The sequence below is a fragment of the Eublepharis macularius genome, chromosome 6 (assembly GCF_028583425.1).
Source record: "Eublepharis macularius isolate TG4126 chromosome 6, MPM_Emac_v1.0, whole genome shotgun sequence".
Classification (NCBI taxonomy): domain Eukaryota; kingdom Metazoa; phylum Chordata; class Lepidosauria; order Squamata; family Eublepharidae; genus Eublepharis; species Eublepharis macularius.
Window position 1 is genome coordinate 100482799 of NC_072795.1, and position 112038 is coordinate 100594836.

Genomic DNA, 112038 nt, shown 5'->3' on the forward strand with positions numbered 1-112038 from the left:
TTATCACACTCTTTAAGTCGATAACAAGATCAACTCACTGTCAGTGGTAAGTTTCAACTCAGAAATCTCAAACTTTCAAAACAAAATACTATACGACCTTAAAGAAAAGGCAGCAAGAAAGTCTACGCATAGGAGAAAATAGTTATAATCATGCAAATGGACACATCCAAACAGCTTGCCAAACTTTTTGCTCCTTGCTTACAATTGGCAAGAAAGATATGAGCCAAACCGACAGGTGTTTGTGCGTGGCTAGTTTCGTAAGCAGATCTGCTCTAATCCTACTCAGATCTATTCAGTGGGGCTTACTCCCAGGAAAGTGTTCTTAGGATTGCGCTATTGCACACACTGTGCTTCTGTGAAACTGACTGCAGCAAGCACACAATCCTGCAGTGATCACATTTGTATACTGATTTGGTGAACTGGTGTCTCCAGATGAGCCTTTGTACACAGCTGCTGCAATTTGTGCACTCACAACACCTCAAGGACGATTCACTAGGATCACAAAACTTTCACCAACTAAATAAATGTGCCTGAATATATTGGTACTTCTCATAAGTGGAGCCTGTGGATTGTGAGAACATATAGAGTATACAAACTAACTTTTTGGCCTTCGATTTTCTGTTAATGAGGTTTCTTTTAAAATAATATTAATCCTTAGCTTTTTAAAGAAGCTTCTAGACTGCATGGTATTCACACTATCTGAAGGCTTATTGAAGGCTTTGTTAGGGTTACCCACTTACCTACCATATGATCTAAACGTTCAGGAAAAAAAGAAAGTAGAACAAATAGATCCTATGTTTTAGTTTAATTTTGTTTACATCCCTTGGATTCTAGGGACCTTACCTGAGATTTGGAACAACTGGAGTGACTCCAGGGGGTCTTAGTTACTAAGTAGATATGAGTTATGGAATGGTAGGGTCTACTTTACACACACTCATACACATATACACAGAAGTAGGCCTGCACTCTTATTTTGGATCCTAATAAGTGACCCTGAAAAAGGTAGCTTGAACTTTTTCTTCCCAATTTATAATATGGACCACCTCCCATTTAACAAAATATGAACTTAGACCCTAAAGGAGAGAAACCTTAGAATCCCCTTACCATTCCCTGGACAAAAGCTTGCCATCCCCCAACTCCTCATTTCAAAAGAGAGGTTTGAGATAGCAGGTGCCTGCATGCTTGTTAATTATGCCCTTAGGCATTAAAGTTTTCTGCTTAATGACAGCAGATCAGTTACTTCTGTGTGGATATAATTTCAAAACAGGCCAAAGAAAGTTCTATTTTCTTCCAAGCACATTAATCAGCCTGTGAGGAGCTGTTACTTTAGATCTTTCTCCTTTGAGACTTTTAAGATGTTCCAGACTTTTTGCATTTAGTTGTACTGTTTGGTATTCATTCATTATCATTTTTAATCATGTCTATTCGTTCTGCTGTGGTATATTAATTTAAAATTTTGTGAAGAAAAAAAAGTATATAATCATGAAATCAAGACCAAGTGGTACTATGTGTCTATAGTGAACTGAAGATCATTTTCACCTATATATGAAAGTAGCAGGAGGCCAGGAAAATTCCTTCTCTTTTTGAGCAGCAACTTTTGTTGTTACAAATGAAAGAGGGAGACCAGCAGACACAAACATAGTAAACACCAAAAACGTTACTTTGGGATGTACATGAAAGAGATAGAGGGAAAAAATAGTTACCTGATGACAGCCATCTTGTTAAGAATCCTCCTCTACACCTAGCAAACCATTCACTTCCTCTGGGTTAAGTAAATTCATGGAATTACAGTGCAATCCTATGGAGAGTTACTCCAGTCTAAGCCCATTGAAGTCAATGGGCTTAGACTGGAGTAACTCTCCATAGGGTTGCTCTGTTAATGTACTAGAGGGCTTCTCACATTAAGACCAGCAGAGATGGGACTCGTTTTGTTTTTCTGGTTCTCAGGCTAACTTGTTCGATTAGTCATCCAGAGGGCTTCCACTCTGTAACTGGTAATGTCCCCCATGCCAACAGGATTCCTGATGGGATGCCAAAGACTTTCTTCTCGTGAACTAATTCAGCACAGACTTGTAATAACCTGGTCAGTGCATGCCGTGTACCTTTAAGAGATATATCTAAAGCCAAAATTCAGCAGAGAAAAAACACCTGTTCACATCAGGCATTACCATGCTGGGACAAGCTTAATTTGAGGGCTTTCTGCCTTCCACAGATGTTGAAGATGCAGCCTCTCCTACAAACACAAAGTGGATAATCCTAATGATGGAAGTGAACTTAATGGACTAGAATATTTTATGTGCCTTTACTATTTCTATGCCACTTTACTCTCAGGTGAGGGACATTTGAACCACTGATTGTGTGGAACACTAATGAAGCCTTCATCAAAGCTAGATAGCATGAACACCATATGCACACAGTAGACAAGGCCAAGAGTGATCAAATTAAGTAGCCAAATCATGGCTTAAAAGCCACACCCCAGCCTGTGGGAGCTTCTCATCTGGACTTCAGGCTGCTTAATTTGTTGGGAGTAACATCCACTAACTCATTAAGCAGATACACTGCAAGCTTGAGGGCTGAGAGCTATTAAGAAGAGAAGTGAGAGCAGGAAAAGAGCTGGTGTCCAGCTCAGAGCCCTCAAAAAACAAGTAGAGAGTGAGACCCATATGTGGTCCTTAGGCTGAAAAAACTGAAGTAAATGTTCATGGCTTTTTATGAGACATATTATAGCACATAGTTACCAATCAAAAGTGAATAATGTTTAGCTTCTCAGAATCCTTGCTGCATGCCGAATGAGGATCAGCTTGCTGAGCAAAAATACTGCAGACATGAAGCAATAATAGAAGGCAACAAATGCTGCACAATGCATAGAAAAAGCATCTACTTAGAATCTCTGAGAAAAGTTGTTACTATATGCATAACACATAAGGGAGGGTCAAAATCCACACAAAGATAAAGGAAGTAACCAAGGTGGCCTTCCCATTATCAGGTAAGTCACAGCCATGACTCATCTATTGCAATAGCAAACCCTAGACTTTCAATTGCAGACAGCCATTTTATGTGCTTTTATATATTAAACCTGAATAACATTAAACTTTACAGTCTAAAACATGAAATAATGCATTTTTTAAAAAAAATGAGTTGGTTGTGTATGAGTAGCAGGAAGCTCGAATTGGACAGAGAGAGATGGATGAAATGCACACAGGATTTGAGCTATGATACCAGGAGAACCACTTACCATGTAACCTTGAAAAACCCACTGACCCTGTTGTTGTTAACACAGTGAACTCATCTGGAAATTGGATAGAACCTGGACCTCTGAGAATACCAGAGACATGATCTTAACTACTTTAAAAAGCATATGTAGTTGCACTGTGATACGAGGCTATGTCTATGCTGATATTTCATATTTCAGTAGACTGCCTACCTGTTACATCTATCTTTTCTGCCCTTCCTCTAGCATATACAGTTCTTCCTTGGTCTATGTATATAGCTGCAGATATATTAAAAGATAAAAACGTAAGAGTTAAGGAGTGAGGTAAACACCTACTGCAAATCCAAACATTACAATAATATAAAAGGAAGACATTTGTTTTCATCTCCCTGTTTCTCTTTACTCATCATATCATGGCAGTATCTTTTAGGACAGTGTGGTGAATTTTGAGTAGTTTGTGTTTTTTCAGCCATGTTCTGAGAGCAACAAATTTGATGCCATTTTCCTACTTGAAAGTCATTATCAACTTCATTTCTTATTTATAAAAGTGTGTATAATATTCTAGATACTGTTCTGGAATTCATTGAAACAGATCCTCCTTACTCGCATGCTTGCAATGTTTAAAACATTAAATGGATTTAGGAAGGAAAGGGAAAGTATGTATTTAATGCAAAGAAGTAGAGCTAATCTTTGCCTTTCCCCCACCTGAGACAAAAGACAAGAAAAATGACAAAATATTTGGGTGGGGGTAAGACTCTCTATAGTGAGACTGGTCACTGGGTGGATTTAAATCCATCAGCAACAAAAATGTACCTTCAGTTCAACTACAGCTGCAGATTTTCACCCTGAGATCGTATACTGTTCTCAAGCTATCATATAGGATCAGTAGAGTATTGATCCTGTTAAAAATCCAAAGACTAGGCAGCTATCGGTGGTTGAAAGGTTTAAGGAAAATATGTTCTAAAATTAGATGTGGTGAAGAATTAATAAAGCATCGACTGTGGTGAAGTTTGAGGACAAATTATTCCTGTATTGCTGAAACTATACACTGTATATTTGCTCTGCCCTGAAGATACTTACACGAACTAGCCTCCACTGAGGTAAATAAAGAGTGTCATGGATACATTCTGTTCGTGCAAATCTGCTTGAAAGGGGAATGCCGTTGTAACAGCTGGGAAAGCACAATATTTTAAAATTGTTTTTATTATTTTAATTGTATTTATTACTTATTTATTTAGTACATTTTTATCCCATCCTTCCTCTTAAGAACTCAGGGTGGCATACATTGTTGTAATTAACTGAAGCGTGTACACTGTATATTAGTATGTATAAGAATTAAAAGTGCATTGATCATACATAATATTTTAATGAGAATCTTCTAACCTAGGAGTTAATTTGTTTTACCAACTGAAGGAAAATAAGGTGTAGCAATCACTCCCAAAGCCCTGCCTATCCTCCAGGGTTCTGAACTAATCCAAGTGATTGTCAGCCAATCAGAGCCCATGCGACGCCACTGGATGGGAGGGCTGAGTCAGCTCTAGTTTAAGAGAAGGAACAAAGAAACTTTCTCCTCAGACATGGAATTGCAGCTCTGGATGAAAGTGTCCATTTAGACAGGATTTTTATTTGGCTTTTAATTAGGATTTGGGGTCAGGTTAGGGAAGAAACTTCTTTTAGTTAGCAGGGCTAGCATTCACACGTGGAAAAGTGGGGAAGCTGCCAGGGCCTGTAGCTTCCAGTGGAGCCCACTGAGTGCTTTGTCACCTCTGTTCCCAGCTACATATGCTGTGTAGCCCTGCTGGAGAAGGGCATGTGGGTGGTAGGGTTGCCAGGGCCCACACCAGGGGAGGGGGGGTCATAGGGGGGCAGGTGTGGGGGGAACTTACCTCAAGCATGCCTGCACTTTGCACACTTGCATTTCAGAGGACTTCCTTGTCGCACTGTGAATGACATCATTCTCAGTTTGATAAAAGCATGCTCAGAAGCTGTGGCACAGGGCAGGGCTGGGAGCAGGGGATCCCTTGCCTCCACTGGGGGAATGGGATCCCTAATGAGTGGTGGCCAAAGCATCAGCATTCCTGATGGCCAGGGCAGTGGCACTCCCAGCTGCACCAGCATCAGGGAAAAGGCATGCAACTGTGGGCAACTGTGGCTGCAGGGGATGAGAGAGCTTGTGAGTGGGCAGAGGAAGGATGCACAGGCAGGTGAGGCACATTGGTGAGTGGGCAAGAAGGGAAGCCTAGTAATGAGTATAGGGGGGCCCTAAGCACTCTCTGCCCAGGGTCCCCCAAACCTGGAACTGGCCCTGTTAGTGAGACAAGCAAGCAGCCAGCCTATTAAGGGCCTGTCAGTTCTAACATTCATGTATGGGTTTTAGGAACGGGGACTCTGAGACTTAACAAAGTGCCCTAGAACAGTCATCCTGTCAGTTGGGGAAACAGGTTCCAGTGAACCTTGAATGCTGAGTCGGGCTGTCAGGTCTGTCAGGTCCACCTTCTAAAACAACCATTTTCTCTAGGGGAACTGATCTATACGGTCTGGACATCAGTTGTAATTCCAGCCACCACCCGGAGATTGGCAACCCTAATGCTGAGGGAACCTTTCCAGAGAAAAGGGAATCAAATCTCTCGTTAGAGTTTGTGTATGTTAACTGAGGCTCAGTTTCAACATGCAGGGCCGGTGCCAGAGTTTCTTGCACCTGAGGCCAGGGTCAGCTTCAGGGCTGTTGCCGCCCCCACGTGCACCCGCACCCGGACTGCATGATGATGTCACTGTGTGTGACGTCATCACGCAGCATGGCGCTGCGAGCCAGCCCCATTGGTGCAGCAGGCAGCTGGGATGGTGTGCAGGTGGCCTCCCAGCTCTCAGTTGCCCCACGCTGCCCCGGTCACCTGCTGTGCCTGGCCTGCAGCTGTGTGCAGGTGGCGGCGGCAGCACAGGGCAACTGAGCGGAAGGGCTGGGAGGCTGCCCACTCAGACTGCCCCGCGCTGCTGCCGCCAGCACACGCTCCCAGCCGGGTGCAGCAGCTGCAAGTCAGGCGCAGCAGGCGGCCAGGGCGGCACACGGGGGGGGGCTTCCCAGCACTTCCGCTCAGCCGCCAGCACTGCCATTGCCATGCGCCCCCGCCCCCAGTGCCCCCTCTGGCGCCTCAGTGCTCGATGTGGCTGCTGGACCCACCTCCATGGATGTGCTGGCCCTGTCAACATGTTAACTCATGTTGGAAAAACGTATATCTGTGGAGCGAAGTTGAAAGCCAGTTGCACTTTCTGTACTGAAGTATTCCACACAAAAACTTTACCTTGTTACACAACTTATTTTCTGTAAATAAATCTTATTCTTTATCACCATCTGTTTATTTGTTAATTGTACTGTAATATTTCAAAGTGTTTTGCTCATTTTAACTGTTAATTTTCTTATCGGTGATACTTGGATTTTTTCTTTGTAAGCTACCCTGAGAATTCTGTGACATAATAAATGAGGCCGAAATATTTTAAATACAAATATTTACTTATTACTGGGGAAACTTGTTTTTAAACCTGAGGGGATGGGGTTATGCTGCCTCATGGCACCTGAAGTTGTATCAGTTGGTGCCATTGTGCCTTGGTTGGATTCTATGAATTTGTTTTGGTACCTGCGTCTTCTTCTGGTGAAAAAAAACCCTCTGCTACTGAAGGAGCTTCTTACATGGGAAAATTAGGACAGCAACTTCTGCTGAAGGAAGGAGTCGTGATTCAAGCAACTAACCCATAGTATTAAACTGTCTGCAAAATGCCACCCCCCCTTTCAGTAGAAATGGCCTAACTGGTGGAACAGCCGGAGATGCTACTGTAGCCAATCTTATAACCAGACTATGAAGTAGTTTTGACAGACAATTACACCTCCCTGCTCCACACCCCATCATGTAGCCTTTGCTATCTTAGCCATAGACCTGTTGTGGTAATAAGTGTGAATTCATTTTGCAAATTAAATTAGCTACAGGCAAGTCTTTAAAACTGGTTTGCAAGTGATTACATGAGAGAAGATTCAAAAACAATGAAGGTTCTCATTTGAAACAATCTCTGTTTTGCTTAACTATGCCTCCTTTTCAGGAAGATTGCTCACAGTTTTTAAAATCTCCTAAATGTTGTTGTTGTATGTGAATTTTCTTCTTTGAAATCCCACATTTCATTAAGAGCAGTTACTCTATATGGTAGTAGCTGCTACAAGCAATTCCTATAAACTAGAATAATCTGGTACCTTGAATTCTACGGTCAGTTCTTTATTCCAGTGGGTAGCCATGTTAGTCTGCTGCAGAAAACAGCATAATGATGAATCCTGTTCTTCGTTATTTGTTCTCTGATGAAGGGAGCTTTGACTCTCAAAAGCTCACCCCTTGGAAATCAAGTTGGTCTGAATCCAAATCTTGCACTTCTACTACAGACCAACATGATTACCCACCTGAAACTATCTGCGTTATATATGTTAACCTCAGAAAAAGATGCTATGATGGACCACTCTCCCCACTGTGAAGTAGATTTTCCCGCCCAAATTCAGTTTCCCTGCTTTGGCTGAGCAGCCCCAAGTAGAGTGTTAACATTTGTAGTTAGAAAGTCTGTTTGTCCCACCCTGACATGCAAGTATAATTTTGGCTTTTTAGCCCAACCCAGGAACTTGATGGGGAAAAGCAGGAGCCCTCTTCCTTTTTGTTGGAAACGGCACTAGAGACTGTGTAATATTAAAAAAGAAATAACTTTATTTAACAACCAGGGATTGAGTAAGGGGATGGAAATGCAGAGCTTCAGGTATTACAGAATGGGCAAAGGAGTATCCTAGAGGTTTATTTTCATATATTCATGGTTCTTAACAGTGAGAGGTGTTTTACATAATTTAGTTACAGCAACAATGTTTCTTCAGAAAGTTTCCTATGACAATTCAGGTTTCCTGAAGTTAGTATAATACTGGTTTTCCTTCACAACAGATCCAGGGTTCTCCTCAGAGCCACCACCACCCCTTCCTAGAAATTGGACAGGAATTAGTCTTCTTCTCCTCAGAAGATATAACCCTTCTTCTTCTTAGTTTGAAAGGGAGCCTCAATCCACTATCTCATCATTCTTGCCAAAACATACTCCCAGTTCCCTGGTGTCTATGTAAAACATACTTCATCTTATGCTGACACTTATACTTTAAATTCTTAGACAGAATTCTTCCTCAGGACATAGATCCAGAGGAGTTAGCCATGTTAGTCTGTAGTAGCAAAATAGAAAAGAGTCCAGTAGCACCTTTAAGACTAACCAACTTTACTGTAGTATAAGCTTTCGAGAATCACAGTTCTCTTTGTCAGATGCTGACGAAGAGAACTGTGATTCTCGAAAGCATATGCTACAGTGAAGTTGGTTAGTCTTAAAGGTGCTACTGGACTCTTTTCTATTTTCCTCAGGACAGTAATACTACAGTTAAGGCCAAAGAGTCCTCATTCTAAAGGTGAACCTATCTGACTTTTCTTGTCAGAGTCCATGACTCCAAAACCTGTCGGAATCCAACTGACTGCCTTCAGACTGATTCTAAATGACAGTCAGAGAAGAGGGAGCACCCTGTTACTCAAGCACTCTTCCCTTCCCAGCTCTGATTTTGCTGCACTTCAGAAATCTTCTGTTAAGTGCAGTCCATCACAGATGCATTTTCATGGACATTTTACCTTTCTAAAAAGAGGTTGTAGGCCTAGTCTACTTATTCATTCTTCTCCCAAAATCATTAGCTCATCAGGAAAATATTTCAGTTTAAAGTGAATTTATTATTATTAATAATATTAAATTATTAATGCATGTTTTTGGAAATTGGGGGGGACCTAATTTGGGCATATGGGTACATGGGGAAATTGGAAATAGGCTTCAATGATGCACATTCTTACTTGAGGGCAAATTGCATGAAATTCAGTGGGACTTTCTTAAAGTCAATGATCATAAAGCAAGGTTGCACATTTCACCAATAGACCCCACCCCAGCAAAAAATTAGGATTCATGTGATACATAACCACACTCTCATAAAGCATAGTATCACCCTGACATCACAGCCATATTCATTGGGGCTCATTTTTAGGATCAGACCAGTGGCAGTGGTCTGTATATCTACTGTTCCAGTACTGATGGTTTTCTAACTATAATTACTTTGAGCAGCAGGATATTCCAAGGTCTGAAATTTTCTATATGTTGGATCCTATATTATTGTTATCCTGAAAGCTTCCAAAAATACTTCAGAAGAAACATGGCATACTTATGTAGTGCATTATCACTAAAGTATGATGTTATGTGGGTGTTGCCTAGATATTATGCCAACATCAATACTTAGGACTGGGAGTCAAGTATTTGATTGTTCTTTTGAACTTCAATCCATAGTCATACTTGCTTTGAAGTTTTCCTGTACTCAGTGAAACTCAAATGCATGTTTTTGTCCTGATTATTCCACCTCTTCCATTTGTTGTTTCCCTTGTCTAATCTGAGACTGTAAGCCCTTTGGGAATCCTATAAGGCACAATGATAGCATAAATATTGTTATTGTTATTGTCATTGTTATTATTATTTTAGAATTGGGAAGCTGGACATTTACAGTACTGTTCTCCCCAAGGAAAACCCCACTGAAATTAATGGAATTCTAACAGACTATATTTTCAGGGTTTTAGTATATAAACAAGAAGGAAAGAACTATGCTTTCCCTTAATGAACAGCTACCTTTCTTCAGCGTAATGGATGTAAGCCAGGAAAGGGTATATTTAAATCACACAGAGATCAATAAGACTTAAAAAAGAAAGTTAAGTGCTAAAGTAATTTAAAGTGAGACATGTAAATATCACCATGTCCCAGATTGCACCAATTAGAAAAGAAAGTTGGATAGTTTCAGCTAGGCTTATTTTAATATGTTTTGGATTGGAGCCAGCCTAGAAAAAGGTTCTTCCACAGTCCTCATTGTGCTAGAATAATGAAATATTTGATCAATTGCTTTGAAAAAAGGAATGTGGTAAATCTGAAGGAACAACTTTATAGAAACCTTCAGATAAGAAGAGAAAAAGATTGTGCAGGTCCAGGCTTACCTTCAAATTGCACATGAAACACAAAACTGATTAATAAAGGGAAAGGAGCTAAACCCTTTCACCCAAACCAACAGCACCTTAAAATCCTTGAATGTAAAACTGCAGATGTCAAGGCTTAATAGAGAGAGTTAATCAGAAAAGTAATTGGACAGAGTTCCTGTGGCATTGCCTTTGGCTTCTCCTGACTTTGTAAATTCCTTCCAAGGAAAATGGTAACATACTGATGCCTGCCAATTTTAGAAAATGCTTAGTCCCCACTCTATTTGCCCCTGGCAAAACAGCTAAATTAGGGGTCAATAAAGAAATTTGGCTGTACCTGAACACCCATTATTCTAAACAGCTCCAACCTGAGGTCTTTCAGTGCCTCAAGTTTGAGTCAACTTGAGGCACTGAAAGACCTCAGGTTGGAGCTGTTTAGAATAATTTATAAAAACAAGTTGCAATTGTTCAATGCATTGCCTAACGTTTATTAATAAAATATAAAAAGAGTTGCAAAACTTGGATAGGAAGCCAGTTGAATTTGGAAGTGTTACCCTGTCTACTTATTTCATAATGGATTTTAATTGATAAAAACATTGCTTAAGAAGCTACAGCAAAAGGCAGATTAATTTGGCCACTTGGCAGGTCTGATTCTTTTCACAAAGAGAAAAGAGCAAGGTAAGAATGGGGGGAGGTCTTTATATTAGGGGAAATGGGACTTTATAAAATCAGGAATTTTTAATAGATTACTTCAGAACTTCCACTGTTCAAGAAACCTGCACAGAGCATAGTAGAGCAAGGAGGTAAAAACTATTTTTAAAATGTGCATACTGGCAACATCCTGGAGAAAGAAAATGTCTTGTCACTTTAATAGAGGCTGACCAGGAATGATATTTAACAGGTGGCGTTATTAACTCCCTTGTCATGAAAAGCTTCAACTGCCCCTTTCCACACATTAAGCCTCTATTAAAGAGATAGGACATTTTCTGCCAGGACTGTTGGCAAGACTAAAAAACAAGACCCTCAAAGTCACAAAAATTCACACTTCTACCACATCCAGACTTTGGAAGCAATCCTAAGCAGATCTATTTGAATAAAGGAGGGCAACCATACTTACCAACTATATGTCCAAAAAGGTGGCTAGAGAAGATGTGCACAAATAATGTGAGTTCAATGACCTTGAGAAATTGTGTTAGCACGAGGGACTAAAATTAACTTAAAATGCTGATTTTGAAATCCAATCTAAATCCAATCTTATATATGTTTACTCTGAAGACAGTTCTGCCATGTCCTCTAAGTCATCTTTTCTCAGTGTTCTCAAATAATTTTGTTGGGCTACAAGCATCAATAGGATTTCAACAAACTAGTTGACTATAAATAACATCCTTCAGTGTATCCTCCTGTGCCATGATATGAGACCTATTTTAATTTTAAAAATTAGCTAAAACATAGGCAGCTTGAATAGAAGGCTTAAAATCTCTCAGCAGCCCTAATTTTAAGCCTATCATTCTTCCTGGTGAAGACATCTCATCTAGGGATATTTAATGTTTAAACGATTAAACAATAAGGACTTACCACTCATATTTTAGCATTGCTTACCATTATATATTGATGTCAATGTTTAAATATTAAAACCATTCCAGAGAGGTGACTGAACAGACCTCCTAGAGTTGGTATGTGTGCAGGTAAAGCTGGCTGAATGAAGGTGAAGAAGGGCCGTGGGCACAGCAGAAGGTCCCAGGCTCGGTCTCCAGTTCAAAGTACAAGGCTCCAGTTCAGAGTAAAAGACCTCCATCTGAAAGCCCTTGCCATAGTAGACAATATTTACCCAATGGTCTGATTCAGTATAATATAGCTTCATGTGAGAGTTGTTGATAATGACATCCCTACTGCTGCTGGGCCAGCAGGTAATTCCCATGTGTCCAGAGAACTTAGCTGCCCGGCAAGAACATCAGTCACCCTAGGAGGAAGACAAGCCTGAACTAAGGTGCTGAACCAAAAACCACTGAGGCTTCTAATAGAAAATAGAAAGCCCTCACTCCCTGGTCTCTAGGGCCTTTCACTTGTTGCAAACACATGCAGGGAGAGCGCACTAAAAAGAGGCACAGAATCACTTCACAAAAGGGAGACTGAGTTTGTGCTTTGTAAAAAAAAATGAAATTTACATCCTTTATCTTCTCATCTGTCAGCAGATCAGATAATGACACATAACAATATAACTTTCCCCAGCAAACCAACATACCGTATCTTTGATCTTGGTGGTCCCTCTAGAGGTGAGAAAGTATTTAGCTTTTATATGTTTTTGGTCATTGCAGTTGTGGGACAAAATAAAGCTAGCGTTGAGAGTGGATTATCTGATATACAGTGACCACAATTAACATAAAGAGTTTTGTGAAAAATTGCTAAACTCAGTTGTTGCCATTTAATGCAACACTTGATTGTCATTGGATGTGAGACTCAAACCTAAATATACACCCAGATGTACGAATTGACCCTAGATATACATCTGTATCTGCAAACTGCATAGATGGGCCATATCAAAATGTAGGCTACCAAGAATATGCCTGGACTCTCTTCCAATGGACTTCTAGTACTTCATAGAATGTATGTCTCTTTAATTTCAACTAGAGCAATTCAGTAACTGATCACTGTGAAATATTGCACTGAAGCAAACAAAATATTGCTCTAAACAGAAAGTGAGGATATAGAATCTTATAAAGCACATTTTTTTCAACATCCCATGCAAACCAAAACCACATCAAGGAGAATGTAGACGATATATAAGAAAAGAAATGCATAACTTTACATTGGCATGTAATCAAGCCATTCCTATTGGCGAGTGAGTCAAGGAGATAGTTTTTTAATATATGGGAGCAACATATAGCAATTTAATGGAATATACTCTTGATAGCCTAATGGGCAAGGGCAGCACAAATCCATGAATGGGACAGAAAATTAACTGGGTGTCCTCTTCCAGCCTTTATCCCCCACACATTCTGTGCTTATGTAAAGACCTTGTAAGGATTCCTCTCCAAGCCAGCCTCTCTCTTAGAGTTTCTATTTTCCATTATATGATGTTCTTAAAGAAATGCGGCCTGCAAACACTGGCAATTTTCACTGAGCTATCTGATCTCTCGCTCTTCAAGACACATTAACCAAACTTCTGTGGAACATTTTTAACCGAGCTAGATATGAAAGCATAGGTAACATTTTGAGTTGTTTTTATCTGTTTGTAATACAGAGAGTTTTCAGGGAAAAAGCACATTCCTAGACAACAGCATGACTGGACAAGATATTGCTGTAATACTTAATAAGTGGGTTGTCTTCCTACCAAAGCAAGGCATTCCTTCAGAGTGGGGTCGTGACTCACCAGTGGAGCATGTGCATTGCATGCAAAAAGTTCCCGGTCCTGCGCCCAGCATCTCCAGCTGAAAAGCAGGATCTGGCAACATAACCATTACTTGAGACCTTAGAGTGTCTTGGCCAGTCAAAAGAAAACAGTACTGACCTGGATAGACCAATGGTCTGACTCAGCATGAGGCAACTTCCCGTATTGATCATCCGTTGATTCATACTTGTGGAACTACCTGTTTATTGGCTTAAGCTGCTTCTCATCTTGTTTCCCTTCTATTCAAGTTTGAGTCTGTTGTGGTTTGGATGAACACGACTGGATGCTTCTAACTAGATAAATAATTTTGGTATGGTCCTGTGGAACCAAGTGTAAGCATACCATAGAGAATAGTTTTGAAGTCCCTCATATCCAGAAGACTGAAAAAAGCTATTGATAGTAATTTAATCCAAACACTGCTCCCCAACCATATCTTCAAATACTAATCCAAGAAGCACCACACATCAATTCACCCCTCCCACTTACACACATAAGTTGATACCATATAATGTGTTATGCACATATAGACAGAAAGGACACCACTTCAGTCATCATTTTTATATATCCCCTCCATTTTTTTCTTATAAGCAACCCTATGAGCTTTGTTAGGCTGAGAGACGGGCCCAAGAATGTTCAGTGAACATCGTGTGGCTGAACAGGGACTTCAGCAGGAGACTGATGATTACTAGTTTCCAGGGAGCTGAATATGATTTGAGTGATGAATTGCTGTATTTGATGTCTACATTCATCACCCTTGTGTTGTTGCAAAACCTTATATGACCTAAGGTAACAGTAGGATAAGTGGTGACCTAAGGTAGCAGTAGGATAAATGAAATAGGTGCATAGATCAAGAGAAGCAATGCTTCTCTTAAATCATTTTCAGTGGTCTTAAAAAAAAACTTCCTTTCTGTCTCCAGCTGGTATCTCCCTGATGCAAGCCCACCACACCACACTCCATACTAGAAATGTTTTAATAACAGCCAGCATAATAGTTGAATGAAGCAACTCAAGATGGTTCAAGCTAGCTGATTGTCAACACCAGGCATGTGTTCCTTCAGTGGGGGCCTGCTTGACACCATTTGCCCAGTACCCAAATCAATGGTGAGGCTGATGCCTGACTTATATTGGTTCATGGAAACTGTAGGATCTGTTTTGTTGTTTTGAGGCAGAATTTTCTACTTTAATAAATAATGTATTTTAAAGGATGTCACATAAACCGCTATGAGTTTAGGACAGAAGTTTAAATAAATAAATTTACGTTAGTACCACATAAGCTAACTAAGCCTTACTTTCCCAAGGCACAGGGGCAGGGTTACCAGAATCAAGCCACCAAATTATTTGTTGGCACCTGTAGAGCTGGGTCTGCGACGGGGATCTGACTTTCTGTAGAGATGAAGAACCAGATTTGGATATCTGCATCGCCTGGAAAATCTACTAGCTCTGAAATCTTGCAAAAGGAAAAAACAAGTATATCCAATGCAGGCGAGCAGAACTTTTATTTATCCATTTAAAAACTTGTTTCTGTCCTATAAAAAGGACCAGCCGATTATTAATATTGCATTTATAATTAACTGTTCCTCCCAGGCACTCAGAATGATGTATATTCTGGATATTTGTTGTTAGTCTTTTGCTTAGAAACCTCCACCAGGGGTCTTCATAAGTCAGCTATGACTTGAGGATACTCTCCACTATCAAGATTTTTTAAATAGTTTGTACACTTCTCAAGTATTGGAAAGTTTAGTTCTAAGGTTAAAAGCGAAAAGGTCTATATCATAAATCCTTTGTTTGACTGCTGCCCAGGCCTTCTCAAAATGGCAAGACAATGATGCTGGGACAGATAATCCAGCTCTGTCAATTTCTTGGATGATCGTTTTCTTCCATTTGCTTATAAGCATCTTCCAGTACTAAAAACGCATTGCTAGAGGTCAATAGATGGTAAATAGCCAGAAGTTAATGGCCGTAATCCTCAAAATAGCTGCTAATTATAATAATGCTACCTGAAGAAAGCCACTGTTAGATATTTAGGGAGACTTAATATTTTTATCGCTAACCATGTTTTCCCAAGAAGGTTCAGAAATGAACTAAATAAAATGAATTTCTTTTTTACAAATTCATGTAGCATTCTCGGAGTACAGTGTTTTATGATAGCCATTTTCAGGGCTAAAGCATTCGCAATTCTGCAATTTTACAGAGAACTCATTACTTCAAGCACTTTCTTCAATCCATAAAGATTATGAAGGGGAAAAAAATCTTCCAGACAGTATCATTCCACGCACTTAGGCTGCCATCTTAAGTAAACTTACTAGGGAACACTTTTGCGCACACATACTAAGGAATGCACTATTAATGATGGACACAATGGCAACATTTGAGCTATATAGAGCCAAGTTCAAAAGCAAAACCGAAACAAGAATCTCACTGTATTCCATTTCACCATAGTATATGGACCATATATGGCATACCTGTGTAGGTATGATAGTTGCGCATAGCAGAGGAATCCAAAATGTATGCCACAAAATGCAGCTATTAACCACACTCCCATACCAAAATAACCAAGTTTTAGAACACTCCCTCATTGCATCTCTTAGCCAGCAATCCTAAACACACTTACTAAGGAGTTACTTCCATTGATCTCCGTGGGATTTACTTCTTAGTATACATGCTTGCGACTGCAGTATTAATGTGGCTTCAGCTTTTGTTGTTGATGTTCTTTGGACTGGTAACATGGTCATTAATTCCAGTTACTGCATGAGTTCTTAATCTACTATCAGAAACACTGGTCTGTCTCTGACTTTATAGAAACAGCATTCTTTTAAAAGTTGCTGAAAAGCTTGAGTACTTTTGCCTCATGAATTTTCAAAACAGGCAGTGCTTATTTGATACCTCAAGAGATGGTGTCATTTCCTCTATAATGCAGGTAAATCACCTCTTGCGTCCTGGGAAAAGCTCTAAAAACACAAGCAAGAAATCACACTGTGACATTAGTTTTCTCTGCCAACCTAGTTTTAGCTACTGTTTCTCCTTCAAGTATTAACCATTGATTTGGGATGTTGTAGAGTAAACCTTGTCAGACAGCATTTTTCCCCACAGTTTGGAGATGGTTTAAATACCTGATTTATTGTGAGGTGCAGATTTTTAAAAGCAATAAAAGTATTCTTTTGTTGAACAGTGAACAGCTGTTTTGAAAGGCCGAGTCCAAGTGAATACCAACCATTCTCAATTTACCTAATAATTAAATACTGAATGATTTTGACATGGTTTCACATAGTTTCACATGGTTTCACATAGTTTTATGCAGTCAGTATTTTAATATAGCATCAAAAAAGCTGCCATGTTAAAGAACAGATTGTGGAAAATTACTGTTCACTCATCTCTTGAATAGAATGGTGCAACAAAACGTCTTGGGCCAATCCTGGGCATAAATGCCTTATTAAATTCAACAAGATTAAGCATAATGAAATTGGGGTTGCAGTCTGTTTTTTTCAAAGTGACAAAATAGGTATTCTTCTAATGCAATTGAATAGGAGTTTATGCCTTGTGATAGAGAACCTACAACTGTCAAACTGCTGTACCAACCTCAAACTTTCTTCCAAATCAACATGAGTTTCTGTAGGAACCAAGCACAGAGAATATCTGCCTTCATCACTTTAGGGAAATAAGGTGCAGCCCAATCCAAGACATGCTTACTCAGAAGTCTGTTACTTCAGTGGTACTTACTGCCAGTTGAACTTACTATCAAGGAAATGTACATAGGATTGCAGCCTAAATATTCATATTGCTGCTTCCTATAGCCATTTACAATAACATTTGTGGCCACATACCTTTATATAATATGTATCTTTTAGGTCTCTAATTAAACATGAACCATGTTTTGCACTGAATCAAACTATTTTATGTTGATAAATGCGAGAGACTGACGCTTATACATACACTGGCTGAAACTGAGCAAAATATTAACGTGAAGAAACGTTTAGGAAGAAAGCATCGTTTCAGAGGTGAGGAGGGGGGAGATCTGGCAGTTCACAACTTCTTGAGTTTAAAGTGCAAAGCCCTAAGACCGTGTGTCGAAGCCTTGATCCATTCGTTAGCCGTCTCTATTACACACAAAAAACCGCAACATGATCGACCCGTTAAACTTTTCTCTCTTTCTCTGGGGAGGGGAGGGGGGAGTGCGCTTCACTTGTTATTTATAGCCTTTGCTAAGCTAATATACACTAACTAAACGAGACTTAAGGTGTTCAAAACACAGTGCAAACATTACTTAATGCATACAGAAAATGCCATCAGCCTGATCGCTGTTCTCAGCGCGCACACATCCATTGTTTCCTATGGACGCTCATTGTTCAAAACTCCCTCTTAAAATAAAACCCCAATATTATGCCAGAAGCAGCAACAGCCCCGCCACCATTCGCCCGAGCCGACTTCAAAGCACTTTCATCCCGCTGCCCCACGTGACCTCCTCCCTTCCTCCTCTGTCTCCCCCTCCCTTTTTTTCGTCTAAGCAGCTACGGCAATGCCGTTGGCCCAAAACTTCCTCGCCTATGGCAGCATGAGGGCAATGTAGTGGGGTGCCCCTTCTGGATGCTGTGCGGTGATTGGCGGCCGCGGCTGACGTGAACTTGTAAGGCGAGCGTCGATTGGCGGAGGCGCGGCCGCATGCAGCTGGCTCCCTGTCTTTGTATACAGACTCTCCCGCTGAGCCCTTTAACAATGGGCCGGGGGAGCCGTTCTGCTTGACGGGGTGGGAGGGTGGCAGAGCGGAGCTCCCGCGGGAGGCTGCCCGGCCGCCTTCCCGTGCGATGCCCGCGCAGATGCCCCCGCTGGGTCGCCCGGTCCAAGGGCTGTAGGTTGGAAGGGGGAGCTGCAAACTCCCGGTAAGTCGAGGAGAGCTGGAGGGGAGCGGAGAGACGCCGCTGTCCGAAGGCGGAGGGAGCGTGTCAAACCCTTTGTTGCGGCGGCTGCAGCTGCCCTCGCAAATCCCCTCCTGGCTTCCCTTCTCCGGTTGCCACAGGGCGCAAGAAGGAGAAGGCGGCGGCTGCCGCGCCCTTGTGGGACACTCTGGGCTGGACTCGCTATTTGGGGGCTCCCAGAGGGAGGGCGCCGCTGTGCTGGGGAGAGCGGGCGTTGCAGCCGGCCCGGTCCCTTGCTTCCGTCCCGGGCTCCTCCCGTCGCCCTGCCACGATGCAACTTTCTCAGCGAGATTTTGCTTCCCCCCGCCGTCCTCTGGGGATTTGCCGCCCTCTGCGCCTTGATCACCGCCGCCTCCCTCTGCCTGCTTAACATGCAGCGAGTGGCATCAGCTGTGTGTGGCCCCAAATGCAGCTCCTCCTTAGAGAGCCGGGATCTTGGTGCGTGCGGCGGGGAGGGAGCCCTGATTGCTTTTAATTGAGCGCGGAGGAGGAGGAGGAAAGGGCTGGGTCTCGGTGGCTGCCGCCGGCGCCTCCGAGGAGTCTGGGAGGCTTAAACCAGCCGAGGAGCTGTTCTGAGTCGGTGCTGCTTGGCTTCCTTCCGTGCAGGCATCGGGGCTGGGGCTGGTGCCGCTGCCCCCTGTGGACTCTCTGTCGCCTCGCCCGTCCATGGAGCTAGAGGGGCAGTGGTGGAAAGGACAGCTGGCTGCCGACATCCACCAAGCGCTGCGCTATAAGGTAAGAAGCGCCACTCGGGGCACGATCGCCGACCACCCACCGCCCTTGGGCGCCCCAAGGCTAGGCGCATTTGAGGCTGGGAGAGGGTAGAGGGCAGCAGGCTGGGAGTCAAGGCTGCGTCTGTCTGAGTGACACTTGACGCTTCAGCGGGTGTGTGTGTGTGGAACAGCTGCCTACTCTTTTTCTTCTCCCCCCCCCCTTTGCAGTGGGACATCAAAGGATAAGGCGAGTTACTGGCCTTTTTGTCTCAAAGCTTTTATAGTTTGTAACAAGACCCTCATCTGTAGTCACTTAGATTTGTGGGCTGGTTGCCCCCCCCATACACACTGTTTAGGGGGGGCTCTCTGTAAAAGTTATTGGGGGAAGGTACCATGTTTGGTGGCAACTGTTTCATGTTCTGGTGGTAACTGTTTCGTAGATCTGCCATTTGGCCTTGGAATTGCATGTTGGAGGCACAGTGTTATCTCTTTGAAAAGCACAGCCTTAGGAGTTAAGGCTCTGTTGTTCCCAAAGGCAACAGGCAGAGGTTGCAGTCCTAAACACAGTTGCTGGGTGGGGAGAGTGTTTCTAAAGCCCTAATGCAGCGAGAGTGGTGCTTAGGTTCTATTAAACAGGGTTTAAGTTAGTCACAATAATGTCTCCCCTTTGATTTCAGTAGGACAAGTTCAGGGCAACTGATGATGATGGATGGCCACATACTGTTGAAAGTACTTTTCAGCCCTTCTCCCACTGTTGGTGTGCACATGTGGAAAATCAGGCCATTTTAGAATGTGATTCAACCTGGATTCTGACTCAGTTGATGTCAGCATAGGAAGACTGACTTATATGTCAACCTTCCTGTGTTTTACAATGCATGTATTATTTTGGCTGTAATCCTAAACAGAGTTAAGAGCCACCCAAGTGTGAGTGTGCCTAACTCTGAACAGAGTATGAACTTTCAAGAGTCAAAGCTTCTTTCATCAGACTCTTTTTTCTCTTGAAAGCTCACATCCTGGAAATCTACTTGGTCTTTAAGGTGCTGAATCTTGCTCTTTTACTTCAGACCAACACAGCTACCCACTTAGGGTTGCCAGCCTCCAGGTAGTGGCTGGAGATCTCCTGGAATTACAACTGGTCTCCAGGCCACAGAGATCAGTTCACCTGGAGAAAATGGCTACTTTTCGGAGTGGGCTCTATGGAATTATGCCATGCCAAGGTCCTTTCCCTCCCCAAACCCCTCTTTCTTTAGGTTTCTCCAGGTTTCACCCCCAGATCTCCAGGAATTTCCCAACTTGGAGCTGGCAACCCTATACCCACTTGAAACTAACACTGCACAGGCAGACTGCTCTTTTCTTTGAATTAGGGCCTAAGTAAGTATCCAGTTTGCACAACTAGCATGCCCAAAGCTATATATAATATAACCATAGCTAAAGGTAGGACCTCAGATCTCATAAATCCTGTTGCCCAAGTCACGGTGGTCACTTGAGGTAGCATTTGAAAGTCGAATAGCTCATTCTGCATAATAAGGCTGGGATTCTCCTCATGAGAAAAGGGGAATTGGTTGAAATCATTATGTAAAGAGCTTTCCAGCATCTGTAAAAATTGTGTGTGGGGGGGGGGGGGAGAGGTCGTGTTTTCTTTAAGGAGTAAATTTGTACTTCTCTACTGACTGACTTAAGTTTCATTTTCTTGGTCTAGAGGCACATTCAGATGAAACTCCTATGTCATTTTGATGGAATTTTCAAATAAAAAATAATCTTCTTAGTTTCTCTCTGCCGTTCTGGGTTTATAAGAACAGTGTCTCAATCTTCCCTTCAGTGGTCAATTCCTGCTCAAACAGGCCTTGATCATGAAGTACCGTTTATAATAGAGTCATCTTATGTCCTTTACATGAAAAGAGGGCAGCTTCTCAAGTGCCGTCCTCCCACCCCTCAATTTAATGGAAACCGGAGGCTGGTTTAACTGGGCTGTTCAACAAATTTTCATGGGAATGTGATTGAAGTACATAAAGAATGATTGAGCTATGAGTGTGGGTTGGTCTGCTATAAGAGAAACTGTGGGAGAGGCTGGATTGTAGTTGTTAAAGGGACGTTAGACAGCTGGCTAATGCTGTGGATCCTACTCGGAAATTGCTGGCCCCATTGAAGTCTCTCTTTGTCTCTTGTCTTGGAGGGATATGACAATAAAAACACAAAAGTCTTATTCAAAAGACCAGTGAGAAAACAGCTGACATTTGTTGCTATGCAAACATGACCAAATTCCACCAGTGTATAAAAGAATAAATATAAAAGACTGGGATTTTTTTCCCAAGGTTGTCTTTGCTTGTGGAATCAGCACTTAATTTGAAGCTTTCCCCTTGTTTTATAAATGTTATGTACTCCTGAATTTAGTATTGCCACCTTTTCCTGATAGGGCTCCTGCACTTTTAATTGTGATGGGACAGGTAGGAATTCAAGAGATACTGCTTTAGACATGGAGGAAGTTGTCTCAGTTGGATTCCTGCCTTGTCTGACATAAGGGCACAGGGGGATTCTTCTTAGAAGAAAGGTGGCAACTTGAGTGGAATTACCAGAGTTCAGCGGACCCTACTGATTAAATTACATTAACTATGTAAATATTTCCACCCATTCCTTAATCCTTTGGTATGTAATTCCTCTGAGCATACAAATGCTCTCCCAGCAGTGATTGCCACTGCTACAAAGTTCAAGTGATGCTCAGTCGTCATGACAGTATTCTGAACTGGAATTAATACTGTCAGCAAACATCTGGAGACTGTCACAGGTGCCTTTGGAGCCTTCAGTGAATTCCTTTTGAAAGCTGATCCTAAACATATTTACTCAGAAGTCAGTTCCACTGAGTTAAGCACAACTTGCTTCCTTATAAGTAGACATCTTTATCTGTATGGTTGAATGGAAGTGTGATATCTTCAAAGTGCAGATATAAAACTAAGGTATATGCTGATTCCTGGACACATCGAGGAGAATAAAACTTTGCTTTGCTTTTAAACTGCAACTAAGAATTGGGTTGAACAATTATTAAGAATAAGATTTGTAGGGAATATTTTACCTCCCAGAACACACCTACAATGTATACCTTGACAGATATAGTGTTGACTAGTGGGCTGTAAAACCTACTGAAATGAAACCTGTGTACTTTCATTTAAGGACTAGTAGTTTGTAGACTCTGGGTATTTATGTTCTCTGTTGTTTCACTAGCTTTGAAGGTCTTCTTGATCGCAGTGTAAACTAAGAAAGCTAAGTCAGTGAGATATAAAGCCAATCAAAATCTTAAAATATTGAATCTATTCCACTTCAAATCAGTTTTAGTTGTAAATAGTCTGTTCAAAGAGGCTACTTTTTGATTATGTGAATTACAGAGTCTTCCTTGGTAGTCGTGAATAAGTCTACTTGGCTTTTAATAGGCAAGACGCTGAAGTCTTGTTGACTCTTCTGGCTGGGGTAGGTCACCAAAGCCATTAGCACTTAGCTCTTAACTACAAAGGATAATAGGGACCGAATCATATAGGAAATTCAAGAAAATTTGAATCCAGTGGCACCTTAGTGAGCAACAAGTTTTCAGGGTATAAACTTTTGAAAGTCAGAGCTCTGAAGAAAGGAGCTTTAAACTCTCGAAATCTTGTTGGCCTCTAAGGCATCATTGGACTCAAATCCTGCTGTTCTACTGCAGACCAACACAGCTACCTACCTGAAACTGTATATTCAGATACTTACGTCAAAGTGTTCTGTCATGGAAAGCAAAAGCATATTTTTTTAAAATGCTAGTTGCTATTATTCATTTGAACTTGACAATTACTAAGGTCAGGTGTCAAGCTGGCCTGTATTACTGATAAATCTCTATAAAAGTATCTTTGAGGTACCTTACATGAATAAAACTAGTTAAGTAAAACAGAAGTACATTTTAATTGCATTTTTAAAATACTGAAAATTAAGTAAAATTCAGAGTTTGTGTGTAATTTGATTTCTAACAATGTTTAACCCAGCGTTTCCTCATATTACCCATTTCTTGCCTTTCCCCCCCAGCATACTCGCTCACAGTTTAGCCATAACAGCTAATCACTAAATCTTTTCTAGCCATTCTTTGTGAGTTGAATAATCAGTCTGTTTCAAAGCTGTCCCTAAAAGGATGTCGTCATCACAGTTATGTCTCAGTATGCTTCTGAGGCAATAATTGCTTTCTTGCAGTTAAGGACTAGTATTGGGCTAAAGACTTTCATGTCCAATGAACCTAATTCTTAGCTGTTACACACAATTTTTCTTGCCCTTGGGTAAGATAAAGTAGATAAAATCTTCCGCTTTACTTGCAATTCTAGCAATACCCAGTGCCCATCTTATAGAACTTATCTTGATGTGTCATGTGCCCAGTGGCATTGACTGGATGGCATTGCAGATGGCTAGTCCCAACACAGATAGAGCAGGGGTGCAAAACTCATCAGGGGTGATGTGGGCTAGAATTGTCTTTGGTTGGAGCTAAATGGTGTTAGCCTGTGACATCAAGAGGTTACAGCTGGCATCCACAATCTGCCCCCCCACACACACACACTATGAATGAGTAGAAAGGGAAATGGCAAAAGAATATCAAAATGTATCATTCCATGAATAGGCAGTTCATGAGCAGGCGTGAAAGTCTGCATAAGCATTTGAGAGAAGTACATGAGAGAAAGAACAGCTTGAATTTGGACAGAATGAGGGACAAAGTATTTGGTGCAACAAGCTGTGGAGATGAAACACCACGGGAATGTTTTTGGGGAAAGCAAATAATGCAAAGATCTGAGATTGCTCTCTTATCCAGAGACTTGACTTGCTGGGTATATGAACGGGATGTTTCTTGGCTCCGTAACTGGCCAGCAAGAATGTATAACTGACAGAGATAAGCCCTTTATTCTTGTTGCTTATTTACTCAGAAGTAAGTCCCACTCTGTTCAATGGCACTTACTTCCAGATAAGTGTGCACAGGACTGTGACCCAGGCTTGGATATGATGCAGGGATTCTGAATAAGGTAACAGGGTAGCAGGTGGAGGGAGGGGTCTAGAGGCTGGGATAAGGGTTGCAAAGTCTTCCAAAGAAAAGATTCTGAACCCATCCATTGCCTCACCAGCATGCACCATCAGGCATCGCTCTGAGAGCTTTTGGTGGGTTGTCGATGCCAGGTTGGGAAATTCGTGAGATTTGGGAGTAGAGCCAGGAGAGGGCAGGGTTTGGTGAGGGAAAGGATTTCAGTTAGCATAATGCCATAGAATCCACTCTCCAAAGCAGCCATTTTCTCCAGAGGAACTGATCTCTGTAGCCTGGAGATCAGTTGTAATTCTGAGAGATCAATCACCATGGGGCTGGCAAACCTGTTGGGCCAAAACAACTACAGCAGCCTGGCTAGCTATAAGGGGAGGCCCAGAAGTCTCACAACAGAAACTTTCTCCCCTGAGACACTTGACCCTCCCATTAGATTTGGCTGGGACCCAGTGCTTGCTAGAGTGATTGAAGCATCTTGACTTCAGCTTAGAGCTAGCAATTTCTTCTTGGGAAGGCCTGCCCAGAACAGAAATGAGGGAGATTATCTCCAACCTCCTGGCGGTAGCTGGAAATCACCTGGAATTACAACTGATCTCCAGGCTACAGAGATCAGTTCCCCTGGAGAAAATGGCTGCTTTGAAGGGTAAACTCTATGGAATTATACCCTGTTGAGGTCTCTCAGCACCCAGACCCTGCTGTGTCCAGGCTCCATCTCCAGGAATTTCCCAACCAGGAGCTGGCAACCCTAGAGGTTATGCATTCTGGCTAGGGCCATGAGCTGTACTGCACACTTCTGTGGGCTTAAATCATGACATCACCTGTTACATCAAAGTAACAGGTTTGTTTATCTGGAGATTCAGTCACTTGTAAACTAAAAGTTTAATAAAGTGCATATGATTGGCTAGTGGTGGCTGTGTTTGAAAAGTACTTGTTGTTTTCCTCTTAGGAGCTGAAACTTCCCTCCTATAAAGGCCAATCTCCCCAGTTAAACCTGAGAAGATACTTTGCAGACTTGATTGCAATTGTGAGCAATCGCTTCAGACTCTGTCCTGCTGCCCGACATCTCGCTGTGTACCTGCTGGACCTCTTCATGGATCGTTACGACATATCCATTCAACAGCTGCATGTGGTTGCTCTTTCCTGCTTGCTTTTAGCAAGTAAGTATGATGCGACAGGCTTAACTGATTGAAATTACTTAGATTAACAAGTGAGTGCTTTAGTTTCTGACCTCTTGGGAAGCGGATACTTAACCCTAAAATTACAGGAGTTAGTTTTTAATAATTAAGTACTGCTCATAGCATCCTTCCATTATCCATATGTATGATCCATTTTGTGCTTCATTATATAAGGAAGCTTGCAGGTATACGGCTGATAAAAGTATAGTTGCGTAGAAGACATCTAATTCTTGTATTACATAGGATCAAGCATCTGTATTATGATTAGTCCAAAGAACAGTTACATTATATATCCAGAGATGCAGCTTAATCTTCTTACTGAATGTTAAGCAGTTTTCTGGTTTGCTAACTCTCTCATTACTTAGACTTCGCCGACCTACCCATTCTGATCCATGCTTCTGTAACCTCTCAGCTGGACTACTGCAACATGATCTATGTAGGGCTGCCCTTGAACAACCAGAAGACTGTAGCTGGTCTATAATACGGCAGCCCAGCTATTGTCAGGGGCTAACTGCTGGGCACATACGTTGCCCTTTTTAAAACAGCTACATTGGCTGCCAGTCTGTTTCCAGGGTCAAGGTTCTGTTTATTACCTTTAAAGCCTTTCATGACCCAACCTGGGATCCATATATTTCCTTCCATATGCCCCTCTGCGTCAGCTACAGTCTTCAGCAGCCTTCTACTGGAGAATCCACTTCTTAGGGTGGCCAGTCTGGGATTGACCAGAGCTCAGGCCTTTTTTTCATTGTGGCTCCTGCTCTGTGGAATGGACTCCCCGAAGAAGCGAGAGCAGCTTCCACCTAGATCTTCAGGAGGTGCTGCAAGGCTAGTCTGTTTGCCAGGGCTTTGAAGGGGTTTAAGAGCAGGCATCTTTTTGCAGGGGGTGGGGGGATTGGAGGGCTTGTTATTTTATTTTGATTTTAACTGTAATTGGTTTTAATCTAGCATTGTAAGCCACTTTGCACCACAAGGAAAGGTAGGGTAAAAATGTTTTAATAAACAAATACACAGTTGCCAGTAATCCAAGTGTGAACCACGCACAGATTTATGGAAGTACACTTAAGACAACTGTGCAGTATGCTCCTGGGTTTGTTTATGACTTATGATATTTGGGGTCTATGACTTTGTAATAAGACAACTCACGGCAACCAATGTATGGGGTGTGCAAACTACGGCTTATTAACCAGTTTTAATGTTGCTAGATCCAGAGGAGTTAGCCGTGTTAGTCTGTAGTAGCAAAATAAAAGAGTCCAGTAGCACCTTTAAGACTAACCAATTTTATTGTAGCATAAGCTTTCGAGAATCATGTTCTCTTCGTCAGATGAATGGAGGGCAGAAGGAAACTGGTCAAATATAGAGGAGAGGAGGGGGGGAGGAGAGGGGGGAGGTAAACAACTCCTTTGATATGGAGATGCAGACAGATCCTTTTGGTGTGGGGATCAGTTTGCTTGTGTAAAGGTTCAAAGGAATTTGCCGTGTTAGTCTGTAGTAGCAAAATCAAAAAGAGTTCAGCAGCACCCCTAGACTATCCAATTGATAACCAGTCCTCCCCGCCAGATGTATGTTCAATTATGCAAATAGGCTTTTTATATTCACCATCTCTTTGTTGATTACTTGATCTACACTTGATGTTGTTTAGAGCCAATTATGAAAGGTTTCCAACCCCTGATTTAGAGCTTTGGGATCAAGGTTACTAAATGTTGGTGACATTTAGTTTCCCCATCTCTGCCCTATGCTGTAGTTAAGTGGATAGAACAAATGGAAACAAAATCCAGACAAAACAGAGGGTTTGCTGGTTAGGAGGGCCAGTGTGCTAGAGGAGATTGATGTTCCTGTCTTAGTTTCATTCCAGAGTTTCCCTTGCTTTCTGAAAAAACAAATTTAGGTTGTAGCAAAAAGTGCCTTTTCCCATTTGCATTTCATCCAGAAAGGTTTGACTGCTGACCAGGCAGTGCTGCTCAATGCCCCCAGAACTTCTTGGCTTGATTACTGTAACACTGTCTAGAGGGAGCTGCCTTTGAAAATGATCTTATTGGGCCCCCCTTTAGATGGTAATGTATTCTTCAGAGGTGGCTATAGTCTGCTGTGGAGTGGGGGGTGGTGTGTGCGCTGCTCAGCCTGTGATCCAGAGTCTGGGACATCTGCCCCAAAGTCCAGCCCTGGCAGAACTACTCATTTGCTTATGTATATACTGGTAGTTGGCATGTAAATTTTTATCTTGTTCTGTTTTTAAATCTTAGTCATCCCGAGCCTTTGTGAAGGGCAGGAATTTCAATAGCAGCTCTGTGCCGAATGTGAGAAATTAAGCAAGCGTAGGTAGCAAATGACTGGATGCAGACTAAATTTCCCGTTAGCAGAAGAGAACTTCCCTGCCTCCCCTCCCCTCATTGCTGCAAAATGCTGCTCCGTCCTGAGGTTAGGGAGTTGCCAGCAGGCTGAGGGGATTGCTGGAAATCGCCATTTTTCTAAGAACCCCACCCAATATGTCTTCCCTTTTTTTAAAAAAAAAATCACATTGTGTTTTTATAGATCGATCTTCTGTATGGGAGATCAAAGCATGCCTGTTTTGCTTCATTGTGTACTCATGCGGTAATGGTATTTCATCTTCTCATTTTCCTCAAGGCAAATTTGAAGAGAAAGAAGACAGTGTGCCTAAACTTGAACAGTTAAACAGCCTGGGTTGTATGACTAACATGAACCTGGTATTGACAAAACAGAATTTGCTGCACATGGAGCTGCTGCTGTTAGAAACCTTTCAGTGGAATCTGTGCCTCCCAACTGCTGCTCATTTCATTGACTATTATCTCTCCGTCGCTGTTCATGAATCAGACCTCCATGATGGCTGGCCGATGGTTTGCTTGGAAAAGACCAAGCTGTATATGGCAAAATATGCTGACTACTTTTTGGAAGTGTCTCTGCAAGGTGCGTTTTCATGGCTTTGTTCTAAAGTGCCCATAGCTGCTTAGGTGCACAGCTAATACTGTGTTTGACTTAACCGTGATCCTCCGATGTCTCTCCAGATCATGCATTTTTAAATTATGCCCCTTCGTTAGTGGCTGCTGCGTGTGTGGCTTCTTCAAGGATTATCTTGCGTCTTTCTCCAACATGGCCAGTGCGACTCCATCATCTTACTGCATATTCCTGGGATTTCCTGGTGCCATGCATTGAACGGCTATTGGTGTAAGTTTTTTATAGTGGTGTCTAACTTAACATGCTTATCATACTAGGGGGTAGTGAAAGGGGGGAAGTGTTAAATACAAAAGGTTTCATTTGACTTACTTTTCACTGTTCATGTAGGACCAGATTAGAAATTGGGTTGGACTTCCCTCAACCCAACTCTCATTCCCCTCAGTCAGACAGCAGAGGCTGGAATCTCATTTCCCAAGTGCCAGTGGAGACTGATTTGGCTGTGTACCATTGCACATGGGGGTGGAGGGAGAAGGGGTTTCTCCCTCTTCAACACCATCTTCCTAATCCAGAGGCCCCAAGAGAGGCCCTTTGTGTTGGCTGAAGCCCCTCCGTATTACTCATTGCTATCCTGGTCCCATTTTATGAGCATGCAAATTGCCTATTAACTGGTGTTGTAAGTTAAGGTTATAAAAGAGTACAAGATCTGTTGTCAGGGGCATATATTTCAAGAGGCTTTATGCACAACATGCACATCTAGGTTTTGCACTCACAATTTTGGAGACAGTGTGCACAGCTAGTAACAGGTACAGAGGTGTCTTTTGGGCTGTTTTTATCAGAGGTCCCAGATGGGAGGAAACATATCTGCAATGGGCCATTTAGTGGGCATGTCTTCTATTGCCCTTGCTGGAGTGATATCTGACAGGCTCCTTTGGCAACCAGACAGTGGTAAAAATCCTTGAAGATTATGGAGTTCTGGTCAACTAAGACCCTTGCAACACTGGCCTTCTTACACAGATAAAAGGTGTTCATTGCTGTGGTACAGTCAGTGCACTGAAACCTTGACATTACTATGTTGTTACTGCAGCTGGGAGCTGAAGCACTTTGACTGGTATTCTGATAATGGATGGGGGGGTTTCTGTTTCCCCTGAGACTGGAACACAGTTTGAAGTGAGATGCATGAGGAGATTGTTGAAGGAAATATTTGTCCTATTGCCTTGAGTATACATGTAAGTAAGGGGGGGGGTTGAATCCCAGCCTCTGTATAAGACAGAGATAAAATAAAGTTTAATTTTTATATTCTAGTGCCCATGATAATGATGTAAAAGAAGCCAACAAGCAAAAAGGACAACATAGTTCTCAGGCTGCACCACACAGTTTATTTCAAACAACAACGCCTCATCCTCCACAGCAGACACACCTACAGCCACACATCCCCCAGTATGTTCAAGCACATCAAACTCCTCTTCAATACCATCATCAAACAGGACAGCAGCAGAATTGTCAGCAAATAGTTTCATCAGGGCACACGGCATCTTACCCACTGCAGACTTGCCCAGGTGGTTTACAAGGTGGTATTCAGGCTCGAGGTCATATACAGACTGCTACAGGGGTGTCACTTGCTGTACCCATAGAAGTGAAGCCATGTTTAAGTGTTTCCTACAACCGAAGCTACCAGATTGCTGGACGTTACCCTTGTATTACCCCTTGTTTTGAGAGGTGATAACTATAAATTCAGCAGAACCCTACATTCTGTCAGCATCCCAGTAATGAGGGAAGTAATCCATCACTAATCCTTTATACTAGAAGGGGAAAAGATGGAATATAAATCCTTTCAAAAATGGTAGCTCAGCTCACAGATTCTGCAGATTTGAGCCCATGAACAAGAATGTTTGTTTGAGAGTGATGGAAAGATAAGTACTGCCAGAGTGCAGAAGTTCTGTTTTCAGCTGAAACCTTCCCTCAAAAACTGGACTGACTCCAAGATTGTCTTCCCAGGAAGAGATGCTGTGTAGTTTTTGAAGACCAGTTTCTACACATCTCCATACAGTATTGAATCAAACATTAAAGTCCACCAAGTGCCATGCTTTTCCAAACCAGGGAGAGCAATGTGGAAGAGAGGAGTGAACCTCTTGGTCTAAATTAGTAGTTCACTTCTCATCCCTGTTAGCAGATGAGGTTTATAGTGTTAAAATGTTCTTGGATTAACCTTTTTTTATGTCTTTAAATTCAAAGTTATTCTGTCTTTTGTTTTTGGAAACCATTTAGAGGTAAACTTCATACTAACTCAGGGAAATATCAAAAACTACTGTGATACTGCTGTATACCATTTAAAGTAGTTCTTGGGTCTTTCTTGCTCAGGATCACTGCGGTAGCAAATACCAAAGGGAGTTGAGATACTCATCCAGAGTACTCCCTTAATATAAAAGAGTGCTTTGCAATAACAGATGGAAGAATAGCATGCTGTTTTTAAATGGAGCCAATAATGAACCATAGTCAACCACAGCTGATGGAGTATTGTTTAATTCCCCTTCGTTTATGCCACAAATATCAAAACAGGTTAATTTTTTTTTGATCGTATGAATTCCCAGTTCCTTGTGTGGGGGTACAGTTGAAATGCTTATAAGAAATGCAGACTTGTACATGACAGCTGTAGCATAGGTAGGAAGAAAAAAAATTAAAGTTCTCAGGTTGTACCAAGGCAGCTACGTTTCCTACAAGTATACATCTACCAGGAGGTTCTATGTTCATATTATTACTGACTTAAAATATCTTCCTGGTGTGAATTAGGCAGTTATGTTAAGGGTGCTAATTACATAGCTATCAAAATTGTTGATAGTCTTTTGGTATTTAAGTTTGTACTCCTGCCAGAAGCAGAAGAGTGCAAACAGGTGGCAAAGATAATATATGGAGAACCATCTCCAGCTTGCACAATTAGGTAATTTAACTCCTTATATGATGAGACTAAATCCATGGACTAGGAGTATAGGGTAGTGCTTGCATTCTGAAGGGTTGCTAATACCTGTTTCTAAATAATATTGGGTGAGATCACAATTCTAGAAGATTTGTTTAATGATGGACTTTCCTTGGGAAAGAAATTACTGTCTCCAAACACTTGACATTTTGAGGAAAAAGGCATAGCCTGATCTTAAGAGGTAAATGTAGTGCAAGAAAAATATTCTTTACTTTAGAGGAGAAGCAATCCTCTGTATTGGCAATTACTTTATACTATAAATATATTTTCAGGATGACTATTGGCAGAAATGGGGAGTCACGTGGGCAACATCTTTTATATGATAGAAAATGCCCTTGCTATTTCTTACCTAAACTCATTTTAGTATTTCCCTGTTATCTTTATGTCTTCCATGGGACATAAAAATGTGTATAGGTAGATAAAGAGAAGAAGGCAGGCATTGTTCAATGGTTTAATTTGTGGTGTTTCATTTTATATTTGGGGATGGAAAAACTGGAGGATGCATCTTAAAGGGAAAGATATTCATCTCAGTTTGCAATACTTAAAACTCTTCATCACTTAACTACCTCAATAATGCTTTGAATGTACAGTCTTGTGGCAATCCATGACTTGAAATAATAGCAGGTTGCTTCAGCAATTCTGATATTGGCTCCACTTTCATCTTCCATGTGCGAGATGGCAATGTAGTTACTAATACATCAGAGGAGTCTACTTTCTAGGCTTTTACACTCATCTATTAGCTAATAATTAACACTGGAATTGTGGGTGGGGAGGGAAGGGTAATTTGTCTAGTTAAAACAGCAAAGCTTCCAGGTAATAGGGTGTTTTATTTAAGTCACTAGACTTCATTGTTAAAGGATCCACTACATGCTATTGAATTTGGGGAGCGTTTTTTACTTTTATTTATAGCCTTTTGAGTTTGACATTATAGCATTATCCTTAAAATAGAATATGCACTGTGAACCATTTCCAGTTTAAAAGGGGAGGGAGTTGATCATGCTCCACTGAAACCACACACTACTTGAAATTCCGACTGCAGGTATTAAAATGTGTGTGTTGGGAGAAATATGCACAACAAAGAAATCTAGATGAGTGCCGTGCACTCTTTTAAAAAATAAAACTAGTTTTGAGTAAATATCTCCAAGCTTGTGTTTGAATGTTCCTGTGTTTGAATATGTTTTAGAAATGGGATTTGTACCCTCAGTGCTAATACTGTGTGTCCTGACAAACTTTATATTTTCAAATCCAGTTATAACCCTAACAAAAGAAGCAGGAAATGAAGCAGGAAAGAGGACTTTTGAAAAGAATATATAACAAAAGTCAGCACCCTCACACTTCACTTCTGCAATATCCTCTTGTTTGGAGAAAGGAACGGAAGAAAGACAGGAAATGTTTCTTTACAATGCTATGAACAATTAAAGTGAACCCTTAAAAAGCAACAGGCCATGTGGGAATAGGCACTGAAATCAGCATGGCAAATTAGTATGAGCTGAAAGTGCATTCTGGGTTGTGTGTTTACGACTTTACTTTCAAGGAAATATAGGAAACTAGGGGTTGCATCTTAACTAAGAGTCGAAGACACTGATGTTTCCCTCTTTCCCCTTGGGTCAGAGAGACTTGCAAACAAAGTAACATGTGCTGGGGGGGGGGGGCGGGGCCTGGATGAATTGGGTGAAATTGCCCCCAACTCTTCTGCCAGGGCAGCCAACTCCTTTGTTACTGGCCTGCTAGTGGTAAGTTTTGCCCAGGCTCTTACAATTAAAAATGAAAAAAACTACTCTTGTAGCCTGATTCTGCGTATCTCAGTTAACTAAAATGTAGACAAGTTCTTTAGATTTTAAATTTCAAGTATGTTTTAAAATCATGTTTTTTCCATATGCAAGATAAAACAGCACTCATCAGTATGACATCCAACCACCATTTTTAATTAATAGGTAAGATAAATTAAACATATCCAACAGTTTGAACTTTGCTATAAAGTTCCAATATAGCAATGTATACTGGCAGAGCATTTATTTTCTAACAGTTATTAAAATCTAAAAAGGCTGCTTCCAAGTTGGGGCTCAAACACAATATCTTCATGGTGGCAGCAGCAAGCATGGTAGGAACCCCCACCTGTTTTTTTGCTGCTGCTGGCCCCACAGTCCAGAACCCCACCCCTTTCCCTGTCAATCTGTCCTGTAGCACTACAGCATGGCTTAGGAGGAAAAAGGGGGGGAACCTTGAAAAGACCAAAGGCGGGGTGGGGGGCGGGGAGGGGAGGGATGAGGGAGACAGCTAGGTGCAATGTGCTGTTTTGGAATGTAGCTTCACATCCTCCATTCTGCAAATACCTGAAACTTCACAGACCCTCTGTAGATTTCCCAGGACAGTATCAATTGTGCTTAGAATAAGCATGATCTCACAAGTTTGTTGCCATTTAATATGGGGGCTTCCTCCTTGCCGTATGCCATAAACTGAAAGCAGCCAAAAATTGTTTACTGTTGTAGGAACTAAGCAAAGTAAATTTTAATTAAGCAATAAGTTTAATAAATTCACAAACATGTTTATAAATACCTAGTAAACAATATATCTTAAGTATTTATAAAACAATCTCTGCAAAGGCAGTATGACTCAGGATATAAGTAATGGCTTGGATCCGGTGGTAATTTCTGCTGACAGGAGGGATTTCTGTCACTGAAATGGGACTTCTCGGCTTCCGCTTCCTACTATAGCCCAAAATGTCACCAGAAATGCAGCCACTGAGAGACGAGACCTCCCCCAAACTGTATGAAGGGTGAATCCACAGAATTCCCCCCTCCCACCTTTATGGAAATCCTCTGTTGAATCCAAGCCAATGACTTTCTTCCTTGCAATTATTCAGACATTACAGACAGCAAGCATCTCATACTAGCACTGAGTGTCCAATTCCAGAAGAGGTTTGTGTATGCTTACTGATGACGAACCAAAGATACTAAGTAGATCCAAACAGATAATATGTTGTTTGGATAAGGATGAATATGCACAGCAAGGGCAAATTCTGTGTTGGGAACCGCTGAAGAATGAATTCCTGTCTGATAAACAGCCTCAGTTACTGATGGTACATTTAGATACGGCATCTGGATTGGAAAGCCTGTAACCTGCGAAAAAAGAATTCTAACTTGCTTAAGGTTCAAAAGAACCAACGTTCTTTTAAAAGCAAAGAGTTTTGTTCCATTTTCAGTTCTAAATTTTAAACATGTTACAAGTTCTACACTTAAACCCTCAATTCACTTACCCCAAATATAAATTTTTGTGTAAAATGCTGTTTCCAAATTAAAACAAAGTATCCTATGTATCGATTAAGAAATGGTCTACAAATAATTGTGTTTTCTGGTAGTCTTCACAAACTGAGAAAATATATTAACTTAGATAAATAATTACGTGGACCTGCACATGGTTGTCAGGTACAAACCTCAGAATCCCACTGAAACTTTGACCAGCAGCTCACATTATCATTACTAAAGGAATGCCACTAAAGGCACCCGTCCTGTAGTTAGACCCAAGGCCCAGAGTAAATTTGTAACTGCCAATCAAGTAAATTGCCCCCATTACATCATGAGTTTCCAAGCCATTTTCCTGCTCTTTCTTCATCCCCTGCTTCTGCCCCCACAGCAGCCACTGAGAAGGTAGAACAGATAGTGCCATATAATATGATAAGAGAGTTCAATCCTGCTCCCCAAAGGTGGAAAATGCTTCCATATGTGTGGAGGAAAGGTGATGGTATTTCCTTCAGTTTGTAGTTCTATGCTGCTCATGGAGTGCCACCCACTCCTGAAAAGGGGAGATACTTTTCATGAGTCTCCAGCTGGAAGAACAATCATTCCCCATGCATAAACAGTACATTGCTCACAGTACTTTGGAGGCCCATGATAGTGAGAAGCACTTGGAAATGTTAATGCTGGTAAAAGGGCAGCATACACAAGGCAACCATAACATTTTTAAGACTGTGGGTAATCTCAGCTAGCTGTACAGCTACCCTGGAAACTCTTTGTTGGCCCTTCAAGTGCTACTGGACTTGAACCTTGCTCTGTACAGACCACTGAGTAAAAATCAAGTACATCCTTCACTTCTGTATGCTTGGCATGTTATTTGCATTAGGCAACATCACATTCATGGGAAATTGCTCAGAGGCTCCTATCTATAATATCATAGGGACCTCTAGGACCATTTCTAGGTATGAGAGACACTACGGGAATACTCAGCTAGCAGGCAGCTGAGAAAGACACCCATGAAAGGAGCCAGGCACAACTCCTTCAAGCGTTCATACTGTCATAAGGGCATCTAGGATGATCTTCCATTTTCAGCTCGGAGGGACAACCAGGGAAGAAGCTTCCCTCCACTCTCTTGCCTTCCTTTAAGTCTCATTGGTACCAATGTCTGGGAAAAGCATCCAGAAGAAAACAGTTGTGAGGCTCTTCACTCACCAATGCTCCTGTCTGGCTATCAGCTGGCCAGTCATATGTTGAAGGCAGGCATCCTCAGGCCTCAGATAGACAGGGAAGGGGGTTGCAGCACCTTGTTCCTTCTCCTGGGAACAGCAGCAGGCTGCAGCTGCCTCTTCCCTTGCCTTCCTCTTCAGCCATCAGAAGAACTTCCTTGTAAGGGATTCCTTTTCCCACCTCCCTGGCTTTCCTTCCAATCCCCACTAACCTCCCTGATTAGCCCTTCTCCCAGCCTATGCAGGGAGAAGGCGGGATAGCCTCTGCAGTTCCTTGGTCCCACCCTCCCCATCCCATTCTAGGATGGGGCATTTGCTCAGCCCTCTGTCTGGCTTGTCCCTGCTGCTGCTGCTGCAACTTTCTCAGTGACTCCTCAGTAGTCTGGAGTCTGTGCCTGCCCTGGTTGCCAAAGCACTCCTGTGGGCCTGGCTACACCGCTGCATGAGGCAGGTGAGTCAGCTGCAGGACTAGAGGTTGCTTCCCAGGGTTGGGCATGGCATTAGCCATTGCTGTTCCAATGGGGAAGGCTGCCTGGAGTTCTGTAGAGGAAGCCTGCAGCTAAGGGGCTAACAGAGGGGCCAGTGCAGGGCCTAGGGAAGATGCCTGCTGCTGTAGTGCTGGTGGTGGAAAAGAGGATGATGTTGCCAGACATAGTGGGGCAAGTCCCCCCTCCACTGATAAGGCACTGGCACTGTGGCCTCCTGCCCCAGCAGCTAGGGCTCAACAGTGGGTCTTATGCCAGCGTCTGGGCCAGTTAAAACGAATACTCGTCTCATTAAAAAAAGACATCTTCACTATTCAATTATAATTATAATAAAACAATAACATAAATGCTAACCCAATAATGTTCCAGGAGAGCATCCAAATCCATTTCTTCTTTCTCTGTAGCAATGCGTCCACTTCTTAATTCCAGTTTAGGAAGAATTTGTCGTAAGATACTGGTACACTGTCGATGCCAGCGAGTTGGTTGTTGGGATCGCCATTCCATCATTTTGTTCTTTAAAGTCTTTTCAATCCTAGTTTTAAAAGATGACCAGGAATAACATACATTCTATTCCATTAAGGAATTTAAAGCAATGAAACCTCAGAACTTCATGAACAGTCCAACTACTTGACAGTATGGTCTAAACAATAGAGTGTTTGCAACCAGCCCCGTCCCCCCAGTGTTTCTGAGCTTTAAAACAACAGTAGCGTCCACAGGTCGGCCCCATGGATGTCATCACATCTAGTTTGACCCTCACTAAGAAGGCAATAGTGGTCTATCTCGGTTTCCTTCTTCCCTTGAGAGTTTCATTATTCAAGTTTAGCAAGAAAGGAAAATGAATCGGTGGCAAAATTGATAACAGAAAAATGCAAGCAAGTCCCCACACTTCTAATATTTGTAACTGTTGTCATAACTTAAAATAATTACCTGTTCTGTAGCTCTTCTACCAAGCTTTCATTAGTAGGAACATACAATATTTCTTCTGGCTGAAACAGACAGTTACAGCTTACAACACTATTGAACTATAAATACATATTAAGCACGACTGGACAGATATTCTGATAGTCTCACATTTTTCACTGGGAACATAATATTTTGTTCTGTTTCCCACTGCCAGAGAACTTTTTATTAAGATGATTGTGGAATAGGTTTCATATCATTGACACCTACGGAGTACTGCTTGTGAGAGCAGTAAAATAAAAGCGAGAAAAGACCAACAGTGCAATCCTAAATAGTCTAAGCTCATTGACTTCAATAGATTTAGAACAGTTTGACCAGTAGGACTGCACTGTTCTTCGTGTAGCTTTGCTGCACCTCTTCACACTCTTTCTCCACTATGAGGGGAACGTGGTTGTCAGAATCAAGAGGATCAAAATTCCCACAGTTTCACATTCCATCCAATTATCACCTCTATTAAGAGCTAATCATCTAAGTCATCTCTGCTGATCAGAAAGTTGCACAAAGGTTATCAGTCTATTTTATTTGATCACATCAGGGGCTATTTGACTTAATCTGTTTGCTGGTGTCTTACAGTGTAATCCTAGACCAAGTGATACTGTTCTAAGCACATTGGAATCAATGGGCTTAAAAGAGCATAATTCTGTTTAGGACTGTACTGTGAGTCTACTGTTATAAAATAATCTATTGTAAGGTTTCAGTTGTCTAGCTAAGAACACAATACCTTAAACATTTGGAGGGACATTTCAGGGGTAAGGCTCTATTTTCTTAGACTATATGGATATTAAATGTCATGGTTCCATGCCCTGTGGTAATACTCTAATTATTTTTATACTACTGTAAGTCAAGTCAAAAAGAAAGAAAAGCTCCTCAAAGACGACAGAAGCAAAGCCAAGACCTGAATGTAATACTGACTAGGGATGTGCAATTCAGGTTTGGTATTCCTTTAAAAATACTGAATTTTACCTGAGTTGGTATTACTGAACTCGTGGTCTGGGGGAGCCCAGAGACGCCTGGTGTGGGCTTTGTTTGTCAATTATCTCAGCCTGAGTGCGTGTGGGCTTTCGGGGACCACAGTTCTCTTTGTCAGATGCAGCTGGCGGGGAGAGCTGTGGTTATCGAGGGCTTATACTACATAGGAATTGTATACCTTCACTGCGGCAAACTGACTCCACACCAAAAGGAGATGTTTACATTTACAAGCAAAGGAATGTTTTGATTGCCTTCACACTAATTGCATCCTGTCTTCTTGTGATATATGTCCTGTTCTTTCCCCTCCCCTCCTCTTCTGTATTTGACCAGTTCGGATCAGGCATCTGATGAAGAGAACTTGATTCTCGAAAGCTTATGCTACAATAAAATAAAATTGGTTAGTCTTAAAGGTGCTACTGGACTCTTTTTGATTTTGAACTCAAAAGGGAATGCCAAATCAGATTCAGTATTCCCGAACTCAAGTTTACCCAATTAATTCAAGTTAATTTGGTAAATGGTATTGTAAATTGTAATGGTAAATTGTATTGTATTGGTAAACTTCGGTAATAGCGGCTGGGCTGTTCCTTTGCTAAGGAACAGCAAAGACACACAGTTTCCTGCCTTTTTTACCAGATGGGAGGGGGAGGAGGGGAACAGAAAGAGAGGCAGAGGCAGAAGAGAGGGGAAGGAGTGAGTGGCCAATCCTTGCAGGAGCTCTCTATCTCTGGCTAATGAGATTCTCTAGAAGTAGAGTGCCTTTTTTAAACTGCCCAGCAAGGAGTTGTTAATAATAATAATCTTGTGCTTTTATACTGCTCTTTAGGACAGCTTAATGCCACACTCTGAGAGGTTTACAAAGTCAATGGCATTATCCCCACAGACACCCAGTGAGGTAGGTGGGGCTGAGAGAACTCTGAAAGAGCTGTGGCTCACCCAAGGTCACCAGCTGGCTTCAAGTGGAGGAGTGAGGAATCAAACCTGGTTATTCAGATTAGAGTCCTACCACTCTTAACCACTACACCAAACCGGCTCTCTGCCTCAGAGCAGCCTCCATTTTGTGTGCTCTAGCTACCTGGAGAGATCTGCGACCCTGTCCGCTGCTGACTGTGGACTCTCTCTGTGGGCTGGCCTGCACTGCTTTGGACTCAACGTGGACTGTGACTGGATCTTGTTGCCCAGTGAGTGGATTCCTGTTGTTGCCTGCTGAGACCTCATGCTGCACCTGGAGGACTTTTGCACTTGGAGGACTTCTGCTGCTGCCTGGCTTGAGAGTCATAGACACACTGATTTTTTTCTGTCCTTGGGGACACAAGGTTAGCCTGAGGTCTGGGAGGGATAGGGGTTTGGCGGAGGGAAAAGTTTTTTCAATTTGCATTTTAAAAGCTGGAAATTTTTTGGCTGTATTGGGGGAAGAGTGAAATTTGGTTTGGCTTTTGTGTGGGTGTACTTTGGTTTGGCGTGTTATAGTTAGTGTTCATTTTGCTGTTCTTCTGAGGCAAATTCTTCTGTTTTATTATCTTGTTGGGGTGCTTTGTTTGCTGTTTTATACTTCCTGCTTATAAGAGTCACTTATTCGGGGGGGGGGGTGTCTGTGTTTTCCTATTTTGGTTATTTTGTTGCAGTAAATTTTTGCTGGATTTTTGAGGGGAGCTGTTTTCGCCCATTGATGTGGCTGCTCTTTCTTTACAAAAGTTTGGTTGGTGTTTCTGTTCTCTGTTGGCTTGGTGTGTTGGTTGGTTGTTCTTCTGGGAGGAAGGCTGTAGGGGTGTTGCTTGGTTCACTTTTACCTAGTGGTGTTTGGGTGTACTTTGAGTATTCAGAGAGGGTTGTTTGAAATTTTAAAAAGTGTTTTTAAGATAGGCTAGTTGTAGGTCTTGTAAAACAAAACTTTATTAGCTTTTAGGGACTGTCCAGGCCAGGGTCAGCCTTGGGGACCTTCCCTCCCGCCACTGCAAGCACTCATCTGGTGGCAATGGAGGCCAGAGACACTGGGGCCACAACACCAGGGCCGTTTCCAGATGGCTTACCAGATGGCAATGTCGCGCAAAACTCACGCGAGAAAATGCAATATTTCGCGCTTTCCCTGCAACGTGGCGCAATGTTCCGGGTGCAGGTAAGCCATCTGGAAACGGCCCAGGGGATGCAGGCCAGGTCACGGTAGCAGTCAATGATCCCAGCAGTGGCCCCACCATCCTAGTGGCCACCGGCTACCCGTCTGTGACACAAGAACAGCCCTACACCACACTCAGGGAACCCAGTGGCTGAAGCAAGGAAGGGCAGCCAGGGAGACAGAGCCAGCAGGCCAGCATTGCTCCAGGTGAGATCTTGGGAATGATAGAGGGTGTGGGGCATGGCAGTGACCTGGTGTGAGAACAGGCAGGGGCAGAACAGCTCTCAGAGCAGAGCTGCACTGCCGTGGCCAATGGCTTCATGGCAGCTGAGAACACCACGGGGTGGGTGCACAGACCCAGGGGAGACCAGAGGCCAGCAGCAGTGCAGCAAACAGACAAGAGGGGTGGAGGATGCTGGTAGACAGAGGCCCTACTAGGACGGAAAGTCAGGCAGCAACAGGTGTGGTTGCCTAGGGCAGCCCAGGCAGCAGCTAGGTGGCTGGGGGTGGGTCTGAGGGGTGGAGGCTGGGATTGGTGAAGGGATAAAAGAGGAAATCCAGAAACAAGCCAGGGAGGAGTGGAGAGTGTCTGGCCAGGAAGACCAGGGGCCAGAGCTTGTCCAAGAGAGCAACAGGGGACTCTCAGGTAGCACTAACCTACCATACTCTCTGAGTTCTGGGACTTCCAGCAAGCCCCACCAAGAGCTGCTGCAGCAACAATTGATGGCGCTAGGACAGACCAGGGGCAGGAGGAGCCCCATAGAGTCCTTCTCCCTTTTAATAGGCTTGTGTAGGAATTAATAAGGATTCAGGTGTGTTTGTGTTCTACTCAAATTCTATAGATAAAAATGCTGCCCATTAGTGACATTTAACTAGGCTTTCCCTGCCCACTTCTGACTCCCTTGGAACCAGGCTAGGCATAGTAGAAATAAGTTTATTGTCATAGGCTTACTTTTAGACTGGAGTGCAGGGGTAGCTTGATTCCTGAAGAGGAATTCAGCTGTTTGCTGGTGTGGTGCCACATACCTAAACAGGGGCTTTTAAAAAGAGATTTGTGTGTCCGTCTCCAGGTTTAAACCCACAAAGCAAGCTTTCAGAGTAAGTAGGTAGGTTTTAAAAGAAACTCTTATTTTTGGATGGTGCTTTTGGTGGGTTGGTAATTTAACTGTTTAATAAGGTTAGTAATTAGTGTTACTAACTATAACTATGACCTAGCTATAACTGTGTGGACAGTCCTAAGGGAAGCCAGCATAAGAAGGCTGTCTGAAGAATGGCTGACACATGGGAAACGTGGTTTGACCAGTATTAGGTGTAAGTATAAATGTCTTCAACCAAAAGATTTATTTTAGAATATATTTCTAATGTGTTCTATTATGTCACAGAATAGACCTATCCTATATAAAGATGGCTTGCAACATTTATTTTTTCATTCATACCATGTATACCCCCACTTTTCTCCTCAGAGGACCCAAGGTTACATCTAGTCTGACATTCTAACCACTATACTACATTGGCTTTCACATTTCTTCTACCTTAGCTTGACCAGCATCAACACATTTCCAACTAAGTTTCCACCTTCCCACTATAATTTATAACACAAAAGTACATTTGAAGAGGTTTGTTACCTGTACAGTATGTGCTTTTGAATGTTGAAAATTGTAGGGAAGAAACGGTTTCCAAAAGCTTTCCTTTGAAATATCAAAACTAACATACATTGGTGAAGTGTTCTGTTGTATATTGAACCAGACCTATTAAAGCAATAGTGCAAATTATATAATCAATCTGAAAAAGTATTATAGAATGAAAAGTATTCTATCATTTTTAAAAAAATAAATGCTTATTTGGGGAGAAAGTACTTAAAATTTCCAGGAGGAAAAAGCATGAACAAATTCTTCAGCTTATAAATATATTTATCTAGTAAAGGAGCAAGATTTGGGTCCCGTAGCAACTTAAAGACCAATGAGATTTCCAGGGTATGAGCTTTCGAGGGAACTTTTGGAATACGATACTCATTGGAGCTTAGAGAAGTGATACATATCCAGCTGAATGAGGGGATATGTAAACTTTGTAAGATTGCCACTGGAACTTCCCACCACTTAAGGGAAGGGGAATCGTTTAACAGTATATTATGACTTCGCCCTCTCTCTACTTTGTTATAAATACTTACATTTTCCCAACTGATTAAGCAATCAATACTTTGTAAGGGGCAAAATGCATCATACTGCTTATAGCACTGGCCACTCAAGGGATTCCACAGAAAATATTCTCCATTTTCCTGTGTTACCACATAAGCCACGTTCCCCTGTAACAGCAAAAGTAGATTTTGTCAGCTTTCATTGATTTTCAAATACAAGAGAGAACTGTATCTGATACTTTATTTTTATATTTTCTAGTACGTAGATAAAACTCCAACTACTTAGCAATTTGATTTTTTTCATATACTGACATAAATATTTATCTTGATTTTTCATATCAAGAGATTGAAAAGTTAGAGCTATTTCTGTTCAAGAGAACAGAGAGACATGTTCAAACTATTTGGAAGGATAGCTATGAAGAAGATTCTTTAGGAAGAAATGGCACATGAAATTTAATTGTCATAAATACTACTAAATCTAATAGCACATTGAGGATCACGAAGGATCTAACATGAAAAAGAAAACCACTTTTTAAGAGGATTTTAGAAAAACCCATCCTATAACTTGTTTTTTGCTAGATAGCAAAGAGCTCAGTTCCTATATGCCTTGTTTCTGCTTGTACAGGTCTTTGTCCATTGTGGAGGCAGTCTTGCACTGCAAAATATGTTCTTCTGGTGGTAGGCACTTTTCACTCATTGTAAGACGCTGGTCTTCCATGAGTGAAACAACCCAGTGGCAGGTGAATGCCCTTCACAGCTGAGTCTCACCCCTATAATAGAAACCAGTGCTGCAGAACCAGAAACAAGACATAGGATCCAAACCTCAAGCATTGAATTCAAATTTCTTGCATCTGGTACTTAAAATGTGCAGTCAACTATGTTATAGTCATTTAAAAGGAGCTTGTACACCCATGCTTTTGCTGTGACAAAGACTATATATTTTATTCCTTCACACTCATGATGTGGTTTACATTTTTACAGGGAATTACAAAAACAAGTATTTAAATATTTTGATAGACTTACTTCTAACACAGAAGTTCCCAACAATACCCAGGCTTTCTTCCCAATATAGAGAAGATAGTTACAGAGAAGCACAGCATGCTCTTCTTTATTACCAACACCCAAACTGATACAGTGCTATAAAATATACAAGAAATTATATTTTAAAATACAGATGATGCATTTTTTCATCTTAACAAGGCTCCGAAAGGCAACCAATCATAGACTGTAATTCCAAAAAGCAAAACATCTCACAGGTCTCACAAAATATGTCTTATGCTAATACAAGTGTACGTATTATGTATTACTAATGTGCATGTTACCAGTATGTAGGATGTTCTGTCCTGTTATCCCATGGAAACAAAGTTCCCCTAAGTGCTTTTAGTGAAATATTCTTCAAGTATTTTTTTAGATATCCACATGTACAATATGTTTGCCAGATTATCCCTAGGTAGCAGGAGTGTGCATCTGGATAGCAATTAATCTAAAGCCAACCCGAACAGACTGTGTTCATGAATTTAGTTAGTGGCTTGGATCCCAACTAAAAAATGCTGAAGTATTAGAACAAAATTTCCCTGTCTCCCTCCTGCTGTAGCCTACTGATTTCCTTGAAATACTGCTCCTGGGAGGACACGGGACTCCAGGGACAACACAAGGGGCAAACTGTAATTCTACAATAGAAGGGGACAATTCAAGAAAAAAAAGCCCTTCTATTAGCAGCAATTTACTATGACACATTAAACAATGCAGAAATTACCTAGTAGGATCATAATCACAGCAAGATAGCATGCAGTAGTATAGTTAGTCCTTTTGCCTTTACCAAAGCATCTCTCTGAACCACTTCATTACTGTGGCATGGATACAGGTGGACAGATTAGCCAAGGTAGAAGGCCATCTTCCAGGCTAGACTGTGTTGGCAGAAGGTCTTTTTTGCAGCTATATTAACTTGCTTCTCTAGTAGCAGTGCTGGATCCAGTATAACCCCTAGGCTCTTTACCAAGTCAGCAGGAGTCAATTTAATCCCATCCAAAGTGAGTACCGCAATGCTTCACAGTTTCTGTTTTCCCAACCAGCATCACTTCTGGGTTCAGTTTCCGTTTGCTCCCTTTCAGTTATTTGACCAGATCAGTCAGGCAATGACTCAAGACCTTTAATGCATCACCAAGGGATTTGGATAGTGAGATAAAGGCCTGAGTATCATCCACATATTGATGACATCCAATTCCAAAGCTATGAATGATTTCTCCTAAAGGCTTTACATAGTAGTTGAATAACATTGGAAATAATATTGCACCCTGTGGAACCTCGCAAGATGATTTCTACACTGAAGGCAGTTGTTCAACAACCGAAACCCTTTGAGTCCGTTTCATGAATAATGATTTAAAACAGTTCAAGACACGTCCCGATACCCACTTCTGCCTCCCAATGTCTCAATAGGATGGCATGATCTACTGTATCAAAGGCTGCAGATAAAACTAGGAAGAGAGCAACAAAGAAGCATGGCCTTTGTCTATATGCAGAGAGAGGTCATCAGGGTATGCCATCTTGTTGCATAGCTTGGCCTGAAATCAGTCTGAAAAGGGTCCAGGGCATACAAGTTATCCAAGAAAACCTGGAGCCAGTCTACTACCACTCATTCACAAACTTTGCCAAGCAAGGGCAGATTTATTTTTATTTAATTAATAAAATTTATATCCCGCCTTTCTGCTCTCATAAGGCTACCAAGGTGGCTAACAAATTAAAACATATGTACTAAAATCACATTATAAAGCCATTAAAATCAACCAAAACATAATTAAAACAGTTTAAACCAGAGCATTAAAAACATACAAACACATAAAAACAACAATTTAAAAACTGGGCATGAAGAAAGGATCACTGAGGTTACATCAAATGAATCTTAACTTGCTGGCAAAAGATGGCAACAGAAGGGGACAGATGAATCTCCCTGGGGAAAGAGTTCCAGAGATTTGGTGCCACAACCAAGAAGGCCCTCTCCCAGGTTGCCATCCATCTAAATTCAGAAAATGGAGGCACCCAAAGCAGGGACCCCGAAGATGACCGCAGTGGTTGGGTAGGTTCGTAAGGGTGTAGGCCATCCTTCAGATATGCTGGTCTCAAACCACATAGGGCTTTAAAGGTCAGCATCAACACCTTAAATTGTATCCAGACACAAACTGGGAGTAATATGGTCAACATCCTGACGGTAGCATTTTGCACCAATTGAAATTTCTGAATACTTTTCAAGGGCAGCCCCATGTAGAGCTCATTGCAGTAATCTAATCTAGATGTAAGCAGGGCATGCACCATGGTAACCAGATCTTTTCTGCCCAGGAAAGGTTGCAGCTAATCAAACAAAACTAATAAAAGGCACTTCTGGCCACAGCTGCCACTTACTTATCCAGCAGTAGCCCTGGATCCGAGAGCACCCCCAAACTATGGACCTGTACTTTCAAAGGGAGTGCAACGCTATCCAGAATGGGTGACACTTGAAATCCCAGTTTAAATCTTTTGCTCACCAGAAGCACTTCCATCTTGTAGGGTTTTAAGCTTCAGTTTATTCACATGCATCCACTCCAAAACTGCCTCCAAGCACTAGTCCAGGATTTCTACAACCTCCCTGGGATCGGCCCAAAGATCGAGACAGAGCAGAATGTCATCTGCCTATCAGTGACAACCCAACCCAAATCTGAGGACCTCACTCAGCAGTTTCATGCTGATGTTAAAAAGCACAGGGGATAACATGGAACTTTGTGGAACAAGAACAGTTCCCAAGCACCCCCTTCTGAAAACTACCCTCCAGGCAGGACTGGAACCCCTGCAAAGTGCCCAGCCTGGAAAGGTGGTCTAGAAGGGTATGATGGTTGATGGTACTGAAAGCTGCTGAGAGGTTCAGGAGAATCAACAGAGTTACACACCCTCACAGCACAGGTCATCCACCAGGCAACCAAGACTGTTTTAGCCCCATAACCAGACCTAAAACCATACTAGAAAGCACCTAAGCAATTATCTCATCCAGGAAAGCTTGAAGTTGTCCAGCCACCTCTTCGTTCAACAATGGCATATTTGAGACTGGTAATTGTTGAGATCTCCTAAGTCCAATGTAGTCTTTTTTAGGAGTAGACCCAATTTTCACCCCAATTGGGGGAAAAACAGAAAAGTTAAAGTTGGTAATATGTTTCCCAAACTGAATAAAGAATCGTAACACGCATAATAGCCATAATAAAGAAAACAAAATATTATTAACAAAACAAATGTGAATCCAAATAAAACTTCTATTTGTACATCTACTAGCTAGAATGCTTCTAGACCACTTCTAACAATACTGAAAAAACTTTATTCATTTTTTAAAAGCAGAGACTGTTCTTCTGTATGATTAGCACTTTCCTTAATAATGCTTTACATCATTTTACCAGGTACAGCTATTAGGTTTATAATATCTTGGGTCCAAACTGTTTGATGCAGATCATTCACCAGATCCTGACTCCAGGCCTGTTCAACACCTGAGCAAACCAAATAGGCGCTTGGGGTGTCAAACTGGTATGAATAGTGCTATGAGAGGAGATAACAGGATTCCTTTCCCCCTTATCTTGGACTTGGTGGGGAAGCACGGGAGGAGGGCATTTGGAGTAGCTTAACTGGTTGAACCAGCCCTGTCCTGAGCACTACATTGCTTAAGTGACAGTCACCTCTCCCATAACTCAGGTTATCTAAGGCACAATGTATAAACTTCTATATTATTTTCTGATACAAGTCAGGCATCATAGAAAATAGACACATCTCTTTGATACTGTTCTACCGTGTTTCTTTGGAGGCAATGTCTCAAAAAGCCCATATAATTGTAATAGAGCTCACTGTAAGATAACCTTCAATGTATGTCTTTAAAGATTTAAATTTTTACCTTTTTAGAAAAGTTATTTTTATTCAGGTTTTAAGGAACTTGCAAAGAATAACACCAAAACCACAACATTTTATCTGACTTTATAATCTGGTATTACCTCTGCTGTAATCCAAACATCAACATCATTGTTTCCTTCTACCGTGTCTGATATACAAGGAATTAAAGACACAAATCGAGATATAAGATCCTATAAAAGAAACAGGGGTGAGTATATCCCAGAAGAACATACTAAAATGCAACTGAGAGGATTGCATTTAGAGATTATTAAATCATGTAGCAATACATGATTATATTTTTATATTCTTTATGATAGAAAGTTGGCAGATCAGAAGACCTTACAGAAATGTTAAAATTACTCCAAAAAGTATTTTAAAAATACCAAACCACTCTGCATATTCTTCCTCTATAATAAATATTTGGTACTTACAGAAGTTGAGTTGGGATCTTTAGAATACATATCTAGTAACAGCTGTGGTGGATTCAGAGAGGTAATATATTTTGTTACTAAAATATTTCTTCCTTCACTGTTAAAAACAGAGGTAATTATTCTTCTCTTTGGAAATAGTGCCTTGCATGTTTTCTTAAAAATGTATGCTTTTTGCAAATGCAATTCATCTTCATGATCTGCAAGCTAAAGATATACTTTTAGAAGTTTTATTTTTCATTATTAACCAATCTTATTAAATAAAGTATGTATAAATGTCAACCTTATCAGCTTCTGTGTTATTTTCAGCAGAAGATAGCTGAGGTTCAATAGTTGCGAAGATGGTTAAAAAGGTATATTCCTTCAAATTCTGCTTGTAACATTCTTCTTTAGGAGATACATATGTCTTACTCCAAGTATATCCAAGCAAAACTGGTGGCATATTCACTTGAAATGTACCACTGATCTGTGAACACATTTTATTACATTAATTTAAAATATATGCAAATTATGAGGGAAGGTCTCCAAAACTGGATCATGTGGCTGAGTTACAATCTTAAACTATTCTAAAAAGCAATCAATTAGATGGCATTAGAAATTGTTGGGTTTTTTTTCTTATTCGTTACCTTTGATTGTTCCAGGAGAGTAGAGAAAGGAAACATAACTGATCCAAGCCAATTCTTTTTCAGAAAGGAGTGACCACTGCAGCCCTTTGGACAAGCATCCTAATGAAACACATAGCTTAAATTTTTGTTTTGCATTTTTGGTGGGTGAGTTTGTGGGGAGGGGCAGGGTACACTCAGCAATGTTTCCACAACAGCAAAAATATTGTAACTTTTTTTTTTTTAGTTACTGCTATGAAGATGCATACCACTGGACTGGAATTATTCCTATTAATGAACAGATTTAAGGTGTTCATAATCGCAAAGTGTTTTTCTAACTGTATGATCTAAAATAGAAATAAACCTGACTTGTATTTTTGGACTCTTGTATATTTTTAATCTAATTTATTCCTATCAAAATATCATCCCTGTTATATATAATGTCAATGAACTAACAATTCTAAAAGAAAAGCAGGCTTGATTCTCGATATTTATTTATTTATGTTATTTATTGTCCACCTTTCTCACTGAGAGCCAAATTGGATTACATAGTGTTAAGTCCATATGATCCACAACTGGGACATTCAATAAACAATACTACAGGGTATGCATAGCGGAAATTTGAAAAGAAGCATACAATTTGAATACAGGAATACAGAGATGAAACACTGCTGAAACACATAAGTAATTTGATGTGACCTATTAACGCTGAAACTACCCAGTAGGATCATATCTTCATCCACAGACTGTTCCCAGAAGGATAATCTACAGTCCCTGTCCTTTTACCAAAGCATCTCTCCGAACCATTTCCTTCCAGCACAGCCCTATTGCCCGAGTAAAAAAAGTTGGAACAATATGAAAAGATGAGTTTGGAAGGCAATCTTTTGTTTTTGCAATTTGAAATCTAGTATCGACTGATCCAGGAAATGTAGGGAGGGATTTTCTTCTCTGCTTAAGTGAAAGGCGTGAAAAGGTTATATGACAGCAAGTAAAAATATAAATTCAGATCAGAAATAAAAAGTGGTGAGGGAGATGCCAAGAAATTTAACTTAGCCTCCATTCTAGATCAGGTTCCTTCCTTAAAATATATCCTAAACTAGTTTAATATAAATTATGGTATGTTTAGAATACACTATAAATAAGCCACTTCTTTCCTTAAAATGTATCCACTCATATACAAAGCTGGAGGCTTTGAATTGCAATAGTGGTTTGTTGAACTCACTTTAGTATAGCAGGATTTGAGTCCAGTGGCACCTTGGAGACCAACAAGATTTTCAGAGTGTAAGCTTTTGAGAGTCAGAGTTCTCTTCTTCAGACATGAATAGGAGTGGAGATCCCCGAGCCTTTACTCACTTTAGTATACCTTCCATAGTTTTGTCAATAGTGGAACTATAACAGGTTGGGTATCTGCTTCCAGTTAGGATCATTACAAGGGTGTGGCATGCAAGGAATCATGGGGCAAGGAGCCTTCCGCCTATCATCTCTTCCCTCATAGTCCTTGCCCCTGTGCGGAAGCCCAAGAGTCATCAGTGGCTTCCTATCTGACACTGGAACCTTGGCCAAGGGCACTACACTATGCAGCAATGCCCCATAGCACCAGGGCTTTTTTTCAGAGGGAACGTGGGGGAACGGAGTTCCAGAACCTCTTGAAAATGGTCACATGGCTGGTGGCCCCGCCCCCTGATCTCCAGACAGAGGGGAGCTTAGATTGCCCTCCGTGCCGCAGAGGGCAATCTAAACTCCCCTCTGTCTGGAGATCAGGGGGCGGGGCCACCAGCCATGTGACCATTTTCTCTGAGGGCAACCCACTGAGTTCTACCACCTTTTTCCCCAGAAAAAAAAGCCCTGCATAGCACAGTAACCAGCTGGGTTACTAAGGGAACCCAAAATAGGCTCTGACTCTCATAAGACTTCAGATGCTATTTTGGTTGCCTTTGCAAGCCTATAAATCTGTGATGAATCCAAGGTGCAAAGGCAGACTGTAGGAATTTGGGGGTAAATGGGGGAAAGTCAGACATTTTCCTGGTAGGTTAGGTTTTCATGTATATGGAGAACTCTCTCTCCCCTTCTGTCTAATCCTATTACACAGATTTTCACTCTAGATACTTATGGTTATGTTTGAGAAAAATATTGTCTTGATTACAATTTACCTCATGGTTTTCCATCATAAATTCATCAAAAATGTTAATGTATATGTTGTCTTTGATTTTAGATAGCCCTGAAAAAGTATAATCATGCCCTGGAGTGCTGTAAAGAAGAAATATTAAATTAAATCAAAGAAGAGCTATGTGAGCCTCTATTATAAAAGTACTCACAATTTGAAAAATGAAAACAAAGATCATTTTGACAGTAATGTTACTTAAGTTATGTATCATGGTGTAGATTTAAAGATTCATTTGCACCAACTGTTCATGCATTCTGTTCATGCACTGGTGGCAGTGGATTATCAGGGGTTCTGCTCCTCGGCTGCAGCATAGTCCTTGACCTTCTGGAGCAGCTCTTTCAGGTGCAAGAGGAATGACAGCTCCATCACACAAGCTGATCTTGGGCTGCAAGCCATATTTTAGAAAATGTGAAGCCTGCAACATTTAACATATTTCCCCCTGCATGGCAGTCCCTATGATAAAACTCAGATTATTAAATTCTATAAACCATAACAAAGCCTATAGGAAACTTCCTAAATCTAGCTCTCAGCCTTAATCTGGAACATGATTTGTGCCGGGGGGGGGGGCTGGTTGACTCTGACCAATTGGGCTCAGCATTGGTTCTCAGCTGTGTAGATCTTGGGCAGCTTTCTGCAGCCCCACCCCACTGGGCAGCAGTGTTGCTGGGAAAGGGGTCAGTGGACCCAAAGGCTGCAGATTTCAATTTGGGCCACAGATCATGTGTAAAAGAAAGGGTCTGTAGGTGCGCTGGGCATTCTGAAGCCCCCTTTCAGCAAAAATGCACCCTGGGGTTTTCACCTTCTTCATAGCAAAGATGATAAATGTGTATGGCTGATTGTACTGTTAATAAGAGCATAACCATCACAACTGTCCACTAGCATTTAAGCATTGGCTGGGGAACATAATACAGGTTGTGCAGGGTGGGCTCTCTGCATGACCCTAAACGGGGGGGGGGGGGGGCGGGGTCCCTTAAGGAACTCTGGAGAGCAGGACTGGTAACCTTGGGACTGACACATTGACCATGCTGCCAGAAGGAGGGTGATGGGTAGGAACAGTGGCTTCCACCACTTCCAGTCCTAATACTAGCCCTCTTCCTTTGGTTACTTCAACAGGCAGGCTGGAGAAGTTTGCTGAAAGCAATCAGGCTGTCAGCTGCTCCCAGTCTATTCTTCATCAAGACCTAAAGAACCTAAATCAATAAAGTTGTGTGTTGGTTCTCTGCAGCACAGTGTGTCTATGTCATCCTTCTCCCCCTGCCCTCTCTATGGGCTAGTCCCCACTCCAGGCACAAATACTTTGAATCTAAGTACTTCTTTGCCTTACTAAGTCAGAAAAAAAACTTACATATGAAAAATACAGTTATCGTGGGTATTTAGTCTTGGGTTGTCATCACAACTAGGATAGTTTATTACCACTACCCCTTTTCTATCTGCATATTAAGCACGTTTTTCTAAAAAATATTGGGATTTTTCAATATGCATTTTTTTTTCCAGAAACACAGATAGGAGAAGGTACCAATGCCTTTAAGGCAACGGAATTTTAACTGAATGGTTGAAGTACTATATTCATTTGATTTAAATGTGAGAGATTGGTAACTTGCATAAAATCAACTTGTAGTTCTTCATTCCAACATGGGTGAGATCCATCTGCAGTGCTGGTCTGATAAACTGTTTTCTGGAAAGAAACTTCAACAAAAGGGTGGACAGCCACCTAAAACAAGAACATATACTAAATTGAAGTTAGAACAGTTTTGCCTCATTTTTGAAACATGGTGTTTATTTCTAATATTGATTTCACCAGAAGTTAGCATATTACCTGTCCTCCTCAGATAAAGGAAATAAATGAAACAACAATGTACAAATTCAATTATTTATCTCAATGTGAAATATGTGTGAATATCTTTTCGTTGTAAGATAAAATATGCAAGATAAAATTTACAAGAGCACATCAGAATGCAGTCTATTCATTCAATCTGCCTTCCTTCTAGATAACTGGGATCCAAGGCAGATGACAAAAATAAATCAGTACGATTGTAAAAACAACAAAATTGAAACAAGCAGCAGAAGAAAACTCAAACAAATACAATTCAGCAGAAATTGCTGTCTTCCAAAGCACTCACAGAACAATGAACTTGAGGAACCAAAGGCTCTTCTAGAGTAGTCCTCCAAAAATGCAAGAGAGTCACAGATGTTCTAATTTCCTCTGGACTACTCCATACCATGAGGGAAGACAGAGAAGCCTGTAAGCAGTCAACTGTGGATGACACCCTCATAGTTATTGGAATAACCAAAAGACATTGCTGAACTCTGTAAAACTGCTGCACAAAGGGCTTTACTAACACCTTGAATTAGAATCTGAATCAATAGGTAGCCAATGCAAAGATTGTAAAATAAGTGTGACCTGCCCCTAATAATAGATGGGCTGCCATATTTTGCACTAGTTGCAGTTTCTGAATTGTGTTCAATAGTCTATCTTTCCTTGTCTTATTCCATCAGTGCTTTCTGTTCCCAGATGTGCAAAAGGATACAGTCTACCATTTTTCCTCTGGTGGCTTCCAGAGATTCATCATGCCACGGTAATCTAGACTCAGAAGATTTATTTAATATATATAGCAGATAATATCGCTTATAACAGGGAATTAAACCATTATAAAATGTTTCATTACAGCCTATCAGATAATTTTAAAAAATCAGCTTGCCACTTTCTGGGTGTTTCGTCACTAAAGATACCCTGCCTGACAATTACTAGGGTCTGTGCTTATTCTGTAGTTGCTCCCATTTTAGAGAACAGGCTCCCGGAGGAGATGAGGGGGATGCCATTCTTAGAAACTTTTAGGAAATATTATAAGTCTATTTTATTCACCAGAACTTTGATTGGAGTTTTGACTGTAGGCATTTTATTAGGGTGGGGACAAATTGGGGTTTTATTGTTACTTGAATGTTTTTAATTTATTGTAACTGCTTTGAGCCATGGAAAAACATGGGGTATAAATGTTTTAATAAATAAATAAAAACAATTTGGGCCAGTTTATACAATCAGTAGAATCAAGGTTTTTCTGTTGCAGTTGAATTGCACGTCTGAATGCTCACTTGTGAGAAACAAAATTCCCTGCACCCAGAAAAATAGCACATCAGATTAGCCTAGCCTTATTTTTGTAGATATTTATATCCCACTCTTCTCCACAATGGGGAACCCAAAGCAGCTTACATCATTCTCTCCTCCATTTTACCTCTGGACCATGGTATGAAGTAAGAGTGAGCCCAAGGACATCTAGCAAGGTTCCATGGCAGAGTAGTAATTTGAACTTCTGCCTCACAGATCCTAGTCCAACATGCTAACCACTGCACCATACTGGCTTACTCTAAATGTATGTGGGCCATGGTTATGTCATTTTTTTAAAGTTCTCTCTCCTCAAATGAATGTTTTTACCACACCAACTATATCATAAATGAAATTTTGGTAAGACAGGCAGAAGAAATTCAAACCACTACATAAACATCCTAAGTGAAATCCCGACTTAAATACTACAAGTGTCAGTCCTAGAGAATTGCTTCCTTCTCCCACAATGTAAACATCAAAATACACACAATGAAAACCATTAAAATTGAACAAAATACCAAAGATTCATTCTAAAGCACAGAGTAGATCATGAACAATGTAGCCTTTTAAAAATCAAATAATAACAACAACATTCGATTTATATACTGCCCTTCAGGACAACTTAACACCCATTTAGAGTGCTTTACAAAGTATGTCATTATTATCCCCACAACAATCACTCTGTGAGGTGAGTGGGGCTGAAAGAGCTCTGAGAGAGCTGTGACTGGCCCAAGGTCACCCAGCTGGCTTCAAGTGGAGCAGTGGAGAATCAAACCGAGTTCTCCAAATTAGAGTCTTGCTGCTCTTAACCACCACACCAAACAGAAATCAAGGAAAATACCAGATATATATTTACTGTTATTTTGTTCAACTCTTTAAATAAACTTCTACACAACAAACAGAAATTATTATGAAAGAGGAGAGCACTAAAACTGTTATTTTGTATAATTACCTCAGTGAAAGGATCAGCTGTATTGTTTGACTTCCCTGATAACAAATATCTGCTTCGGGACATATGATTCAGTAAGTAATCTTGTGAATGGACAACTTCAAGCCTTGAGATAAGCAAAATGACAAATATTTCAATATATTTCACTCATTTAAATGCACCACAATTTTCTATTTATATGAGATGAACAGGGTTGCAATTACCTGAAACAATTGTTCATTGACTGGTTTTCTGTGCAGGCACACATTGAGACTGGGCATGTGCAGGCCAGTCCTGAGGAAGATTTCGAGAGCTTTTTAGAAGACTAGGGGCACTCCCCTTTGGCACTTTCCCACCAAAAACATCACAGGACCAGGAGGAGGGACACTATTCCCTCAGTTCTCTCAGTGCCACCGCCAGAGAACCCCAGAAACTAAAATTCTAGAGAGTTCACAGTGGGGCAGGAGGGAGGGATGTGTGTCTACACAGAAGACCACTTGGTGTACAACAATTACAGGCTAGTGCAACCCTGTTTTCATCTTTGTGGCTTCTGTGCAGTCCCACATCGGGAGAGTAGCAAGCTCACGTACTAAAGGAGGTGGGTGTGAAGCTCTCAAAGAGACTATGGAGGACCACCTTCCCAACAGGCGTTTAGCGTCTCATTGACATTAACCTAGAGATACCTCTAAAGAAACTAGGAACTCTCTAAAAGTGCCCCTACCAAAATAGAAGCAGGAATGCAGCAAGGAAAAAACAGACTGTGGCGGGGAGAACCGTGACATTGAACTGTCATGTACTCAAGGGAGTGTGATGATGATGATAATGTTAACAACAATAACATTCAATTTATATACAGCCCTTCAGGACAACTTAATGCCACACTCAGAGCGGTTTACAAAGTGTGTTATTATTATCCTCACAACAATCACCCTGTGAGGTGGGTAGGGCTGAGAGAGCTCCAGAGAGCTGTGACTGACCCAAGGTCACCCAGCTGGCTTCAAGCAGAGGAATGAGGAATCAAGCCCAGTTCTCCAGATTAGAGTCCTGCTGCTCTTAACCACTACACCAAACTGGCTTACCAATGCACAAAGGAAGGGTTGTGTGAAGATACTGCCAGGTATCTCTTGGAGCCTGAACGATTAATACAACCAATAGTGTTGTGAGGCATGAGGGCTGAAAGCCAACTCCTGGTAGGGAATCCTGGCCAGGGTATTGGACACATTAACATTATGAAACTCTATGAAAGGGGGGGACTTGGATAGAAACCCACTGTGTTTTCATTCCACAGGTAGAAGTGCTGTACACTAATAATGAAGCACCAGGGAAGTGCAAAACCTTAACAAGAGATTACACTCCTATTTTAAATGTCTTTGGAGATCCTACAAGAAAGAGGAAAGTTTAGAGTGTTCAAGTCCCAAACATAGTCAATAGCACAAGAAGAAGGGTCCAAGTCCTGCTTTAGCCTCAGTAGAGACTCTTACCCACTTAGAGGTGCAAGATATGGTACTCAAGGAGCAGAAACTGCCACTTGGGAAAAAAACAGACTACTGCTACAAGTGTAGGAAAAGGAGCTGACCAAAAGTGACAAAGCCATAAGCAAGAGTGAAAGTATAGCAGATCTACACCAGAATAATGAAAACAGTGAAACAAGTGTGATGGGGTCAAAGAAAGGACAGACAGTATGCACTATCAATGAATTTTGTGCTGCTAGCAGAACAATCTGTGCGGCAAAAAAAAAAAGCCAGGAGACAGATTACCTTGCCTGTGGATTAGCAAGGGCATTTCGCAATTATGAGGGTCCCTGACAGCAAAGGATCAAACAAAAGGGTAGGTCATCGACCATCACAGTGTGTAGCAAGGCCAAATAGCCCAGGGCTCCAATCAGAGTATCTAGGAGGTGTGCCAGTTAGTTGAGGAAGCATTATTGCAATGCATTGCAATGACATGGTGCATTTGCAGTAAAACAAAGAATGGTAAGGTATGTCTGGTACTTTTGGTGAAAGTAGTAGTAGTATGACAAAGTTATTTTGCAGAAGACCTGGAGGCACATCTTCACAGCAGGGTCCCCACACCACAGGGACATCCTCTGAGATGGCAGTAAATCTCAGAGTCACAGCAGAGCAGTGAAAGCAAGAGAATGGTGCACATATGCTCTGTCTAGGAAAAAAGAGTATCCCATGAAGACCACATTCTGCCAAGGTGACACATACAGGCATATAAGAACATAAATCTGCAATTGTGAAAGTGAAAACACGGAACACTGTCAGTAAAATGTGGATCGACTAAGACTGAAAGGCAAAGGAAAATATTGCAGCCTTGAGTGAGATACCCTAGTTGTCGTGCATTTTATAAACATCCAAAGTGTTGGAATTCTGCCACTAGCAGTCTGCACCCCCAACAGTAGAGAGACTCTCTGCAGGAAGGGTAGAGATAGATGTGAGTAAGACAGCCAAGCACAACTGTAAAGATTATACTCAAAATTACGTTACCTGGACCTAAAATAAGTTTTCTATCTGTCTGCCTTAATAAATAAGGAGTACTCAAGAACATCACCCTTATTTCGTTCTCAGGGGGACTACTGAACTGAATAGTTCAATTAATGAGAGGACAGGTGACCTCCCTGGAGAGGAGAGGTAGGGAAGATCTTGGGTTCTTTTGTAAGCAGTCGGCCTGGCCTCCGCCATTTAATATGGCTACTTGTGATATTAAATGTCACCAGGCCCCTGGATTTAAAGTGGCAGTTTGGATTGCAGCCAGGGGAATTCCAGCTAACAGTTGCTGAGTCCCGCTCAGGAGATCCAGGCATGAATGGAATGCTGCATGTAAATGCAGAGAGACTTGTGGTGATTAGTTTTGCAGTCTCCCCAGCCCCTAAAGGATTCCAGAGCAACAAAGGTCTCGTAGTCTTCCCACTTAACACATTCCTTTCCCTCCTTCCGTGATGAGATCTCCTGTCCATGATTGAGGAGAAAATCAAATAACATTCATAAGTATTTATAATTCATTCCTGGGAAGGTTCCCCAACTAAATTCATCAACTTAGCTCCAATGGACTTTATTAACAAACTGCCCCTTTGTGCAGTGCCAGAACAAATTTTGCATTCTCTGTCACACGCCCTGGCAGCTACCAGTCAAGGTAATCAAACCTTTTGTTTCTCCTGATTCAGTTTCGTTTTCTCGGCCATGTCGGACGCTCCTCTCCGCAGGTCCGGGAGGAAGCGCCCGAGCACTCTGACTGGGTGGCTGATCTGCGAAGATTAGCCCCCAGGACTCCCAGTGAGGGAGGCAGGGTCCGGGACGCTGCGGGAAGAGCCCCCCGAAAATCAATGCGGGGGGTAAATTGCCCGTTTGTCCCTATGGAGGCCGGCAGACGTGCACGGTGCCTCGAGTGCTGCCGGGCCATGGAAAACGGCAAAGAGCAGAACTAGGCGGAAGCCTGTAAGTAAGCGAATCCCTTCTGTTATTACAAGCGCACGTGAAGGAGTGGTGGGATCTGAAGCTAAGAAGGCTAGTTCTTCCCCCTCGCTGAGGCTCAGAATTTGGCTGGCGGTCCCCCCCCCCTAAAATGGCAGCGAAAAAACAGAGTCCCGCTCTGGGCAAGTCAATTTCGGCTGCCCTGCAGGGGAAGGGAGAGTCGCTCGAAGAATTGGTGCAGAGGTCGGTTATCGAAGCCATAAAACCCTTTGTTGACAAGCTGAACGAAACAGATCAAAGGGTGGGCTTAATTGAGAGCAAAGTGAAAACCATTAAGGAAGCAGCGGGGGGGCAGAGAAGTCTGCTCGGGAAAGTGCGTCACACGTGAAGGCTACGAATAAAGAGTTAAAGCTGGTGGAGAACCAGCTGATCGGGCTACAAGTGGAACGAACACAAACAATTTTGCGCCTCCAGAACGTGAAAGAGGAGGAAAATGAGGATTTATGGGGTCTGGTCTCGGAACTATTGGCGACACCCGCGAAGGCAACTAAAGAAGAGGTTAAAAGCGCCATTTTGGAGGTCCGCAGGGCTTCTTCAAAATATGCAACGAAGCGTCAGCTGCCTCGCGAGATCATCATCGATTTTTCATCTAAAAGGATCCGAGACACTATCCTATACAACTCATACAATGCGGATCTGGACTTTTTGGGTAACAAAGTCAAGATACTGAAAGACGTCCCATTTTTAGTTCGGAAAAAACGATTTAAGTATAAAAAGCTCGCAGCTCTTCTGAGGGAACGTGGAATAAAGTATAAATGGCTATTTCCTGAAGGTATCTGGTTTAGTCACAAAGATCAAGCTTACAAGATATTATCAGAAGATCAACTAAGGGATTTTGAGGATAAAAATCCGGAATTTCAGCGAGACACCAAGCAAGAAGAAAACGAGAAGTCTGAGGGGGGGGGGAGGAAACGAGCACTGCGGCTGCAGTTGCTCAGAGAGAACTGCGTCCGGGACCCAGGAGGGGAGGAAAACTTAATTTGAATTTGAATTGTAATTTGCATTTTGTAAGGTCAACCACTCCATCAATATTATACAAAGCTTTAGTTTTTTTTTAATAATGGCAGTATGAAGGGAAAGCATTCTGTGTAGTGTAGATGTTATATGTTGTTGTTTGGGGTTTTTTTCTTCCCTTCCCTTATTCCCCTTCCTTTCCTTTGTATTGTTAGTTAATGTAGTTAATAAAAAGAATAAAAAATCTTAAAAAAAAAAAACCTTTTGTTTCTCCCATGAACTGACCATTGGAGTCTTTGCCCTAACAGCTCGGTGGGCCATCCCACCTCAGGGCACGTTTTACCCTATAAGAGTAGTGCCCTGGCCCCATTCAAATTGTACATGCTTACTGGATCAAAAGCGCTGTCCTCTTGAGGTTTGCCCTAAGCCTCTTGCTCTCCTGGCTGAGAACACTGGTGTTTGAAGCTGCCCTCTTCCCCCATGGACTGGACTACTCTTCAGGATAGGTAGCTATCCTTTGCCCTCCCTCACTCTATTCCAACTTCTGCCTAATTTCCTAGGACTCTGTGCGTGTGTAACCATTTGCTATTTACCCTGAGTGTATGTGCATGCATTTCCCTCTTTCAATACAAGTATTGCTCTTTGAAATTTAAGCACCAGCCTCGTTTGCTATTTTGGGAAGGGACTCCATAAAAATTGGTGGAAACGATCCCGTAGTTACCACCTCTCGCATAGCCATCTTCCTTGCTGCTAATTCCTCCCACTATTCTCTTATTCGCAAGGAGACCAATTCAGGTAACACTTTGAGCCCACAAAGCAACAAAGGTGTGAAAAAGAATTGTAGGGAAACTGTGATCGGTGGACAAGGCAGCAGACTACTGAATTTTTACTTTCTCTTGTAGAGTAAATCATCAATAAGAATAGACAAATGAATTTAAAGGATACGAGAGCAAGCCTGTTCCTCCCCATAGACTGTTGTTTACCTGGCCTGAAGAATTAAGAATCTTTATGTGAAGTCATTGTAACAGCCACTACTTTTTTCTTTTTTTAAATCCAAGCATGGACTAGGGCAGTCCAGCTCCAGATTAAAGGAATATAATTTATCTTATTCTTCAAAGAGGCAATCTGGTATTGGAGATGTTCAATGGTTTCAATTTATATTCGGCAAATACGCCTTTGCCCTGCTGCCCTCGCTGCTTAAAATTTTGAATTAACCAAGGCTCGGTAGGGCAAGAACTCCGGAAAGGGAGACAGTCCAGCATGCTAGAGGCGGCAGAGAGAATCCATCCCCTCCAGAGAAAACTCCACCAGCTCTGTTATTTAAAACAATGCTTCCTGGCTAATATTGCATCTCCTGACATGTAAAGAACATGTCTTGTGTAGAGAGACTCTCTGATGGGCCACACCTCTAGACTTAGCCCTTGGTGCTCAGGGATGCCAGGGAGGGAGTAGGTGCCTTTAATCTGGCTGGCATTTTCCAGCATCTGGAAGAGGCTTCTATTGAGCCATAGCGATGAAGAGAAACTTTTCTTCTTTAAACATAGTTGTATTCTTCACTAGAATGTCTACTGAGGGATAAAAACTTTTAAAAGAAATCATTCTTCTCAGCCTCAAGAATGAGGTGAGGGAAAAGCAGAGAACAGCAGTAGAGATTCTCTCTTTGTGGCAGCCAAAAGAGAACTGAAGGAATAGTGCCCCTCCTCCTGGCCATGTCATGTTTTTGGTAGGAAAGCACCAAAGGGAGGAAGGGCACTCCTAGTCTTCTAGAAAGCTCTGGAAATCTCCGTGGCTGGCCTATGTGTGCACAGTCCTAATATGGGACTGCACAGAAGCCACAAAGATGAACATATAATTAGTTACAGTATTAAATTTGAGTCCTATGCAGTTATGCTTGTCTGTGTCATTTATTTTTATGTCCTAGGTCCTAAAATTTGAATTCAAAGAGCCTCATTATGCAAACTTATTCAGTTTAGCTTGAGTAAACATTAATTTCAGTGCCCTGTCCATGAGATAACTTGACCCTCTAATTATCGTAATTGTATTGATTTTTTTTCTTGCAATACATATATATCTAAATTAAACTAAAGAAATCTGGATGGGGCATAGGCATCACTAAAGAACTACCTGCCCTATATGTGTATGATAGAGATGGGCACGAACTGAAATACGAACCAAAGTTTGTGACTAACTGGGCTGGTTCGTGGTTCATGAACTGGCAGTTCATCAGAGCCCATTTCTGACGAACCACCATGAACTTTAGGCTGGTTCGTTTGGTTCGTCACTGCAGACAGCCTGGCACCAATCAGTTTCCTAGGCAACAGTGGATGGATTTCCTGCAGACCTTCTGCTTACCCAGAAGTGGCCTTCTGTTGGCCCGGAAGTGACCTTCTGCTGACCCGGAAGTTACGATTTGCTGACCTGGATGTGACGTTTTCACGAACCAAACAAACCAGTTTGCGAACCAGGGCAGGTTCGTGAAAGTTCACTGTTCGTGAAATGCAATGAACCACGAACCACATGGTTCATTTTTTCCCCAGTTTGTGCCCATCTCTAGTGCATGAACTTTTTCCTTGATATGCTTCTCCTTACCAAAAAATACAATTGAATGTATCAGTATACGTTTATATGCATAAAAACAGTCACAAAACATTCTTTTAAATGCCAGTGTAAAAAGTTTCCTCACGCCTTCCAATGTCTCACTTTTGTCAAAGCAAAATTAGATTCCCCCAGACAAGACAATTAGGAAAAAAAGAGATAAGGAAGAAGGTAGAAGGTTTGTGAGAGTCTCAAGCAGACATTTGCAGGGAAGAGAATGGAAGACAGGAGATGACAGTTTTGAAATCTGGATGGGTTTTACCACAATAACTAGCCATTAAAAATTAAGAATTTAAAAAATGAGTTTTATCAGGGAACAAACATGGCAGAGATGTACTCAACCCACTGCTAACTATATAAGAAATAAATTCCATTGATTTTGGTTAGGGGGTGCTTATAAAATTCTCCTCTGCCAAATTTCCCCTCAACCTTTGGAATTCTGAACGTGTTATTTGGAGCAACTCTAATCACATTCATGTTCTTTTATATTTGTACTTCCATAATTTATAATAATTGTATGTCAGGAAGCCACAATCGACTCATGGTGACCACAGGACCTTAATTAACACTCCAAATAATGACTAATGGCTTCAAACAGGAGGGAAGAAAATCATTCCTTTAAACAAAGACCCAGGTTTGTGCAGAAAGAAAAAAATCATTTTTGTTGTAGACTAGAATGCTAGTGGACCAGTGCAGGAAGCAACTTTTAAAAATAAAAACAAGAAAAAAAATGATTTCTTATAGAGAAACAGGTTTATTATTTACTTAAATGTTTGTTTTTATTCTGTATTGAAGCACTTATAGAATGATACCAGGCAGAATGAAAAAGAAAACTGGGTTTGATTCCCCACTCCTCCACTTGAAGCCAGCTGGGTGACATTGGCTCAGTCACAGCTTCTAGGAGCTCTCTCAGCCCCACCCACCTCACAGGATGATTGTTGTGGGGATAATAACAACATACTTTGTAAACCACTCTGAGTGGGCATTAACTTGTCCTGAAGGGACAATAGAATGTTATCGTTGTTGTTGTTATTAAAATAAATACAGTTGTACTCCACTTTGGAGAGCTGGCAAGACCTGCCCAGGGGCTTTTCATACCTTAGGACAGCTTGCCTGAGTGCTGCTCCCCCCACACCAACAGGCCGGGCTAGCTGAGCTGGCTCAAGTATGTCCTAGGGTTGTCAGTACAAGGTTGGTAACTAGCAGGAGACTCACCGTGGGGTTGAATCTTGCCAGCAATGTAATTACATCACCGGTGATGTACTGATATAACTTCTGGAACAACTGAATGTTGCAAGCAATGCTCTAGCATTAGACCAAAACTATGGTTTAACTAAAGAGTTTTATTATATAAATTTTTATTTTTCAAACTACAAAACACTACACAGCACTACACAAGACTATCACAAGGAAAGGGGAAAGGGAAGGGACAAAGGGGGATGGAAAAAGAAAAGGGGGGGGGATGACCTACAAACACTAAACACTACACTTCAATGTTTTCCCTTCATACTGTCATAATACAAAAATAGCTCCATAGGATAATGATGGAGTGGTTAATCATACAGAGAATAGGCATTTCAAATTCTGATTAAACTTTCCTCCCCCTTCTAGGTCCCGGACGCAATTCTCTCTGTGCAACCGCTGTTGCGGTGCTCTCCTCCTCCTCCCCCCCCCCTCCGGCTTCTCCTTTTCTTCGTTCTCGGTGCAGCAGAATTCTGGGTTTTTCTCCTCAAAATCCTTTAGTTGATCTTCTGATAATATCTTATAGGCCTGATCTTTATATCTAAACCATATTCCTTCCGGGAATAACCATTTGTACTTTATTCCATGGTCCCTCAGAAGAGCTGCAAACTTTTTATACTTAAAATGCCTTTTCCGGACTAGAAATGGAACGTCCTTCAAAATCTTGACTTTCAAACCCATAAAGTCCAAATCCGCATTGTATGAGTTATATAGGATGGTGTCCCGAATCTTTTTAAATGAAAAGTCAATAATGATCTCACGAGGCAACTGTCGCTTTGTTGCATATTTTGAAGAAGCCCGACGGACCTCCAAAATGGCGCTTTTAACCTCTTCTTTAGTCGTCCTCGCGGGTATCGCCAATAGTTCCGAGACCACCTTCCACAGATCCTCATTTTCCTCCTCTTTCACGTTTTGGAGACGCAAAATTGTCTGCGTTCGTTCCATCTGTAGCCCGATCAGCTGGTTCTCAACCAACTTCAGCTCCTTTTTTGTAGCCTTCACAAGTGACGCACTTTCCAGAGCAGACTTCTCTGCCCCCCCCGCTACTTCCTTAATGGTTTTCACTTCGCTTTCAATTAAGCCCACCCTTTGATCAGTTTCGTTCAGCTTGTCAACAAAGGGTTTTATGGCTTCCACCACCGCCCTGCGCACCAACTCTTCGAGCGACTCTCCCTTCAAGGTAGCCGAGATTGACTTACCGAGAGCGGGACTTTGCTTCTTTACTGCCATTTTGGGGGGGGGGGGGCGCCAACAAAATTCTGGAACTCACCGAAGGGGAAGAACGAGTCTTCTTCAGATCAACCTCTCCTTCATGAACGCTTGTAGAACAGAAGGGATTCGCTTGTTTACGGGCTTCCGCCTGTTTCTTTTATTTGCCGTTTCTCATTGCCCGGCGGCACTCGAGGCGCCGCGCACGTCTGCCGGCCTCCATAGGGACAAACAGGCAATTCCCCCCCCCGCATTGATTTCGGGGAGTTCTTCCCGCAGCGTCCCGGACCCTGGCTCCCTCCCTGGGAGTCCTGGGGGCTAATCCTTGCGGATCAGCCGCCCGGTCAGGGTGCCCGGTCGTTTCCTCCCGGACCAGCCGAGAGGAGCGTCCGGCATGGCTGAGAAAACGAAACCGAATCCCACTAAAGAGTTTTGACTGAATGTAGACTGAATAGAGCATTACTGGCACTGCTGATGTCACTTCGAGTGACATCATCATATCGGGACACTGATAACCCCTCCCATTCCCCCTATTTTCCTCCTGCCATCCAATTGAACAGTCAAACAAAAATAAAGAGCACCACGGAACTAGAATAAGCAATGGAAAGATATATGATGGCCACAGGTAACAATCAGTAATTGTTATATAATTAAAGTACACAGTGTCAAGGGATTTTAGATACTGGTTGAATGTTTAACATCACCATTAACCACTAAAATGCATTGTGCTGTAAGGTCAATAAATACAATGATAAATATTTAATACCTGAATATATCAAACTGTGACCCTTTATAACTGGCAATAAAGTCATACATAGTCATTAAGGCTGTTGTCCTTTATAATCAACAGCCAGAGCAGACTCAATACAAAAATATTTACATCCAATCAATATTTCACATACAATCATTTAACAAACTCTTATAGACAAATGACCATGTATTAATCAGAAGCTACTCAGCTTCCCCCCTTTTTTCTCCAGGCTCATGTATATCCTGCTGGCAATGCAAACTCCTTTGACAGGTGGCTGTAAACACAGGTAGGTCTCTCCAGATAGGCTAAAACGACAAATGGGTTAAGGACCAAATCAAGCTTGAATCTTCCATAGAAGCTAAAATGACAGAACTGAAGCTATCGTTGTTTGGTCATATCATGAGAAGGCAAGATTCTCTGGAAAAGTCAATAATGCTAGGAAAAGTGGAAAGCAGTAGAAAAAGAAGATGCAAAATGAGGTGGCTTGACTCAATAATGAAAGCCACCTCCTCCAGTTTGCAAGATTCGAGCAAGTCTGTTAATGATAGGATGTTTGGGAGGTCTTTCATTCATAGGGTAGCCATAAGTCAGAAGCAACTTGACAGCACATAACAATATTGTACATATAACAGGCACACTCAGTCTTATTTGAGACATTTACAATTCACTAATTCTTTGTAATCACTTACTTAGTTGCTGCTGCCTTTCTTGCAGGAATATTATATGCTCTTAATATTCTGACAAGAAGTTTAACATCTCCATCAGAGACAGCCTGTGCTGGGACCTTCTGCCTCTCCTTCCTTTGTGGCTTCAAATGTCTTCTGCGTTCACCAAGCTTGAAAATCGCACTAGTCAATTGGCTTTTGAAAAATGAAGTTATTTACAGTAGATTTATACATACTCACAAAAGAAAAATGTAAAATTTAATTCTGTGCCTTGCAGCTTTATTTTTTTTATATAGTTATGGAAACTTTTGAGCAGCGTGAAGACCCTTTCATGTTTTTCTAACTTCAGGTTTTAGATGAATGAAAAGAACTGCAAACTTGACAATGCATATTATTAAGCAGTTTCTAAAAATTATCCTACCAAATCCAACCCAATGTTAGTAAAATCTAAATACAAGAATAAAAATATTTGTGTACCTCATAGATATAATTTCTTCATAATTGTTCACTATATCTGATAAATTATATTTGTGCCTAATGTTTACGATTTGTTTTGTAATTCGTTGTCTCATCTGTAAAAATACACATACATATTTTAATAAAATTGGATTGAAATTAATTTGTCATAGTTTTAGCTACACAGACAAAATTTCTCTATAACTTCTGAAAAACCTTTCATCAGTGCAATCCTAAACATAAATCAATGGGCTTAGAAGGTGTGATTCTTTTTAGGATTGCACTGTATATGAACTAAGAAAGATAAGTGAGGTGTCATTTTCTAGTTTAGACATTGATAATAGCAATTTATTCTGCTGGGCTGAGCTTCGAGAGGACAGGGAAGCAGGCTGTGTCTAGGAGGAGGACACAGGGCTAGGTATTGCTGTATGTGATGGCAGTAGACCCATCCTTCCTCCCCTTTAATAGAGTAGTCATGTAACTTTGTTAAAAATCCCAAGAAGACACAGCTGTGTCCATACTACTTGCTGCTGTAGCTCCATCAGAAAATGGGAAGATGTATAATACGTTTAAGCCTAGAATGTTGCGGCATTAAGACAAATTTACACTTCTGCACATCACTCTCCGATGGGAAGCAGGATGACAATAACAGTAATGTAAAACAGTCCCAACCATTTTTATCCATGTGGATATCTCCTGACAAATGTAGCAGGGAATCTTCAAGGATCTGCAACCACCAGCCACATCCTTCCTATTCTGTTTATGTGTAACTACAGTCTTTTGTTTTCAGTTTGCTAAGAAAACCCTAAACAATGCTATTTTTTTCATAAGATAAAAGCAAGCAAGTGATGTGTTTACTGGTCTGTTTGTTCCTTACTTTTTGTTTCTGGGCCACATTGTCTTATTGTTATTTGTAAGGTACCTTGTACTACTCAAAGGTCTAAGACAGAGGTATTACAATCACACCTGGTGACTGTTGCTGGTAATGACTATTTATGCCGCTGTGTGAACTGGACAGATTTGCAGCACTGACATGACACCACAAATTATGACCAAACTTAGCATAACAATGCTTTGTACTGAAATAATACAAAGCTGGTTTGCTAGAACAGCAGCTAATTTTACAAGCATCAATTTATATAACCCTGTCACAAGTATTAGAACCATAAAAAGTGTCACACCTTTCTAATAAAACAGGCAGAACTATTCCTGTGTGCAGAAATGGGATCCACATCAGTCATCAATCTGTCCTCCTCTAATTGTCTTCCATGTTTCTGAAATAAAAATTATGTTATTTTCATAATTAAACAATCTTTACTAGGCTGTTCAGCCTACAAGATAGTATCTGGTATTATCTTCTACTTCTAATTAGATGTGGTGGCCACTTGTAACTTTCATGTGGTTTGCACCCTGACAGTTCAGAATTATTTTTTAATTTTATTTTCTTATGACTGATTTTGTACCAATTTCCCTAAATAAATCTTATCTTTACATATTTTTTTTCCTCCCAATGTATTATTTAAAGGTCGGGCACACACGAAAGTGACCTGCCAGTTGTTAATCATATAACTCTTATATTTCATACGTGTGTGATGACTGAATGTGAAAAACTGGAAATAACCTGGACTAATTAAGCAAGATGTGGATAGAATTCCCTTGCTTCTCCATACTTCTTCTATCAATGGAAAAGCCAGAAATCTAATTCTTAAATAATACGTTTTCCTCATGTATTCAGCTCATATAAAATTCTAAAAACAAAACAAAACACCGAACCTTTGGTTTATGCCTTTAACAAGAAACCATGGAAATGCTCCTGAAACTATGGAAATGTTAAGGTTGCTACCGTCACTTCCATGGCGCATGAAAATGACACATGTTGCTTGATCTAACATTTCTTGTTCATTTAACATTTTGGTTCCCTCCATGCAACTATACCTTCCCGTACCTTTCCTTTAATAGTATGTCTTTATTGTCCACAGTCTTAAGCCTACCCACACTAATTTAAGGGGTGGGGGGAGAAAAAAACCCTACAAGGCCTGCTCTAATTATAAAAGTTTTTAAATTTTGATTTTAAACTGGATTACTAGCAGGAAAGAAGCCAAAGACTTAGTAATATTCAGATAATTAGCACATAGAAGAAAAGGGAGACTTTGATCACTACTTATAAATACGTATTACCATAGCAACAGAGTTATCCATCTCTCTCTATCTTTCCTAAATAAAGACATTCAAGGATTAAGTAAGCTAAACTACCTATTTTCCCCATATTACAAAAGCATCAACATTCTGAAAAAGAGGTTCCTGCAAATTGACCCTTTAGCTCAGGTGATGGTATGGCATTTAATCTGACAACTAGAAAAATATTACAATATCTTGGAATAGTTAAAGATGTTAAAGATGCAGGGGGGTTACTGGGGGCTCTAGTCTATAATAGGAAAGAGAACACACCCTTCTAGCGTGCAGATTTGTTCTTCTAAAATCAAGCTCTGATAACTGCCTTTTAATTCATGCCAGAGCTACTTTACCATTCTCCATTGATAACAAAAGGGCAGGGGCGAAGCCCAATTGGGTCAATCTTTGATCCACGAGTCTCTTCCAATTGCTCTGAAAGGAATCTTTTCTTAGTCTACAGAAGAGCCTAGGTCTATGTATATTGAGAATCTTAATCCTTAGTCTGAATGCACGTAGCCAAGTAGCTGATTCTAGTGAAGGAATTGCAAAGGAATTTTTCCTTTGTCTAACAACCTCTTCAGAAAATACCTATCTTGGATTTTTCAGTGTTTATTATAGTCTAGTCAATAGCCACAACGCCTATTGATCATAGTCTCTTTTAGTTTTTGCCACAGCCTAGTTCTAGCAATGCTGTTGAAAGACGTAGGTTCATAAAGGCTACATATAAATGAATATTTGCAGAGGAAGTATACTTCTCTATCAGATAAGATAGGGCCAGGCAATGATCAGCAGCCTTGACAAAACCCGCCTTGTTCTTCTCTCAAGATTTCAGATTCTTCCATCCATTCTTTCAGTTTTAAGCTCAAAAAAGCTTCATATATTTTCCCAATAATAGAAAGAAGAGCAATCAGGCAGTAGTTCTGTGGATCATGTATGTTTCCCTGTTCTTAAAAATAGGTATAAGCAAAGCTTTCTTCCTGGTAGATGAATATACCCTGAGTTAATGATCATAGAGAACAGGGGAGCCAGTATCTCAGCCCACCATTCTGGGTTTGATGATAATAAATCTATTGGAACTCTATCCATACCTGGTGCCTTTACAGATTTCTTATTCTTATTTAAATATTCACTGGTCTTGGCTATTACTGATGGCCAGTATTCAAGCTCACCAATATCAGTCAGATTTTTAAGTTGTATAAAATCAGCATCAAGAACTGAAAAACGTGAACCACGTGGCCAGGGAAATGCAAAAGAGGATGATGCAACTATACTTTTTGTTTCTCTTTCACCTAGTTCTGTTCCTCTGTTGGTGGTTCAACTCTGGACGAGATTAGAGCCATATACATGTTTGGTTACCTGACCTAGATAGCCCAGGTGACTTGATCTCGTCAGATCTCAGAAGCTAAGCAGGGTCAGCCTTGGTTAGTAATTGGATGGGAGACCTCCAATGAAGACAAGGGTTGCAGAGGCAGGCAATGGCAAACCACCTCTGTTAATCTCTTGTCATGAAAACCCTGCCAGGGGTCGCAATAAGTCAGCTATGACTTGAGGGCACTCTCCACCATCACCACGTTTGGTTATATGGAAGCAATGTCAATTTGGAAAAAACTAGAAGTGCAATGGAAAGCTCTGGAAGACATAGGTTCCTTGAAAAGACTTTCAACTGGAGGAAAATTATCTGGGACATTATTGTGCCCTTTCAAGAACGTTTCCCTCTTTAGCTTCAATTGACTGTACCATCAAATAAAATTAATCCCCAAGGTTGTTAATATAAAGCTGTCTGAGAAGAGTGTGTGGGGCCAAGCAGGCTTGCCACAGATGGGGTGTTCCTTCCAGGGATCTCTCCCTCTCCATACACCCCTCCTTTCTCCCTGCCCCCTTTAGGCCCGGAGCAGGCATAGGCCTTAACCAATGGCTACCACTCTGGTTTTACGGCTTTACTAGAGAGGGCCCGGAGCACACTTCCTGCCCCCAGGCAACCCCCTCTTTAGTCTGGTTGTGCCCTGATGTATGGCCAGATTTGAGACATGAAGAACCCAGGAACAGTGAACAAGAAATGGTTTATTAAATGTTATTGCAAGTATGTAAAAACAGGAAAAGTTATAAAAATGGAGCAGAATTAATACAGGGCAAAATTCACAAAGAAACCAGCCAAAAAACAACAAAGCTCGCTGACATGACTCCCGTACTTTGTCCCTACTCTGTTTCAATACCTGATTGACAGACTGCCCTCACCATAGATCAAAGGATCAACGCCCTCCAAAAGCAGGCTCACGGCTGCTCAACTTCAGCAAATCAACACAGCCCCTCTCTGTGCAGAATCTTGTATGCTCTCTGTTAGAGCTCTGCTTCCTTGCCAGTGATTGGTGTCTGTTTTCCTCCATCTTTCCCCAGCCAAGACAAAAGTTTGGAAGATGCTGGGAAAATGTAGGCCTACTGCAAAATCTACAGAAGGCCTCAGGCTTTTGTGGAAAAGATTCAATTAGCAATTGGCTTTTATATTCACAATAAGGGCTTTATTTTCATTTAAGGATGCCAGCCCCCTGGGGGGGCAGTAATTCCCCAACCCTAACTTTCATCCCACCCCCCCAGCCCTGCTCACTTGGCTGACAGCAAGGAAGGAGAACCAAGGCGGGCAAGGAGCACTGGACCATGTGGCGAAATGATGCACATGCTTGTTCTGAAGGCCGTGAAAACGTAACTTCTGGTGTAAACATAGAAGCTACAGGGTCTCAGCAGGGCCAAACCAGCCCCAAACAGTGAAAATGCTGTGTTTGGGGCTGATTTGGCCCCCGAGTAGGGTTCTCAGGTGCCCGCCAGTGGCAGGCAAATTATCAGGGGTTTGCCTCCTTGCCTGCAACCCGCCAATGATCACCGGAAGGTGGTAAGCTCCTGGAGGTTGCCCACCATCGGCAACCAGGAAAGTGTGTTGTGCATACACTTCCAGGAAAGTGTGTTGTGCATACACTTCCAGCAGGCGCAACAACGTCACTCCCAGCAGCAACATCATTGCACCAGCTGCAGGAGCACTCCCATGTTTTGTTTGGGGCTGATTTTGGCTCGAAACGGGCAGAATTGCCCCTGCACAGAGCGTGGGACCATTCGCGTGGCCAGTGCGATGATGTCACTATAATTTTATTCAAATGAAGCTACTGAGGCAATACCTCACATAAAATAAGAATGCAGAAAAATGTCCTAAAACTTCAGATCTTACTATGGCATCCTAAGTATAGTAAGATTTGGAGCACTGACTTTAATGGGCTTAGAAGAGTATATCTGTTTAGGACTGGCATTGTACAGGAATTAGAATGAAACATATATAGCCACCACATTGTGGCAAACTGATCTATATTGCTCAGCATTTATGTTCAGCATAGCAGCAGAATGAAAAAAAAAAGAAAGAAAATGGAATTCAAGCATGATGCCAAATTAAAGGCCATTGTACACTGCTGAATACAATACCTGGAAGACTGTGTCTGGTATCTCTCTTTCATATAGAGGAATTTGCTGAAAAGGAAAGAAATCTAACTGTCCTGAGTTTCTCAACTGCAACAACTGGAAACGTTTACATTTTCTAATCCCTTCTGTAGTAACGAAGTTAAATTCTTCTTGCAGCTGTTCAAGACGAAAGCATTTTGAAATGCTTTGCTCCTGGGATTTTGCACACTATTAAAGAATGAAACACTTAGGGAATTAGTTAACTACAGCAAATCTTTTAAAAAGATGTTACTATTTTAAGCACTAACGTTACATCCCCATATTGCATATTAAAAGATAAGAATCCAGATTCCAGAGCCATATGAGGAACAGTTGGATAGACAAGGTTCTGCCAGCTTTGGGGGTTCTGCAAAATCTTTGTTAGTCATACCAGATCAACCCTTCTATAAAATTCTTGGTATGACAGGGAGTCATGCATTCAACAGTTTGCGCTTAATGCTATACTACTGATCTCTTCAGTAAGGAAGAATGAGCATGCAAGGCTCAAGGATGGACACAGCTGCCTGGGACTCCCAAAGATCCACTGCCAATCACTGATCTACCACTACACAGTCACCACTCCTCTGTTCACCTTTGTCGGGTTGAGGGGCTGGGCAGCAAAACGGTCAATTCCAATGGAGACAAGCAGCTGCTATTTCCTTTCTCTGCTTATTAGAGCAGGAAGAAGAGGAATTACAGGTTGCCACCATACAAAGGAAGCAAGTGGCAGCTGTTTTGTCATCCCCGGAGAAAGTGCCAGAGCTGCCCAGCTTCCCTCTCCCCAGAAAGATGAATGGCCAGGTGGCAAAAGCTACTTCATGATACCATAGCCATTTATTTACCTGGGTAATGACCTCAGAGCAACAACGGTTGTAAGAAGCATGACCTTGGTTTTGTTTTGCTAAATGTATTATTTATCCTACTAAAGAAATACCATCTTGGCTCCTCCTGCTTGTTAGAGACATGAAGGCTAGACATCTGAACGCGTAACACTGAAATTCTAAGCAGAGTTACTCCAGTCCATTAATTTCAATGGACTTAGAGTGGAACTACAAGTGACAAAAGGCACAGGTTGGACACTTGTCAGCTTCCCTCAAGTTTTGATGGGAAATGTAGGCAGCTTGGCGGAATGTTGGACAAGTGACAGTTGAAAAGTCCATTGGACAGCAGTTGGAGAGTCAAGCTGCAAGACCAGGATGCCTACATTTCCCATCAAAACTTGAGGGAAGCTGACAAGTGTCCAATCTGTGCCTTTTGTCACTTGTAGTTCCGCTCATAGACTGGAGTAACTCTGCTTAGGATTTTACTGTAAATAATGAAAGGAGGAGAAAATAGGCAGAGAACAGGAACAAAGACAGTTCTGACTCAGAGTATATGAAAGATAGATGTCTAGCTTCCTTCCACCATTGCATTTAGTGGGGGAAGAGAAGTCATGAAGAATTAAAGTAAGGGACAAATTGTTCCCCAGCTGCCTTGCCTACCTAAATTCATTACACAAGTTTTAAAGTCCAGCTCTTGACCTTATCCAAAATCATTATGGAATTGGTGTCATAACTTAGCTTCTTAATATATGTGTATCTGGCAGCTCTGCATTTCAAATAAAGGTTCCTTCCTTTTGAATGTACACTTTCTCTTAATAGCTAGCTACTGAAACATTATTATCATTACCATAATTAGCTCAATCAGATCTGAATAGTCAGGATCATTAGGATCAATGTTAACTTGTTTTGCCCAGTCAATAAGTTTCTGCATGTCAGAATGCCACAACACTGCAGTTCCTTCTCTTGCATCTATATTTCTTTGTATACTGAAAAAACAAATCACTTCGCATTAAAGGACTGTTGCAAATAAAACTGTGATCTCTTTGACAACCAACCTCCCCAGTACTTCCTTTAAAAAAATTCCAGCATAAAGTTCTATTCAGCAAATATATAAGGTATAATAAACCTTAGTACCTGTTGCAGGCAGTATGTCCAGGCAGAAATGCAGGAGCTAATGGAAAGCCTCTGTCATCCGTTGCCCAAGATAAAGAATACATTACTTTTCCCGATATCAGGAGACATAATTCTTCTGTTTCATTTTCTTCAAGGAAAAAAGATACATCTGTAACATAAAAATTATGAAATAAGATATTTTAAAAAATACTACCATATCATTACATTTGAAATGCTACTTAGCTTGTTCTAAAATTTACACACAATGGGTAAATCTTCACACATATGGAAACGTTTCCACGAACATTAAATAAGCCATCCAAAAATATCCTTCCAGTCACTTTTGCTTGATTGAAGTGGTTTGAGGGTAATCACCATGTGTAAAAGCCCTATGGCGCAGAGTGGGAAGCGGCAGTACTGCAGCCCAAGCTCTGTTCACTACCTGAGTTCAATCCTGGCGGAAGCTGGGTTCAAGTAGACAGCTCAAGGCTGACTCAGCCTTCCATCCTTCCGAGGTCGGTAAACTGAGTACTCAGTTTCCTGGGGATAAAGTGTAGATGACTGGGAAAGGCAATGGCAAATCACCCCGTAAAAAGTCTGCCAAGAAAACGTCATGATGCAACGTCCCCTCATGGGTCACTAATGACTCGGTGCTTGCACAAGGGACTACTTTTACCTTTACCTACCATGTGTATAATTTATGGCTTGATCCTGAGGCTTCTTGTGCTAACCAACAATTGTTTGGAGTAAAGCAATATGACCACTAAAGCCTTTCAATGTCAATTAAAATCTTTAGGACTAGAAAGTTAGTACACAATGTAACTTATAGCAGCAGACCAATATATTTCAGCATGGGCTGCCCCCAATCAATGACAATCAAGCTTTATTTATAATTTGTTTTTTGCTCTGGAAACCTACACATAATGAAAAACACGCTTATAAAAACTTTACTAAATTGTAAAAAAAAATAGTGATCTAATTAAAAATATCACTTAACTTGCTTTATCTGCAGTTAGGCAATTAATATCCAATCAAAATGTGTTCTGTGTGTGTTTATTTGTACATATAAAAATTCTCCAAATTTGGAAAAAAAATAGATCTGACACTTGGGAGACACTGAAAACTTTCTAGTTTCTCCACTTATTCTGATGCCTTAAGTTTTCTCCACTTATTCTGATGCCTTAAGTTTTCAATTTTTTTTTCCAGGCAGTAGTAGGGACAGCATCAACATCCAAGGGACCACCAGAGCATCTTCACGGACCTGGTGGCCAAGTTCTCTGGGAGCATCCATGATGCCCAGATCTTCCTGGCATCTGGACTGAACCGACTCCTTGCCGTGTGGCTGGAGGACAAGGGCTGGCTGCTGGGTAGGTGGCCCTTGGGGAGGGGCTGCTGCAAGGAATGGACACTGACGTCTAATGGCTTCTTTACCGGCACAGGTGACCTGGGCTATCCACTCCTCCTGTACCTCCTGACCTCATATCCATTGGTTGAGCCAGCAGACCATGCCGTCTACAACCAAGCCCTCGGAGGACATGTATGGTCATCAAAAGGGCTTTTGGCCAACTAAAGATGCAGTACCAGTGCCTGCACCATATGGGGGGCGGGGAGCTGGTGGGTGATGCAGCCAATAGTGGTTACCAACCTCATGGCTGTCTGTGTGATGCTCCACAACATCATATTCTGGACTTATGCTGTCATAACCCTCCCCCTCCCATGACAGCACAGTGGCCCAGTGCTGCTCCACCTGGAAATTTCAAAGGAAGGATAGCCTTCAGTAGTGCAATCCCTGAGCATTTCATTGTAACCCACAGGGAGAGTTGTGCCCAAAAATATGCTTCCCACTGAAAACAGTGCAAACAATTATGGACTGATTTCCTAATACAATGATCTAGTTCTAACATTAAAGAATTTGATCCAAGTTTTTACAAAATATGTCCTTCAGTCACTTATGATTTTTTTGCATACTCTATTAATCACATGAAATGATGATGTAGTTATTCTGAATTAATCTATGTAAAGAAATGCAGTGATCTTCTGTATGTTGGCAACAGGAAAAAAACTGTTTAAAAAGAACATTCTTTCTCTATTTTGTTCCTGAAGCATTAAATAAATTCAGCAATGGAAGACTATTTACATATATTGCTTTCAATATATATTGCCTAAACAGTGAAGGAGTTGTGAAAGGGTTGTGATTAACTTACTGCTTCCTACTGCCCCATATGAAGGCTGAACTTGCTGTTCACAACTAAACTCTGCCTCATCCAGAACATCTTTGCTTTTCAATATAAAGTTATTTGGAGGGGGTAAGTACACTTTTGTCAAAAAAGTTGTCCTTTTGTTTGATTCGAAAACCTAAAATTCAATAAAAATCATGCACTGTTACAGACTGCATCAAAAGAAAATGCTTCAAACTAGCTATTCAAACCAAAGAGAAGAATGTGCCAAGTAACCCCAATATTTTAAAAAGATAAGGCTAATAGTGTAAAAAAACTATATCAAGTACCAAATAGACCACAATATTCTGCTAAAATGAAGTGGCCAATTATCACCCAGTCAAAAATCTGCCCTTTCTAGGTAAAGTGATTGAGAGAGCAGTAGCAGACCAACTCCAGGTCTTCTTGGATAACTGGTGCTCTGGACCTTTTTCAGTCTCTTTTCAGGTGGTGATGCGGCTCAGTTGACCCACAAAAAACTCTTTCTCCAAACTTCTCTAAAAATGCCTTCTACAAACTTAGTTAGCTCAGAAGATGGTCCCTGATCTGGCCTTCAATACCACAGTAACATCTAGACAAGATTACTGTAATACACTCTAGTAATTCATCCCTTGAAGTCAACTTGGAGACTTCAGTTGGTGCAGAATGCTGCAAATGGATTATTATCAGGAGCTAAGTGGAGCATGCATATTACTCCCATTCTGCAGCCACTCCACTAGCTTCCTATCAGTTACTGGGCTCAAATCAAGGTTTTGGCTGTCACATACAAAGCTCTTCATAGTCTCAGTCCCTCATATTTTCAGAACCGCCTCTCCCTATGTTCCACCATGGCAGCTTTGATCATCTAAACAGGGCCTTCTGCAGGTGCCACCTTGCACATGGGCTAAATTAACAGCTATCCACAAATGCACATTCTCTCTGGTAGCCCCCCTACCTTGTGGAATGACCTGCCTGAAGAAGTCAAGAAAGCTGCCTCTCTTTTTATTTTCCACAAGCTATGCAAAATTGAATTATTCAGGAGGGTTTTTTTACTCAGGTAAAAGGGCTGTGCTGTAAGAAATGGCTCAGCAATCCTTTGACAAAGAACTGGGACTGTAGAATATCCTACTGGCTACTGTCTGTTGATGCAGATCTGCTCCTACTGGCTAGTGTCCACATCATTAAATATGCCATGCTTAATCACTATTTACAAATCAATAAACTTGCAAGTACTCTCTTACACAATTCCTAGAGATAATCATCTGAAAAACATTTATTACAACTTTGAAAGTGCCAGGCTTGCCTAATATTGTATTGGCAATGGTAGCCATTTATTTTTATTAATTTTATGAAACAATTTCAGAAATTGAAAATTTTCCAGAATATCCTCTCCCAACCACTACCTCAGAAAACCTTTTATTCCACAATAAAACCCTTTTCAGGAATGAAACTTCATTTGTGAAATGCCCATCCCATGGTATTTCACCTGGTATCTAGTCACCAGGAGAAAACTTTTTCCATTTCCATGTATTCTACTTAATTGTTTTTAATGATGCGCCTTACTTTAATGTTTACAGTGCTGTTAATTGCCTTGTGTTGAATTATTTTACTGTAATTTTACCCTGCAATTCTGTGCCTTTGTTTAGAAAGGTTTTTTTCTGTTGAATTGTTCTTAAATAATTGTTTATCTTTCTGTTTTTACTCTGCACTTATGATTTTATTTAAATAATTTTATGATACTGTTTTTGTACTGATTGTGTTATTTGTAAGCATTTTGGATAAGACTGCTAATCTTAATAAGCCTTATAAATAAAACAACAAAGCAGCCATTAATTATAAACAGCTGTAGTTCATAAATATGTCAGAACTACAGTTAAGAGTACAAATCAATTAAAGTGTTAAGTCTTCAGCTAGGACACTCTACTAAGCCCTACACATCTATTAAACAATCATACCTCTAATCTAAGAGTTTCTGGCCAGCTTAACACTTGAATTCTGAAAATTTGATGAAATATTACTTTGAAGTCCTGTGGAAGAAAAGCTTCTGATGTACATGACACCAATTTATTGTTGTAATATATTTTAATAAAGTACTTCTGTGTTCTGACTTTTTCTCTTCTTTTTTGTTCAATTCTGAAAATGCAAAAAAAAGAGAAATATTATATTTAATTATAAATACACAAACCCACAACAAACAAGAAGTAAACTTCACAAGTAAAAGAAAAAGAAAGAACGTCATATTTTTCAAGTTTGCAAGACCAGGCATCAGTACAATGAACATCCAAATTAAATATTTATTTTTGTACTATTTCCTTTATTGCCTATATTACAGTTAATTAACATTTTAATACTCAGTTAATTAACAATTTAATAATCCTGCCTTAATAAACACAAAACCATATGCTTTTCAATATTTAAAAAAACTTGAAACTCACAGGGGGCACATGCACGTGGCTGTTATTTCTGTCATGAAGGAAAGATGCGGTATGAAAAGTAGTTCATTTCTCCCTTTGAAGTCTCTAGAACTTTGAAAGGAAGGAATTGGATCCAGGCACCCCTAGAAATCAGCATAAGTATTGGCACTCAAGACATTCGTCAAAACAAATCACAACTCCTGCCAGCATTTTAGTTATTTTTTAAAACGTTAAGAATTATCCAGTTAAGCAAATTAGATACTCTGTCACTCTACATTCCTATTGTATATTCAGCATTCATAAAGTCATGCAAACATCTATAAGAATAAGAGACTCCGTATAACAAACATACAAACATAGTACTACTTTCATTCTTTACTATAGCACAAGGATTTAGTATTTTGAAACTCTTCAAGAACCTTCTGTTTTTTCCAGCTTACTGAAATTTTGTTTGACGGATTGGTAACACTTTCTTCTCTTTTTTGCCTTATCTCTTGTTCAGATTCTTCTACTTTTTTAGATGTATATTCATCTAATTCAAAGTTCGTTGTCATCCTTGTTGAAATATGGAAAAGAAATAATTAAACCTCTACCCTCCGTGCCAGTTACTCAATTGCATTCCAGGGAAAGGATCACACCAATAAACCGTATGTGTAGAATAAACCATCAAACAAAATACATTCTAAAAGTGTCCACAACATTATATGATCACAATCTGCAATGAGTGTGTATAATAAGGCAATTGTACAGATGAGACTAGTTATAGGACTCTTTCTCACTCAACTAGCACCCTACCAGGAGAATGTGTCTTGAAAAGACTTATTGGACTAGCTCTGCTCATGTGGTCTCATTACTTATAGAGACCCCTTGTGCATGATCATACCTCAAGGAAACCCTTTGTCTTGGATTCTGCCTACGGGCACCAAGAGGAAAGTGATTTTTGCTGATTCTTTCCTCCCCCAGCATATGAAAACATACTCCAAAATATTGCTCCCCATGTGGGAGGCAGGGACAATCCTCCCCCTGCACTTGGAGAAATCCAAGGGGGATCCAAGCCTTTGTCAGGAGGATAAGGAAAGAGGCATGATGTGGCAAGCGCTCACTTACTGACAAAGTATTTCCTTGAGGTGTTTCCAAACTCCAACTATACTAAGAAACAGAGAATCATTATTGGACAAGGAAACAAGTATAATTATATCCTTTAAATCCAGGTAAAGTTCTACATGGACCAAAGCAAAACCACAGCTTACTATTCAAAGGCGGTATATCTAGACCAAACAAAAGAGAGGGCCATCATCAACTTGGTTTATTTGTGAGTTTCCCAGCCACTCCTGATTTGCTGCTGCTGGAGATAATGCTTGACTGTATCAACTCTTGCTCTGATCCAATAAGTTTGAGCATTTTTAATAATTTGATTGACTTTTTAAAAAATAAATGCCGCCCTCTCATCAAAGCTTTTCATTTTTTCATATTAAATCATTTCAGCACTTGTTAATATATTTAAAATTACTGCTTCTTACAACTGACATATTACATTTTCTGTAATATTATTACATGGCTCCTCTCTGAACATTGAAAAGTTCCAGGTTCAATATCAACAGGTTTTATTTCCTTTGGATGAAACAATAACAAGAAGGTAAAAAACAGAGTTGCACTTACCTGTAACTGCTGTTCATTGATCTCTTCTGTGCAGACACACATGGGACTATGTGTGTGCAGGCCAGTCAACCGGACAGATTTTACAGCTTTTTTCTCCTCTAGAGGGGGTGCTCTCCTCCCAGAGTGCCTGTGCGGCAGTTTTCTGCCAAAGATGCCTGCACTCTGGGGAAGTGCGCCCCCCCCCTTACCCTCAGTTTCTCCTTTGCCACCAGACTCTCCATGTGAGCAGTGAAGAGTATATAGCGAGGTAGGAGGGAGGGTATGTGTGCCTGCACAGAAGACCTCAATGAACAGCAGTTACAGGTAAGTGCAACTCTGTTTTCATTATCAGTCTTTGGTACAGTCCCACATGGGAGTTTAGCAAGCTATCACAAGGACGGGGGTTGACTCTTCACTGAAACAACGCTTGCCAAACTGCTCATTGTGATGAGTATCCAGGGCATAGTGCTTTACCACAGCGTTAGCAGATGCCCTATTGCAACTTGCCTATCTCATGTAATGGAGCACCTTAAGAAGTGCTATCAATGTCGCTTGAGACCCAGTGGTCTGTGTATGGATCCCCAATGGACAAGACACAGAATGTACATGACATAAAGTGACAATTTATATCACTCCATTCACAAGAATGCAAAAATAGTTCTGACTATGTTGTATTATTTAAATAGAATGAAGCAAGGTCTTCTAATCTTCAGTGTATGAAGTTCTCTTATGTCCCCCTAAATAGGTGATATGAAGGGAACCAGAGGTATCATCTCTTGTATCAAGTGAAATTGAAAACCCTTCAGTAAGAAACTCAAAGCTAGGCCTGAGGAGTATTTCCTCCTGATATATGTCCAGGACTGGCTGGTCCATCCTCAGATCTGCTAGCTCACTCACGTTTAGCTGGTGTAGTCATCACTAAAAGTTACCTTGCAAGACAACATTCTCAATGGACATTTGGCTGAAGGCTCAAAGGTCTCTCCATTTGTTAACTAGTATCAACTATTGTGACCACTGTGGTACTATTGAAGTGATTGGTGGACATCTGCTCAATTCATACAGGGACAGTATGCAGGTAATGTGAAACAGTTTTCTACCTGCTGCAAAGTGGGAAGCAGAAAATAGCTGCCCTGTGAACCTAACAGAGGAGTTGGATAAACCTTCCCCTGTTGGAAAACCACAAGGTATTCTAATACGATAGTCAGTGCACAGGCATAAGCAATAACTCCTGTAGCTCCTGCCCAAGTTCTAAGCCTAGACCATTCCTGATAAGACAAGTGTACAAAGAGTGTAAGCTCTGTTATCTCATCAGGCAGGTCAACTAATAAAGAATTAGTTTTGTTGTAAGATTCATTCTGGAGACAGGCTGGTACTTGGTTCCTTCATAAGAAAAGGAGATCCAGTACCTAGAGAAGCAAAAGATATTGGCCTTGGCACTCCCCAACAGTTAATGGAATCACGATGCTGTGGTCAGAAAGGTGCTATTACAATATATGTGATTCATTCTGCTTGCATTTTCCCCACCACCGATAACAGTGGAGTAGGCGGAAATACATAAATCGGTGTCCTCCTGACCCACTGGATTAGAAGGATTGTTCCTATGGAGGCTATGTCCTACTCCATTCTGCAGCAGGATATGGAAGCCATGCTGTCTTTTCAAATGAAGAGATTTAGCTCTGAAAATCCTCACCATATGTGGGTGTCTGTACACTTCATTCCCTGTCTGCAAGGGAGAAGCACATTTTGAGCCACCCCCAGTTTCAAACCTAGGTGTGTAGTTTCCAGTCTTCCATAGTTACATGCCGTCACTTTGAAGTTCTGGCAATATATTCCCCCAGTCTCCTAAGGAAGCATGAGGGGTGACAGAGGTATCCATCGGCCCACGGCCAAGTTCAATTCCCTTGAAAAATAGGAGTCAGCAAGCCACCAGTTCAATGACTTATAGTTAATCTGGGTTACAAGGGGGCAGAAACCAAAGTTGTAGTCTTGTATGCATTTCTGCCCATGGTATGGCCTCTATAAACACTGTCGTCTTGTCTAACAGTGCCTGGTCCTAATGTCAATTGAAAATTCCATTAGAAGGGGATATCTCATAACTGTATCCTTCCATCCCAAGATACAAATGCTACCATTGTTCTAAAGTGGCCCTTAGGATTTGTACCCTTGCTGGGTACAGAGGCTACTTACTAAGTTTAATAATGAGGCCCAAACACTGGCATTTCCTGATGTCAAAGCAGTATAAGTTTGAAGGGCCCCTCTATAATCTGCGGTAATTAGGCCACCATCCACATAAGGATGGATAGAATACCCAGTGTTCTAAGACTTGTCACTGGGGTTAATGACAAACCAAAGGGTAAGACCTGACATAGTAGATCTTATTTCTGAACTAAAGTCTCAATTTTTTTCTGTAATTCTCGTAAGTTGAGAGATGAGACATGTGTTCTAGTGTTAATGTTCCAAACCCCAGATCAGGGTTATTAACTGCAGGACCAGGAGGAAATATCATCCTGAATTTGTGCACCCTAATAGACTCATTTAATCTCAAGTCTAGTATGGATCTTTTCCCCATCTCCTTAAACATTAAGGAAAATTCCAGAATGGAAAACTAATCCAGGCTCTGATTATGGTACTCCTTGAACTACTCCTTTTCCGATTAGTGTTAGCAGCTCCAACACAAGTTGCGGTGATGATTGCATTGACTTAAGAAACCAAAAGACAGGAAAAAGAGACTCTCCGACTCAGTTTTACAACTATTGGGGGGGGGGACCATTTCCAAGGCCTAAGGAATAATAAATATAGACTCTCATTTGCAATTGTGTTCAGTGAATCTGATTCCAACCATTGTGTTCAGTGACAACCATTGAGGCATCTTATCCTAGACAGAATTGTTTCTGCAGCATATCTCTGGCATCAGAAGCTGGATTCACTTGCTCACGTGAGTTTGTATTTCTCTAATATTGCCTCTGTTTAGTCATGATAGAACAATCTTGAGGATACTGATGGTAATTCTGGCATTAATAATGCTGTTGCTGCCTGTCAAATGGCCTCAAGCTGCTGGGGAAGAGAGCCTCGTTATCTTTCCGCTTCTTTTAGAGGAAGTTTGTCAGTGCCTGCCTCTGCAACCCTGGTCTTCGTTGGAGGTCTCCCATCCAATTACTACTACTACTACTACTACTACTACTACTACTACTAACAACAACAACAACAACAACAACAACAACAACAACATTTGATTTATGTACTGCCCTTCAGGACAGCTTAATGCCCACTCAGAGCGGTTTACAAAGTATGTTATTATTATCCCCACAACAAAACACCCTGTGAGGTGGGTGGGGGTGAGAGAGCTCCAGAGAACTGTGACTAGCCCAAGGTAACCCACCTGGCTTCAAGTGGAGGAGTGGGGAATCAAACCCAGTTCTCCAGGGCCGATTCCAGATGACTAACCTTAAGGCGTTTCATGCCGCCCTCTTCCGGATCGCGACGGGGAAAATGCGAAATATCGTGTTTCCTCGCGCGAGTTTTGCACGACGACGCGCAAAACTCGCGCGAGGAAACGCGATATTTCGCATTTTCCCCGTCGCGATCCGGAAGAGGGCGGCATGAAACGCCTTAAGGTTAGTCATCTGGAATCGGCCCAGATTAGAGTCCCGTGCTCTTAACTACTACACCAAACTAACCCAAGCCACCCCTGCTTAGCTTCTGAGAACTGATGCTATCAGGCTCAACCGGGCTATCCAAATCAGGGCTGTGAAAATAGTCATTGGTTTCAGACACAAGTCTGCCCCTTGAAGGGTGAGCCCTCCATCCTGGCACCAGGATTTTACAGGTGAGGCAGTAGCCAGTAGCCCTGCGTGCCTCCTGAGAGCCAATGCTGATGTCAGCGCTCTTGTGGAGTCAGCCACATTCTTACTAGTGTTATATTGCTGCTTTAGAGGTCTGAGTGCCTCCTCTTGGATAACTTTGGCAAATACCCTCAGATTTTCAGGCAAGTGCTCATTCTAAGCAGCCCCTTCCGTTCCACAGGAATATCAAGTAGACTCCCATAATAGTGGTGTAATTCACTATTTTAAAGTCAACAAAGCAGACAGCTGCCTGCCTCATGTATCAATCACCTTTGCCCTCTCTGTCAGTAAGTATAGAATAAGGCCCTTGCCCTGTATATATTTCCTCTGTAACTCGAGAAGAATGCAACGGATGCATAGAAGGGGAGCATAAATGTACTCCTCTGTCACATACAGTCCCTCAAGCATATAAGTAAAAGGGACTGGAGCTGGTTACTCAAGCAGGGTGGTCACTACATCCATATAAAGCCCTTCAATCACGGGAAGGCGACGTTAGCTGGGTTGTCAGAGTATAAGCTGACATTTAAAGATTTGACATCCTCAGTTCTTTCGCTCTGCATGTGTTGGCAAGGAGCCAGAAGGGGTGCCATGGGCTCCTTTTCACTGCTGATTCGGGTGCCTGATGCTTAAGCATGGATCCGATCGACTTCGTGTGATACATATCTCCCCCAATCAGCACCTGGTGCTGGAAGCCTCTCTCACAGGACCCAGGACGAAACCCCCATATAGCATTACTCCCAATAAGTGGTTTACAAACCCCTGGATGCACCAAGTCTAAGTAGGGATGTATAATCATGCCTTTCCCTTTCAACAATAACAACAATTTGAGTGAGGCAGGGGCAGTCGAGGGGGTTTAATCTTCTTCATTGCTAGCATCTCAAGATCAGCAAACGAGCCTCCATCTAGGGCTCCTCCCTTTTCTCAAGGTGTTTCAACTTGGAGCCCACCTCTTACCTAACAGGCTCTGGAGTATTGCGTGCAGTCTCTCTCAGTTCCAAGGCTCTCAACTGAGCAACTGTCAGATCCAAGGGATGGAGTTGAGGACCAGACCTTGCCAGAAGGTTACGATGGGCCCTTCGAAGGGGGCCTGTCGGATTCGATGGGAAGCTGTTGGATCCGAGCCGCTGCAGTTGTTGGCAACAAGATCAGTGTCGAACTTGGATCCATACGTTAGCATGCTCTGCAAGTGCAGAAGTATTTGCTGTTGGGCCGGTCGTTGTCACCAATGCCCACTTCTACAATATAGCCTTGAGCCTGGTAGCTCTTTCGGCTCTGCCTTGGAGGAATTCACATTGCAATCTTCCCCAGGCAAATGAGGCAGAGTGTCTGTCCATCCTCGTTATTTTATTGCACACTGGGTGCTTATATAGAGAGAGCATTAACAGCCATGAGCAAGTCAGAAACTTTGCTCTCTCTCCCTGTCCCTCCGCAGAAGAGAAACAGTGACGATGGAGCTCTTGAATACAGGAGAGGCTCCTACTGATGATCCTTGTCATTTTGTTGCACACTGGGTGAGTTTTAGTAGGGCTTTATCAGCTGTAAGCAACTTAGAGACTTTGCTCTCACTCTCCTTTTGCCTCTCCGCAGAAAAAAAGAAAAGCAGTGATGACGGAGCTCACAAAGCAGAAGCTCCTACCGACTATCCTTGCCATTTGCTGCACACTGGGTGCATTTTTCTTTAACTAGGGCTTCATCAGCCATGAGCAAGTTAGAGGCGTTGCCCTCTTTCCCCTTCTATCCCTCTACAGAAGGGGATCAACGATGGCGGAGCTCCCAAGTATGAAAAGCTCTGACCAATTCATTCTTCTTCTTCTTCTTAATAAGTAGGGCTCTGTCAGCCATGAGCAAGTTACTTTGCCCTCTTTCTCCTTCCATTTCTCCACAGAAGGAGATCAGCAACTCGCGAAAAGAGGAGAAGCTCTCACCAGTGATCCTAACTGGTCGGCGGCAAAGAAGGAACTGAGGGTAAGGGGGGCGCACTTCCCCAGAGCGCGGGGATCTTTGGCAGGAAACTGCTGCACAGGTGCTCTGGGAAGAGAGTGCCCCATCTAGAGGAGAAAAAAGCTGTAAAATCTGTCCAGTTGGCAGGCCTGCGCACACACAATCCCATGTGAGACTGCACAGAAGACCGACAACGAACACCTTGATATTTGCTTTACTGTTTGATATTTGCTTTATTTATTTAGCAATGTTCTATTCTGCCTTTTCAGAGAACCTGGAATCAGCCCTCACATAAACATACCTGTTCCCTTCCTTCAGTGGAGGGTTATGACTATCTGAGAATTCTAATTCAAAGGGACAATTGGTACCCACTGATGAAAGACCAACTGATCATCCTGAGCTATAAATTAACAATCTGCCTAACAACAGAAGGTTCAGCAAGCAGCCTTAAGAATATATTTTTTGTTTATTTACAATATTTTACCTTGCTTTTCTGCTGCCAAGGTGATTAACAAATTAAAATTTCATTTTAAGAAGCATTAAAATCTGTACTCAAATACATCATCCAAACAATTTAAAACCAGGATTTAAAATGAATACAAAAATTAAAAACAACAGTTAAAACATTAGAGAAGGAGAAGGGATCACTGAGAGAATGCCAAGTGAAGCAAAAAAGTCTTCATCCTCTGGCAGAAGATAGCAACATAGCGGATGGGCTAATCTCCCTGGGGAGAGAGTTCCAGAGTCTTGGTGCCACTACTGAGAAGGCCCTTTCCTGAGTTGCCACCTGCCTAATCTCAGAAGGTGGGGTCACCCAAAGCAGGGCCTCCTAAGACGACTGCAGTGGTTGGATGGGTTCATAAGGGAATAGGCAGTCTTTCAAGTATATTGGTCCCAAACCATACAGGGCTTTAAACGTTCAGATGCATGTAACATTGTCCACAGTATCTACAAAGAATAAAAAGTAATTGACCAAGTTGTAACAAATATTGTCATACCTACTTACTTTTGAAACTGCATTTTGACAGTGGTACTGGTAAATCCTTGCTGCTGACGTACAGATTTTATTTGCTTCCACACTTTCAACATATTTTGTTTTAAATAACTATCTCTTTGATGCTCTGTATCATGCAACTTTTTAGTATTTCTTTTTCAGAATGTAAAACAAAAAAAAGCAAGTTATCAAGAAAATAAACAAATCTTATAAATTTTAATCATTTTTTTAAAAACTTTCAACTTTTAAACACATTTCTGATAGAAGTGTGACAAAAACTGTATATTACACTACAAAAACTGGTAAATTCTTTCTATAGAATATATAACTTTTACGTGAAAATAAAGATTACTCTCAAGAAGTACTAGAAAGGTTTTCAGATGCATAAACACATTCAGCATTCTTTAACAAAATTTCCAGTTTCAGCATACACTAAATTTTTAAGCTGCATATATTAGCTAAATATGCAGATAGGACTGAATAAAGAAGTGATGCTATACTGAACCATATTCAGAGGCGTACGCATTTTCCTTTATAGTCTTGCACGTAAAAGGCAACTATAGAGAGTATATCCCACTCCCATCCATTCAATTTGCCTGCCCTGCCCTTCCAACCAGACAACTGTCTGGGGAGGAGAGCTCCACAGTCCTGGCCTTATTGGTGCCTCTGGATGGGAACCGTCAGTTGGGTCAGGAGCCTGTTGACAATGTGGTAGCCCAAATGCTGGCCTCAGTCAGATTAAGGGAGCCACTGCAGTTAGACACAAGAGGCCCAGCTGGGGCTCGGGAGCTCCGGGTGCTGCTGCTGCATCATAGCAGACACGAGACCAGCCACTCTCCATTGTTTCCTATGGAAGAAACATTTCTAAAGTTTTCCAGGCAAAGAAACCTTTAGCAAATGGGCAACCCCTGACCAAAAGCCACTTCCCAATACAAGTCCCAATGCAAGGTGAACCATCAAAGACCAACAAAACCAAAATGAACCAAAGAAATCCTCCCAGAACCAAACTGAAACAAGGGGACGAACATCACACCAGAGAATCCCAGCAAAACCAATGTCAAACCAGAGAATCCTAGCACAATCAGTGTCAACCAAGAGAATCTCAGTAGAACCAAACTGAATCAAGGAAGAACACTGTTGCAAGCCCACCAGAACCACTGTTAACCAAAGAACTCAGGCAGGCAGAACGCAGGCCAATGAAAACACAACAGAACTAACTCCAAACCACAGAATCTCAGCAGAACCAATGTCAAAAAACCAAACTGAACCAAACTGAAGCAGGGAAGGACATTGTTGCAAGCCCTGCAGAAACAAAAACCAACATCAAACCACAACTAGACAAGTCCAGGAAGCCTACAAAGTGGAGGACACTAATTAATTCAGTTCCCCTACCTCACTCCCCCCTAGCCTGGGGTGGAGGGAAAGCCTTGGAAAGTTAGGGTGGGAGAAAAGAACTTACAAAAGCAACAAGCCAGCTTTAAAAGGCTGTAGCTGCATTTGCTGGATAAACCAGAATATAAAATGCTGTTTAAACAGCACTGATTTAATCAGTATTCTGATTTCATTCCAGAGTCTCTAATGTTATTTGGTATATCTGGATAATACCGAACTGGCAATTATCCAGTATAGATTTGGTATACTGAATACAGAATTGCACACCCCTAGTTGGACAAGACCTGTCACTCAAACCAGTTCACAGTGTCATTCTTTGATAGCATTTTACCCTCTGTCCAACAGATTTAACAGAAATATTATATGAAAAGGGAAATCAGGATAGTGTATCAAGTTTTATATTTGTTTTCATTTAAACCAATACCTTATTTGTGATCTATAATCCTCTAAGGTTTTAGCGCTCAGTTGACTTGTTTCTAAATTACTTTCTGCTACCTTTGTGGCATGTATTAAAGCTCTAAGCTGCAATAAAATGAATTGTTACACATAGTTAATTTTTCTTAGGAAATTAACATCAATAACTTTCTGTAAAAATAAAAACTGTAGAATAATAAAGTGTCATGCAAAAATGCAAAATAAAGAACAATGGACTGGATCCAAAAGTTCTCTTTCTTGTTCACAAAGAAATATTTGTTCTCAGATATAGGACTGTTTCATTTACCTAAAATACTTATCTACTGCATTCTCAATAAAATACTTCCAAGGAAGCTTACAACCAATCACTTTCAAATCAGTTGGTACAATCAATTCTCAAAATCTGTTCAGCTGCAAGTAATACAAACTTTACACAGTCAAACCTTTTTTGTAACAATGAAAACTAAACAGAAAAAGGCATTGCTTACTTTTTCAGATAGCAAATGAGTAACATTTTGCTGTTGTCTTTTCTGAAAGCACTCGTGAAGTGCAAGTAACCTGGCAGCCAACACTTGTTCGCGACTAAATAAATAATGATGGCTGAAAACAATACTTGATATGTTGAGATCTAGTTGATAAATGTTGCTCTGGTCCCCACTGTGAGTTATGATACGACTTTCTACTTCAGGTTGCATTGCCTGTGTTACAAAAATCAGTGGGGGTGAGGGAAACATAGGCTTGATCCAAAGCGATAGTGTGGGGGGTTTTTTTTAGAGAGTACAAGGCACTTTACAAGAGAGATTGCAGCTTCTACTACTTTTGCCTCTGGTAAATAGGCTTGGAGGCTTCTGCATTGTTTGAAAAACCTCCAAAACCTGTATGACTAGAGGTATCAGTGGAATGAAGGAAGAGTGAGACAGTGAATTTCATGGGAAGTGACGCCACACTCAAACTCCTTTCAATTATTTTTAAAAAACATTTAAACGACATTCATATATGCAAAAAAAGTAGCTTTTCTGAATCAAAGGTGGCCACACTATTAGCATGTTATGTTGACATGGTGCTACTATGCCCAGCCCATAAATGTTGCTTGCTTGACTTCATGTAGTGGAATTCTTTACTCAACATATAATTAAACTGTGGAATTCACTGCCAATGGACACAGTGATGGCCATAAGCACAGATGGCTTAAAAGGGGGGGTGGTATACAGATGCATGGAGATCCATCAATGGCAAACTAGAGCTAGGAGGCAGCAGGAGAGAGCAGCAGCTTCTATGCCCTGTTTCTTTGGCTCTCCAGAGCAACTAGCTGGCCACTGTGTGAAACAGCTTATTGAATTAGATGGATTTCTGGTCTGATGAAGCAGGTTCTACTTAAGTTCTTATGAATTCCAGATCAATTAAATTTCCAGAAATCACAGAATGTTTAAAATACATTAAATATATTTCTGTTGAAACACAACGAAACATTGGATATGTTCTGGTGGTGGTAGATTTAGAATGAAACCTTTAACCAGAGCATATGTTGCAATATATACGTACATGGAAAGAACGCAAACGAAAGAAAAACATAATTTAAACACAAGTGGCAATTCTATGCAAATTTGCTTGGGAGTAATTTCAGCTAAAATGAGTAGGACTTATTTTTTAAATAAACATGCATAAAATTGAGTTGTGGTACTCATATTTATTTTAGATATTTATACCCCAGTATTTTCTCCAGTGGGGATCCAAAGTGGCTTACAGTATCATTATCCCCTTCTGCATTTTATTCTTACTAATAACCCTGTGAGGTATACAATTTTCTACCAAATTTGATATGCTGAAATATATCAATTCTGTACAGAGTGCAACTCCTAGTGCAGCATAGGCTTTTTTCTTAACTTTCTGCATTAAGTAATGTTAAAGATAAATAATGGTTTCATTCAAAAACATATTATCAATTTCATACTCCCCAGAACTGTTAAAGTCCTCATTATTCAACAAACTTCAAAGGAGGATTCCAGCAAGAAATTACTGAATTAGAATTATCAGGAAGTTATAGCATTTATTGAGGTCTCAAATGTAATGATAGTTTCCTCTCACACCTTCTGGCTTAGCAACTACTGTTGTGAATTGTCACTGTGCTCATCTTGTATACATCTAAGCTCTGTGTAGAAATACATTTTATTTCCTTTTGACCACTCTCTTAACAATTTTCTTCTCTCTATGCCCATCTCTAAGAGCCAACTGAGGATAAAACTTCATGTACTAGTTAACATTGGCTCTAGTTTATCAAAGCTTCTGCTAAAATAAATCTGTTATAAATCAATGTAGAGATTTGGGAGCAGGAATCTCAAGCAATTCCTAATGAAGCATCCCAGTCTGGAGAGGAAACTCCTAACCAATTTATTGCTTAAAAGTGGAAAATTCAAGTAAACCCACCTTCCTGTATGTTGTCTTTAACTGTGCATCAATCTTAACAGGAAAGAATACTCTGCAATTACTTGACTGCTTGATTGGAGAAGGTAATGAAATTATTTCGCCACTTTCTTCAAACCAGCTTTTCCCCTTGACGAAATCATTTAGAAGCACAACAACATTGAGCAAATTCATTAAATTAAGTGTTTCACAGGCTGTATCCCATGACTCCGTTCCACTAACACCAGACCCCCACTTCATTGGGCTTTCTGCAACACAAAAGCCTTTTTTGCTAAGAGCCTCTTGCACCAGAGCAGAATGGAGAAGCCAAATACAGCCCATCACTTAAAAAAACATCCAAAACAAAACAATGCATTTACCTCCACTTGCTGTAGAAGACGATTTTCCATTCTGTGGTATGTTTTCCTGGAAATAGAAGGCTTCTTTGGAACGTAAAATCCTTCATCTTCTAAGAGTCGTGGCAACATGTTGATTGGTAGCTGATAGCTCTGCACAACTAAGAATCATCATTATGGCAATAAAGTTCATTTTAGTCTTATTTATGATAATGTTAAAAACTCCATATAAAGAATCATGGATATGATTGCATTCTTTGTGATTGTAAGAGGAATATCTTAGGTAATTTTTAACAAACCATGGAGTTATGCATATATATACAGTTTGTAAATTTTGAACTACGTAATTTTCATTTTCTTGTTGTTGCCAAATCAAATACATAGACCTGACTTGGGGAAATACAAATAGTAGTCCAAAATTGATGGTATGTTTTTGTTGTCATTTTCCAAACAGTAAGTTCTGCAGTGCAGTGAATTCCTAGAACAACATTCTTTCTGCCTTTGCTCTTTTCTCTCTCTGTTCTTCCTCCTCATCTCTAGACTGGTTCACATGGACAATTTATCATAAGTTCCCAAGGAATTTTAAAACTCTGTAAATTCTTCCAGCAGTAGCTTACCCTGCTTAATAGAACTACCAATAGAATAAATTACAACGTATAAAACAAGATAAATACCAATTGTAATTTTATTCAAGAAAACCCTACCATATTAGCTATGTAAAACACAATGCAAAGATCACTTACATATTTCAAAACATTCAGTACCTGGGGAACTGCTTGGCACAAAAAGTGACTGCAATTGCTTTTTCTTTTCTATATTACTCCATTCATATACAGGAGGATTTACTTCAAGAAATTCTGGCACCAGTATTTCTTTCACATGGTCAAGTAGCAGGATTTTTTCATCCAGCTCACAGGGGGTTTGATGACTGTCTTTCAATGAAGTCTATAATTTGTTCATCAAAAAGAAAATCAGTAGGATATACATAAAGCATTTAACACAACTAAAAATGTAATGCAACCTAGATGCAAAAACAGAATGGATACAAGCATTTCTCTGATACATATATTTCATAGGGATTGTGATGCTTAGAATATTTGTTTTTCTGTCCTTAAGTTTTAGTGGACCATGTGCCAAAACAGAATCCACCTATCAAAAATAAAAAAAATCCTGGATAGACATTTTCTCTCTCTCTTTGGGAACAAATACCAATACTTCAAAAATCAGAGCTAGTTTCCTTTATAAAAGTTCAGCAATGTTAATTTGATTCACCTAAGTTTGCAATCAGTTTGCCCCGGGGGGGGAGGGGGGTAAACCCCACAAGAATCAAAGGGACACGTCTTCACAAGACTGAACATTCTAACATGCAAATACTGTTTCACATCGTATCTTGTAAACTATATGGTCTTAAGCACATAAAGAAAATCATAATATAGATGAAATATCACAAGTATGATTGCTTTTCTCTGGGTTGTGCATACATTTTAATGCATGGCCCAGTGCACATATAGAAAGAGGCCCAAGGTCAGGCTGCTTGTGATCTATCCGTGTCATCATTCCCACAATCTCTGACTTCATTACTACCTGTCAACAAATCTGCTTGTAGGATTCTAGACCCAAACCATCTCAAAACAAAAAGAAGCCAGTTCAGGGAAACTATCTATTTTCCCCTTTAGAAGTAGGACAGCTTTTACTGGGTGTTGCAACTACTTGTCTAAAATAACAAAATGCTGTCTGGAAATAATAAGTTGCAGTAAAATGGCTCCAATTAACTGATAAAGATCAAGACCATGGCAACAAATGAAAACGAGCTCCAGATACTTTGGGGTAGATATTTCAAGTAGGAAGTAAGAAGATAATGAACTCTTTCTTCTAAGCATGCTTGGTTAATTGCTACTGAAGGAGGAAGAGAAAGTAAGTCAAGGACACAGAGACTATCTTCCCCTGGAGTAATAAGATACAGGAATAAGTTGAAAAAATGTTGTAGTCATACTTAAAGACATTATGAGTCATAAATACCTCCAGAATCAACCTCCACCCCCATCTTCCCCCTGGACAGCAGAGGAGGTTCCCAAGAATTCAACAGCTATGTTGATTTTAATGTTTGTAAACATTCTTAATAACTTAGCTTCTCCAACCTAGTCTTATGTAACTATGCCAATGAAAATTAGCTTAACGAAGGGGTGAAAGCAGTTGTGTTGAGAGGGCTGGGCTAAACAAGCAACATCCTTATTAGCCTCTGAGCTCTTCTCTCCTCTGTTAGGTGAGTCCTTTCTCAGCTTCAAAAGGCCAGTGCCTCATGCAGAGGAACAAGCCTCTTGGCCCATGGCATGAAGCTGGGGGCCCAGCTCATGTACTCAATGACTACAAGGCCCCTCACTTCAAAAGCTGGAGACCTACACCAGCAACCATACCTAGAGACAAGGAGCAGCAGGCATAAAGCAACACTTGGTGGACAATACGAACTTCAGTACATCATGACTGTAGCCCTGGACAGTTGCATGCTTATCTATGGATACGAACATGTTGAATGTGAGGTACCTGAGTTTTAATCTTTTCTGTTGTGGGGGCTCTCTCTACCTGAAACAGGATGTATGATGTATGCACTATCCCAGTACAAATGGGAACTGGTAGATATGGAGGTAGGGTTTATCAAAGATGGCCAATGTCAGGCTGCCTGCCCAACCTCTGTAGCATCCCTAGAATTGATGATGCAAGGCTCCCTTCTTCCCTCATTTTCTTTCTAATGCTATGCAATGCCAGATCGGTTAGGCAAAATCTGCCTACATTGTCGCAGGAAGAGAGAATCGACCTAGCTTGCATAACCAAAACATGGTTGGAAGAAAATGTGATGTACCTGTCTCTGATTATGCAGTCCGCCACCAATCCCACATAACCAGCAGGGGAAGTTGTGTTGATATTGTACTCTATAAGATTTTCAACTTCCACAAACACCCAGTACAAACTATAGCAGGCATTGATTGTATGCTGCTTACACTGGGGACTAAGGTTAGATTGAGTTTACTGCTAGTCTACCAGCCACATAGTTCCCCAGTAAGCATCCTTTCTGAGCTGGCAGGGGTGCTCTCAGACATTGTGCTGGAGACACCTAGACTGATAATTTTGAGTAATTTTAACATCCATGCTGAATATCCCACATCAGGGTCGTCACTGGTCTTCAGAGCTTCCTTGGCAGCCCTAGGCCTCTCTCAAATAGTGACATACCCCATGCATGAAAAGGGCCACACATTTGACTTAATCTTTTGCTCTGAGGGAAAGTTTTCTTTTGGAATTGGAGATTCAGCCTGAAACATGGACTGACCATTACCTGGTGAAGTCAAGGGTGAATATGGCCCTGATATCCCACAAAATGGCAGGCCCAGCTAAAATGGTTGCCCACAAAGGCTCATGGATCCTTCTGGATTCCAAAATGCACTGGAGGATTTTAGAATCCCAGAGACATGCTCTATTGAGGATGCAGTAGAAGGGTGGAATCTGAAGCTCCTTGCTCAACCAGAAACAAATCCCCGTAATAAACGCAATACTCGAACAGTTATATGCAATAACAACTCTAATGAAGTGCAAGTGCCAAAGGTAAGAACAATATCCTATTTGATTTCAAACCTCTACTAACATTTCATTATTCCAAATACCACAATGTCTCATTTCATCCTAATCGGAGCTGTTAGAAATAACAAGTTAACTGAATAACGGCTATAGCTCAATAATCAATACAATAGTCTTAAATACAAAGTATGCTTAATGTCAATACACAATAATGGTTATACACAACTCATAATTCTAATTCCTCTAAGTTTCTGGAGGTGGGTGCTGGAGGTGAATGTCGCTCTTCCTTTATAGCATATAGGTGGAAAAACTGTCCGTTCATATAATTCTCTTCACAAGTCCACCGAGTGTAGTAATCGCAGAAAGAACACCTCCTGAAAAATTGCCTTGCAAAAGGGGACCCCGTCAACCACCATGCCACCACTGACCAGCCAATGACCAGAAGCACCACATGTGGTTGTAAATAGGAAGCGCTGTGATTCAAATATGAAGAATTTCCCATGAGAAAGAGGTGTGACGAAACAGAAGAATAACCGGAGTCCTGTCAGGGAATTTTTGAATAAGGGGCACACCCGAGGCGTGGTGGTTGACGGGAATTGAAATAAACCCAGATTTCTCTAATCTGTCCAAACTGGATCAGGGCATTTTAACTAGATTTTGGGAATTCTGGAGTTTTTTGGAGATCCCCAAATCCTGGATCTGTATTTCCGGAGGCGGGGGGTGCATACCCTAAGATGCGTTCCTTCGAGGGAGTTTCCACATTGCTAAACATGCCATATTAATTAGTTATGCTTTATTTCAGAAATTTCATCTCTGTTCTTTGCTTTAGGCTTGTTTTCAGCTACCATATCTGCTTACTGAATGTCGTAACTTTTGTTCATTATTGTATTTTGCTCAGTGACTGTTGTAGCTGTTGATTATATTGTATTTCACTTATACTATGTAATCCACTTTGGGTCTCCATGAGAAAGGTGGACTATAAATAAATAAAATAACAGTGTCAGTGAAAATTATTTACTGCTCCCTATACGTTGCCCCTTCCCCCACCCACTGATAACACTGTGCAGTCTCCTCTGATAAAAAGAGATTCACAGCTTTGGTCCTAATGCTTTCCGCAATGCCTCTCAGTGGGATGCAGAAGACTCGGAGTGAGATGGATCCTATTTCTGTAGTTTCTCAGATATTCTCTATGAAACTTGGAACCAAATTAGATGTAATGAAGGAGACACAACAGTGTCTTGACTCCCCCCCCCCTAAATTTAAATGCAGCTGTGGAAAGAAACTCAAAAAGTGAAATCAAGATAACTGTTTGACTCCTCTCCGAGTGTATACCTTCTCCAGACATAGCTGCGATCCAAAAAAGTATGTTAGGTGCACCTACAAGGGCATAGTACACAGTGTTCGAGTTTCTTTTGAAGTTTTCTCAGCAGCAGCTCCCCACTCGTAGAGATGCCAGTTATATTCTGTACGGAGCTTCCCCATACAAGTATCATGCTGCTCTATTAATTCAAAATGGCATATTAACCCCTTTTCTGAAGCAGAAAATCCCTATATAGCACAGAAAGTGCCTGCAGCAAGGGGATATGGTTTTTTGGGAAAGGATAGCCATAAACTAGGTTTTAAAATTATACTTTAATTGATTTAGAAATGAGAAAGAAACCAGTTAAAATCTGAAGAGAAGGGGTATTTCCTTCCATACCACTCTGTCTCCACTTTCCTGCATTCTTCCTCCACCATCTTGCAGCCTGTCCTCTATGCATCCATGCTGCCCCACATCTGTGTCTTCAGCTCCCAAATTTCTCCACCATCTTTTCTACCTCCTGCTTACCCCTAACCATACACCAAAGGTTCCCATTCCCCACTACCTGCTACTGTTACTGCAGTCTTACCATTCACTCCCTGTTGTTGTTGTGCATCATTGTGCATCATTTTGGTTACTTTGCTTGCCACACATGCACAGAGGGTGCTGGTTCAGTTTAATTTTATTTTTTAAACTTTTTGCATTTTTCTGCAGTCCTGGGTTTCCCTCCAGGTTTACAGAAATCTGTAACTGAACTATGCATGAACAGCCCATCAGAATTTTTTTTCCCGCAAAGTGAGAGGGGGGGCACTCATGGCTATTATAATATATGTGATACTGATAATTAGAAATGGTGAATACAAAGGCAGTCAAAAACAATAAAATAAATAAATAAGCTAAAAACTTTAAAGGAACTTCCAGTTGCACAATCAGTGCCTTTACACATGCGTAAAATACTTCTTTTTGTTATGATCAAAGGCATCATTAATCCAGGAATTTTATGAATGGCATGTTACTTTCGTTGTTTTCTATTTTATAAATAAATAATGAGCCCCAGATGATTTCAATATACATTATTTCATAGTTCTCTGTTAAGTATAGCAGAAAGAGTGAATGAAATGTAGCAAATGATGTCCAAACACAGAGATCTGCTTGACACAAGCAGTCCAAACCATTCCTGGAATATGATATTACAGGAAAGAACATAGTTTTTATGAAGAGAATAATAGTGATACCTTTTCACTCTCCTGATCTGTTTCTTTCAGCTTTGGGTGTTGTTCAAATAAGGAAGTGAAAAATTTAAAGCCCTCATCTAAGGAGATTTCATTCTAAGGTTGAAAAAAAGCAAGTAATTATCTTTCAGTACTGTTAATCATCATTCTTTCTCAACTTCCGTTCCTTCCATTCCTCATTTCCATTGACAGCATTACCATCCATCCTGCAACTGAGACTTGATTTCCAGTGCAATCCTAAGCAGAGTTACACCAGTCTAAGCCCATTGATTTCAATGGGCTTAGACCAGTGTAACTCTGCTTAGGATTGCTCTGTTAGTCTTTGAGTTATCCTTCTTCTTTGTCCTCTATATACCCCTCCTGCACTACAAAAAATCACATCTTCCTCTCAGATAAAATCTGATTCTACCCTACCTGTGGCAACCATTTTCTCTCAGGTGTTTCTGAACACCTGAGAGAACACATACTGAAATTCATCTCCACTGAGAACTCCATTACAAAAATCATGTATCATTCAGTTCATGTAATGCTGTTTCTCAAATCCCCAGACTCGGCTCCTGCCCATTTCTGCATCTACCACAGACTCTTTGAAGAGGTCCATGGCTTCAACTTTCAGCCCTAATAATCTATTACTGCCTTCAGTTCTTCAACTCTAGCACCCTCTGTAACAGGTTTCCAACTACCCATTTTTCCTTGCTTTTACTAAGTGCAGGCGAGGATATGGAATTACAGGGGCTTGTATTTTCCACTGGCCTCTTTTACTTCACCCTTTTCTCTGTTTTTTTTAAAAGTCATTCTCTCTAGCATTATAAACATTTAATTACAAGTTAATTACAAGAGAAGGAACCTGACTTGTTTTCCATATTATTCATACATTAGAAATAACGGTCTAGGTAACATTACATTTGAATATTTAAATAGAATATAATTAAAACAACAGTAACATTTCAACCAATGTTAACTTGGTGGCACAGGACATTTGAAATGTTTATGCATGTAACAGTAGAAGCTTGGCTCCAATGACCCATAAATGGAGCGGAGTTCACATTAGATCTCTGCCAATTTCCTCTTCTGGCTGCAGTCCACCAAAAGCCACTCCTTTAGATTGGAGGATCCTTCAGATGGCTGAAAAGCTATTTCTCTACAACCACTGCATCAGCCAGCTCACAACCATCCCAATTATTCAAGATATTTTGTCATCTCCTAACTCCTAAATCTGAGTTTTTATAGCCTCAAGAGCAGACCATTAGGTGTGATGCCTTTGCTAAGTTCTTCGCTGTGAAAATAGCATGAATACGCTCAGATCTGGATGCAAGCTGTAATACAGGTTAGGTCAAAGAAACACCCATTAAACTGTGTGGTTCACATATGGGCCACTTTAAACCAGTTACAACAATGGATATTGACAGGATTCTAGCATCTATGAAAGCCACAACCTGTACACTGGATGTTTGTCCATCTTGGCTGCTAAAATCATGTAAAGACCACATAAATGAGCCCTTGAAGTTTATTGTAAATCAGTAGCTAACCCAGGGCACCTTACCCCAAATTCCCAAATAGATGGTAATCCACCAGCTAAAAACATCCCTGGACAAAAACGATGTGGCCAATTATTGTCCCATCTCCAATCTGCCGTTTCTGGGCAAAGTGATTGAGAAAGCAGTAACTGACCAACTCCAGGTCTTCTGGGATAAATCTGGTGCTTTGGACCCCTTTTAGTAGGGATTCAGGCCGAGCTATAGGACAGAGACTGCTCTGGTGGCACTAGTTGATGATCTCCATGTGAACATAGACAAAGGCTGTGTTTATTTATTGTTCCTTCTGTACCTGTCTTCTGCTTTTAATACAGTAGACCATCCACCTTGCCAAGGTGCCTGGAGACAGAAGGGGATATCAAGGGAAGCGCCTTCAACTGGTTAAAATAATTTCTCTTGGAAAGGACAAAAAGGGTAGCTGTTGGAGACTAACTATCTACAGAATGGGAATTATACAGAGTCCCACAGGGCGCATCTTCTCCCCTATGTTGTTCAACCTCTATGAAAAGCCTTTAGGAGAATTATGGAATTGGATGCCATCAATATGCAGCTGACACCTAGTTCTATATCTCTCTATCTAAATCACCATATGATGCAGTAGAGATGTTAAGTCGCTGTTTGACAGCTGTGGTCAAATGGCTGAAAGCAAACAAATTGAAACTGGACTCAGACAAGATGGAAGTGATGCTGGTTGGGAAGGCAGGGATCTCAAAGCACATTGTGCTTCCTGCTTTTGATGGAGTTCGTCTGACTCTTGCAGATGCAGTCAAGAGCCTAGGGGTTATACTGGATCCAACGCTACGGCTAGAAAAACAAATTAAGACGGTTGCAAAAAATGCTTTTCACATACTCAGCCTAGCGTGAAAGATGGCCTCCTACCTCGACACGGCCAATCTGGCCACTTGGATCCATGCTATGGTAACATTGAGATGTGACTACTGCAATGCACTGTACAATTGGTCTCCATTCTAAGTTAAATCAGAGACTCCAGTTGATGCAGAATGCTGCAGTTCAGCAGCTAGGAGAACCATGAATGAATATTACTACCATTCTACAGTCACTCCATTGGCTTCCTATCAGTTACTGAGCCCAATTCAAGGTATTGGCTATCACCTGCAAAGTTCTCTATGGTCTTGGTCCATCATATCTACAAGACCACTGTATATTCCACCAAGGCAACTTCATTCATCTGAACAGAGCCTTCTGCAGATAACACCCTTCACATGTAAGGGCAGATATTGACAAAATCAATACCTGCCTGTACACGGGCATTCTCTGTGGTTGGCCCCACTTTATGCAATGGCCTACCTGAGGAGGTTAGGAAAGTTCCCACTCTCCTGGCCTTCTGTAAACAATACAAAACCAAATTGTTCAAGAGGGCTTTTTGCTCAGATGTAAGAAAGTGGCCTCAAGAGATCAGTAAAGGGATAAGGAGGGACCAAAGATTTAGCTACTATTTCTGTAAACAATGATGGAACATAGTCCACTACTCTTGCTGTAAACAGTGACAGACAACAGACTTCACTACTATTACTGTAAGTATAATCTTACTGGGTAGTTCCTATGTTGTTTAATATATCAGTCATGGAATTTGTCTGTGCTCTGTTTCAATGCAGTTAAATCTTTAAAGTTTTCTTTCTTTCTCTCTCTCTTTAAATTTTGCAAATTCCACATATATACCCATTACGTGAATACTGAAATGTCATTATGTTGAGTGTACTGACTCACACCAAGTAATCTGACTTGAATCTCAGTAGAAAGGTGGGCTATAAATGATATAACACAAGAATGTGTCTATGGAGGGGTGACTTTCACGGATTCTGACCAGGACCCCCCCTGCACACACAGCATCTCTTATCTTCCACCCACATCAGAAATGTCTTCTCAGAGCTGCAATGGGAAATGGATCTTGGTATAAATCCATTCTGCAATATCTACCCCATTCATGGTTCTTTGGATCTAATCCTATGTAATCATAATTAAACGTTCTACAAGGACATGCTCATATTACAGATCGAAATGAATATGAAGGAAAACAATTTGGTTACTCACACTTGGCAGTCATTTTTATAATGATTTATTTACCTCTGTTATCACTTCAGGGTTCTCTTGGTATTCTTTAGTATCAAAATTATGTTTCTCAGATGATTTTTTTTCTTGTACAGTCTAAAACAAAGCATATCTTAATGTAAATTTTCTCATCAAGAACAAAAAAAGAAGTAGTACTGAGTGCACTTACAGGCTTCCCATATTTTGCATGTGACTTCTTTCTGAGTTGCTTCAAACGGTGTGGGAAAGAAGAGGAGCCTTCAAAATCGACCGAACTTTCCACCTTTTATACACACAAATACAGCATGTTTCATCTAAGTGCTAAATGTTTTATTTTATTAATCACCAAATGTCTATTTTTCTTATTATCAAAGATTCAAACCAATTACAAATATTAGAACTACTATAAACTTTAAAGACAATTAAAACATCGTACAAATACCACATTAAGAAGACAATACAGCTTTTAAAAATGGGCCCAAAAGCCAAGGGAAAGGTCAAGAGAATCTCAATTTCCTAAAAGCCATCTGAAATAGGCATGTTCTAATCAACAGAACCAGCAGAGTTAGAAGTTAAATAAACTTCCAAGAGTTCTATTATTCATAGCTGAGAAAGTCCTGCTCCTTAAAGGGGCCAATCTTGCCAAAGAGTAAGTTGGCAACCAGATCAGGGCCTCACCTATTCATCTCAGGTTTGGGGAAGGTTCAAATGGGAATAGGCCCTCCTTCAGATACACTGGACCTACAGCATATAGGCCAAAGCCAGTATGCTGATGTGCAACTAAAAAAATATCTGTAGCCAGTACATTTATCATCATAGCCAAAATAAGATTTTCCTTACTTCCTCACGATATCAATCTGGATACAACATTTTGTACCAAATGCATTTTGTGAACCATCTTCCTGAGCAGCCCTACGTAAAGTGAATTTCAGCAACATCATATCCCATAAATACAGTAATAAATACTATTTGTTACCTTGAAACTCTTCAGCTTCCCTCTTACTCTATATCGTAACACTTCTGGTAATCCACTTTGTTTTTCTATGTCACCCACAGCTAGAATGTTTTTAAAAACCAAATTTTTAGAACACATTTTGCAACAGAATTCTGATACTTTCTTTGAAGTGTATCCTGCAAGTGTAGCTTATTTAGGTATTCATACATTCTTGTTAGACTGATTAGTTTTCTTTATCTGAATTATATGTTCACTGTGGCCCTGTCTGGGATGCGGTCAGCAGCTGTACTTGGGGTACCTTGCTGCTCTGAGGCAGACGTAAGTATCGAGCCCACTGCAGGCAGAGGAAAGGCTGTCCCTCCATCTCTCAGCAGGTGTACCAAATAAGTTCCAGGCAGGCCAACTGGTTTAATGAGTTCACTCATACGCTACTGTCCTATGCTCTCCAGGCTGGCCTGTACTCCTCTGGAGTAGGTCCACTGGCCAAGCTCAGGATTGCCGAGCAGCACTGTGCCTACACCCAGAGCCAGCTGCTCGGAGCACAAGTTTTGCGTCTAGTGGGCAGGTTGATCCAGCAAGGCAGCTTTCTCAAGCCCCAGCATAAATAGGCTGTGTTTAATCAGGCTCAGCTGCACTCGCTGGCAGGTGTTGAAGCTTCTGAGGCAGCACTGTACTTTGGCAAGGATCCTGTGAGAAAGGATCACTCTGAGCACTCTGCTCCAGTTCTACAGGGAGGCTGTGCACACCCAATCTAGCACTTTGCCACCTTTGTGCCACCTCAGCCTGGGCCTTCTTCCCCTGCCATTCCTGCAGTGTAGGAGAGGGTCCTGGGGGAGCTATGGGCCCAGGTTCATGTCCTTCCTGGAAGAGGCCTAATGGTTACCTCAGAAGCCACTGGCAAGGGCTCACTTGCAGGTTCAGGCAGGCTGGACTCCAGTACTGCTGGAGCATGGTCAGCAGGTGCCTCTGCAGCATCAGGCCCTCCCTGGTCCCACTGGTCCTCCTAGTTCCCTGGACTTGGCTCACCAGGTTCTTCCTCTAAGCATTCCAAGTCAGAGTCACTGGGCTTGCCAGAGAGCTGGTCTGAAGGCGGCTCAGAGAGAGTCATGGCAGCAACCACAGCCAAAGCCCAGGAGGAGGACATCACTTCCCTTCTTCTCTCCAGATGATCCCACATCTTCCTTCATCTCTACTGTCCACCCCTAGCCCATCCAGAACATGGCTTTCAGGGCCTGACCCAACCACTGGACTCTCCCTCACTGCTCATCTGCTGACAACCCAATGGGACACCTTGACCAGACAGGGCGGCACTTGAGAAGGCAGGCCACCCCTGTTTTGGAGTAGGAGTGCCTAGGCTGACCTGCCCCATGGGCTACTCCGCCTGCCCATGGACCACCTCTCAACAAGCCTCACCGATCAAGAAGAACCAGTTCCCTTGCTGGGGCAATCCCCCTCTGTCAGTCTGGGTGCTCTGATGTCTCGAGTAGAGATGGACACGAACCAAAAAAAACCCTGAACCACGTTATTCATGGTTCGTAGCATTCCACAGAACCTCGAACCACGAACTTCCAACCTTTTCCCACTTCATGGTTCATTGTTCCGTGGCATTCCAACTGCCCTGCATCAGCTGCTGAAGCCGATGCAGGACATTTGAAACAGATAACCCCTTTCTTCTGCTGCCTGGGCAGGAGAACGGGGCTATCAGTTTCACAGACCCTGCGCCGGTTTCAGCCAATGGGCTGAGCCCAGCGCAGGGTCTGTGAAACTGACAGCCTCTTTTCCTGCTGCTCGGGCTGTCCGTTTCACAGACCCCGTGCTGTGGGTCTGTAAAACGGACAGCCCGGGCAGCAGGAGAATCAGGCTGTCAGTTTCACAGACCCCGCACCGGTTCCAGCACGGGGTCTGTGAAACGGACAGCCTCTTTCTCCTGCTGCCCAGGATGTCCGTTTCACAGACCCTGCGCTGTAGTCTTTCCAAAAACTAGTTTCCCAAACATCCAAAGCATATCGATAGGAAAGTGCACATCTTCTCAGGTACCAGCCATGCTCTTTTCCTTACCTCAGTCCCAAAGTGGCTATTTACTTTCCCACTACTAGAAGGCTTTTAAAAAATAATTAGTAATACCTATATTGTTACAGCATTATGAATTTATAATGATCTTTTGCAACAATATACTAGCTCTAAGCTTTCATTTTCTAAAAAAAGCTTGTAGCACTTTGGGTTGCCAAGATATAAGGGAAAAGATACTAGTTGCATATTTTCCCTTGTAACTCTGCAACCAGAAGGCCTAGAGAATTACTTGTTTAAAAAATAAACGCTGGAAACTATATAATGCTATAGTACTACAGTAATAAGTTATTAACAAATTTTTTAAAAGCCAGAAAAAAGCTCTTAGTTGTGGCACCGGAGGGGTGTGTGTGTGTGTGTGTGTGGCAACCACAAAGGAAAGGATGGGAGGGAAACAGTTCTATCTGGATGCTCTATTACCACTATGCTCTATTGCAGCAATGAGAGCTACACAAAGAATCGTCTCCATGTGTCATGGATTTGGTTCCACACTAGTAATTTGGTCTGGTATTGCTATGATTCATCCACTCAACATTTTTAAACAATCCAGATGACATCATGGTCTACCTGTTGTATGCCAGTCTTTTTGTGGGTTTTTTTCAGACCTGATTTAGCAAATGATTTTTTTATGTAAAATGCAGCTGCAGCACAAGGCTGTCAGTATGGACAGTCAAAGTGCTACTGAAATTTCCCAAAGCTGCTGTTCCTTAAAAATTGTTCTCTGATCAAGTCTAAATAGTCACTTCTCATTCTCTTCCAGCTAGCATTTCTTTCAGCACTAAATGGTTAATAGAAATATGCTATATTTATAGAGGCCAAGGCGCCGATCTGCACTTTTAAAAGGACTTATTTAATAACTGCTTTACTAAAATAATAAACAATTAAAAATTAAGACTGATTTGAGATAATACAAAGCAAAAAAAAAGAACTAATCTTCACTCCACAAGATGTAACGGTGATTCATTTATGAATGCCATGAGAACAAGTAGTAATTAATTAGGCTAGGGCAAGAAAAAGAATTTAAAAACGCAGGGGTTCAACCTTTGCTGAACAAGACTGACTTCCAAATATTGTCCTATAGTAGGATCTTGTCCCTGCAAGCAGGCTTTGCAAGATTTTAGGGGAAATACAGTGCTATATGCTGCAAGAAGCTTTCATTTTATTCTACTTGCAACTTAATGTGGAAAAATGACCACTCAACAGTACCAAAACGTCATCATGTAGAACCACTGTAAACATCCTAAAATGTGTCCTCCTGCTTCTCAGTAATAAGGTCTAGCTTGGTAAGGAAGGAAGACATTGAGTTACCTCCCTGTGGATTTGGGTCTAAGATTTCATCTGTTTGTAGTCTATCACCATACATGTCATCTTGGGTTTGCTACATAAAGGAAAACACATTACAAGTAAGCTATTACAGCCAAAATAATTTCTCACATTTTAAAATATCATGTTCAAACTACATAATTCACTAACCCTTTTGTACAATTTTACAGCAGGAGAGAGAAAACTGTACCCACACACACGCAGGTACTCTCTCACTCACAGATTCTGTGATTGAAGGTGGGCAATAATACATTAATATAGGTTATTTATTTATAGCCCACCTTTCTCACAGAATCTGAGGGCAGATTACACTATAAAACAGTGAAATCCAATTGCATGACAAATCTAATAAGTAATGCAATAAGAATAGGATTACAAATTAGAAACAGTGCAAACAAAATCTGTTATGTCAAACAATGCAGAAAATTGAATTACAAGAATAAAAAACCAGTGTAGCAAGAGCAGAATAATACATAGATACCATAAATAGTGGCATAGACTACAGTCCTGTTGCCTTTAAAAAGGTATTTTTCTGAACCATCCTGTTATACTACATGGTGCCCATGAAGGGGTGCCATGGCACCCACCAAATGTTTTGAGAAAGTGTAGAGATTTTAAACAGCAAAGCTTCTGATTAGCTGTGCTGATTTTTAAAGATGTTACTTTGGCAGCAGTTGTCACAACAGCACAAGGATCTTCAGTGTGCGTCTGAAAATAAACTGAGCAAATGCAAAAAATGCTTTAAAACAATATGGTCATCTAAAAATGTATCTTGTTAAACAGAGCTTCTACCTGAAATGTTGAAGATTTACTATTAGAGTTATGCATAACCTCTCCCTCTGACATTTTGTGGCTGGCTCTTGCCTCTTGCAGCAGCCATTCTGTGGCTGCATCCACCATTCAGAGTCAAAACTCCAACTGTGCCTGAAAGCTCAAAAAGATTGGAAACTCCTGCTATAACACTAATACTTTGAAAAAATACCAATTTTGTTTTACACAGTTTGCAGAATAACAAAGTGCAGGAGCTCTCCTGACCTCCTCAGGCAGTTTATCTTCTGATTGACTTTAGCAACTATGCATTTTTTAATTTTAGACATTTTTATGCCACAATATATCCACAAGTTTAAATTAGCCCACTAAACTTGTGATATATACATGTAGAACAGCAGGATTTGAGTCCAGTGGCATCTTAGAGACCAACCAGATTTTCAGAGGGTAAGCTTTTTGAGAGTCAGAGCTCTCAGACAAAAAAAGAGCTCTGGCTCCCAAAAGCATACCCTCTGAAAATCTTGTTGGTCTCTCAGGTTCCACTGGACTCAAATCCTGCTGTTCTACTGCAGACCAGCACGGCTACCCACATAAAATATATGTTTGTATCTATAAGCTAAAGTTGGCTAAAAAAAAATGCTTTTGTTTAAAAGCGCACCTTCTACAAGAAAGAAACACCAGTGGGCAAAGTAGAGCTCTGGGAAAGAAAATTTGTTTCAAATTCTGTTTCAGTAAATGGTATGGAATATTCTAAGGTAAAATGTAATAGTATACCTTTATTCGAGAACTTCCTTTTCGTACATTGATTTTTTTCACTGATATAAATTTGTGACCTTCATCTTTCTAGACAGTAGGAAGAAAATGTTTCCAGTCATCATCCATATTTAAACTTTATAATAGGAAACAGAGATGTGAAACCACATTTTTGAGCTACTACGTATAGATATGTTGAGACATGAAGCACACTAATTCAGTTATCAGAACAAATGCGTTAATTTCTTACACTTCTCCAAATCAATTTCAGCAGTGAAACACTTTTGAAAGTTGATTTTATTGTGAAGGTTAGGCTCCCCATATTTGTTTCACTAGATAGCGTAAAAAGCCTCCAAGGCACACCCAGGGAAGTTTACAGTACTAAACTTTAAATAAGTTCCCACCCAAAGGAGGAACCCAATTGCCTAGAATGTGCTGAACATATATAATCTGTACCACCATGTTGATGACATTAGAGTTAACTGTTCAAAAAGATCAGAGGGTTTTAGAGCTTGTGGAGTGCTGAGGTCAGAACCAACACTTACCCATCCACTTAGACCAGAGAGACCAGGATTCAAATCCTTACTCTGTCATGAGACCCAATGAGTGACTTTTGGATATTCCCTCTTTCTCAGCTTACCCACCTTACAGGGTTGCTGTGACCATAAAATTGGGGTAGGGAGAAACCATGCATGCCAACCAGAGTTCCTTGGAGGAAGGGTGGAATAAAAGATAGAAATAGTTTATGTATATAAAAAGTAGTAGTATGCTGAAATGAAGGTGTAATTAAAACTAAAGCTGTCAGAGGTCTGGAGGGCTGTATCAAAGATACAATTCAATTAGTTATAGATTAGCTCTTGTGACATTACCTAGTCAAAACTCTCATTTCTATATAACAATTAAAGGTTCAGAGGCCTTCCCAGTCTCTGTACTTAACTAGAACAGTTTCCTTTAAAACTGTTTCATTAATACCACTCTTCATCCTGGGCTGTAGCTCTCCTGGGAAGAAATCTCAACACAGAGAATGATGCAGAGAGACTTTCTGTAATGCTCCAGCATGAGAGCCTAACAGAGGCAGCCAGCTGGTGCTTGCCACCTCCTATCTCCCTCATACCTAAGAAATGATGATACTATGAACACATCCCTATTAGAGCCAGTGTTATCAATATCTCTGATAGAGCTGTTTCACATAGCGCTCTATTTTCCAGAATATAACCAAAATGGTAAAGGAGATATTACTGTAAAAACAGACAACTGTACATATTACTATAACTACCAGTCAGAAGCATATCATTAGCTTAGTTTATTTTATTTCAAGCGGCCAAATTTCACTTGAATTCATTTGATGAGACAGAAGAGGAGCTTCTCTTATTCTTAGGTCTCACTCCATTGGTTTTCTGACAGAATTTCTATGTCTTTAAGAGTAGCACAGTATAAAGATGCAACAGGTACAGCTTGATATCCCAGGCCATATTGGTTTTAAAGGTTAAGAAGCTTTGGCATAAAAATAAAAAGGAATTCTGTATATTCTTGATAATTCTAGGTCCTTGATTATCAGCTAAAATGATTAATTAATGATGATTTGCTACTATAATTACTCAGCCATTTCTTCAACATGTTCTAAAAATATTTGTTTTAAATTGGTATGAAGCTACCGAAATATTCATATGCCTGTTTTTCAAAGATTTAGAACAATTTATTTTAATTGCTTGGAACATATGCTTGGCCTCTTCAATATAATAAATGTTAAGTCTAATCATTAGTGAATTTTAAAGAGAAAATAAAATGTTTTAAAAGTGTAGCTTGCCTCAGTTGGTTTATCTTTATCAGATTCCATTTCCTACAGGAGTTTGGATTAAATCAGTCCACATGAAAACTAGGAAAGAATACAGAACACTGTCAAAATGGAACAGGACAAAAATAATGTTTCCATCTATATCAGTTTCATTTCAGTCATTTGTTTAAGGAAAGCTAGGCCGTTTCCACACATCCTTAAAGAGACCGCTTTTCTCCTTCACGCCACACATCTCCAATTTCAAAATGGCAGCAGACTGTTTGGCTTCCGCTTTTTCGGCACCTTTCCTGAGAACACAGTTTCCCACACTTTCCTGTGTCCCTGAAAAGGCGCCCCAAATTGGAAGCTAAACAGCCTGCTACCATTTTGAAACTGGAGATGTGTGGAATGAAGGAGAAAACTGGAGAGCCAGTTTGGTGTAGTGGTTAAGAGTGCGGGACTCTAATCTGGAGAGCTGGGTTTGATTCCCCACTCCTCTACTTGAAGCCAGCTGTGTGACCTTGGGTCAGTCACAGCTTCTAGCTCTCTCAGCCCCACCCACCTCACAGGGTGTTTTGTTGTGGGGATGATAATGACTTAACTTGTAAACCGCTCTGAGTGGGCATTAAGTTGCTCTGAAGGGCAGTATATAAATCGATTATTATTATTATTATTATTATTATTATTATTATTATTAAAAGCCACCAGCATTCGGTGAGTGGGCCATCCCTTTAAGGACGTGCAGAAACAGCCCTAGTCTACCTGATATTTTTATTAAGGACTAGCAAGTAGAATTGTGCTGCCTTTTTTATATCTCTACTGCATTGTGCATTATATAAGAGTATTCTGATTAGCATAGAATGTGTGTGCTAGGGCTGCCTATTCATTGATAGCAGCTTGTGTTCATGTGGAAACTTTCTATATAATGTAAAAGAATTGTTACAGCAAGTCTGCACAATCTGTGACACTCCAAGTCAACCACACTCCCTAGCTCACCTGTTGAAATACATTGCCTGCATTTCCTGCCTTTAGAAACAGGGAGAAAGCTATCAAGCACCTGGCAGGCCTCATTATATACCTAGTAAACATCATTTAACAGCCACCACATGGAAAGGCAGCATATAAAAATTGTTTCACATGGTCTTCTCATAAAAATGGAGGAGACAAGCAGAATAGCATATGCAAGGCTTTTTTGTGGCTGTACTGAGTACCAGCACTGTTTGTGGGGCTCTCCCAAATCCTGAGGAGGACCTGGTGGAAATCAGTGCAGCCTTTTATATAAGTACCAGCACTTTAAGCACCCAAGTCTTCTGTATGGTCCTACTGTAGGAGTGAGTGCACTCCCTCAAAGAAACCAGAGTCCTAATAGTAAGGAATACTTCTGATGTGGTGTCTGAAGAGGGAGCTCCGACTCTCGAAAGCTTACACTCTGAAAATCTTGTTGATCTCTAAGGTGCCACTGGACAAAAATCCTCCTGATTTATGTCATCTTACTTTACAATCAAATAGAGCTACCACGTTTTTTGTATTGGAAGGGCTCCTACATATTTTACAGCACACTAATAGGCTGAAATTCCATTGGGTCCGCTTTTCTTGACGTGGAGATGCAATAGTGGGGAAAGCCATACCTTTTTAATGCAGTTATCAAGCACACAAAAGAATTCTGCCGTGCTTTAAAAATGTAGCATTATGATTGCTAACAAACTTGAGGGGGGGAAACCTCCATGCCATGAAACGCTTCATCTGCCCATTCCCTTCCATTAATCCTGTATTAACGGGGCAAGACACACTCTCTCGACGTTGTTGGCACACCACTTTACCTCCAGCGAACGAGTAACTGACAGAGTGACCAAAATAATAATACTTCTGTATTTTCAGGAGCTGACAGAAAACTGACCTTTGCAGCAAGGCTCTCACAAGAATCATGCCCCGCCCCCTTTCCTTAAATTGAATTCTGCCGCGGGCCAAGGAGCCCGTCCTCTTTAGCGAAGCCCCCGACAAGGTCCGTCTATGCAGTGCCTGATTTCTGGTCCTTAAATTGATTCTAGCACCTGAGAGATCCTGGTGACGCCAGATACTAAGCCCCTCCCCTCCCGAATGTGATTGGCGTCAAATACGGGGAGGAGAGAGCGAAAGACGGTGGCCATAAAAATTGTGTCCAAGGGCTTGAAGCGCCTGTTGTGGCCATAGCGGGGAAGTTGGCATAGAATGAAACCCAGAAGTTCTCTCTGTGGGTACTGCAGGCTTCTTTTAGGGGAGCACTTTTCTAATACGGAGGACAGCAGGAGTCCAATCTAGAGAATTGTTGCATGAATCACTCAAACATACATACATTTTATTTTTAAAGGAATTGGTCTTAAGTAAAGACAGTAGTGATAGCAATGTATTAAAGGATTATTGTCTCTCTGAACTGGTAACGTACTATTTCTCAAAAGGCTTTTTAAATCTCCCATAGATGATTAATTTAGAATCTAACCTACATTGTCTTTTGAAACATACTGTTAACAAACTTTCCGTCTGTTGTATCTTGAACACCATGACACAGCAGTTTTGTATACTACAAACAGGTTTTCATTCAGCTCTCACTCTGGCTCAGCCTGCATTTTTAGTCAGCCTCTCAGTCAGCCCCAGCAGCCACCAATTGCTACAAGAACCCAAGGGCCCAGACTGAAGAATAGGCAAAGCGGGAAACTGTCCCGAGTCTCCTTTTGCACATTACAACGTTCCCTCCCTTCCAAGTTTTTACTGAACTCCCAAACCAGAATACTTTAACAACAATACTAAGAAGAACATGTGTGGTGTGTGTGTTATGTGCTGTCAAGTCTCCTCCCACCTATGGCGACCCTATGAATGAAAGACCTCCAAAACATCCTATCATTAACAAAATTGCTCAGATCCTGCAAACTGGAGGACATGGCTTCTTTTATTGAGTCAAGCCATCTTGTTTTAGGTCTTCCTCTTTTCCTACTGCCTTCCACTTTTCTAGCATTATTGACTTTTCCAGTAAGTCTTGTCTTCCCATGATGTGACCAAAGTAGGATAGCTTCAGTTTTGTCATTTTAGCTTCTAGGGAGAATTCAGGCTTGATTTGATCTAGAAACCACTTATTGATATCTACAAAACTCTCCTCCTGCACCACATTTCAAACAAATCAATTTTCTTCCTGTCAGCTTTCTTCAGTCCAGCTTTCACATCCATACATAGTAATGAGGAATACCATAGTTTGGATTATCTTGATACCCAGAGAGACATCGTTATCTTTAAGAATCTTTTCTAGTACCCTCACAGCTGATCTTCCAAATCTCTTATCTTTTTCTGATATCTTGGTTGCAGATTTTTATTCAGCTCTCACTCTGGCTCAGCCTGCATTTTTAGTCAGCCTCAGTCCAGCCTCAGCAGCCATCAATTTGCTATAGGAGCTCTGAAGGACCAAGACTGAAGAATGTGCAAAGAAGAAAACTGTCCCCTAGAGGCTGCTTGTACACCTTACAACAATGTCAAATTTTCATTTAGGAGAAAAAAATGAAATCACAACTCAGACTAGCCTGGAAGATGGCCCCCTACCTTGACACGGCACCTCTGGCCACCTAGATTCATGCCACAGTAATAGCGAGAC

General features: G+C 41.1%; 2 protein-coding genes across 2 annotated transcripts; one reads left to right on the top strand and one right to left on the bottom strand.

The window, feature by feature from the left end:
* Positions 1-19218: 19218 nt before the first annotated feature.
* On the top strand, positions 19219-32414 carry CCNJ (cyclin J). The gene is made up of 5 exons (XM_054983440.1): positions 19219-19287; positions 25241-25451; positions 28092-28391; positions 28490-28649; positions 29682-32414. Exons 1-5 carry the CDS (start codon positions 19219-19221, stop codon positions 30097-30099), a joined length of 1158 nt encoding a protein of 385 aa, XP_054839415.1. The 3' UTR covers positions 30100-32414.
* Positions 32415-34280: 1866 nt separating this feature from the next.
* CC2D2B (coiled-coil and C2 domain containing 2B) lies at positions 34281-102914 on the bottom strand. The gene is made up of 32 exons (XM_054983932.1): positions 102764-102914; positions 101759-101913; positions 100819-100899; positions 97202-97294; positions 91864-92044; positions 91124-91260; positions 90768-90893; positions 88354-88451; positions 86550-86690; positions 78563-78677; positions 78144-78265; positions 77664-77841; positions 75718-75868; positions 73535-73682; positions 73248-73386; positions 71565-71768; positions 67112-67204; positions 65952-66046; positions 65499-65669; positions 54610-54712; positions 52159-52268; positions 50544-50640; positions 48418-48516; positions 48075-48257; positions 47795-47998; positions 47465-47554; positions 43491-43604; positions 42501-42635; positions 41959-42081; positions 37222-37280; positions 36649-36826; positions 34281-34469 (listed from the first exon to the last, which is right to left on the bottom strand). Exons 1-32 carry the CDS (start codon positions 102912-102914, stop codon positions 34281-34283), a joined length of 4263 nt encoding a protein of 1420 aa, XP_054839907.1.
* Positions 102915-112038: the final 9124 nt, after the last annotated feature.

Bases quoted from the DNA above. Each gene is read 5' to 3' on its own strand.
- CCNJ (XM_054983440.1), top strand. From the start codon at position 19,219: ATGGAGCTAGAGGGGCAGTGGTGGAAAGGACAGCTGGCTGCCGACATC. The intron at 19,288-25,240 runs GTAAGAAGCGCC...TTTTCCTCTTAG, and splicing joins ACCAAGCGCTGCGCTATAAG to GAGCTGAAACTTCCCTCCTA. The intron at 28,650-29,681 runs GTAAGTTTTTTA...TTTATATTCTAG, and splicing joins TGCATTGAACGGCTATTGGT to TGCCCATGATAATGATGTAA.
- CC2D2B (XM_054983932.1), bottom strand. From the start codon at position 102,914: ATGTGGGATCATCTGGAGAGAAGAAGGGAAGTGATGTCCTCCTCCTGG. The intron at 75,869-77,663 runs GTATGATTGTTT...ATTGAATTTTAG, and splicing joins CAGAAACTCTTAGATTAGAG to GTTTTCGAATCAAACAAAAG. The intron at 54,713-65,498 runs GTAAGTGATTAC...GCTTATCTCAAG, and splicing joins AGAAAGGCAGCAGCAACTAA to GCTTGAAGTTGTCCATTCAC.